Source organism: Pogona vitticeps, chromosome 3, assembly GCF_051106095.1.
Source record: "Pogona vitticeps strain Pit_001003342236 chromosome 3, PviZW2.1, whole genome shotgun sequence".
NCBI lineage: Eukaryota > Metazoa > Chordata > Lepidosauria > Squamata > Agamidae > Pogona > Pogona vitticeps.
This window is the reverse complement of record NC_135785.1, coordinates 78,248,321-78,370,216: the sequence shown is the minus strand read 5'-3', so window position 1 is coordinate 78,370,216 and position 121,896 is coordinate 78,248,321. Positions and strand designations below refer to the sequence as shown.

General features: G+C 40.6%; 2 protein-coding genes across 3 annotated transcripts; one reads left to right on the top strand and one right to left on the bottom strand.

The window, feature by feature from the left end:
• Positions 1-11,721: 11,721 nt before the first annotated feature.
• BNIP3 (BCL2 interacting protein 3) lies at positions 11,722-24,041 on the top strand. The gene is made up of 6 exons (XM_020786091.3): positions 11,722-11,997; positions 16,171-16,348; positions 16,866-16,950; positions 19,556-19,662; positions 19,892-20,041; positions 20,927-24,041. Exons 1-6 carry the CDS (start codon positions 11,952-11,954, stop codon positions 20,976-20,978), a joined length of 618 nt encoding a protein of 205 aa, XP_020641750.3. The 5' UTR covers positions 11,722-11,951; the 3' UTR covers positions 20,979-24,041.
• Positions 24,042-27,508: 3,467 nt separating this feature from the next.
• PPP2R2D (protein phosphatase 2 regulatory subunit Bdelta) lies at positions 27,509-75,470 on the bottom strand. Of its 2 annotated transcripts, none has more exons than XM_020786089.3 (10): positions 75,331-75,470; positions 74,958-75,050; positions 52,701-52,798; positions 49,285-49,450; positions 44,703-44,815; positions 40,315-40,492; positions 37,760-37,924; positions 31,518-31,687; positions 31,339-31,430; positions 27,509-29,636 (listed from the first exon to the last, which is right to left on the bottom strand). In XM_020786089.3, the coding sequence occupies exons 1-10, from the start codon at positions 75,335-75,337 to the stop codon at positions 29,357-29,359; spliced, it is 1,362 nt and encodes a 453-aa protein (XP_020641748.1). In that variant the 5' UTR covers positions 75,338-75,470; the 3' UTR covers positions 27,509-29,356. The 2 variants fall into 2 exon arrangements, with proteins under 2 accessions (XP_020641748.1, XP_020641749.1); XM_020786090.3 differs by having other exon boundaries at positions 74,958-75,047; positions 75,331-75,466.
• Positions 75,471-121,896: the final 46,426 nt, after the last annotated feature.

Here is a 121,896-nt window from a genome sequence, read left to right as displayed (position 1 = left end):
TCCCACCACTTTCCTCATGGAAGTAACTTTCAAAACTGATTAGAATTGCAGGTGAAGAGAGAATCACAGAATGTGCCTGTCTAAACTGGCATATTGCTATATGGTTCCCTGATAGCACTGTTTGGCCCTTATCTTTCCAGCAGATACAACATGCAATCTTTCTGGGATGATTTTGGAGCCTTTTAGGACCTTTTAAGCACCAGCTAGACTGCACCAAAGTTCACAGTGTGAACTGATGCTCCACTATTAAATGAAAACTGTGGATGTGGGGCAGGGCTCCACCACCACATCCCAAACAGAAAGAAAATGGAACATGCTCTGGTGCTTTATTTTTCCTCAGGATGTGTTCTATTTCAGAAAAGCCCCAACAATTACCTCATAAAGCTTAAGGACCAGAAAGCCATCATGTGTTCTGCATTGTCTTCTTCTTGTGCTAAAATTATCGTGTCAACTATTTTCAGTGGTTTTGCTTTCCAAATTTCAACAACTTAAAAGTAATACAAGCTTTTCTCTTTACATGGTACAGCATTTGACAGCTTGCCAAATATCAATCCCTCCCATAACTCAACTTTTAATTTGTCTGAATGTAACATAGAAAACTGCTTCATTGACTAGGCAAAACCCTTTGACTGTGTGGACCACAGCAAACTATGGCAAGTCCATCTTATCTATCCCCTGAGAAATCTATATGTGGGACAGGAAGCAGCAGTTAGAACTGGGTATGGAACAACTGATTGGTTCAAAATTGGGAAAGGAGTACAACAAGGCTGTATACTGTCTCCCAGCTTATTTAACTTATATGCAGAATACATCATGCGAAAGGCTGGACTGGAGGAATACCAAGCCGGAATTAAAATTGCCGGAATATCAAAAACCACAGATATGCAGATGATACCACTCTGATGGCAGAAAGTGAGGAGGAATTAAAGAACCTCTTAATGAGGGTGAAAGAGGATAGCGCAAAAAATGGTCTGAAACTCAACATCAAAAAAACTAAGATCATGGCCACCGGACCCATCACCTCCTGGCAAATAGAAGGGGAAGATATGGAGGCAGTGACATACTTTACTTTCTTGGGCTCCATGATCACTGCAGATGGAGACAGCAGCCATGAAATGAAAAGACGCCTGCTTCCTGGGAGGAAAACGATGACAAATCTTGACAGCATCTTAAAAAGCAGAGACATAACCTTGCTGTCAAAAGTCCACATAGTCAAAGCTATGGTTTTTCCAGTAGCGATGTATGGAAGTGAGAACTGGACCATAAAGAAGGCTGACTGCTGAAGAATTGATGCTTCTGAATTGTGGTGCTGGAGGAGACTCGAGAGTCCCCTGGACTGCAAGGAGAACAAGCCTATCCATTCCGAAGGAAATCAACTCTGAGTGCTCACTGGAAGGTCAGATCCTGAAGCTGAGACTCCAATACTTTGGCCATCTGATGAGAAGACTCCCTGGAAAAGACCCTGATGCTGGAAAAGAGTGAAGGCAAGAGAAGGGGACGACAGAGAACAAAATGGTTGGACAGTGTCATCGAAGCTACCGACATGAATTTAACCCAACTGCAGGAGACAGTGGAAGACAGGACGGCCTAGCGTGATCTGGTCCATGGGGTCACGTAGAGTCATACACGACTTAACAACTAAATAACAACTTAGAAAAGAATGAAGCTTCTAAACCCTACCTCTCTGTTTGGAAGCTTTGTTGCCAGGAGGCTACGTAAACTCCAGAGCTCTCCATGATTACACCAACATAGCAGGAGGAAATGAAAAGGCAACATTTATCCTCAGTTCCTTTCTAATCTGGAGGTTTTCTTCTTTCTTGTGTATTTCTACAATTTCCCTACCTTTGGAAGCAAGTGGAAATAGGTGCGTCAGAACTGCCACCTCCTGGACCCACGCATGAGGAAGACCCAAAGTCACCCCTCAATCCAATCTGACTCTACAGGTATCAAATATCTGATTCTGGAATCAGAAGGGCTTTCATATGAGTCTGGGAGAGGTCATCTGGGATCACACAATTCTCCCTACAACTTGGTGTGTGTTTAGTCGTTTAGTCGTGTCCGACTCTTCGTGACCCCATGGACCAGAGCACGCCAGGCCCTCCTGTCTTCTACTGCCTCCCGGAGTTGTGTCAGGTTCATGTTGGTTGCTTCGCAGACACTGTCCAGCCATCTCATCCTCGGTCGTCCCCTTCTCCTCTTGCCATCACACCTTCCTAACATCAAGGTTTTTTCCAAGGACTCTTTTCTTCTCATGAGATGGCCAAAGTACTGGAGCCTCAGCTTCAGGATCTGTCCTTCAAGTGAGCATTCAGGGTTGATTTCCTTTAGAACTGATAGGTTTGTTCTCCTTGCAGTCCAGGGGATTCTCAAGAGCTTCCTCCAGCACCACAATTCAAAGGCATCAATTCTTCGGCGGTCTGCTTTCTTTATGGTCCAGCTCTCACTTCCATACATCACGACAGGAAAAACCATAGCTTTGACTATTCAGACTTTTGTTGGCAAGGTGATGTCTCTGCTTTTCAAGATGCTGTCCAGATTTGTCATCGCTTTCCTCCCAAGAAGAAGGCGCCTTTTAATTTCAGGGCTGCTGTCTCCATCTGCAGTGATCATGGAGCCCAGGAAGATAAAATTTGACACTGCCTCCATATCTTCCCCTTCTATTTCCCAGGAGGTGATGGGACCAGTGGCCATGATCTTAGTTTTTTTGATGTTGAGTTTCAGACCGTTTTTTGCACTCTCCTCTTTCACTCTCATTACAAGGTTCTTTAATTCCTCCTCACTTTCTGCCATCAGAGTGGTATCATCTGCATATCGGAGGTTGTTGATATTTCTTCCGGCAATCTTAATTCCGGCTTGGGTTTCTTCCAGTCCAGCCTTCCGCATGATGTATTCTGCATATAAGTTAAATAAGCTGGGGGACAATATACAGCCTTGCCGTACTCCTTTCCCAATTTTGAACCACTCAGTTGTTCCATGACCAGTTCTAACTGTTGCTTCCTGTCCCACATATAGGTTTCTCAGGAGACAGATAAAGTGGTCAGGCACTCCCATTTCTTTAAGAACTTGCCATAGTTTGCTGTGGTCCACACAGTCAAAGGCTTTCGCATAGTCAATGAAGCAGAAGTAGATATTTTTCTGGAACTCTCTGGCTTTCTCCATAATCCAGCGCAAGTTAGCAATTTGGTCTCGAGTTCCTCTGCCTCTTCGGAATCCAGCTTGTACTTCTGGGAGTTCCCGGTCCACATACTGCTGAAGCCTACCTTGTAGGATTTTGAGCATAACCTTGCTAGCGTGTGAAATGAGTGCAATTGTACGGTAGTTGGAGCATTCTTTGGCACTGCCTTTCTTTGGGATTGGGATGTAGACTGATCTTTTCCAATCCTCTGGCCACTGTTGAGTTTTCCAAACTTGCTGGCATATTGAATGTAGCACCTTAACAGCATCATCTTTCAAGATTTTAAATAGTTCAACTGGAATGCCATCACCTCCACTGGCCTTGTTGTTAGCCAGGCTTTCTAAGGCCCACTTGACTTCGCTCTCCAGGATGTCTGGCTCAAGGTCAGCAACTACATTGTCTGGGTTGTCCGGGATATCCAAATCTTTCTGATATAATTCCTCTGTGTATTCTTGCCACCTCGTCTTGACGTCTTCTGCTTCTGTTAGGTCCTTCCCATTTTTGTCTTTTATCATGTTCATCTTTGCGCAAAATGTTCCTCTAATATGTCCAATTTTCCTGAACAGATCTCTGGTCTTTCCTTTTCTGTTATCTTCCTCTATTTCTTTGCATTGTTCATTTAAGAAGGCCCTCTTGTCTCTCCTTGCTATTCTTTGGAAGTCTGCATTCAAGTTTCTGTAACTTTCCCTATCTCCCTTGCATTTTGCTTCCCTTCTCCTCTCTGCTATTTCTAAGGCCTCGTTGGACAGCCACTTTGCTTTCTTGCATTTCCTTTTCTTTGGGATGGTTTTCGTTGCTGCCTCCTGGACAATGTTACGAGCCTCTATCCAAAGTTCTTCAGGCACTCTGTCCACCAAATCTAGTTCCTTAAATCTGTTCTTTACTTCCACTGTGTATTCATAAGGGATTTGGTTTAGATTATACCTGAGTGGCCCAGTGGTTTTTCCTAATCTCTTCAGTCTAAGCTTGAATTTTGCTATGAGAAGCTGATGATCAGAACCGCAGTCAGCTCCAGGTCTTGTTTTTGCTGACTGTATAGAGCTTCTCCATCTTTGGCTGCAGAGAATATAATCAATCTGATTTCGATATTGCCCATCTGGTGATTTCCATGTATAGAGTCGCCTCTTGTGTTGTTGGAAAAGAGTGTTTGTGATGACCAGCTTATTCTCTTGACAAAACTCTATTAGCCTTTGTCCTGCTTCATTCTGAACTCCAAGGCCAAACTTCCCTGTTGTTCCTTTTATCTCTTGGCTCCCTACTTTAGCATTCCAGTCCCCTAGAATGAGAAGAACATCTTTCTTTGGTGTCAGTTCTAGAAGGTGTTGTAAATCTTCATAGAATTGTTCAATTTCAGTCTCCTCAGCAATGCTGGTTGGTGCATAAACTTGGATTATTGTGATGTTGAATGGTCTGCCTTGGATTCGTATTGACATCATTCTATCATTTTTGAGATTGTATCCCATTACAGCTTTTCCCACTCTTTTGTTGACTATGAGGGCTACTCCATTCCTTCTACGGGATTCTTGCCCACAATAGTAGATATGATAATCATCTGAGCTGAATTCGCCCATTCCTGTCCATTTTAGTTCACTGATGCCCAGGATGTCGATGTTTATTCTTGCCATCTCCTGTTTGACCACCTCCAGCTTCCCAACGTTCATAGATCTTACATTCCAGGTTCCTATGCAGTATTCTTCTTTGCAGCATTGGATTTTCCTTTCACTTCCAGGCACGTCCACAGCTGAGCGTCCTTTCGGCTTTGGCCCAACCACTTCATTAGCTCTGGAGCTACTTGTACTTGTCCTCCACTCTTCCTCAGTAGCATGTTGGACGCCTTCCGACCTGAGGGGCCCATCTTCCAGCGTCATATCTTTTAGCCTTTTGTTTCTGATCATGGGGCGTTCTTGGCAAAGATACTGGAGTGGCTTGCCATTTCCTACTCCAGGTGGATTGCGTTTAGTCGGAACTCTCCACTATGTCCTGTCCGTCTTGGGTGTCCCTGCACGGCATAGCCCATAGCTTCTCTGAGTTACTCAAGCCCCTTCGCCACGACAAGGCAGCAATCCATGAAGGAGCTACAACTTGGAAAGCACCCTATTTCTCCCTATGGGCACAGGTGAGAACAAGAGCTTGGAAAGTTTTGAAAGCTTTCAGTTTTTGAATTCAGGCTCTCTGAAGGACCACATTTATCCATATGAACTTCTCCAGGTTCTACGTTTTTCAGCAGATCTCATTCTTTTGGCCCCATAACCCTTACAGACATGCTTGATGAGGACATGAGAGACAACATTTTCAACATGTGGTTGCCTGGCTTAGGTACGTATTCATTTGATTTACCGTGTATAAAGTTAATGAAATGTTCTTGATCAGAACCTACTGAGCATGGTTTGGCATGATCCAAGATAATGGTGTAGCTATAGTCTCACAATTAAATTTGGACCTTCTTAGCTTTTGTAACAAAAGCAAGCGGGATCTGCAATAAAATGTTGCAAGGTAGGCAGGTCCTGGTTAAGTGAAGAGCTTGAAAAGTTGCTTTTAACAAGAAGGAGTAAAATGATATACTGAAGTTATCCATCACCAAGCATAGTAGGAAGGTGGCCTGGAGCATAAAAACTCTTGTTCTTCGACGTGTGCACACTTGAACATAATCTGGCACAGCCAGATGATGATGGTTTGAGAGTGTCATGTTGTTGCTTTTGTTCCTACTGTTACGTATTCTATCTCTTTAATATAATTATGGGGCCACTAAGTTAATTTTGACTTATGGTGACCCCTTCTAGGGTCTTCTAGGTAGTGAATACTTAGAAGTAATTTATTCTTTCTTTCTTCTGGAGGCATCCCAGGACCGCGCAGCTTGGCCATAGCTACATAGGTTGGCTCTGTTCCCGAGAGCCACAGTGAGGAATTGAACTCACAGCCTCTTGCCCCGCAGCCAGATACTTAAACCTCTGAGATGTCTTGCCAGATTTACCAATAGTAAATGCCTTGTGTGATTGCACAAGCTGCAATATATACACTGGAAGATGCCAATTAGTACAACACTCAGTTGGCTCTTAATAGGCAACTCAGCTATAAAATACTGTACTTGAATTTTCCAGAGATAGCAACTTGTTACCATTATAAGACATTTCCCCACTTTAAAAAAATTCCCTGCTGCTAGATCCCACTTAACATTGGTCACCTATTTTTAGAATGTGATTATTGTACAAGGGGATATTGCTGCTTTGAGTCAGTATTTTATTGGAAGAGATAACATTGTTTGATTCTTTTGAAGCATGAGAATGATGAGCCTTCTTAGGGTTTCTGGGAACTACTGGTAGTTTCAAAGTTTGGGTACTAATATATGGAAGATTATGTATAACCCAAGAAAGGTCTGATCTCACTCACTCACTCACTCACTCAGTGTGTGTGTGTGTGTGTTTATATAAAAGACAGGGTCTTATATTAATTTTTGCTTCAAAAACGCATTAGGTCTTATTTTCAGGGGATTCTTTATTTTTTTCATGTACAATCTACATTTATTTAAATACAATCTTCTGGTTGCTGCACAATGGTGGAGGGCAGGGTTTCACTTAACTAGGGGTTATTTTAGGGGTAGGGCTTATATTACAAGCATCCTGAAAAATCACACTAGTGCTTATTTTCAGGGAAGCAGAGTGTATATACCAAGTTAAATATATATAGATACCAAATTAAATATATATATTTAACTTGGTTGCCTCAAATAACAATCTCAGCCTTTTTTTTGAGAATGTGTCTCTCTCCTAGTTAGATAGCCATGTTGCAACACACAATTCATCCAGTTATGGAGACAAACAACTGTGAGAAACCTTGGGTAATCAGATATAAGGATTAGTATGTCTGGAACTGGGCTACTTAGTGAGTCACTTGGAAGGGACCTTAAAAACAAATACCAGAGTATAAACAATGGTTAGGGAATCTCTGGCCACACAGTCCCTTACCACTGACCACACTGGGTGGAACTACTGACATTTGAAGACCAAAACATTTGACAGGCCAAAGATCCCTCAATCCTGACACAAAACTACAACGAAAGGCATCACTTACTGGTCTGGAAGATTTATGGTAGAGAGTAAATATGATTCTTGCACAGCAGATCTCCCTGGCTCAAAACCTCACCACATTTTGTCAGTTATGCAATGAAGATCCTCAGTATGTATTGTTGCATTGAAAATGTTTATTTCTGATTCTCTGTTGGCACAGCAGTGAGACTTACAAAACAGTTTTCAGAGAGGATTTCCATTCTATTCTGCTTAAAGCAATTTTCTTATTTTAACATATTTTGTGCTGATCCTCCCACTGCTTCTTGAAACCACTCAGCTGATCTTATGCTGGATTGCCTGGATCCAGCCATATGATATTTTATAAGGTGGCTGCCTAGAGGACTGGAAGATAGTTAAAGTTTTCAATTCGTCCTCAAGTGTTGACTCTCTCCTTCTGTCATCTTAAAGACTGGAGAAATATCCATGGAAATAACTTTCAAAACAGCTCACTAGAAACCCTTAAGCCAAGTCCAGAGCATGAACAGTTACTTTTAAAAACGAGTTACGGTAGTTATAAGTGACAACCTAAGGCCTATGAAGTAGCTAGATACTGTTGTAGATATAGTTTTGAAAGCAATTTTATTTCCTCATTTCTCAAAATTAATGAATACAGGTATATTAAGATAGTTTTTAGAAAAACGCCTGAATGCTAGTAGCTACTAACCTGCAGTAAAAACCACAGTGCTTCTCCCTGGCATCTTGTTGTCACCTCCACAGAGCAGAAAGCATCAGAAAGAAGCACAGCATGAACTCTGAAATATTCCTCTTCCACCATACACTGAGGCCACACCCTCATAAATGTGAAGATAAATGGAATCATAGCTACACCACAGGAGTAAAGTTATTCCTTGTTAAGGGACAACTGCACTGTAAAAAAGAGACTCAATTAAATATAAGTACTGTAGTTATAAACTATTAGCTACTTAGAAAAATTAATTGTTCCCAAGTTCTGGGTAAGCCACTACTTGTCTCCCTTAGTCCCTTATTTCAGTCCGTCTGCAAAGTGAGGTAAATTACTTTACAATCAAGACTGTTTTGTTGCAGGAAGATAATACTGGACAGTATACCTGAAATGCCTTGAATACTATTTGAAGAAAGTGAGTCTCAGACTTGCCTGGGGGGAAGGACTAGCTGCCACTAGTTCTACAGCTGCTCTCACAGTCCATCTACGCTTGCAAACAAGGAGGGTAACCGAGGGCATTTTGTGTGGACACTTAGTGTCCACACAGGAGTCTGTGAGGGACAGGAGCTTGAACTCACTAACAAGATAAGACAAAGAGTCACGGAGGGCGAGGGAGAACCTGCAACATCTATGCCATGTTTGTTTTCCTGCCTAAGAATGTAAGAAGCTATACCTGCAGCAAATGTTGAAAGCTTGTTGCCCAGCTGGATGAGAAAGGACAACAGCTTGAGGATTGCCTTGCTACACTTTTGTCTCTTTAGCGAAGATGTAAAGGTTTCTGGATAGAACACAGCAGACCCTTCCCAGAAGGAAAGCAGAGGGAAGATGCTTCTAGGGAGAAGGAAGATTGCAGTTCAATGGCAGAGGACCTATTTTGTTTTCAGTTCTCAGAGGCCTTAATTGTTGTGAGCAATGGTAAAGGATTATGGGTGTTGTAGCCCAAAACACATGGCTGGCCAACATTTTTTTGTTCTAGCTTTTAGTGCTCATTCTATCTATAGTGGTGCCTACTGGTGAGATATTTTGCCAAATAAATCCATTCCCGTCCACTTTCACTCTGACAGATTACTCCTGGTGACAACCTGGCCTTCAGAATGGCTGTGTACTTTTATTACTTTACTATTTTCTTATACTATATGCCATTCTTCTGAGGACATCCAGGATGGCATACAATATGATTAAAACATAGTAAAACACATACCACACATACTGATGTAAAAACAGCAAAATAATGCATCACCAGAAAAAAAAAGTGGGGAAAAATTTATAGCAGCCGAAACAGTTCTACTTCACATCCCATTATGAATCCCTGCAAATAATTATATATATCACAGGAGCTCATGAAGGAAGCTCCAAACCACGGAGGTGACAACTTGAAAAGAATCCTTCCTGACTCAGCTATAACTGTTGGCAGCTTTAAAAGGACAATCCCTCACAACAGCAATGGGCACATATGGGAGTCATACGGGTAAAGGCAGTACAGTAGGTATGTGGGTCCCAAGAGATGTATGTTAAAGGTAATAACCAACAGCTTTAATTGAACCAGGAAAAAAGACTGTTGGTAACAGCTGTAGCTGGCACAAAAGAGGTGTCATGTGGTTGTAGTGGAAGCATCCATCAGTAACTTAGCTGCCACATGCTTTATCAGTTGAAGCATCTGAGTTATATTCAAGGGTAGTCCAATGTAGAAAAAAATTGCAACAATCTAATTTCAAGATTACAGAGACATGGGTCAGTGTGGCCACATCAATCCTCTTTAGTAAGGAAAGAGTTGCTGGACCAAGGAGAGGTGATAAAATGTTCCTTGGCTGAGATTCCCACCTGTTTTGAAGGAGGGCTGGGTCTAATAAAAATCTCCTGGTTCACAAGTGGCATCTCTACATCATCAACCTACAGAGAGCTGACAGATGAACTGGTCAACTTTTGAATCCCCAGTATCACCTCCACCTTATCTGGACTCAGCTTCAATTTATTGACCCTCAGTCATTTGTCCATAGGCTCCAGATGATGACTAAGAACTGTTGTGGCTATCAATGGCTGCTTAGTTAATGAAAGCTATAGCTGACTGTCATCAGTATATTGATCACACCCAATTCCAAAGTTCTCCAACTAAGGTCTCATCTATACAGTATTGAATGTATGCATTGCCATTGTTTAGTCTGCTTTAGATTTATAGTGTGCTTTTCTGGGTAAAATCTCCCATAGAGCAGCTTATAGTTTAATGAAAAACACAGAATACTTTAAAGCCTTAAATGGAACATTCAGCACATCAATAGTAAAGTAATATTTGCAAAAGCAATGAAAAATGTAGTCAAAAGCACAATACAATAAAATTCATCAGAGGACCATTATATATTCTTACTGATGAAAGATTTTTCACAGACTAAACACAGACTACTTCAGCCTCCAGCTATCTACATTTCTGAGAAAAGACTGCTGTTTGAGTGTAGTTGGTTTACATAAAAGCCTCTTGTGAAAGTCTTCAAGGTTATGGAGTACAACCGCTAGCTTGCTCTCCTGTACTAAGGGCCATTTGAAACAAATCAATCAATGTTATTTACCTACAGCCCTTCAAGCAAAAGATCCAACTTCAAGGGGGTTATCTCCAAACTAGCCCCCTTGCACTATAATTGCACTATAATTACTTAATAATGAACTTAAAGACCACTAGCAGTGAACAGTTAGACAGTGTTACTTATCCTGCAGTGCAGATGTTTGTGTTCTTGTGAGGGTTCGTTATCAAGGGGGGCAGTCATTTTCAATAAAGACCGAGACGTGGTGAACTTTCCAACGGGGTCCTCATTTATTTGAACGGCAACATCAACTGGAATATTATTGGTAACAACTTGCAAAGTCTCTTGCTCCCCCAAACCCGGGCACAAGGGCGTCCATAAGCTTCCAACAAAAGGATTACTGTCCTCCACAGTCCATGGTCCAGTTAAACCTTTCACTGGGACCTGGGCTTCCGGCAATAGGCCCTCTCTGAAGGCCACATCTCTTACAACAACAGGGCTGGAGAACCTCAAACCTGCCACTGTTTCGGACTTTCACTTCCAGGAAGTTCCAGAACACATGGCCAATATAACAAAAACAGCTGAAAACAATTTTGGGGGGGGGGGGGTCCCAAATTTCTCTTGCCCTATGCATTCCAGAATGAGCCAACTGATGTACGTAATACATGTCGAGCAAGCTAAAAATAAAACTTTTTTAAAAACAACAATCAAACAACAGTGGAGAACCACCCAACCAGAGTCAGTTCTGGCTGTCCCCTGGGCACAGATTTGGCTTAAAGCCCTCTCTTCCCGTCAGAAGGCATTCTCTAAGAAAGGGCCGCCAGAGGGTTAATGTTCCCGGACGGCCAAGCCAGACCAGTAAACATGTTGTCCAGAAAAGGCAGGAACTATTACCCACGCTTGAACACGAGGTCGTAACTAAGAGTGCCTAAATATTAACCGGGGGGGGGGGTATTCAGAGTTTAGGAGGTCGCCCCGCCTTCGCCCCTCTCCCTCGCCCAATTAAAACGAAGCCCTGCAGCTTTCTCCGGCCAATACCGACCGGGTTTTGTTTTTGGCTCTGCGCTTCAGCCAATCAGAGGAAAGGCAGCCAGTCGCTAAAGGGGGTGGGGGTTAACAAGAGTCCCTTTCTCATTAAGAACGACGGCAGGCTTCTTCTGACGAGGCCTCTCCATGCCAGGAATGGGAATGGTGGCAACCACTTGTGATGATTGCAAAAGCCACAGGAGGGGCGTGATCTTTTTCTAGCAACCAATCAGGGAGCTCTGTTCCTTTGAGGCGTCATAATCCTCGGAACCTGCCGCCGCCGCGACAACAATAACAATAACATTCGAACGCCTCCTTCCTTCCTCGGGAGGCGATCCGCCGGGGTGTGGACGTGGTCGGGGGTCGGCGCAAGCGTCATCCGCCAGCTGCTCCTGTCAGCCGCCTTGGAGGAGAAGCGAAGCAGGGACGACACGAGCCGAGCCACTCCGGTGGGGTTCCAAAATAGAAACGCTTCTTTTTCCCCAGAAGCGATGTCATCCAACGAGGCACCGGGCGTGCAAGAAGAGAATCTGCAGGGTAAGAGATGTTTCCCTCTCTCTCCTCCCCCCCCCTTTAAAAAGCAGTTTTACTTTTAAGGATCAGGAGTGGTGCTTTTCACTGTCCGGTCCAGTCTCGGTGCTGGGGAAGGCTCCCTGGGCTTTCCGGACTGGGGATCGTTTCTTGTCCCGACCCTCTGAAATCTTTTAACTGATCAAATTCTGCTGTTCTTTTGTTTTTCCAGTGGCGTTTAGAATGCGGACATTCTAGGGGAAATGGCAGTGGTGTTAAGGGGGTGTCAGATTCCGCGATATTAAATGTTTGCCCTTGGTAGGCAAGTATTACAGGCCCTTTTGATGACTAGTTAAAGTTTCAGTAACCTGGATTAATTTTTTTTTAAAAAAATTGGAGGGCTGGTGGGATGCCCTCCCAGTGCAAACACGTAAGCCTGGCTTCAAAATGAGCTGCGTTGTTCCTCATATTCAAAGTCCAGAATAGCGAGATCTGGTGATGGTGCCACCGTTATACTAATAGTCACTTCAGTTTACTGTGTGTACTGGTTTTACTTTTGTCTCCGTGACTCATCAGCCCTCCTCTGAGTACTTTAGGCAGGTTTTATGGCTGTAAATAATTGCCCTTTGGGCATTATTGACACATGGTGCTTGTTGAGAGCTGACGTCATGGGATTTCTTACCCTTATATGCTGAAAAACTTGGAGGTAGATTGCAGCCTAAGAGGAAGTTTTCCTGTTAGGTAAAGATTGTAGCAGCATTGTAACCAGGTAAACAAGGAGTATTGTTAACATGATAGTTTGGATTGTCTTATGTTTTCCCCAAATATTGTGTAAATTGCAAAGTGATTATGCAGGACTTCATTTAAAATGGATTGTCATTGTTACATAAAGAACTATAACTTTTTATTGCATATAAAGCAAACTGTCTCTACAAGCTGGTAATCCAGTCAAGCAATAGCTCTGGCTAAATTAAACATTTACATTACAACCCTATAGTCACTTACCAAAGGTGAAGTCCTATGGCACTTTGCATGACTTACTTCTGAGTAGACATAAATAGGATTGGGCACATCTTAATTAACATGCTCTTGATAAACATTAGGGCTGCTCTGCCCAAACTGATTTAGGGTGGTGGTGGTTTGTTGTGTAGATATAGAAAGTATCCCTTGTGATTGTGCATTATCATTCATATATTTGTGCTTGGGCTGGTGTTGCACCCACCCAGCAGTACAACAGCTTGTGCATATTTTTTCAAGAAGGGCTTAAAAGCAAGTGAACTTAATCTGCCTGTTATAGACATGGAGAATGCACAAAATGTGAAAGATAAATCTGTACTGCACCAATTGCCAGAATCTAGATGAGTATCGTGTATATTTTGATATATTGGCTTTGTTTGGGAGAAGTACAAGTGCAATTCTGTTTTGATTTTAGTTGTAATTTTTACAGCACAGAAGTCTGGAAAAGAAATGTCTTGTAGCTGACATCCTTTGTATATCTCTCTTGCTGTTTCCACACTACTCTTCATCTGGAAAAAATATTATGAATCTGCTTTCCTGTTGTGTTGCACTAAACTGCTTGGAAAAGCTTCACCTATTTATTTGCTTCCTGTCATGTTAGCAGCTGTTAGTTCTCATGCTCTGTGGTGGAGAGGTGTTGATATCTTGTATAACCTCTTGATTTTATAAGAGGGTGTTTCACAACACTTTGTTTGTTTTTCAAAGTGGCCTAGAGGATTTTTTTTTTAAAGTCAGGACAGATTATGTACGTGTTTTTCTTGTATATAGTATGATACGGCATAGACTAATATAATCTTTACTTTTTCTAAATATAGGCTAGCAGCAAAAGTGTCTGAGGTTAGCATATTGCTTGCTATCAATATAGTATTCTAGTTCTCTCCCTTATCTCTCTCTCTCTCACTCACTCACTCTCTCTCTCTCACACACACACACACACACTCCTTCACCCACTTCTCCTCTTTTCTTCTATTGCTGAGAAACCTGGGAGTTATAGTCCTCAGAACTAAGCCAAGGAATAGACTTGTAAGTGGAGGCCAAGGAATAGGCCTGTAAAAACACATTGCATGTTGATGAACTTTTAGCCTTCCAGGTGGTGTTGGGTAGCATGTCCCATGAGCCCCAACTAGCATAGTCAGTAGTGAAGCTGTGAGGGATGATGGGAGTTCTATCCTAGCAGCAGCTGGAGAGCCAGTTGGCCACTTCTAATGTAAGTGGATGCCTTGGAACTAACAAATGGCTAGTGTATTAGATAGAGTGACAGGAGCCTTGGGTTCAAATCCCTGCTTGGCCATGGAAACATATTGGAGGGTGGCACTGGTAAAACCACTGTTTAAATATTTCACATAAATATCTCACTCAGTGGCGATTACACTTATTGCTGTGTGAGTGAGACATACCATGTATGTAGATGTGGTTGACCATGTTGGCTATGGAATTCTGTGAACTGTAATTTTTTTTTTAAAAAAAGTTTTCTCTATTTCACTTTGTTGTCTCAATGCACTTCTTTCATTCCACACTTATTTTTCATTTGGGTTTACTTTGCTGTGCCATTCTGTTTCATCTGTTGTCTTGTTTAATTTCAACAATTCCTAAGGTTCGTTTAGGGACTGGACAATGCAGTTTATGACTTTTACAAAACAATATCAATTATTGTTTCATGCAGGCAGTTTGGTATCCTCCAGTGTTTTGGATGGTGAAATGCATACTCCTGTTCTCATTGACTGTTATGACTGAAGCTTATGGGAATTGTAGAATGGAATATCTGGAAGTCAACAAGTTGTATATTTTTGTCTGAAACCGCCCCCCCCCCCATGTGATAGAGTCGCATCAAAACTCCCTTTTTGCTCAGCGATTTAATCAGTCCATACATATGCAGCTTTATGCTCCAACATGCCCATACTCAAAGAGGAATAAAAATTAGAGCAATCAATGCATATGCTGTTCTCTAATAAAGTCAAGAAGTAAAAAAAGGCAGTACGATGCTGACTTGTTAACACATTAGTGCCAGTCTGGAAGCCAGGTCATTCAGAAGGACAAAACCGAGGGGGGAAATGCAAATACAGTGACCTTACACCTGGGGGCATGACTTAGAAAAGTAAGGCTGTAGGAAAGATATTGTGGCACAGTGGTTAAACTGCTGTACTGCAGCCAAAACAGTGCTCATGACTTGGGGTTCAATCCCAGGTAGCAGGTTCAAGATTGACTCAGCCTTTCAGAGGTTAGTAAATGGCTTGTCATTGTTAGATTTTTTGGGGGGTGGGGGTGGCAAAGTGTAGGCTGCATAATTAACTTGTGAACTGCCCACAGAGTGCTTTAAGCAGCACCCTTTTATTTTATTTTATTTTTTGTTACGTAAATAGCCATATCAATTTCCTGCAGCTTCTGTACCTAGAAGGGTTTTCCCTGTTGAAACTGGGTGGTAAACATGGCTGAGGTGTTGGTACTGAATGTTATGGATCTTGTTCTATTTGGCTCATGTTGGCTCCATTCAGTATATTTTCATGGGACAGAAATGGCACCAAAGACATGCTGTTTATATATTGCTAATTCTAAAAGGTTCACGTTATTGGTGTAGTGGTTAAACTGCTGTACTGCAGCCAAAACTGTGCTCACGACCTGGGGTTCAATCCCAGGTCGCTCAAGGTTGACTCAGCCTTCTATCCTTCCGAGGTCGGTAAAATGAGTACCCAGCTTGCTGGGGGGCGGCGGCAATGTGTAGCCTGCATAATTAACTTGTAAACTGCCCAGAGAGTGCTTGAAGCACTATGGGGCGGTATATAAGCAGCACGCTTTGCTTTGCTTTATATTTCTCACTGTTACCAGGCAATAAAGCTGAGGGATCTGTTTGCTCACTTCCTGGAATACAGCAAAGAAACCGGCTTGAAGCGGAGTGTCAGCAAAGGAAAATACGATAACAAAGAGTCATGTGGCATCTTTCAGATTAACAGGTTTCTTGCAGCATGAGCCTTTGCTAACAGGCAGAACACTTCCTCATATGGCACGGGCTGTGTGTCCACAAAAGCTGATTCTGTAATAAATCTGATCGTTATGAATGTGCCACAAGACTCTTGTCATTTTGCTGCAACAGGCCAACACAGCTACTCTGTGGAAACGAAAATATTGCCATTTCTGAATCTGTGATTGTGTGCTCTTTTTGTTGTTGTTCCTCTATGCGCCAACTAGGTTCCTGGGTGGAACTCCACTTTAGCAGCAATGGGAATGGTAACGCTGCCCAACCTGCGAGCCAGGAACAGGTGCCGGCTTCTGTTTCGATTTACAACGGTGATATGGAGAAAATTCTTCTAGATGCACAGCACGAATCTGGGAGAAGCAGTTCACGAGAGAGCTCGCACTGTGACAGGTAGCACAAAATATATATCACTGCTAGTTTTAGAAGGTTTTCCCATCATTTTGACAGTATTTGCCAAGCCTGACTAATGGGGAAGATGATGCAATTGGCCCTGTGACAGTCTGTGCCCTTTCGCTTCTTTAGAGCCAATGTCAGCTTGTCCTCAGATTCTCACTCTTGGCCTGTTTGTACCTCACTCGAGCCTTTTATTTAAACTGGTTTGTAATTCTCTGTGGACAGAGCAGTCCTGCCATATGCCACAGAGGACTCTGAGATTGTCTTGTGATTTGAAGCATACAGACCCACAAGCACCTCTCTTCTTCTCTGGCAGTGAAAATGCAACAATAATAAATTCACAGCTGACAGATCATGACTTTCCATTTTACCCCAAAGTGTGCCTCACTCTGCCTAAGGAGAAGGCCAGCCCTGGATGTGAGGATTTGAACCTGGTTTTCCAGGGTCTTGATGAAGCACAAATCCCCCAGTTTTGTTCCTTGGTGCTTAATGGCCTGCATTTTTCTTTTAACAGTCCTCCACGTTCCCAAACACCTCAAGACATTCACAGAATTTCTGAAGTAGAGAGCCGTGGCAGTGGAGAAAAGAATAGCTCTCAGGTAAAGATCAGATTTCTATAAAGATTGTCAATTTTTCCCCCAGACTAAGCTTATCCTGCAGTTTTTCTGCCTCTTTCAAGAATTTTAGGGGAGGTCCAGATGTTGCCATCTTTTGCTGGTAACCCTCCTGTCTTTTCCCATTATTCCATTCATCTCTGTTTTAAAGGATGATTAATTTTTTTAACATAATCATTAGGTAGGAAAAGATGAAACGGCTGCACAGTGTCTTTGACTTGCTATATTAGGAGTGGCCAGAAGCAGTAACAGAGAGTCATGGAAAGGTCTGGTGCCAAATGACGCAAGGTGCCTTCCCTCAGGGAAACACTTTCCTTTTGTTAGTACTCAGTACTTGCCGAGGAATATATTCTGGCAGGAAAGTGCAGTCATTTCCTTAACTGGTAGGACCCTTTCACTTTGGAGTACTGAACAGAATGCCACAGACAGGTATTTGGCAACAGGTAGGCTTCAAGTATGTAAACCAAGCTCTAAAATCTACATTGGATCATACCTGGAAACAAACTGGTAACTGTAGTGCTGGTTACTCATTGTTTTCAATTTTAAATATTGTCTTTCATTGTTGTAAGCTGCCTTGGGTCCTTTTCAAGGCGAAGGATGGGGTAAAATATTTTAAATACCATATTTTTCTGTGTATAAGACTATACTTTTGTCTAAAATCTTTAGACTGAAAATTGAGGGTTGTCATACACAGAAGTAAGCTGAGGAGAGAACAAAAACAAGTGGAAGGGAAAGCAGGGATCAAAGCGATCCTGGAGCGCTTTGATCCCTTTCCCCCTACACTTGCTAAGCCCCACTTAGATTTCTTAATTTTGGATAAGAAAAGTGGGGGGCATCTTATACACAGAAAATACAGTAAATATTTCACCTACTTATTTACTGCCCATTTGGCAGCCAAAGCCATTCTGGGTGGTTTACAGCAAGTAACATCAATATATAGGGCCACAAATCAAAAGTCATAAAGTGCAGTGAGGATAAATTTACAATACAATAAATACAATTAAAAGTGTAGAAAAATATGAAAACATGGAGCACGGCAGTATGATAGGAGTTATATTATTGGGCACTACGGTATCAGAGACTTGTTTGTTCAGGGAAGGCCTGCCTAAATAGCCAGGTTTTTAGTAGCTTTTGGAATGTGCCCAGAGAAGGAGCCAGGTGGACTTCGGGCAGAAGAGAGTTCCATAATTATGGTGCTACCGCGGAGAAGACCCGATTTCTAGTGGTTGTTTTCCGGGCCTCTCTCGAGGTCAGAGAGATAAAATAAAATAAAATGAATAAAAGCTTGAATAACCTAAGAACAGGCCATGTGAAGGACAAGCTTCCCTTCTGCATGCACCTGCCACTCTCTGTAACTATAATCTGTAGCCATGGATACAGTGGAAATGTAGATCAGTTGTGGCTTCTGGTTGCCAAATTGTGGCAGTGGTGTGTCCTTGCTTATGGTATCGCGAAGTCCACTTTACAGACATTTTGGCACGCTATGAAGACCTTATTGTATTGTCATGCTGTTCCCTGTTGACTAGATATATGTGTTTGATATATATCTGGCTTTGGGAAGGTATCAATATAGGGCCAAAAGTCAGGAGAGGATAACTTTATTCATTCTTCTTCCTCTATCCCCTTGTCATTTTGTCATTTTTAATTGATTTAATCTAAAAAAATATTGTTAGGCTCCATACTTTCTTGCTCGCTTTTAGGACTCAGATTACTGTAATGCCACCTGATGGTAGTTTGGAGTTAATAATATAGTCCAAGGTGGACAGTTCTTTTGAATCATCCAGATGAGACCTATTACTTTCCTGTGGGGAGAAGAACAATCTCCTGGAAACATGCGATTTCAAAGAACAACAACAAGCCAGAAGCATAAATAAAAGCTTCAATCTTCAAGCCTCAATCATTTTGAGGCTATTCCTAGTTAATGAAGTTTTACAAACTGCTTAACAACACATTTCTGTAAAAATCAGAGGGGTTCATCTTAGGTATGTGGGTATATGCAGCCTGTCCCTGATTCATTGATTGGGTTTGGTTCACCTTGCCTATTTTTAAAACACCTGAACAAGGCCAGAGGATTGTGCTGATTTGTGATAGAACTTACTGCAGTGTCAGTACTGGTTGTGTGTGTTTTTTTTTTTTTGCTCAGCAGTCCACCTCAGAGCATAAACACTGTCGGGCAGCCTCTTTTACTGTGTCTGAAAAGTGTGGTCCCTGTATAAAATAAAAGTCACTGTCATAGTCTGGGAGTTCAGCACTTCAAGTGAGGCTGGAGCGTTCTAGATGTAAGACCTCTGAACTCCTTACAAACTTAATATTGCTTCTGTGAAGGTGCAGGATTCATAGATAAATCTGTGGAATCCAGGCCAGAGATGGGCAGCTGATGTTGGACTGCAGCTCCCAGTATTCTTCATCACTGGCTGTGTTAGCTAAGGTAGATGGGATTTGTAGTCCAATGGCATTGAGAGGGCCACCACCAGCAGCCCTGGTCTTGTCCTTGGATCTTTGAGTTGGTAGTCTTTATGCTTGTGCATCATGCTCAGAGTATGTTCTGAATTCCAGTAATAATATCCAAGCCTCCTACGCTTCATTTTAGTCTGAAGAAGATTTTCTGGAAAGAAGGAAGGAAGTGGAACGGCTCTTGAAGAAAAATTCTGATTGGATGTGGGATTGGTCCAGCAGGCCTGAGAACATTCCACCCAAGTGAGTGGCCGTAGGGTGAATAACACTGATCTATCGATGCCAGTTGGTGCATGTGTAAATGTTGGGTTGTTTCTTGGGGAATGCCATTCTGCCCCTTTCAGCTGATATGATCATGCTGGCTGAGGTGATTCTGGGAGTAGTAGTAAACAAGAAACGAAAAGAAACTTCCAGGCTCTGATACAGGGGAACATTTCACCAGCTCCTCTTCTTTTGTCTTGTTGCAAACTAGGGAATTTCTCTTCAAACACCCAAAGCGCACAGCTACCCTCAGCATGAGAAACACAAGTGTGATGAAAAAAGGTGGCATATTTTCTGCAGAATTTCTGAAGGTTTTCCTGCCATCGCTGCTGCTCTCCCATCTGCTTGCTATTGGGCTTGGGTAAGAATTCGTTCAATTAATCAAATTGGTCCTTTTCTGCTCACCAGTTTACAGAATTGCCAGTGGAAAGCAGCACAGAGGATGCTGTACATCTTGTACCATATTGTCCTCTTGTACGAAGAGATTTAGTTACGATAAACCCTGCTCTTAACACTTAACTGTCATCTCTTTTGACAAACTGAAATTTAAATCCAATGTTGTTCCTTCGTCAGCACAAGGACTATGGTGGGAAGAGATGCAAAAGGGTAGGATTTAAAATGCTAGTGTATTTTTAGCTTGATGCTCTTATAGACAATAGCTAAGCCTTAAGCAAGACACACCATTTAGAAAGGGGGAAAACTCACACAGAACCTGGGCGACTGTGAAGTGGCAGTGCACTGAGAGAGCATGTGTGGGCCTCTATGGTTTAGTAATTGATTTGGAAGGGCAAATACTCATTATGGCAGGCCTTGTATTTAGCATTCCAGAAGAGTCCAAGAATTTTGCATCAATCCATATCAATGAGCGAGGAGCAGATCTTTTGTAAGCTAATGGCTCTTCAATTTGGTCCCATTCAAGACCAAATCCTTATCTAGTAGTTTGCATTACAACAGAGATGGCTGCAGTTCCTGGAAAAGTCCATTTTTTCTCTTACTTCCTGGAAGGACAGTAGCTATGTGTGAATATCATAGTCCCTGCTGCTCAGAAGGTCATAGACCTTCAATCTTGTGAGCCCTGGTTTCATCATACCATGGGTGGCACTCTGGGAAAACTCTGGAGACTCCAGGAAGGTTGGATTTGATCAGTCAAATGCAAATAGCATAGCTAGTGGTCAAAATAAGAGCAAGAGCAGGTTGTCTGCTGTCTGAAATTCAGCACTGCACTTACTGGCTGTTTTTGTCTCAGGATCTATATCGGAAGACGTCTGACAACCACCGCTTCCAGTAGTACCTTGTAAGAGGTAAAATGAAATGGTCTCTTCTGCTAAACAGTGTCAACATTCATCCAGGCATGCAAAATGGTGGACAAAAGGAACTCCTAGGTGCGAAACAGCAACATGGCTATGTACGTTATGTTCTCTAGATGTTCTCCTTCTAGTTTATTTTTAATGGGGAAGGACAAAAACCGAAGCCCAACAGCACCTGTCTGTTAACCCCTTTTTTGCTCAATTCAGCATTGTGTAAGTTAGATTGGGCCGGGGAACATCTAGCCCTTGGACTGCAGATCCCAATAGCCCTTACTGGCAAGTGCCAAGGGTGAGAGGTGACAAGAGTTCCCTTGAATGCAAAGGCCCACACATTCTCTACCCTGTGTTTAGATGGAGGTCTTTTTCTTTAAAACAAAACAAAACAAATATACACTGTATGGTAAAAAAAATGTCCATAATGAATGTTAAGTGGCATGGCATTAATTTTGTATGTTTCTGTCAGTTTCGTAAATATACAGGATTGCTCTTGGTACCACTTTATTGCAAAGGGGAGAAGAGTGGACCCAGAGTGTTGTGGCCTTACATTTCTATAAAGTCTGCAGTCTTTTTACTTGACGTGAAGTGACTTAGTAAATTTACTGTAAGATTTAATCCTAAACACCCTCGATACAAGTTTGTGTGTTTTAGTGTGGGATTTTCCCCTTAAGTGTTTTCAGTGAAAGTTTATATGCAGCACAAGTGTTCACAATAATGTCAAATAAGTGTGACTTTTGGCGCAGATGATTTATACTAAAGGTAAAATAAAGATTACCCAGCTTTCCCTTCCTTCAACGTAACATTGAGGGTGGATAGGTACAAGAAATCAGACCCAAATTCTCTTTGAGCCAAGGACTTTCCAAGACAAGCGGGCGGGAAACCTGTGGCTTTCTAGCTGCCATCAGGCCACTGCTGCTGCAAATTGCTGAACCCTTCATATGGGAGTTCAGTTTAGAAAAATTGGGAGGACCACAAGTTCTCCACCCTTGCTAGATGACATGCTGAGAAACAGGGAAAGAACCAACCCTTGGTTTCCCCCATGATCGACAAGCACAGATCTCTTGCCTTTGAACATGGCATGTTTCTGTAGGGAGCAGTCTTGGCAACCTAGCAATTGATAGACCCACCTGCCCTGATTTCTTCTTGTCTCTTGGTTCTAGGACAAATCTGAGCAAACCAGTTTTAAGCATCCAAAATTTTTATGCAAGGACAAACCAGTTCTGAAAATCACTTGTGGTATACACATCTTTACCACCGCGACATTTGCAGCTGCAGGTTCTGCAATGGTTTCAAATCCTTTTCAAAATAACTTCTATTACATATATTGTAACAACTCAGAGACTGGCCGAGAACCAGACATTTACTTCTAAGTAACATAATTCTGTGGGATTCACTTGTTAGAATGTTCACACAAGATTACATAGTTAACTGTTGGGTACGTAAGGAATGTAATTTTTGCAACATCTTTCTTACTACTTATCACTTGAATAAAAGTTTTTTTCATCTGTGTGTTGCTGTGCATTTACCCGTATGTTTTTTGTAAACCCTTCTATGGAGAACATATCTTGCTATATTTTGAATATGCAGCACTTGCCTGATAAAGACCTAAGTAACAGGTATGTGACTCTTCAGTTTAACTTCATGAAAGTGCAGAATCCCCCTGTAAACATAATTTTCCTACTAACTGTTATGCAGTTTTAGACATTTTTAATGCTCTGAAGAAGTAACTTCAAGGTACTCAACCACTTTGTGAAACATCTTGCATAAATTCTGTAAGAAATTAGTACAGGTCACAGCATTGAGAATGTAACTGAACACAATTTCAATATTCACTGTTAAGTGACCTGAAGTAACTGGTGTTTAATTACAAATAATGGTGTTTTATCTGGTTTCTATCCTTGTTAGCACTGTGTACCTAGAGTATTACTGTAAAATTTATTTCTTATTGATTTTAGGTTCCAGCAAGTATAATTTTTAATGCTTGAGTGGCTCTGGAATTAATGTAGCTTTTACTACACTGCATTTTGGCAGTTCTTACGTTGTTGTGTCAACAGTTTGCATAAGTTAAATAAGTAATTATTGAATCAGCTAGGTGAGTCCCTTAGACTTGGAGCAATTAGCTTGGCTTTATCTTGCCAGTAACAAAACAGCTACTAAATATGTAAAGACTGCCAGACCTCCATTTGTTCCTTTGTGAGTACAGGTGTTTCACCTAGCACTCAGGGGCTTTCTTACCTTACTTAAGCCACCCAGGGCATAATAGACTACAATTCCAATCATCCTTATCCTTTATGGCAAGGGGTTGATGGTAAGTGTAGTCCAAAACCATTTGGGGTTCTAAGGTCAGAAAAGGCTGTTTAAAGGATGCTCTATCACTGAAAAAATAATCAAATGGTTGCAGGAGGTGGTACAGTTAAGAGCTCTTTCCTATCAAGGTGAATCGGTAGAACAGCTCACAACAGAAAAGAAATAACCTATAGAGATAAAAACACTTCAGTATTAGAGATGTTCCTTGGATAGATTTGAATCTGATGCTTAAGTCCTGAAAATCAAACCTAAAATAAAGCAATCAGAGAAAGCTGTGCTGTAGTACTCATCTACCAATTTTCTTCTTGCTATTATGAGAGATTCATGTTTCTGTCTAAAGTGAATTCAAACATGCATTGAAGGCTGTTATGTTTCCAGACTTCAGTGAACTTCATTAGAGACCATTTTTTCACCACTTGAAATTTGAGAAAGATGCTCTGAAGAGGAAGTTCTACGTCTTTTAACTTGTGGTTACTGCCATGTATAAATATTTCTAAAGACATTTTTCTCCTCATTTAACAAAAAATATCCAGTAAGTCTTCTTGAAGTTGCTTGTTCCTCAATTAGTCATTGAATAATCAAATATGTACTACATATGAAAGTCACTTTTTATGTAGTGGAAATTTGTGTTAGAATAGTTTTATTGGTGATCATGTCAAATAAATGGGAAACCGCTGGAACTTTTGTCTTTCAGGTAACAAGGTATATTAGGTTTATTGCTACTATACAAAAATAAAGTGAGTAAATGCATTTTGCAAGTTATCTCCTGCTTGTCTATAGCAGAAAGATTAAGTTTAAGACAGGCCGCTGTGAACCTTAGTTTTGAGAGATAAATTTGAAAATTCTGGTCACAAGCAAGACAATACCTGCTATGTTGGAAAATATGGGTGCCAGCCTTAGAACATTATGCTGCTATTGCAAACAGAAAAAGCAGTGTCTATAATCCTAAATTGTAGCCCGAATCCTGTTCACATTTCTTTGCATGGTATAAGTTGATATCAGTTTGTGCTGGTAAAATTTATTTCAAATTAGTTGTTTCCTATCCCTGCTGTTTGAGATTCCAAGGATCCCTAGCAAAGCCCTGGCAAAATCTTTGGGAGCCTTGGGACAGGCACGGTAGTGGTGGATTGTGAAGAGTCACTGCTGAATTGCTGCTGTCAGGATCAGGAAAGCATGTGTTGGGTTTTGGCAATTAAAGGGTCCCATTTCCATCCTGAAGCTCCAAAAAGCTTTGCTAGAGCAAAAGGGAGCCCTAGGGAGCATCAGAACATCAAAGGGGGATTGGAAGCATTTGATGTAAAATATTTTTTATTGGCACAAGCTGATGTCAACAGCTTAAGCCACGCAAAGTTATGTGAACAGGATTTGGGCCAATATCTATAATTGGGTGAAATTAACACAGGTGGATACAATCACGTGAAAGCAAATATCTACCATCCTTTTCCTTTTCTAGGAAGTCAGCAGTACCATTAAGGAAGCTTAAGATTTTGTTTGGAATTTAATTTGCTACTTAAGCATGGTGCTACTGAAATGAATAGGTAGTATACTATCATCTTCATAATTGTGTTAGCTGTCTAGATAGCTAACACAAATGCCCTTGGGCAAGCTACACAGTCCCAGAGCAGCACCAAAAGAAGGGTGAGTTAAGCCACTTCTGAATACTTTATACCTAGGAAAACCTGCACAGGGTTGCCATGAGTTGGAATTGACTTGATCACATGCAAGTATGATTGTTTATTAGTATGTAAAAATTACCACCACTTGGTTTTTTATCATCACATTTAAACATTCCTACATGTTGCAAAGGGATACACTTAAGAACTGAAAGAAATCAGCTATTACATAACTCTGACTGTGGGTATGCATCATTAAAGGTGTTTATTTAAAGTATTTCTAAAATTAATTTCATCCTCAGGCTGTATACAAAAAATCAAGTTAATCATGTCAATATATTAATGAATTTAAATATACGGAATGCATTTGCTTTTCTCCAGGATACCATGGAAAGGGAAGATGCTATAATACAAGTACAACAGAGGCAGTATTTGGAAGCTTGTTTCATCCCATTGGTTCAAGTTAGTATAGTCACAGCTGTACAGTAACCTGGAGCCTAACTACCAAAAAGTAGAATACAATATGAAAGAATCAGAGTCTAAACCAAATACTTTTTAACGTAATTAAAACTGTAGAATTGTCAGTTTCAATATGAACCAAAACAAAATGCTTTTGGCTCTTACACAAAATATATTAAAATGTCTAAATAGGCTACTGAACCTTTGATGCCCTGTGTGGACAAGCCTGATCAGTGCCATCCTGGTGCCTATGTTTAGATTAAAATTTTCTTCCATGTGGTACCAAAGTTGAAAGACCAGCATTACTCTGTCACAGTCCCACAGTTCTGTAAATAAGAGTTTATGATCAAGCCACAGATGCTTATTCTAGCACGATCAGTGGGAACTACAAGAATGCCAGACAGGTTTATACAGTTCATGCAAAGTAGGTGCCATTTTTAAAAGCTGAGCAGAAACCTGCTGTCTGGCACAATTGGAAGCCCACACATGCTACTCTTGGGTACAGTTTGCGCAGTGTAACCTGGCCTTTGCACTCAGCACTGCTTTATGGAAGGCCTAAAATCGACAGGCCGAATATCTTTTGTCATAAACTACAAAAATAAATGGATCAAAAGAAAAGAGCACAGTACAATCCAAAAGGCTGTAACGGTTGCAGATCATAATTTGCTTTAGATGGTAAATGGTAGCAGTCATGTCATGGCTGAAATCCTGTTGGTAGCTCCATGTATGCATTGTGAAGTTGTAGCAATGTTAGAAGAAACTGCAGCAGGATGAAAGTGCTATTCATAAAGCATTTCTGCATGTGTGCTGCGCAATGGGAATCATGCAGTCTATTGTGCTATCTTTCCAGGGTACAGGATTTCAGCCAGTATGGTTTATTTCCCATTCCATCCTCATTAAAATCTTACCCTATCTTCGGGCCTGATTTGCTTTATAAAGTGACTACAGATGTAATAATCTATGAATAACAAGATTACATCTTATGAACAGTCAACATTAAAACACAGTTGAATTAAATTATAGACAGTACAGTAGCTTGGTGACTATTTTCTCTTTCAGTTCTGTCGTAACTCAAAAAACAGATTTGATGATGCTATAGCAGCAATGCAGAACTGTGATTTACTGAAGTACTTAAGACATTAAAAGACATGTAAAACCAACTAATTGTACATAAAATTAAATGTTGCAACTTGTATTAAAATTGCTGTCATATGTATTTCATAATACATGAAATAAGAAAGAAGTTGCATGACAAGTTTCTTGTGAGCCATCAGTATTTTCTTTTAATGCACTGTAAAAATGTACACTTTTTTTTAAAAAAAGTAAGCAGGTACTCTATTTTGCTGGATTTAAATTTGCTAGCTTCTTCCCTGGCTAAATTTATCACACCAAATTCCAGACTTGGTAGCTTGCTTAGGCCAGAAAGAACACAAATTACTTCAATTCCACGTTTTTTCTCCCGAGTGAAGCTTTCATTCATGAAAGAAGAGGGAAGATCATGGAATGATCCTTTACATTCATAGAATCCTCAGAATTCTACATGTGAAGGCATTGGCCTTCATAATGAAGAGTTCTCAGATTTAGTCGCAGCAAATCTTTTAAAGTATTTTTGTCTCTCAGGTATTGTAACTAATGGGTTTGTAAAAAACAAATCATTGTTTGAAATTAGCAGATGAAAAGGAAATGAAGCCCTACAAAGCTTTACGCTACTGTAAGGGTGCAAGAAACATTTCAAGATTAATGATAAGTCATATATTAAGATTATCAAAGACAGCATACATTTTGTAATAAGGAAGCCAGCAGCAACATGAAGATCCAACTCTAGACTTGTGACAAAACTTTGTAGGCTGCATTCCATCTTGTATGCTGAAGAGTTCGTCTAAACATGAAGATTTAAGACATAACACACTGTCAGGCCTAAAATCCAAACGAGGCAAATAAAAATACATGCATCAAATTCCTATGCAGTTGAATTCAAATGAAAACAAAACCTAAACAGACTGGGTGAGACCAATGTTCATCTAGCACCAACTGGTGAATTGGCACAACAAGCTGAATAATACATCTAAATGCAGCCCTTTTGACAACTTGAATGGAATCATATGAAAAAAAAGTACATTTCAGTTTCAGAGTACACCAAGCAAGTTCAGGTAAACATTTAAAATTTATTAAACTTTTTGGTCAAAATAATCGAACAATTATGTACAATCCCATTGTATTAACTCTCGCATAGGTTTTAGGAACAAAGTCAATCTAACGGTTAAATGACCTATCTGTTCCACATTTCAAGATTTGCAAATAGTGTCACAACTGATATACAGTATACTGTTTCTATTTAATCTTTATCTTCAGAGCCCCGAAATTAATATTCATTAGATTGCAAACAAGAGTGGCACTCTATGGACATTAATTGACAGGATAGGAACAGAGACATGTTGCTCTTGCATATTCATATCTAACTTCAGTAATCATATTAAACCTTCATTTAATAAAAACTGGAGTGTGAATCATACATCTGTATTTTATGTAGGGAAATAAAAGGGTCTGAATTTTAAAGAGGATTTTGTAGGCACATTTAGTAGGTGGTTTGGCGGAAATAAAGGAAACGTGCTATCAGAAGTGTGCCCGCTACTACTCGTGTCCAAGTTCACTCCCACAAGTGTTTACAGTGAAACATTTGGAGTTTATAATTTCTCTTCTAGGAAACATCCCCAAGGATCAACTTTTCCTTAGCCTCTGTAGCTAATTGAAATTTAGTATTTTAAAAATGTTTTTTCACATGAGCATTTGACCCCCAAGACAGCCTGATCTTGTGGTATTAAGATACAGAGGAATTAAAATATGTTTTACGTTGTGCTCCTGTTTGGCATAGTCAAGTTTAAAAAAGTACAAGCATGAATTGCTGTGGAAAGTTTTCAATACAGATGTTTATGCCCCGTTGTAGTTTTTAAAAAAAAGATTTTTGAAACTAAAGAACAAAAAGGCAAAAAAGTAATGCACATTTAGGTGTCTCACATGTGAGGCATTTTTACTATTAACCAGAGCAGTGATTTGTTGAAGGGTTAGATGTATGAGACTATTCGTTGTGTTCCTTTAAGGCTCTGTATGATCTGTCACTCAGTATTTTACATTTCTTCTTTTGTGCACACCAGTTGATGTTGTCTTTCTCTTTCTTCATTTTTTTAAAACACAGAAAACGAACAGAAGCTAAGGTAAGGACAATTGGAGAAAAAATTCTGTTTAGAGTTTGAAGCAGTAAATATTACATGAAACTGTACTATCAAAATTAATCTTTTCGGGACAAACTATTTTCAAATCTTTCCACCAGTTATTTTGCACAATCTCAATACATGCAATAAAAAGACTGAATACATACTTTCAGATTTAAAAACACTTTTTATAGTTTGTTAGTTTTATTAAGTGGTTTACACCAGAAGGTGTGGTTATACAGTTGGTGAGTAAATACACATGAAAAACCTGTCTATGCACCCAACTCTAGACTTACCTATATGCTCAAAGGTAGAAACACCTAAAGCTTAGATGAAGGCCAGAGAAAGAATGTTTACAGGCATAAAGCACAAATATATGTTTTGAAAGGCCCAAATATTACAGCAGATAAAGAGCACGTGAGATAGAAATTACATTTTTTATGACAATTTGTTTCTTGGGTGTTAGATTTTTGGTCTATCAACTGGAAAGGAAGGCTCAGACTTAAATAAATACATTTTTTGAATATTGGCCTTTATTGAGTATTGTCCATCAATTCTGCTACCAGTGGGCTTTTTTGTTTACAAAAATTCAATTCCATGTTCCCCTCACTGAAGACAGAAATACACCATGAACTCAAGTCCAGGCCAGCTTCTCTCCTTTACCTATAAAGGGAAATAAGTGCATCAATGTTCTTTACTGGGAGGACAACAAGGCCATCTCTGACAGATAAACAATTGAGCTGAACTATGCAAGACGACAACTTTGTCCTCAAATACGCCGTCTTTAATTAATTTTGTCCTGAAATATATACAAGTTATTGGTGGCAGCTACAGCAATGATATTTTCTGCAGGGTGCCATGCTGTATGAAGGATCTTCTTATTGAAGTCCAGACTGTCAACACTTATTTCATCTTTCTTTCTCTTGCCACCTGTACACACTTTCCGGGGCTTTAAGATAGCACGAGGTTTGCTACTTTCTCTTGATGCCTCTAAGGTAATATCTCGCCGTGTGTTTCGATCAAACATCCTAAAGAAGTTGTTGTATGAACCAGTCATAATGGCACTGCATTAAAAAAGAGAAAATCATGTTATCTATTAGGTCTATTTCATGTTACTCTACATCTAGAGTTCTCCAAGTTCCATCCCAACTTTATTTAGTTTTGTTATTACCACCTTATATACAGGTATTTATTCAGTTTGATCTAATTTATACTACTTCAGATACATGCCTCTGAAGGATCACTTCTTCCCAGAGCTTCTCTGAGGTTCTTTTCTGTCACATTACTAAAAGAGGTTTTGCCCTTGGCTATACAATAGGCCCCGGGACGTGGTGGCACTGCGGGCTAAACCGCAGAAGCCTGTGCTGCAGGGTCAGAAGACCAAGCAGTCCTAAGATTGAATCCACGCGACGGAGTGAGCGCCCGTCACTTGTCCCAGCTCCCGCCAACCTAGCGGTTCGAAAGCATGCAAATGCAAGTACATAAATAGGGACCACCTCGGTGGGAAGGTAACAGCGTTCCGTGTCTAAGTCGCACTGGCCATGTGACCACGGAAGATTGTCTTCGGACAAACGCTGGCTCTATGGCTTGGAAACGGAGATGAGCACCGCCCCCTAGAGTCGAACACGACTGGACAAAAATTGTCAAGGGGAACCTTTACCTTTATACAATAGGCAATTTATCCAAAGTGTGAAATGCCTTCCCAGAAAGGGTTGCCAGTGGCCTGGCACTTTTTAAAAGGCCTTGACTGGTGTTGAAAAGTTCCTACATTCCCACCACAGAAAACTGATTGATTTATCATGTTTTTACCCCACCTTTCTCCTTAAAAAGAACCCAAGGCAGCGTACATCATTAAAAGACAATATTTAAATCTAAAAACAAAATGTATATAAATACTAAAAAAGGATCAAACAAATATCACTCTTTAGAAACAGTAAAGAAAACAATACCAAAAACACATTCAAAACCATAAAGAACAACAATCCATTTCAAAATACCCCATTCAGACAGTCTGTCAACTGAGGGAAAGATTGTCTGAAGAGAATGGTCTTCATTTGCTTGCAGAAAGACAGTAAAGTTGGGGCCAGCCTAGCCTCCTGTGGGAGGGAGTTCTAGCAACGGAGAGGACCTTTCCCATGTACCCACCAAACATACCTGTGAAAGTGGCGGGACTAGAGAAATGTCTCTCCTGATGATCCTAACACCCAAGCAGGCTCAAAATGGGAGACACAGTCCTTGAGATACCTTGGATTTAGCATTATTTCAAAACTTTAGTGCCTACTTTGCTCCTTGTTTCAGGTATTGTAGCACGGTCGTGTTTTCTAACCCTTGTTCTTACTTTTTAAAGTCATTTGTTATTGAATCATTTAAATTGTATTTTATGTAGTTGCAATTTTCAATCTGATTATTCTGGAGAGGCATATTTGTTTCCATACTCATTCCCTTCTAATTTCACCCAGCACTTCACGTACCTTATGAGGGGGCTTACAGTAAAATATTAAACATAATATTTAAAAAACTAATGCACATTGAACTACCCCTACATTTGAGAGCTAAAACAGAGCTACATTGTCTATGCTTTAAAAACAAAGTAAGTCACAGCTAGTAGATCTGAATAATTTCGTTAGTACTGCCTAAGTATATCAAATGTAGGCCATATACCTTGAATTAAAGGTCTCATTTATCTCTCAGCATAAATAAAGCATTACAACCATTTTCAGAATTCAAGCAAACATCTGAAGTGAGTCTGACACAATTCATCCTTACCTATCAGAGCCATTCCAGCAGCATTCAAACTTGTCAAAGATGCAGTCATTCTCATAGAGTGAGCAAAGTTTGCTTCGAAGATATTCATGCACCTTAAAAATATTTAAGTGTTGGTCAGCATAAGAACAGTTTCCATTTGTAACAATGTCTGCTTTATTATAAAGGCATAAACACCGTACCTGATAGGTTTCTACAGGCCTGTTTTCCATATTGAGATCCCAAACTTTAACTGAAAGGTAATCTCTGGTCATCATGTATCGACCACTGTGACTGAATTTTACATCTGATATAGAGGAAATTATTTCTGAAAAGAATGATCTGCTGCTTGGATCTTCAGGCTCTTCAAAGACTAAAAATTACAAAGAAAATCTGTTAAGAACTATGGGGCCTAGAGCAACTTTTTCAAAGAACTGAGGCAATTTCCAAACTGTATGTCATCAGAATTGCTGAAGTGTATTTGAAAGAATGGCTATGTCTATTCTGTGATGCTACATTTCTGGGTAAATCAGAATCTCTGAAGTATAACTACTGCATAAAAAGCAGAGTCCCATCCCTGACACATTTAACAAAGGAAAGGTACAAATGCCATCCAAATTATCTTGCAATTGAAGGAACTGTTCTGAGGAGAAGTCAAGAAAATACATCTGACTAATATATGCCTCTTCCAAATGCATAAATGGACATCATGTGTCAGTACCATCACCATCCCACCTCAAAATCTTCTTTCCAGAACTTGCATTCATAATGCCATGGGGCACATCCCAGTCCAGAGGATTCCCCTGTGCAGCTTTTCTAAAGATCTCAGAAGCTGCTATGATAGGGGGTCCTGGGATCATAAAGCACTGGATCATAGGCAACATTCTTGCCCCTTTGATCTTCAGAGGAAAAATACATCCTAGGCATCAAAATGTGAGAATAACTTGAAGTATATAAATAACTTGGTCTTTTCTTCTTTTAAGTCAGTACTCACCAAATGGTTCCCTGATTTTGTCTGTAAAGCAATTACCTAGTGGCTCTAGACTTTTTATATAAAGCACCACTGACTGTATTAGGCTGTCACTACACTGGCAAATAGCATGGAATTTGCTGCAGAAATAGAATGGATGAATTAAAACTTTTTAAAACTTATCACAAGATGAAAATTGGCCCAGCCTTTCCCCCTGTCACTGGGGGCTTTTGCTTTTTTAGAGCCAGACCTATTCGAATGGTGTTTTCCCCATGTAATCAGTTGTCCCCTTCTCCAAAAGAGTGGGGGGCATGACTGTGGGTGGTATTCTGGTAGTGTATTAAGCTAGATGTTTTGGACGGTGGGAACATCCACCCCCATGAACTTTCTCCCAAGTTGCCCTGAAGTATTTTTTAAAATATACAAAGTATAGCACTAGACAATCTTATCACAGCATTGATACATTAGTTTAGCACTATATCACCTCTGCACAGACACACAAAAAATCAATATGAAATAAAAACATTTCCAGTGAAGTACACCAGACTACTATGTTTCTGTGGTATGTTGTTTCTACTTCATGGAGAACTCTGAAAAACTGTCCCTTTTCCCTAATCCTGTGCCATACTCTAAACAGTTACCTCATTCACAATGAACCATAAAAGGAGAGTCAGGGATCAGCAGAGGGCAAGAGAAGTTGTGGGTGCAGATTGAACTGCACTGGATTAAGGGGGCCAGTGTGGACACTGGCACTGAAAACAATTTGTGGCCTCCACATGATCACCTGATTTGAATAGAGCAACAAAACAGGCTGTGAGTCAAGCAGCACAGCCAGATTGCTCCGATTTGGTTTGCCAGTGTAGTTGCAGCCTTAGTTTATTTACATACACTGACTACCCTGTTTCCTCTAAAATAAGACCTAACCTGAAAATAAACCATAGTATGATTTTTCAAGATGGTTGTAATTTAAGTCCCACTCCAAAAATAAGCCCTAGTTAAGTGAAATCCCGCCCACCATCATTGTGCAGCAACCAGAAGATGTCATGGCTACATTTGAATAAATGTAGATAGCTGTACATGACAAAAATAGAACATCCCCTGAAAATAAGCCCTAATGCGTTTTTGGAGCAAAAATTAATATAAGACCCTGTCTTATTTTTGGGGAAACAGGGTAGATATCACAGACATTTCTAAATGTACTAGATCATACAGAAGAACTAGGGCATACTACATGCTTTTGGTCACTACAAATGAAAAGGAATTGATTTACATATATCTAAGGGCTACTCCTCTTGATTATATCTTTTATTCAATATATTTCTCACAAACCAAATTAATTTTTTTAATAAAATGTGAAATTAGAAGATGAGTCTCTAACACAATTTTATATTAAAAATGTCAATGCTGGAATTGGGTAATTATCTGTGGCAGTCCACAGTGAATTGCATGCTGAGAACATGATTCTGAACTGTAGGTTTTTATCTGCATTTTATTTATGAATGCAGACACTATGGGGATTCCTCATAATGATCTAATTAAAAGAAAATGGCATAAAATGCTGTGAGACATTAATTTACAATGCAGTCCTCAACGGCCAGCATGGAAGAAGGAAGAAGCATGGTGAAGGAACTTCTAGTTCCTAAATTGTGAGGAAGAAGGTTGGGTAAATGTTGATGGTTACCTTTTAAGAAGATTTTATTGCCACTTTGACAGCACCAACTCCAAAGCTGAAGCACTTTCCTTTCTCTTTCTGGTGGCACATTTGAAAAAAAAGTGATTTGTGGATCTAACACTAATCTGATCTGATTGGACCCCGTCCCAGCACCACCTCCCCTCCTCTAATGCTGTAAAATGACCCACAATGGAGTACCCATGGCACTGGAGTATTCCACCCACATATTACAGGAGGAGTGCCATAATAGACCTCCTTCTAACAAACTGAGATGCAGTAACCTAAGGCCTCAGCTGATGTCGAGAGCAAACAACAGAACTTTTCTTGTGGGAAAGGTAGGCGTAGAATAGGTTCTCTATGGGACAAAAGCCTGACCAAACTATACCAAAACATTAGTTTGTAGACTAAAATGTGATTTTCTATTCTAAGCAGAATATTTTTTCTAACAACATCTGAATCAAGGTGATTCCTATTTCCATTTAAAAGACAAATAATGAACTTCCTATTATTTTTGCAAGCAATGAGTTGATTTTTCACTTGTGTAAACGGCAATTAGCTCTGTAGATTGTAGTCACAAAAAAATAGGCTGCTGGCGAACAGAAAAGGAAGTTATCACTTTTCTGAGGTTTTGTTTTGTTTTTGCAATATTTAATCCGTATATTTCAACTCATATCACTAATATTCAACATGATGGCTGAAATCCTGTTGCACAACTTTACACCACATAAGGCTGCTAATATCAGTGGTGGCCATTTTTGTTGTTGAGAAGTTATAATTTCTGATCCCTCCACAAACTTCCAAAGCTCCTTCTGTATCCTCTTCATCCTGGGGAAGCCTTAGGAGACACAGGGACGGTGGGGTCTTTAATTTCTGAAACTCACTGTCATCAGGATGACTGTTACCACAGCAATAATTTTCAGAAATGAAAGACCTCCCCTCCAATCCAGTGACCCTCAACTGCTTCTCTTGGATGAAAGGGATCCTAAGGGAGCCTTGTAACCTTCAGGGGTGGGGATAGAAAACTTTTAAATCTTGACAAATGCCCATGGCTAATAGTATCATCATCAGTACATAGCATAAAGTTGTGCAGCAGGATTTCAGCCAGTGTTTTGGAAGCCATTAAAGCAAGCTACCGTATTTTACCGTGCATAAGATGACACTTTTCCCTAAAATAATTAGGGGAAAAATTTGAGGGTCGTCTTACAAACGGAAGGAAGCAGTCACGCACGCACTCAGACGCCTCTTGCTGCTGCCGCTGTCGCCCAATTGCCTCTTTCAGAGATCACGGCTTGTCTCCTCCCTGGCCAAGGCAGCAGCAGCAGCAGCAGGAGGCAGAGACGGAGGTGAAGGAGCATTCACACATGCTCCGGCACCTCTTCATGCCTGTCTCCCCCCGCCTGCCCGATCACCCCCTCCAACGAGACAGAGGGGTCAGCTCAGTCTCTGCCTTGTCTCCTCCGTCCCCTCCAGGGGCGGAGACAGCAGGAGGCATAGGCGAAGGAGCATTCACACGTGCTCCGGCGCCTCCGGCTGCTGCCTCCCCACCGCTTGCCCGATCACCGCTGCCTTGTTCCCTCCCATGGTGGAGGCAGCAGGAGGCGTGCACTGGGCACCTCTTCCTGCCTCATTAGCAAAGGAAAGGCAGCAACGGTTCCCCTTCCTTTTTTGCTAAACCCAGCGTGCCCTCGCCTTTTGAGAAGACACCTCCTTCTCAAAAGACGAGGAAAAGTGGCAGTCACTTTGACAGCCGCTTTCCTTGCCTTTTGCCAAGGCACGGGGTTTAGCAAAAGGGGAGTACTTTGATCCCTGCTTTTTAAAATTTGTGGTTAGAAAAAGGGGGGTTCATCTTATACTTTGGGTCGTCTTGTAAACAGAAAAATACGTTATCTAAACCCAAACCATGGTATAGAGAAAGGCTGTAATTTCTTATAAAAAAAAGAAAAAACTCTGTTCACCCATATTTACAGCTGAGCGATTAAACACTGGCCTTTCAAATTTTGGAAATCACTTTAAATCCAGCACATTATAAAACAAATTCCATTAGCTAGAGAGGTTGGAAATAGAGATGGGGATATATTCATAAATGAATACAGTGGTGCCTCACATAGCGATGTTAATTGGTTCCAAAAAAAACATCGCTATGTGAAACCATCGCTATGCGAAACACCATTTCCCATAGGAATGCATTGGAAACCGGTTAATCCGTTCCAATTGGAACGGATTGCCGTTGTTAAGCGAAAAAACCCATAGGAAACATCGCTAAGTGAAACAATGTATCCTCCATTGGAATGTATTGAAGCTGACTCAATACATTTCAATGGCTTTGCGAAGTCAATTTTTGCAAAATTAAGTGTGTCATAAAAGGGTCAAAAATGGTTTTAAATGCTTGGATTAGCTTCTGCACCCTCTAAAACGGATGCAAAAGTTAATTTGGCTTTGATCTGACTTTTCATTAATTTATGGTGAATTTTTTCCCCCCAACTTTTGACAGCTGTCAAAATCTGACAGCTCCATTATTTCCTATGGGGGAAGGAAAAAATCACAAAAAATTAATGAAGACTCAGCAACTGTTCTAAATTCTTGGGTTCGTTAGAGGACCCCCTAAGTCGTGTGCAAACCTGATTTGGCTTTGATCTGAACTTTCGTTAATTTTTTGTGAATTGTTTTCTCCCCCATAGGAAAGCATGGAGCTGTCAGATTTTGACAGGTCCATTGGTTCCTATGGGCCAAAAAAAAAAAATTCACAAAAAATTAACGAAAAGTCAGATCAAAGCCAAATCAGGTTTGCACATGACTTAAGGGGTCCTCTAACAAATCCAAGCATTTAGAACCGTTTTTGACCCTTCTAAGACACTTTTTTAATTGAAAAAAGAAACATTGTTAAGTGAAGCAGGGGACCTAAAATCGCATTCGTTATGCGAAGCATGGTCCCAAACTTCGCTAAGCGAAAATCGCCCACAGGAAACATCGTTATGCGATGCATATTATTTTCTAGAAAAACACATCGTTATGCGAATTCATCGCTAAACGAGGCAATCGTTAAGCGAGGCACCACTGTACTAATATCCCCACCCCAGGTGCACCTAATGGGGGGTCCGGCCCTCATAACTGCCCCGCCCACTAAGAAGCTGCCACACACCGCCAGCCTCCTGCTATTCTCTCTCCTCTGCTGTTTCCTGGATCGGCTGACCACTGCAGGTAGGGGATGGGAGGACAAGTCTCCCTGCACGGCTGCTGAGTGGCCAGAAGAGCAAGGAGACAATGGAGCTACTTCCACAGTTAGTGAGAGGAGCAGGAGGCTGGCAGTGTGGTGGCACGAGTGGATGGGCCGGTTTCGAGGGCTGGACCTGCATTAGGTGCACCTGGGGTGGGGATATTCATATTCGTTTATGAATACCAATATCCCTATCTCTAACTGGAAATGAAATGGATTCTGTCAATATCAACTCTATTGTTAAAAGATAAAGCCTGCCTTGCATCAATTAACATATATCTTTGAGAAGCAAAGACTGGATAGAAGGCAGGCTTCCCTGATGTCACACACTTGTTGCCGTCAGGTTTTTTTTATAGATAGGTGAACATGTCACATTAAGTAGTATCTCATACTAGTCCTAGCTTGTAGATCATCTAGAAAACAATTTTGATTTTCTGTTCTACAATACTGTATGTGTATTTCTTACATTACGTAAGACACTGCTTAAGTTCTCTGCAAAAAAGAAAAAATTAATATTTCTTTATTTATAGGGCTAAAAGCATACCCATATATTTCTGATAATGGTGTGAAAAACAGAAAAACTACGTACATTTTGAGTGTCTATCACAAAGGGCTGAAGAACGCATATCACAAAGACGTATAGTTCCTTTGCTACTGCTGTACACAAACACATTACAATGATGAGGGTGGAATTCTGCTGCAGTTATCACCTCTGTCAGTTCCTCCATGTTAGCAGGCTTTATATCTACAATGTCTGAAAATTTGCTTGTAAAGGTTAACTTGTTCCTTTAAAAAATAGCATGTTGTTACAATTAATTACTCAAATGTAATTAACTGCCTCACTGGAAGAGAAACCTATAATCAGTACCACAGTTCTATAGTATTTATCAAAACAGACATCTTGTTTAGCTTCCAAAAGAGCATTTTCATCTTAACAGTTGATTTGTAGTAAAAGCTTGCTGTTTATTAAATTATACATGTAACTATAGAAATGCAGACACCAGGGATACAAAGGCAAAGACAAGATCAGCAGTAGTTAATGCCTCCATCCTCCTTACAGAACCAAGTTAGAAATTTGTTGTACGTGAAACTTGTGGAAGCAAGACAAGTCTTTTCACAAATTAACATCCACACACAAGCAACCTCTTCTGTTCAACATTGTGCAATCAATACTGCAAATGTTCACAGGAAAATGTAAGGCTTGATCCAAATTTAGGATGTAACTAGACAGCCCAATTAACCAAGCTTGATCTAGATCAGACCTGGGCAAAGTGTGGCTTGAGGGCCACATACGGCCCATGAGCCACTTCTGTCTGGCCCACGGACAGTTTTGAACATCAAAACCATTTACAGTGGTGCCTCGCATTGCGACGTTAATTCGTTCCACAAAAATCGCTGTTGAACGAAAATGTCACTATGCGATATTAAAAAGCCCATAGAAACGCATTAAAACCTGATTAATGTGTTCCTAGGGGCTTAAAACTCACAGTTCAGTGAAGATCCTCCATAGTGCAGCCATTTTCGGTGCCTTTTAAGCGAGGAATCCGTCCCAGAAAATAGCGGGCGGCCATTTTGTTTAGCCGGTGGCCATTTTGAAACCATTGATCAGGTGTGTGAAAATGGTCGCTTTGCGATGATCGGTTCCCGAAGCAGGGAACCGATCATCGCAAAGTGAAATTCCTCCATAGGGAATATTGCAAAGCGATCGCTTTTGCAATCGCAAAAAGTTTGTCGCAAAGCGATTTCATCGCTAAACGGAGCGCTCACTAAGCGAGGCACCACTGTATAACCTTTTGTCTTAAGTTGATAAGCTGCTTATCTTTAACATACCGCAAAAAACCTCTTTAGGTAAAAATCATAACATCACTGTTTCATTTTATTTTTAAGTAAAGTTGGTTCAGCCCCCGAACACAGTTCAGATTTTTCATGTGCCCCCCTATAGAAATTAATTGCCCACCCCTGATCTAGATCATGCTTAATAGGGTTGCTTTGAGGTGCAGTATGTTATCTGCGTATCTGTGCATCTCAAGAGATCTTAATGAACATGGTCTAGACCAGGGGTCCCCAACCCCCGGTCTGTGACCCGGCAGCGGTCTGCGGCCTAGGCAGGACCAGGCAGCTGACACAAATCTTCTGCCCCCTGCAAGTGCCACCGTGCACATGCTCGTGAGCCGCTCCTGTGAACACACCACACACATGCGCGTGAGTGTCCCCAAGTGCCACTGTGCACATGCATGCCACGCCCAATTGGTCCGTGGTTGGGAAAAGGTTGGGGACCACTGATCTAGACAGATCATGTTTCTTTTTAAAGGAAAAGAACGTTTCTTTCTCCATGCTTTGCTTTAAGCCACTTAATGAACATGAGAGAGAAAGAGAGAGAGAGAGAGAGAGACCCTGACAGGAACCCAAAAAAGGCACCAGCAGGCATCAATCAGGGACAGGCAATTGCATGTACATTGAGTGATTGCTGGGAGAAGGAGAGCAGCAGTGTGTCCCCTGCCTGAAATAAAATGCAGGACAAATGCCTGTCCGACTGCACCTTGAGTACCCAATGTAATCCAACAAACAGTTACACAAATGGCATAACTTTTAGAAGCAAATTGCTGTAAGTTAAGAAATCTCCATAGACCATATCTGTTGCACATTGAGCTCTATTACTCAGTATGTAACAGATACTATCTATGGAGATATCTTAACTTACAGCAATTTTCCTCTAAAACTTACAGCAACTTTGACTGCAAGTCCAAACAGGCATGGTGGGGCACCTAGAGCCCTAGGGTCACATACCACCTTTGGGCCAAAAAGAGAATAGTCAGGTGAGAAATGAAATTTAGTGGCACCAAAAGACGCAGAGAAAGACAATGGAGTGGGTCCATTCAACTGTCAATAGAAGAACAGTTGCTTATTCTAGCAGTAATCAAACTTTAGTATATATAAAAGTTTTTTTTAAAAAAATGCAATACCTAGAGTTTATTGAAGTGAAGAGAGCAACCGAATTACAAGGTTCTCTATTATGCTTCATTGTGACTGTTAACATAGAACAGTGTAAATAATATAAGCTAGCAATATTTGCCACAGAAGACTAATAAGCAATCAACGATTCAGTGTACTACATTATACTGAATTTCATACCAAAAAGGATACTGAAACTTCTATCTGTGATTTCTAAATGCCACAGGTTGATTCTTAGATCATCTGCAGAAAGGTATGTTTCATGATCACTGTTTACTGAAATAGAGTTTATGTGATACGTGTGTGCATTTGCAAATATCCTTCGGGGACTTGCTTCTACCATTAGGTCCATAGGTTTCAGTATTGGCACCTAAAAATGAAGAAAAGGAATACAGTACTTGCTTACTTCTCCATAAAAAAGAAATGGTTTTGGTTATTAACATTTTAAGCATCTTAACCTTCAGCGGATTAAGCTTTTAATTGCAAGCCAGATCAGTTTCCTAAACCTTTGATGATTATTAATCACAACCCTCATTATGATTAATTATGATTTAATTATTCTAGAAGTTCTACAACAGTGTTTTCATCAGGCCACATCCTTTCTTAAAGGTTCTCAGAGAATACCAGAACAATCTTTTACATGCCTACTCTGAAGTCCCATGGAATAATCCCAAACCTGACAGTACTCCCAACGGGTTGAAGATCTGTAGCCTGAACAAACAGCAAGAGGAATGTTGTCCCAGTTTCCATCCCCAGTAAATTTTCCATGTTAAAGCCATAGTATTTGCAAGCACTTGCTGCACAGATGAGCACACTACTCTTTCTAGTCAGAGGGAACATGCATGGAGACTCTCAAGTGTGCTGGTCAATATTCCCTCTAAGCTGTGTGGGCATGCACAAGCATGCCACTCCAGTGGATATGCACAGCCCAGCAAATGTATCTGCCTGTTCATTTCCGTTTGCAGCTGGAACTCTGTGAGCAGGGGATGGAGCCTCTGCACAGATCTCCAGAGAATTAGAGGGAATGTTGGTGCCGGCAATGTGAAATTCATGAAGTATCTGGTAATAAGAGGTTGCAGGCACCCAAAGTTTGAGTACACCTCAATCAGTTTGAAGTGAAATCAGTTTGACGTTAGTTATGCCTTTATTTCAGTTGGTCAATGATAATTATGACTAAATCTGCATTCAAAATAACCTGTCCCAGAATACTATTTCAACTGCATCTCCTTGACAATAATATGCATTTTCCAATATTTGCAAATCAAAAAGTGTATTGCATTTCGGACATGTCCTACAGTAAGAGTGACAGTCCAATAGTATTCAAATGAAACTGCCAGTAGTGAAAGCTATCTTCGTGGAAAATTATACGTTGAAAAGCTTCATTTGCAATTAACATCTATTAAAGACACTCAATGCCACTGAAATTGTACTCAAAATATATCATTTAAAAAACTGACAACCAATATTGAAAGTATTGTCCAATACATGCTTTGCATGTTCTAAAAATGACAAATTACAGGACAACGCATGCACAAATAAATTTAGTGAAATTAGATCACTAAAACTGAAAGAAACATATGTATTGTACATCACTACTTTTCACTTGTTTCTTGAACCGTCTCCCTGACCTTCCCCATCAGCTTGGCATCCCACCTGGAACTTCAGCACTGCAAAAACAGTCTGATATGACATGGGCATAATCCAATGCAAGAACAAGCTTCAAAGGCTCTCCAGATGTGTCCTATCTTCTAATTGGTTCAAATATGACCTATTATAGGTGACGTACTATGGTACAAGCTCTCAGATTGCCAACGTAACACCTTCTGGAACTGACACCAAAGAAATAGGGAGATAGGGAAAGTTATAGAAAATGGAATGCAGACTTCCAAAGAATAGCAAGGAGAGACAAGAGGGCCTTCTCAAATGAACAGTACAAAGATATAGAGGACAATAATAGGAAGGGAAAACCAGAGATCTGTGCAAGAAAACTGGAGGTATTAAAGGAACCTTTTGTGCAAAGATGGATATGATAAAGGACAAAAATGGTAGGGATCTCACAGAAGCAGAAAACATCAAGAGGTGGCAAAAATACACAGAGGAATTATACCAGAAACATCTGGATGTCCCGGACAACCCAGATAGTGTAGCTGCTGACCTTGAGCCAGACATCCTGGAGAGTGAAGTCAAGTGGGCCTTAGAAATCATGGCTAACAACAAGCCCAGTGGAGGTGATGGCATTCCAGTTGAACTATTTAAAATCTTAAAAGATGATGCTGTTAAGTTACACTCAATATGTCAGCGCGTTTGGAAAATTCAGCAGTGGCCAGAGGATTGGAAAGGTAAAGGTAAAGGTTCCCCTTGACAATTTTCGTCCAGTCGTGTTCGACTCTAGGGGGCGGTGCTCATCCCCGTTTCCAAGCCATAGAGCCAGCGTTTGTCCGAAGACAATCTTCCGTAGTCACATTGCCAGTGCGACTTAGACACGGAACGCTGTTACCTTCCCACCGAGGTGGTCCCTATTTATCTACTTGCATTTGCATGCTTTCAAACCGCTAGGTTGGCGGGAGCTGGGAGAAGCGACGGGAGCTCACTCCGTCACGTGGATTTGATCTTACGACTGCTTGGTCTTCTGATCCTGAAGCAGAGGCTTCTGCGGTTTAGCCCGCAGCGCCACCACGTCCCTTAGAGGATTGGAAAAGACCAGTCTAAATTCCAATCCCAAAGAAGGGCAGTGCCAAATAATGCTCCAACTACTGTACAATTGCACTTATTTCACACGCTAGCAAGGTTATGCTCAAAATCCTACAAGGTACCCTTCAAGGTAGGTTTCAGCAGTATGTGGACTGAGAACTCCCAGAAGTACAAGCTGGATTTCGAAGGGGCAGAGGAACTCGAGACCAAATTGCTAGCATGCACTGGATAATGGAGAAAGCCAGAGTGTTCTGGAAAAAAAATGTACTTCTGCTTCATTGACTATGCAAAAGCCTTTGACTATGGCAAGTTCTTAAAGAAATGGGAGTGCCTGTCCACCTTATCTATCCCCTGAGAAATCTGTATGTGGGACAGGAAGCAACAGTTACAACTGGAAATGGAACAACTGATTGGTTCAACATTGGGAAAGGAGTACAAGGCTGTATATTGTCCCCCTGCTTATTAAACTTATATGCAGAATACATCATGAATCCCAAGACGGAATTAAGATTGCCAGAAGAAATATTAACAACCTCAAATATGCAGATGATACCACTCTGATGGCAGAAAGTGAGGAGGAATTAAAGAACCTTGTAATGAGGGTGAAAGAGGAGAATGCAAAAAATGGTCTGAAGCTTAGCATCAAAAAAACTAAGATCATGGCCACTGGTCCCATCACCTAACGGGAAAAAAGAAGGGGAGGATATGGGAGCAGTGACAGACTTTACTTTCTTGGGCTCCATGATCAAGGCAGATGGTGACAACAGCCATGAAATTAAAAGACGCCTGCTTCTTGGAAGGAAAATAATGGCAAACCTAGACAGCACCTTAAAAACCAGAGACATCACCTTGCCGACAAAGGTCTGCATAGTCAAAGCTATGGTTTTTCCAGTAGCGATGTATGGAAGTGAGAGCTGGACCATAAAGAAGGATGACCGCCAAAGAACTGATGTTTTTGAATTGTGGTGGTGGAGGAGGCTGTTGAGAGTCCCCTGGACTGCAAAGAGAACAAACCTATCAATTCTGAAGGAAATCAACCCTGAGTGTTCACTGGAAGGACAGATCCTGAAGCTGAGGCTCCAATACTTTGGCCATCTCATGAGAAGAGAAGACTCCCTGGAAAAGACCCTGATGTTAGGAGAGTGTGAAGGCAAGAAGAGAAGAAGACAAGACGGATGGACAGTGTCATTGAAGCTACCAACATGAATTTGATCAAATTCCGGGAGGCAGTGGAAGACAGGAGGGCCTGGCGTGCTCTGGTTCATGGGGTCACAAAGAGTCAGACACAACGACTAAGCAATAAAGTTTTATCATGGGTGGTTGAAATGGACTCCTCCAGATGTTATGGCACTTCAACTGCTATCAACCCTAGCTAATACAGAAAATCATCAAAAATGCTTGCACTTGGAAATCCAAAAACATCTGAAGGGAGTATGTATGGTTTACACCAGCTGTTCTCAACCTTTTTTTGGCCATAAACACAATATGAAAGAAGTATAGACTGAATCAGGATTGTATAAGTTACATAAAGAAACTTATAAGGTGGTGTGTGAAGAACTGTTTCCAGTCTGTGCCAGGGCCTTCAGAGGCCCCATGTCACTTGTTAAGAATGGCTGGTTTACACTGACTGGCAATGACTTTCCAAGGAATTTTTCTGAACTGTATGTAGGGATATCAGTCCCTTAAACTGGGACCTTAGGTGTACAAAATACATTCTCTACCACCAAGTTATATCCCATCCCAGCTGACCATTCCTTAACTAAAGGGATTCTACTAACCAATACAAGTACTATTCCACAGCTTGTAGTATAACTGGTAGTAACATACTGTAATTGGTAATAACATTACTATATTTCATTCATACTGAATTAGGATAAAAAAAAAAATACCCGGAGTGCTGTGATTCTAAATGGATCTCGGAGTCTTCCATCTTCATCTTTTAAATTATAACCTTCAGCTCTTTTATCCCTTTCACTGATTTTCCATAATTTAATAGTTTTATCTAAAAACAAAAAAACAAAAAGAGAAAGAGAAGGGTATAGTGAAATTGCTGAAATCCAACAATACAAAAAAACCCCACACACCTTTGCATAACAGACAATCATTTTATTTCAGCAAGAAGTATGGTTTTCAAACCGGAGCATGCTTTTTAACATAGACATGACTATAAATACTGCACATTTTAAAAATCAGCTGAAACTGTACATGTAGGCAACCCATGTTCTGAATTGTGTAATTTATATCAAGTCACTTATTTTGTTTAACTTGTTTTTCAGTTCCTAATATTTCATCCAATCAGGGGCCCACAGATAAGCTTCCTCACAAGGAACATTATTTGTCATCACAGACAAGTTTTTTGTGTATGACAAAGAAAGGGTGGATGGAGGGACGCAGTTGCCTTTCATTTTAGGATGGAGCTTCTCTAGAAAGATGAAAAGTGTGCTGGACGTATCCACTCTCCAAACTGAAACAAGACATCCCAAATACAAAGACCTAACAGTAGAGCAGGATTGAGTTTCACTTTTGTATACAGTCTTGAAGAAGGAAAGATGCAGATCCTACCTCAATATCTATGATAGGGACCAACTCCTGTTTTATTCCTAACAGCGATTTTCCCTGCCTTTGCCAAGTGAAGGCAAAACAAGAGAGAATGGGGCCCACCAACCACACCATTTTCTGGAATTCCTGTTGATCGATGGGAGGTACTTGAGCACTGTGGAATTGGTAAAGGAGTCCAACAAATCATTTCTTATTGATTCAATAACTCAAGTGATCAAAAGTGCAGGTGCTATTTTCCACCCACTTTTGGAAAACAGGAGCTGTGGAACCATGGAAAGTGTTGGATTACACCAATAGCCTACTCAGTCTAGCATTCTGACCAAACAATGGTGAAACACTTCTCTATGAAACTCCCATTAAGGCATGAGTACAACTGTTTTTGTTGATGTTCTTGGATGTTGTGACACAGCAGAGCTGGCAAAATCCCTGCACCTCTGAAAATGCTGTTTCAGATACTATGATGCTTTTCTGTGGCATGATTGAGCCTTCTAGAAGCTGTGCAGATATAATTAAAATCACTTTTCAACCCTCTGGCTAAGTTCATGTGAAGTGTAATTAAACAACTATGGATATGTCTTTGATTATAATGAGAAAGAGGATTCTCTTTTTGGTTGAACTAAATGAGGACTCTGTAGATAAGACAAGACTTGTTTTACCTGACACTGGAAAGCCCTAATTAAAAACACTAAATTGAGAACTTATTTTTAAGATGTCTTGTTATGAAATAATACAGAGTACTCAGTTATTTTAACATTTTGTATCTATGTCCATATACTGTACAGATTATTTAGATATAGAGAAAGATCCTGTCAGTGTAACATTACACCATGCAAGCTGAATGATGTAACCATCTGGCAAAGGGAAATTTTAATTTAAATTAATTGAAACCTTCCTACTCCACCCTTTTAGATTCCAAGGCTTCCTTTTGCTCTGGGAAAGCCTTTGGGAGTCTCAATATCAGCAGGGGGAGCTTTTCATTACCACCAGATCTCCACTACTGGTTCTGACACCAGAGCTGATCTGACATTTTTTGGCTATTAAAGGCTTCTTTCCTTTTTCACAGGAAGCACTGGGGACCATGTGATGAAGAGAAAGGGAGGCTTTATTTTCCAAAAATCACCACCAGTGGTATGATTGTACAAGTGGAAGTGATTTTCATAAATTAAAAACTTCTACCCATTCCATAGCCCTGAATAGCTTCCCAAAAAGAGGGATCTCATTAGGAACTTTTGGGGGGGGGGGTGGAATGGAAAATTTTTACTTCCAAAAAATCATCATGGCTGATGACATCATCAGATTTATACAACCTAAGTTGCAGAATAGGCTTTCAGCCATTGAGGTTTAATATTTATTTTTTTAAAAAGGATGTATTAAGTCCAGGATAACTTGTATTCATTTAATGGTATAATTTAGTTTTCTCCTTTTTATTTAATATATATTTCCACATTATGCTGTAATCAATTTTTACATTTCATGTTTATTTTGTTCATTATCTCAATATATTCATAGGTTTTAGGCTTAATGACTACTTGTTGTAAACAATAAGATATAAAAGAACCCTATTTTCAAATGTGGTTTGGTGAAATGACACAAGGAGCAAGAAATTACATAAGTCACCAAGATCCTGCTCCCTAGGAATCTTATTTCGGCTCTTGGCCTCAACTCTGAAATTTCAGCAGCACTGACTGCACTCTTTCAACCATATTTTTTAAAAATCATATACTTGATATGTGCATTGTACTGTTTTGAATTCCTGCAGAAGGATGGCAAAACACAAATCCTTGCATAATGGCTATTCCAGCAGAGGCAAAATTTGATATAATTTGAACTGCTGTTTTGTTAGCAATTTTAAATAAAGCATCAGATGTAAAGTGCTCCTATGCAGGCCTCCCTGTTGTCTTGAAAAAAACCTGTAACTTATCTGGAGAATTCAAGTGTCATCTTATGTATAACTGAGCAAAGAAATGCATTAGGCTGCTAGCATTTATAATTACGTCAGGAGTGCCTTTACGGGCTTGAACAATAAACCTGTGTTTTAGCAGTGCTTGCCACAATAATGTGCCTAACTGAAGACTTTAAAACTACATTAAACAACTAACCATGCTTTATCACATTCAGAAACATGTAAAATATTTTTTAAAAATATAATCTGACATATCAAAATTAAATTTAGAGTGCATACTCTCTGAGAAAATCAATGCACTAACTGAGTAAAAGGGATAAGGAATTTATATGAACAGAAAATTATTTCTTTAGACTTCAGTTTTAAAGGAAAACATTTCTTCAGAGATTTTCCTTATATAATACATTATAAAATGTGATTAAAGTGGATTTAAACATTTAAAAAAACAACACTCCAAACAATCTTTACGAAAAAAATGAAGCAAAAACACAAGATTAAAAACTAGCTTAGCTAATCTTACAACTGACAATATGAAAAAGTCTTCTAAAGTTAACATTCTTTCAAGCAAGAATAGGAACACGCCATGATTTAGAAACTTTCCAACCCACTATGAATAAGGATGGGCATGTTGTGTTCAAAAGTAAAGCCTACTTGGACCCTCACTGGTACTAAAGAAATCAGGGAACAATAGAACTATACAGCTGGAAGAGATCCCATGGATCATTTGAGTCCAGCCCTTTGCCAGTGGAGGAAATTCACACCAGAAGCATCTGTTACAGGTGGTCATCCAATCTCTACTTAAACATTTTTAGTGAAGCACAATTTACCACCCTCTGAGGCAGCTCCCACTGTCAGGAAATTATTCCTAATATTTCTTGAAACTTGAATTCATTACTTCAGGTCCTATCCCCTTGAGCAACATCTTCCAAATAACAGCCCTTCAAATACCTGAAGATGGATGGGTATCATATTGCCTCTCAGCCTTCTTTTCTGCAGGCTAAACATGCCAGGGTCTCTCAACCATTCCTCCTCACAGGGCCAAACCTCTTACCATTTAGGCTGCCTTCCTCTGGATACATTTCAATATTCTTTTAAATTATAGTGCCAACAAGTGGAAACAGTACTCTATGTGAAGTATGACCAAAGCAGAATTAAGTGTAATATTACTATTTCCCCAATCTCTGGGGTTAACAACATTTTGTGTTATGTGCCATCAAGTTAGAACAAATGGTGACCCTAATAAGGCTTTCAAGATCCTTGAGATATTTAAGGAGTAGTTTTTCCAGTTCCACGTGCCTCCAGGTGAGCTTCTACAGCTGTGGGAAGTTGAATATAGATTTCCTGAATCCTAGTCCACCACTCCATCCACTACACCATATTGGGTATCAATCAATAATTTAGCCTTACTAAAATAGATGTAACTGATGTTTAGACAATTATTTCAGATATTGTTTTATTTCACTCAAGGACACATTCATGCTGTCCACTTTTATGTGTGTGTGTGTGATGTTCTGTGCCGTCAAGTCAGAACCTATTTACAGGGGTTTTCAATGTAAGTGAGATATCTAAGGAGTGGTTTTACCAGCTCCACTCCCCCAGAGACTTTCCATAGCCAACTATTCTCCAGTATCCTAGTCTGTCCACTACTACACCGTACCGGGAATTTACTTTTAGCCTATAAGAATAAGGCTAGATGATTCAACTGATTTCAGATAGATACGTTGTTTCAGTTATTTTAAACCTTATTTTGTGAAAATAAAAACTGTAGAAAGCTATAACAATCACTGTAATTATTTAGGATGCAATCCTCTGCACAGTTACGTGGCAGTAAGGCCCAGTGTACTCAACAGTCTTACTTCTGGGTAGATATGCGCATGACTACTTTATTAATTCTAATTAAATCAGAAATTTTAAGTCAATTAAATTTACTAATAAGATATAAAAGCATGGTTATTAGGTGCAGCTAGACCAATTACAGCTATACACATTAGGTAATAAAATGTCCTTACCATTTGTAGATAATAAGAAGTGAGCAGCATTCTGTTGTGGCAACCACCTAATTTTATTAATTTTTTCCTCAATTTCTAGACTTTTCAAGTAGTCAAATTCAGGCTCATGACTTTGAAAGGTACTGTAAACATTGTATTCCCCCCTTGAATGGGGACGGCTTTTATTCTGCAAAGAAATAAATGTATGAACAGAAAAATATTGTGACGTCCATATAAGGACAACAAATTATAAAAATTCCAACCAATCAAATGATGTATATATAAAAAAATCATGTTGAAAGATAATCTGCATATTCTAAGCTTTTTTTCATTTCACTGACTAGGGTACCAAAGAACCATCTACCAGTCCTCGCACTTGCAAATTCATTTAGATACAAAGGAACCTCATGTTGTATGGCAAAGTAGTAACACTGAAGGTTCAAAGCATGCACAAAGTTATAGTTGGTGCTCCAAAATCTGACAACAAAAGCAAGCTGTTTTCATTTTAAAAGCTGGATTGTCTCTTTGGTGTTGAGATGGTGTAACACAAACTTCACAGCTCTTGCTTTTATGGATGCATAGTGTTCTTGAATAATAGAATTAGCTATGAAAGATACGAGTTCCAAAACAGTTTTCAGTTAATAAATTGTATCAACAATTGTTCATTATCTGTGCTTCCCTACACAGATAAACTGACCACCATTATACATATTTGGGAGCAAGTATGTTAGTAATAACACAAAATATATGAATAAAATTATTGAATGAACACTTCCACTTCTTGTATTCCTTAATTAGGATTCCTGCTTTATGAGTTCAAAATATGTGTATTTTACAAAGTTTATAATTATCTTTCTCTTCCTCACCCATAGAAAGAGATAACTGCCCCTCCACTCCTCTTTTCTCTAGGAAAAAGATTTTTAAAAAATTAAGACTATGTTTAGATTCTAAAGCAACAATTTACAATTTTCAAAGACCCTTTCAAATTTTGTTTAAAATCTGAACACTTCTGGAAACCATCACTGGAGTACATGTATCCTTATTAAAATTACAGGTTTATTCTCGAACATTCTTGGATAAAGCAAATTTTACCTGTATATTAGCTTAGCAAATTATCCCAAAGGTCTCTGTGGAAATCTAATCATACACTTACATCTTTATTTGACTTCATATAACAGTTAGCAGGGGGGAAAGCCCTTTATTTTCTTGTTTTCACTAGCCTCAGGTGAAGCATTATATTTACTCTATACAGTGATGCCTCACAAAACGAATGCCTTGTGCAATGAAAAACTCGCAAGATGAAAGCCCTTTGCAATTTTTTGGTGACTCGCAAGACAAATTTTTCTATGGCCATGCTTCACAAGATGCATTAATTAAATTTCAATGCATTCCTATGGGAAACTGCGCTTTGCAAGATGAATTTTTTGCAATACGAAACAACTCGCAGAATGAATTATTTTCTTCTTGTGAGGCATCACTCTATTATAGCACATGCAAGCAGATATTTGTATTTTATAATTCTTAGAATTCAAAAACAGTACTTGAACACATTATTATTTGTTTATTCCCAGTGAAGCATAATTTAAGGAAAGAAATATACAGCCTAACATTTCAACACAATGGAGCAGCACACAGAGTGCTGTGGTTGATTCTGTTCATTAATACATTCTTTCTTACTGTACCTTTGGGAAAGAAGCAACAATTCAGAGTTCTACAAGAGAATCACTGGAATCAGCAGGAATGCATTTGCTCTCATTGCAATCTGTATACCACAGTGACTTCCTTTCAAAAGTCAGCAGATAGTTTCTCAAACTGGAGAAGTACATTCCCTTGTGTGAGGACACACAAAAAGGTGGAAGAAATGGCACACAGGTGAGAGCTGAAAATGTGATGGACAGCTCTTGCCACCAGTCACTTGCACATACACCCATGTACCACCTCTTCCTTGTCACCAACAGAAGTGATCACAAGAAACAGCTATCTCTGGCATAAAACATGAAGGAAAAGAGGTGTGAAGCCTTCTCTAGTAGCAGAGATGGGTGGTGCACATTAATACACATGTGAGAGAGTAGCACTTGGCCACTACCACTGACTGTTGCTTACTGCTGACAGCTCTCTTCACCTTTAACCCCCCCCCCCCCCGCAGAAATCAGATTCCTTGAGGAGGATCTCTTAGGCCTATAAGTTGTTGTCAAAGGAAATTTGGAACTTTATGCTCAGGCAGAATTCCCAAATAATTCTGAAAAAGGATAAAATAATGATTTGGCAGACAAACTAGGATCTCAATTTTTTTTTTTTTTGAGAAAAAATCATAGAATCAAAGAAAAGTTTAGTTGTAAGGGGCCTACAAGACTCATCAAGTCCAGCTGCAGCTCAATGCAGGAATACAATCAAAGCATATCTGCCAGGTGATTATCCAATTTTTTCTTGAATGCTTCCAGTGTTGGAGCCCTCGCCAACTCCTGAGGTAACTCGTTCCACTGTCATACTGCTCTAACAGCTAGGAAGTTTTTCCTGATATTCAACTGAAATCTGGCTTCCTTTAACTTGAGCCCATTGTTGCGTGTCCTACACTCTGGGATGATCGAGAACAGATTTTCCCCTCCTCTGTATGATAGCCTTTCAAATATTTGAAAAGTGCTATCATATCACCCCTCAGTCTTCTTTTCTCAAGGCTAAACATGTCTAATTCTTTCAGCCTTTCCTCATAAGTCTTGTTTTCCAGCCCCCTGATGATCCTTGTCACCCTCCTCTAAACTTCTTCCAATTTGTTAGCATCCTAACAAGTAAAAACCCAAGTAAAAATCATAAACACAACTGGGCATATGAAATTAGTACAATTACACTCTTATCTGCAGTTTTTAAGAATATCTGCTATTTGCTACAGTTGATAAATCTGAATTTCTTCCTTCTAAGAGTGTCAATTCACATGACATTTTCTCTACATGAACAACTGTGTAGAAAGTAAGACATACATATGCAATTTTTTATAGAACACTGCATTCATTATCAAAATGGCTAGAGAGTACATATTTTTCTTAGCTTTTTTATGCTTGCTTATGAATGAACATGCATGGCATGTACAACAATCCAGAATCAATATCAAACAATGTTTCTTCCAATTTCCCATGTGTGGGGTTCCAGCTGTGATGACCCAATCCAGCACCGTGCAGCCACACAGCTTAGAAGGAACACTGGTCTCAAATGAATAATATTAAGAATGATGGTGAGTGAATGATATCCCAAGAAAGGTTTCATCTGCCAACTGTCTAAAATATAGTAGCAAGTTTAATTTTTGAATAAAACTTTATATAACATTCTGATGGTGCACATTATAATGGACTGATTGAATTCGTTGATATGTCATTGTGATGTCATAAGCAAAAGCTGCACAGTAGTTCTAACCACCACCTTACATTGCTTTTAAAGGCACTGACCTCTGGTTCCCTTTGAAAAATAACCACTCTGCCACCTTTGTCTCCTGTTGCAAGAAGATCTCCAGAGTAATTAAATTCAACTGTTGAGATAATGTCGGCTGTAAACATAAAACAGACACAGTAATATTATAAAAATGTGAACTGTACTGAATACATTAAAAAGTGAGCACATAAGATTCTATATCAATATGCTAATTGATTTTTCAATTTTACTGTTCAAAAAGCTGGCTTTATTTACAAGCCTTGATAGTTTACAAGTAGTCCAAATGACATCTAGCCCATGAGAAATACAGAATTGAAAACTCTGGAATCCAACACCGGATTTGGAAATTTGGAGATACAAAAATGACTTTATGGAACTTCACAAGAGTTTAGGGAGTCACAGATGCCTAAGTTAAAAAAAAGGGGGTGTAACAACAATCTACCTCTACTGTACTTCAGGGATGAGCAAATGAAGACCAATGTAACACCTGCCCTCCTGGACATTTCTTGCCTCGTGAGAACCCACATACTCCACATCCTTTTTTCCTCATAAAAATGGGTTCTTCTGCTCCTATATGCCTCTAGGATTGGCAGTTTTTTTCCACAACTCACTCTGAGAAGCTGAAAGTGGTTGTTTGAGGCCTTCCAGTTGTTTGTTATTATGATTGTTATTATTATTATGTGACCCTTTTCTGATCAGTGTGCCCCCGCTGGTGGCTAGGGGTAGAAATCTCCCTGCCCCAGCTCACCAAAGTTGACCACCCTTGCTGTACTATCAAATGAAGAGAACAAATAGCCTAGGTTAATATGTATAATAGCAGTGAACTGACTGACTGAGATTCATGAATGCGCAAGCTGAAAAGAACCAGTTACTTCAGTCTTATATATCAAAGACAATAAATTAATTTAGATGTTAACAAATTTGAAAGATATAGTATATATTAGAAACATATTACATTCAAAATGACATAGAACAGCGCTGAATACTAACACCATTTCCACTAAAATTATCTTTACTACAACAGCATCCTATGAAGCAGAACAGTTTGCAATGAATTATCTGGCTCTACTATACTAATATTAGAGAGTGTTCAAGTGACTTTATGGCTCAGACCTTGCTTCCTTCCTATTTCTCTCATCTTCAACTTTCAAATCCACAACCTACCTGAAAGCTTCTTCTGCACCCTGAAACAGCAACATACATGTTTTGTCTAACATTTACCCATCTCTGAAGCAAACAAAACAAAAACTAAGTCTAAGTCTACCATAGCTGAAATATGAAATCTACCTTTACACAACCAGATTGCTTTTTAAGAAATAATAATATGCTAGAAACAGTTAGAACTGGATATGGAACAACTGATTGGTTCAAAATTGGGAAAGGAGTACGACAAGGCTGTATATTGTCCCCCTGCTTATTCAACTTATATGCAGAATACATCATGCGAAAGGCTGGACTAGAGGAATCCCAAGCCAGTATCAAGATTGCCGGAAGAAATATCAACAACCTCCGATATGCAGATGATACCACTCTGGTGGCAGAAAGTGAGGAGGAATTAAGGAACCTTGTAATGAGGGTGAAAGAGGAGAGTGCAAAAAATGGTCTGAAGCTCAACATCAAAAAAACTAAGATCATGGCCACTGGTCCCATCACCTCCTGGGAAATAGAAGGGGAAGATAATGGAGGCAGTGACAGATTTTACTTTCTTGGGCTCCATGATCACTGCAGATGGAGACAGCAGCCACGAAATTAAGCGATGCCTGCTTCTTGGCAGGAAAGCGATGACAAACCTTGACAGCATCCTAAAAAGCAGAGCCATCATCTTGCCAACGAAAGTCCACATAGTCAAAGCTATGGTTTTTCCTGTCGTGATGTATGGAAGTGAGAGTTGGACCATAAAGAAAGCTGACCGCCGAAGAATTGATGCTTTTGAATTGTGGTGGTGGAGGAGGCTCTTGAGAGTCCCCTGGACTGCAAGGAGAACAAACCTATCAATTCTAAAGGAAATCAACCCTGAGTGCTCACTGGAAGGACAGATCCTGAAGCTGAGGCTCCAATACTTTGGCCATCTCATGAGAAGAGAAGACTCCTTGGAAAAGTGTTAGGAAAGTGTGAAGGCAAGAGGAGAAGGGGACGACAGAGGATGAGATGGTTGGACAATGTCATCGAAGCGACCAGCATGAATTTGACCCAATTCCGGGAGGCAGTGGAAGACAGGAGGGCCTGGCGTTCTCTGGTCCATGGGGTCACGAAGAGTCGGACACGATAAATGACAACGAGCAACTCTCTAATGGGTAAAATTGAAATATATACACTGTCTATATTAGATGAGGACAACAGATGTTCTCCATTTCAGTCAAATGAGTCCAAACTAACTGTGCCTCCCAAAGTTCCCAAGTGGGATACTCAGGCATGTTGCACCATGTTAAAAGATTCAAATAGATACTTAGGCACATTCAAGAGTTTTTCTTTAATAGAGATGGGGATGAATATAAAAATCGATTGGTTTTTTCGACGAAAAGAGCAAATTTTAAATATACGTAGATCTGTATTTGTCAAATTTTAAGTCCCGATGAATATGGATCAACGTATATTTTCCTGCTTTTATTCATCCTCAGTAATTAAAAAAAAACAACATTCTGCCTACTGGCCACCGATCATCTGATTGGAGGGGTAATAGGGAGCCACTCCCCTTCTTCTCCCTACCTCAGCCTCCCACCCCCGCTAACACTCCCTTACCATAATCGCTGCTGCCGCCTTAAGGGAATCCAGGATGCCCTTTGAAAAAATGGCAGCTGCAGTTTCCGTACCCTAAATGAAGCTGCAGCTGCCATCTTTGCAAAGGGCAGCCAGTTCTTCTTTTTACATGTCGTCAATGTGGACACCAGATGGAGACCTGGGTGGCAGCGATTATGGTAAGGGGATGTTGATGGGGGTGGGGGGCAGCAGGGGTGTTTTCTAAAATAACCTCCCCAGAAATTGACAAATAACTTTGTTATTCGTTGCTTCATGGGGGCAACTCTGTGCTTCGTCAACTTTTTGACGATTCATGAAGCGGGACAACTCACCAAAATAGTGAGTTGTCCCCATCTCTAGTCTTTAATCAATACACAAGTATAGGGAGGCAAATACAGATCTTCAAAGCCACTGGAAGGCTCCGTGGCATCTGCGGCAGATAGGTGAGTGGACTGTCTAGCCCCATGGGGCTGGGACCCTCATTATTGCCACCTGTGTTGGGATATTCGTATTCGTATACAAATACCCCCATCTCTACTCCTGAGTCCTTTGTCCATCACTCTGTCCACTAAAATACACTGGGTACACTTAGGAGTAACATACAGAAATGTAATTGCCAGTAAATATATAAAGAGTAAAAAATAATGCATTTTTAAGTAGTAAACTGAACCTTGAGGGAACAAAAGATTAGAATTTGGGGGAGGTTTCTCTGCTGATATCTTTTTTCTGAATCAAAATAAAATTCAAATGGATCTGTTTTCACACTAGTGATTGAATTTAACAGCCAGAACATCATTTTGTTAATAAAATCAAAGACAACTGGTTACTGAAAACATTTATCAACCTTTAAAACTTAAAACATAAGTAACACCACTGTAAAACAAAAACAACTGTAAGACTTTGTATCAATGGTTCGAGAAACAATAAGGGGAAACAAAATGCAAATTTGCTATACATCTATGTATTACTAATAAATCCAAAGTAGCTCTTAAGTGCACAACAGCCATGACTGTTGGACTGCAATGTCCACTATCCATTATCACTGGAAATGTTGGTTATAGCTGATGTTAGCTGTAGTCCCAAAGAATCTGAAGGATGCACATTTCTCAGCCACTTGTAGGGCACTGATACAATACAGAACTTTAAAAAAGCAGCTCGATATGTTCTGAGTTGCAAAACTGATCTGTTCCATAGTTTTCTAAGGAGTTGCTTCCGTTCAGCCTCTCATAACCTATGGATTTTTCTTACTTCATATCCCATAATAATTTGGTTCCCGAAGCAGGGAACCGATCATCACTAAGCGAAATTCCCCCATTTAGGCCATCATTTTGCGATCACAATTGCGATCGCAAAAAGATCGTTGTAAAGTGGATTCGTCGTAATGCAGGGCAATCATTAAGTGAGGCACCACTGTATACTGCAGAGCCAGACAAAAGTATTTTATTTCTTAAAATATTTTACACCACCTTCTCCTTAAAAAGGATCCAAGGTGGCTTACATCATTTAAAAGCTAAAACCAGTAAGTATACAAATATTTAAAAAGAATTAAACAAATATATTAAAAGTGATAAATGAAAATGAGAAACACATTTAAAAGCAACAAGGGAGGCACAACAATCCATTAAAAAAAAACCCCTCTCCGACAGCCAGTCCTTAAGTGAAAAACTGCCTGAAGTGAAAGGTCTTCAGCTGCTTCATCAGCAAAGTACAAATGATGCTGCAGTCAGGTGTAAAGCCAGTTTGATGATAGCTTATTTATTTCTTTATTTCTTTATTTCTTTCTTTATTTGTTTGTTTATTTATTTATTTATTTATTTATTTATTTATTTATTTATTTAGCAAATGATTTTGGTGATACTTTGCCCTACAGAATGGTTATGGAGAAAATGGTATTTCTACTTACGGCTACTCATGATATCTCCCTTGTACTGGCCAAGGACTTTGCAAAGAATACAACACACTCACACGTTTTGCATTACATGGCAAAAGAAAACTACATCATAGGAGAATGAATTATATCCAGCCATATTCGTTTTTTTGGTACATTTCTTGATTTCAGTGGGTCTATTCTAACTATGGTTAAATAAAATAAAATCCACCAAAACCTTCAATAAAACATGCTCCAATTACCTTTAATTTGGCACAATAGTACTCTGAATATGAATTTTACTAGGCAAAGAATATGTAAATAGATCTTTTAAAAGTGAAAAATTTTAGAGGAAACTTATAATCACTCATGTTCTCAGACATTCTCCCAGCAAGGTGATATGTGAAACTAGTAACATACATGGCCAGCAACTCTTGCATGACTGCACCTATGTATGAACAAAAAGCTGTATTAAAAATGACCTAAGACAAACATATCACTTTAAATGAACACAATCTAGGTCAGGAGTCTCAAAAATGCGCCCCAGGGGTCATTTGCGGCCTGCTGGATGACAGTTTGTGGCCCCTGCCTTGCCTGCCCCCCTGAAGCACCCACGCATCCTCTGCTGTCAAGAGTCAAAAAAATTCTCGCCTCGCTCACCAGCTCTCTCCCAAGACAGCGCCTATTGCACCCTCTATCCGGAACTGCAGCCTGCCAGTTAGCTCGCCTATCTGTCGGCTGGCAGCTGCACTTCCGGATGGAGAGTGCAAGAGCCAGGCTAAGGAAACTCCTGGGCGGCTTCCTCAGGCTCTTGCTCTGCTTGGCGGAAAATCTGATGCAGCCCAGCCTTGCCCAGATTCTGCCTCTAGTGACCCCCAGGTAAACTGAGTTTGAGACCCCTGATCTAGGTGCTCAGCTCACTGGATAGCTCAGTGAATTAGGTATCTGGCTGCAGAGCCAAAGGTTGGGAATAGAGTTGGGGCTATTCCTATACGAATATCCCCGTACAAGTGGTGTTAACGAGAGTCCATGCATCAATCCGCCGTGGACGGCATGATTCTACGAATGGCTCTGCAGTGCGCAATCCGCTTGCCAGTCCTGGCAGGAGGCCAAGCCTCACTGCAAGGTAGAAGAGTGGCAAGCAGATTGCACGCTGCAGAGCTATTCATAAAATTGTGCCATCCACAGCGGATCAGTGAATCGACCATCCGGCCCCATGGGGCTGGACCCTCGTTCATGCCACCTGTGCGGAGATATTCTTATTCATATATAAATACCCCTATCTCTAGTTGGAAATTCAACCTCCCATTTGGCTCTGGGCAACCTGCACAGTTCCAGGATGCCCCCAGAAGAAGAGAAGGGTAAACCACTTCTCAGTACTCTCTACTTAGAAAACCTTGAAAAGGGTCACCATAAGTCAGAGTTGATTTGATGACACACTACTATTGTAAAAGTATTCAACTTTATTACATTTTTGAAAATACCACTAAAGTGTTAACAGATAGCAACAGGATTAGAATCTTTAGGTGCACCTTTTATAATCTTGTATCATTCTGTCATTTGGGAATTTCTATTTCTCTCACTGCATTTATTTAGCCACTACATCAAGCACAGGCTATTGGGACTGTATACAGTACATCGATACATGCAATGCTTATGTATTTAAAGGCAAAGACCTAGAACTATTATTTTATACTACCTGTTATACAGTTGAAGCTGTAACATTTATGTTATATTTATATCTAATTCACTAACAGTAAGGATAGAAATTATCAGAGGACAGGAAGAGTGAAAAATAAATTCAACAAGATGCAACATGCAGGCAATGTTTTCTCTAACATTCCAAAGTGCTGTGTGGAGGCTCCGCCCCTTGTACACAGGATTTCAGCCATGGAATCAGATGGGTGGAAATACTGGCTTAGCCGAGTTCACCTGATGCAGTGCTTCACACCCACACACCTTAGAGCAGTGATCTCCAACCTTGGACCTCCAGATGTTCTTGGTGGCCAGGGTTTCTGGGAGTTGAAGTCCAAGAACATCTGGGGGCCCAAGGTTGGGGATCACTGCCTTAGAGTGAATGATGTATGCATTCCTCCATTGTATTGGAGAAAAATAATTTTCTCTAATACAGTTACTCATATTTTAAGTGAAGACCATGATTCTGACACATCTATGGCAAATTATTCACCAAAATCCCTCCCATTAGTATACTAACCGCATAATTAAGCTCTGCTATCAAAGGAGCCATAATTTATTGTAGAAAGCTAGCTATGCCAGCAAAATTTGAGATATGCTTCAAGTATCACAACATGCTGGCAGAACATCTGAAAGAAATGTTTTGCTCGGTGGCACAGGTAAGAAGCCCTTTTTTGCCATGTCAGTTTGCCACTGGAGACTGCTTGGAAACTACAGTGAGACCAAAACACCACTGAGAAGTAAAATTACTGTGGTCAGTGAAGGGAACCATATGATGTCAATTCTTCAACAATTCTATTGATTACTGTCTGTTTCCAAGCAAAATTCATATTACCTTTAAATGCTGATAAAACTTAAGATGTTGATAGCTGGAAAAAAGCCTGCACACGAACATGCTCATACAAAGGACATCTAAAAAGATCTTCTTCAAATGTTCCCACACTCTAAAATGGTGGAGGGCAATTTGGCAGGCTTGAGGACCAAACCTCATCTCTCAAATCTTGTAGTGAACTGCACTGGGCCTGGGAATGGACAAAAAGGGCAACAGGGTAGGGACAAACAAGAAGTAACTAGATGTCTGGTATCACTATTTTGGCGCTTGGTTGGTAAGGTCCCTAATAGGAAATCCATCATACCTCTAGGTCTTGAGTAGCAGAAAAAACGTTTTTCTATTTTCAATGGAGGCACTGCACTGGCCTTGGAATTTGCCAAAATACCCCAGGCAGGGGCCACATGCAGTCTGTGATCTACACACTGCCCACAGCAAAGAAGAGGCACATCAAGAAAACATTACATACATTGAGGTATGCAACCTCAAAGACAACTTTTAGCCCAAGCTTGATGTGGTGACTGACCGACAAAATCAAGAAAGAGAAAAATAATAAATCTCATATAAAAATGCAGAAATGTATTTATTTCCCTTTTTGGTTATAAATCCCCACCACTCGATAGCCACTCTTGATTTTGTTTTTCATTGCGAAGCACAGACACAAACACACAAACAGGTACACAGCCACATCCAAAGCTCTTACTGAACTGTTTTTATTTTATTGCTGCAATTTAGTTTCTCTGTGTTCATCTCTCTTTACTGATGGATGTGCAATTCTGTTCTAAAAGATCTGTTGGAGTAGCAAAAATGAATAGCTAGATATATATGTTTAAAAAATGCAGGCATACAGTTTTCTTATAGACCTGGCAATGGATGAATGTCCATAATAAGACAAAATGCAGAAATTACAGATTTTAAATGTAAGCAAACTGGAAGGTCTTGATAAGCCCCTGTTTGCCCATTACTGAAAGAAAAGCTTATGCTCTAAGCTTTAATAATTTTCCTTTCTTCTCTGAGTCTCAAGTCTGTTTGGTGTTTTTAAGGTTCTTTATGTACCGCTAGAAATAATACCCTCCTTTGAAAGAAAACTAAAAGTTGCAGTGATTAATCTTTTGAAGCAACTGCTTTCTTTTAATCAGAAAATTTCATTCCCAGGAACACCCAATCATTATAATAAAACAATGACAGTATTTTCCGCAAATGCAACATTTCATACAATGTCCAGACATTTTCTGCCAATGATTTTAAGAGGCCACATTACAATAAGGTGAAATATCTTATTCTACTTAGAGAGACAAGTTTTAAACTATCTTGATAACTCTGCATGCACCGCAAACCCATTAATGAGCTCTTCTGACTTCTATCCAGAAGCAGAAATCTCTTGATGACTGAGAAAATCTTTCATGGCATAGTTTTGTCAAAGAACTGTATGATATTCCTTTAAATTTCTGATGAATGTGTGCACATAATGTACAAAACAAATCTAAGCTTACAGTAAAACATAAGCAGGCCACTTTTCAGTTTTGGCAAAATCTGGTGTTATTAGATCAGAAAGTAATGCCACTGAATAGCCAATTCAAAGGCATGGGAAGGAAGCAGAAAAGCAGTTCAGTATTTATTGGTGCACAGAGAAAGAAAAAGAAGAAACAGCACTTCAGAAAGCCATTCATGAAGAACACTGAAGATATGAAAAGCTACAGATTAAATTACTATCTGTGCATATAGTTACTACAACACTGTGCATAAGGATTCAGTAACCATGAACATTTAGATGTCATAAAAACATTATTTCAGTGGCAACAAATTACTAAACACTGTCACTATTTATTTAATAAAATAAGTTCTTGACCTTCTAATGTTCAAAACAGCATATAAATATATTTTAACAATGAGCAAACCAACAAAATCACAGAAACAGGCTGTGACGAATAAAGAACACTGATACCAAAGGTGATGTGGGTAACAAAACCAGATGCATGTTGTGAAGATCTGTATAGCTAAATATTAGTATCCTGAATTGAACCTAGAAGCACATTAGCAGCCATTGTATTTGCCACAGAGTAATCTAATAGGGAAGTACAGTGGTGCCTTGACCTACAAATGCCGACCTATGAACAATTTGACTTAAGAACAGCTCCGGCTGCGAAATTTTGCTTTGACTTGCGGCCAGAGCTTTGACCTACGAACAAAAGAAGGCAGGGGAAAGGGTCGGGAAATTCAAAAAAAACCTAACCGTTGGTGGTGAAGAAGCTGCTACTTTGTAGCTCTTTTGCCCCAACAGTTCAGGAAAGAGATGTAGCGGCGGTGGTGGGGGTCCAGCTGGGAGACGAGGATGCATCCCAACCCGTCTCTTATTCCTGCCGCTGGGTCCATCTGCGCCAGGAGCCGAGCTCTACCTCCTGGAGTGTGGCCGGGAAGCGAGCAGCATTGCTGCCTGGAGGGAAGGCTGGGGCTGCGGAGGAGCAGGAGGTGGCCAGTGGGTGGGTGAGTGCTTCCTGGCCGGGCAAGTGCTGCTGCCTGGAAGGCTGGGGCTCTGGAAAAGCACGAGGTGGCCGGTGGGGGGGGGGGGTTTGAGCACTTCCTGACCAGGCAAGTGCTGCTGCCTGGAGGGAAGGCCGGGGCTGTGGAGGAGCAGGAGGTGGCTGGCGGCCAAGTGCTTCCCCGCCGGGCGAACACTGCTGGAGCAGGAAGCGGCGGGTGGTGGAAGCCTGCCGGCAGTGGCAGTGGAAGCGCAGGAGGCCCTCCAGGAGCCAGATCCCAGCCAGGAGGTGAGGACCCATCCTGGCCGGGCAGCGGTGGCACAGCCCAGGCCAGGCAGTGGTGGAAGCCTGGGGGGGCTCCTGCCGATGGCGATTTCAGCACCGGTGGGCCCGTGTGGCGGCAGAGAAAGGCCGGGTGGGCTCCCAGAGGGCTCCCACCGACAGCAGTTTTGGTGGTGGTGGAGCCTGGGCTGCTATGCATGGCCGGGAGGCGTCAGAGGAGGCTTCGTGGTGAGGTAAGGTACTGCTTTTTGTGTTTTTAAAACTGTTTTGGGTGGTTTCTGCAGGGTGTGATTGGGCTGATGGGGTAATGTTTATGTTTAATTTGTTTTGTTTTTTGCGGCCCAAGGGACTTGCAGTGTTTTGTTTGCTTGCTTGCTTGTTTGTTTGTTTATCTTTTGAAATGCAGGAAAGGAATAATCCCATTCCCATGCATTTCAATGGGAAATGGTGTTTTGACTTACGGACATTTTGACTTATGAACGCCATTCCAATACAGATTAAGTTCATACATCAAGGCACCACTGTACTCTAATAGATCCATAAGGAAAAGGCAGCACATATTTCTTCATTAGCTGAAGCTTCCAAGTCTTCTTCAAATTGTCCAGCTTCTTATTGAGTGCATTATATAGATAAAGGCTAGAGATTACAAAAACATATATTTGTGCTGATCATTTGTTGTCCATGCAGTGGCTCTGTATGTCTCATAGAGCTGACAGCGTTTCTTACTACTAAGCAATCTACATATTCTCGAAGGCTTTCACGGCTAGGATCTGATGGTTACTGTAGGTTTTTCAGGCAGAACATGGCCAAACAGCCTGAAAAACCTACAACAACCATAAGCAATCTATCTTTATATAATTTATCCTCTTCAGGACCCATAGGAATTCTATCAGTATCATCTCTGACATGTCCAAATTACATTCAAGTTCATCTTGCTAACTTGACCACATATTTCTGACACTACTGAAAGCAGCACCTGATTTTTCAGAGACTAAAACAAGGGTCTCAGTATCATCAATACACTTCTCACTTCAAAACTGAGGTTGTTCTTTATCATAAGATATTTATAAATATATTTAAACAAGACAGATAACAATCCCTAGGGAATTCCACAATATATCCCCTAGGCCTGGATTAAGTAACCCTAAAAAAAACCATCCGCTATGTCAAGCTGAGCAGCGCTGAATTGCACCAAAGCTTCTCACCACAAATCAACAGCTCTTGATATAAGCCAGATGAATTTTAACAACTTTGATTTCAGATTTACCTGTACCCACTCATTATATTATTTACTATGAACTTTGTTATTAGAAAATTAATAAAACAAAACAACACATCTGTAAAGACAGAAAATGTTTTGTGAAAAATTGAGAACTTTCCCACTCTGTAAGACTGACGATGATTGTTGCTCTTGTTATCAGCTCCCCATCCTATTTCAGAACTTTTCTGTTCTTTTTATCATATTTCATGTGAAATATAAAAATATGACATGTAAGTTTACTGTGCACGTTACTCTTGCTTAAACTATACTTGCATGATGAGTTTCTCTGTTAAGCCTCTACAACAGTGGTCCTCAACCTTGGGCCTCCAGATGTTCTTGGACTTCAACGCCCAGAAGCCTTCACCACCACCCCTACTGGCCAGGATTTCTGGGAGTTGAAGTCCAAGAAGATCTGGAGGCCTAAGGTTGGGGACCACTGCTCTACAAAACAAACTAGGCTTCCCATGAAAATATAATGCTCAAAATCTTATTGCATAGCTGGACCAGCAGAAGAAAAATGGCAAACTTGCTGCAGCAAATTACTGCTGGTTATTCACTGTGCAACTACCAGGTAGACTGATGTACAACCAAGAATCCAAGTGGAAACATGTTAATTTACTTGTGCAAGTTACATAATTTCCCTTTTACCAGCATAAGTACATAACAGAAATTTGGTCTGTTCATTTATTTTTAATCATATTTATGCATCCCTGTATTTGCTTCTTAAGTATCTGGAAGAAAACATCTGCAAGACATAATGAATAATCCCATAGTGGAGAAGGCAGGGAATGTTTAGCCTCAGAAATAATACCTCCGTTTGGCTACATGGTATCAGATGTGGGCTCCTGATACAGTTGATATACAGTGGAGTATACACCAATGAAACAACTTCATTTGAAAAAGACTTACAGTACTCTTAATAACAAAGTATGCTAGGTCATACTTTTACATGATATTACAGCTTGGGACATTGGTGCTCTATATTAGATATAAGGAGACTTTGTGGATGCTCTATATTAGATATAAGGAGACTACTGAAAATGTTTGTTCCAGTGAACCAACATTATTTGTTTGTTAATTAAATGCTTAATTTTTACATTAATAGAATTTCCAAAGCATGACAAATGGATTGTCACCCAACAAGCTCCAAAAGCTTAGCAGTTATTGGATCCATCAGAAGTGTGTTCTGTAGCGTTGAAACTGTCTTCCTTCCTCTGTTTTTTTCCCAGCTGAAATACACTGTAATAATGCAATTATTGATTAGGGATAGTGGGGTGCAATATGTCTGAATACTGTCAGATTGGATAGAGTTGGCTATCCTAAAAAATAGCACTTTTCTCTCCACCTCCAAGAAAAAGAAGCACCTTTTTATCACAAACAAGTTTAATTGTATAAATTTCTAATTTCTTAGATTTTACTTTCAAATACACATTATAGTAGGTCGCTGTAGATGCTACTCTTGAGAATATAACAGAAGTTTGGCTTCCTTCAGTCTTCTTAAGGAAAAATCCTTCCCTCTCTGCTTTACCTTCCTGTATAGTCAAATTTTTCTACTACATCCACCACCTTTGTAAGATACTTACACAACTGAAAACCATTGGCTACCAATCTCCTATGGATATTTTAGTTTGAGAAATATTTTTAAAGCTTTCCTTTTTTACCAAACCAGCCTCTGACCACAAGCAGAGGACAAAGCTGAAATGATTTGCACAGCCTCTTCTTTAAGTACAGTCAGCCCTCAACGTAAGAATATCCCAACATACCACTTTTCAATTTACGAACGGCTCCATTCACAAAAATTGGCATCGAATGAGGTCGAGGCTCCATTCGCAAGTCAATGCCATTTTTTGCGAATGGAGCCGTTCATCGCCTTTGGAGGTCTCAAAGGGCTTTCTGCCTGATATCGGAAGAAGCCCTTTGAGACCTCCAAAGGCAAAAAGGCAGGGAGAAAGGGCTGGAAATTCGAATTTCCAGTCCTTTCTCCCTGCCTTTTTGCCTTCGGAAGTCTCAAAGGGCCTTCCGCCCGACATCGGAGGAAGCCCTCTGAGAGCTCCGGAGGCGCCAATCGCAGTGACAGGGACCCCCAGGGAGGCCTCCCATGGTGGCGGGCAAGCCCTGGGAGACCTCCCTGGGGGTCCCTGCCACCACGATTGGCACCTTCGGAGGTCTCAAAGGGCTTTCCCTCCCGACATCGGAGGAAGCCCTTTGAGAGCTCCAAAGACAAAAAGGCAGGGAGAAGGGCTAGAAATTCAAATTTCCTGCTCTTTATCCCTGCCTTTTTGCCTTTGGAGCTCTCAAACGGTTTCCTCCAATGTTGGGGGGGAAAGCCCTTTGAGACCTCTGAAGGTAATTTTTTGAAATGCTGGAACAGATTACAGTGTTGCCCCGCATGACGATGACCCCGCTAAACGACGACCCCCGCTATAGCGATCACAAAATAATGTTCCCTATGGGGGATTTTCATTTGACGACAATTAGGTCCGTGCTTCGCGAACCGTTTGTTCGCAAGACGACGATTTTTGCAGCTGATCGTCGGGATCCTAAAAGGGCTGCCCTGTGTTTTCCGGACACATGTTTCGCAGGGCAACCATTTTAACAGCTGATCGGCACTCGGAAAATGGCTTCCCAATGGGCAATCTTCGCTGGACGACGAGGTAATTTCCCCATCGGAATGCATTAAATGGGTTTCAATGCATTCCAATGGGGAACTGTTTTTTGCATGATGATGATTTCACTTAACAGCGATTTCAGGGGAACTGATTATCGTCCTCATGCGGGGTACCACTGTAATTCCATACCCATGCATTTCAATGGAAAATGGTACTTCGACTTACAAACTTTTCCACGTACGAACGCCGTTCCAAAATGGATTAAGTTCGTAAGTCGAGGTACCACTGTACTGTTATCTCTAGAGAAATATTTAATGGAAGCAAAAATAAAACAAATATATTTATACTCTAAGAAGCTTGTTAGGCTTTAAAATTGGCATCAGTCTTTGTTCTTTCTGCAGCAAGGCTAATACAAAAGCTACTTTGAAAATTTCTGAACTTTTACTGTAGAAGGTCATGCTTTGAGTAATACTGTCCCAAAGAACTACATTTGGAAGTAGTTTAAGTATTACTCACACTTTATAAAGTCAATCTGTCATCAGACTTGCACAAGTCTTTCTCTCTCTCCAGGCAGTATGCACAGCAGAGGGCACAGCTTTGATTTTTAGTCAATCTCTCTCTCTCTCTCTCTCTCTCTCTCTCTCTCTCTCACACACACACACACACACACACACACACACACACACACACACACACACACACACACACACACACACACACACACACACACACACACACGTACGTATGCTTTGCTGTATTTATATGCCAACTTTCTTCAAGAGTTGAGACTGAAGGCAGCCAACAATTATAACAAGCAAACCCCTTTTTAATATTAGTTATAAAATGTTACTCTGAAGACACTTGTTGGAGTAATGTCATTTGCCCACTGAAAAAGTACAAAACTAACCATCAGTACACTAAAATCAAGGTGTTCCCAAGTTTTCCGTTATACTTCTACTAATAATCTATGGGTTCACACCAATGTTCCCTTCTAAGCTGCGCACTTATACAGCTCAATGGGGGCTGTGCACTGGCAGCCACTGTTAGTGCCCATTTAGTTCCAGTTTTGGATGAAACCTTGCCCCCTGTGCATAAAGGGCAAGGGTCCTACACAATGAGGATGAAAATTAGAGGGAACATAGCTCCACAAAATTTCCTTTGAAAAACCAGCTAACATAGCTAATAGCACCCCCAGAAGTGCTAAAAGACTTGGAATAGTGAGCCCCTTGGTTCCAGTGGAACCAGTGATTCTAGATGTCTTTCTGAAGCATTATTATACTGTACTCTTAGAGAAGGCACACATGTATTGTGAGGCTCATTTTTCAGTTAAAATAAGAAGGGAAAAAATAGTTTTCACTGCTTCAATTAATTCAGGGGAGACCGATGCTCTCAGACCCCAAAAAGTTACTTTGCCAGCATATGATTCTAAATACACCATCACAAAAAGGCAGAAAATTTTGTGAGACTTCTAGCAAGTTAAGTGGAATACCAGCTATTAAAAAGACCCACAATTCTAACATAACTGAACAAGTACTACTTTTTAATAATGTTTCCTAATCACCTGTATCAGTAGTCTAAAACTTACCTGAATGGTTTGTCTCTACTAATACCTTATACAGGAGAGTATTTTAAAGGAAATGTGGTGATTTTTCTGGGAAATAAAGCTATAATTATATGTCCTGAAATGTTAATTTACAAACAAAACTACACACTTGTTATATTCAACACTTTGAGAATACCCAATTCAGTTTCAGTTTTTACATTGCATTATTTCCAATACTGCTCCCTAATCTAACTGAGTAGTAAGATGGGCACACTCCAAACTTCACTGATTTTCAAAGGTGCATGCCACAAGAGGCTGTAAGAATAGACAGTGAGAAGACAGCATGGCAGTATCATATCTTCTGTCTAGTGCATTCCTCAGTACAACACTGAGGAAATTAAGCAATAACTTGTCAAAGCAGAGATAGTAGAAAGGTGAGGATCCATCAGATCAGCAGTACTGCTTTTGTCTCGACACAGATTCAGTCAGCAACACTGCTTTGACCTTAAATACCCTGTGCCTGTATTTAGACTCACGGGAGTGGTTTGGTAGTAGGAAATAAATTGCCTGCATGAAATGAATACTCATATTTGATATTGTGTCCAAATAAGTTCATAGTTCTGAGTTGGTGTATTAGACAGTGTTTCTCTGTAGTAAGTAGCCTTTGCCTATGCAGTGCCCTTACACAAATTTTTATCCACACACAGAAAATATAACTAATACCATCACTAACCATTTAGATCATAAAAAATAGGTATGGAAGCATACAGGTATGTTTATGTCCACTGTATTTTTGCCCTAGAGTGTAAAAATATTTCATATACAACAACTCATCAGTTTTTTAATTTAATTTTGTGTAATATTTTAAAATACATTGAGCATGATCTAGAGAAACAGACAACATTAAGCTAATGAAAAACATATTCATCAATTGTTTCCAAGCTGCTTTTTGAACGTATGAGGTCTGTAATATAGAAGAATCAAACTGAAATGCTTAGGTATATGCTGTATTCACAATGGAATACATATGTGCCAAATCTTCTCTCCTTTATTCTAGCAGCTCCTAGTGCTGCTTGCATTTAGACATTTAAGGAAGGAGGAATGAGAGGCAGAAGACACATTTTATTGAACCTTTGAGAATCATGTACACACACGCTGAGACTGTGACGGAAAGAAAATAGCTCATATTACTTAAGACAGAAATATAATTTGGACAGCAGCTAATATTTTGGGGAGAAATTTATCATTATTTTAATGTGTTGTTGCATTATGTGAAAGAAAGGAAAGAATAGTAAGTATTTACTGGTCATATGGTCATCCTGCATATCCTATGAAAAGTGCAAAGATTGTGGAACATCATAATACAATTCTTCTATGCTTTTTTAAATGCTTTTTAATAACTGAGAAACTTTTGGATTATACTTATAATAATAATAGTGGTTGCAATGACCAGATAGGTGGGGTATAAATAAAATAAATAAATAAAATAATCATAGAACCTCAGAGCTGGAAGAGACCCAATGTATCATGGAGTCCAGTCCCTGTCAAGGGGGCACAGTGAGGAATCAAACTCCCAACCTCTGGCTCCATAGCCAGATACCTAAACTACCAAGCTACTTCTTAAACAATTAGGTGAAATTAAACTAAATTGTAACAAGAAAAAAGGCCTGGTTTTTTCCATTTTATCTGTGTAAAACATCTAGCAATGTTTAATTGGAATACATAAATTAGTACTGCTAATATTAAAGCAAGAGAACATAGACTAATAAACTGAATATCTGACATAGAGAAAGGAAAACCAAAACCAAAAAACAAGTTAATTAATTAATAGATTAATTACAATTAAATCTTTAATCTGAATATATAAACAATCTGTGAAACCCAGGAACACTGGGACACAAAGGAAACCCTGTATGTTACTGAGTAGCCTACAAAATTCAGTTTGCAAGGGGTAGCAGCCTCTAGTGACCAGAATGCTCAAGACAAAGCACAATGACTGCTTCTCTGAAAGATCTCAACTGTACTGCAGCTTACAGAAGAAACAGTAGTACTTTTACACTAGTTACATCTGCTCTAACTCACTTTGCCTATACTTTGGTAAAGGAAAATTATCAACCAACTCTAAAGTGTCCACACATGCCAGAGAATTTGCAAGAGCAAAAATAATGATGGCATACCACACTGTTTTAGACCCACCATGAAAAGATTGATAATGGGTGACCATGCAGTTCCACTATGAACTTCATAGTGGAAAACAGTAGTATAAAGGCATATTTAACTATAGGTTAGGAGACAGCTGATTTCGTTGAAAAGTTGAAGATGTTTTTATCATGAAACTGGAGAATCTTGCATAGCTAACAGAAAAAAGATGGGCTTGATTGAGTGCATATTTTGAAATGAAGTGTTATGCCTGTGGGTAGTGTACCTTTTGTGACACAAATATTCTTATATAGCTCAAGGGCTCAATTTGCTGCTTACTGAGCAGCTATACAGTAACAGTAGACATGTCCCTATTATGCACCTTCTACCACCAGTATATACAAAAAGCTACATGCACAACCACAATATGTTTTCTGTCAAGGGAAGAGCACAACATGATTTTTCCTTTTATCATACCCAGCTTTAAAGAGTAAGGAGATGCAAAAGCAGGGTTGTGCAATATTTTTGGCAAGAAAAGGCAGCAAAGACAAAAGCAGGATAGGATAGAATGTGCAAAGTGGCAACAGCAAATATAAGCAAATTGGAATTCTGTAACCAGTAAAACAGGAAGCTTTTCAAAGCTATCTTACATTGACGATCAGGAGCAGGAGCCTCCTCTCTTTAGACATAACTCTCCATGTGGAAAAAGTGACAACCTATAAAAAGTTCCCATTCAGATGCTATAATTAGCCACAACAAAGTACTATGCCATCCATCACAGGCTATCAAAATCATACTAGAACCTTGTCTGAATAAATACAAATGAAAGAGTAGATGGTACCTTTAACTGACCATTAAGATTTTTTTTTAAAAAATCACATTGTTTTCACATCACTTCCTCCTAGCAATGACGACTATCAACACTGAACATGAATGGAACATACAACCCACATAGATGTCAGTGTTCTTCAGACTGAAAAGTGGTAAAACTCTGGCTTTTCAAAGTATTGACAAAGCCAGATTTAATGGTACAGAATTATGCCTTTCCTTGTAAATTACATGCCTTTGTGTTGCATAGTTGGAGAATTCTGGATATGTACACAAATTCCTATTTATTTTATGCTCTGCAACTTTTTGTTAAGTTAGTGAAAGCTGCTTTGTGAAGACTTACTATGAAAATAAATAAAATGAATTTAGAATTTGGCACATATCTTCAAGTGCATGGGCAATCCTATAGACTTATCTAGAAACCAATTTTATCAAACTTACAGAGATTTACTGTTGAATAGACATGCATGGAAGGGACGTGGTGGCGCTGCAGGCTAAACCACAGAAGCCTGTGCTGCAGGGTCAGAAGACCAAGCAGTCGTAAGATCGAATCCACGCGACGGAGTGAGCTCCCGTCGCATGTCCCAGCTCCCGCCAACCTAGTGGTTCGAAAGCATGCAAATGCAAGTAGATAAATAGGGACCACTTCGGTGGGAAGGTAACAGCGTTCTATGTCTAAGTCGCACTGGCCATGTGACCACAGAAGATTGTCTTTGGACAAAACGCTGGCTCTATGGCTTGGAAACGGGGATGAGCACCGCTCCCTAGAGTCGAACAAGACTGGACAAAAAAATTGTCAAGGGAAACCTTTACCTAGCCATGCATGGGATTGTGCTATAAGGCTCCTTACATAGTGCAATCTAGAGTGGAAGCGTATATTTACTATGAGACACTGATACCAACACACCTTAAGTATAGGGTGTCAAAACGGAGGAGAACATGTGTTAAATAGTAAAGTTTAATTTTGTAATCATTCATAGTGATTTCCATACTTGTGTTTATTTGGAGTGTTTTCATAGCATTTGACCTTGAAAGACTGGTTTAGATTCACTGTTTGACTGGTATTTTTCTTTTTAACATCTAGTTTGGATACCAGCTTTATTTTCAATTTATTTTGAACATTCTGTAGTTATTTTGGCAGTAATTGTAGGTTGACCTGCATTGCCTTGAATATATCTGAAAAGAACCATAAACAAATTTTGTGTGATTTACAATGTCTGAGAAGTCCACCAAGCTAAACATGACTCTCTACTGTAACACCATGAGCTAAAAGTTTGGAAAATATGATAAGGAAATGCAATTAAGTTGTAACATGCATTTCAAAATACTCATGTATAAAATCCAGGGTTAACACGCCAATCAATTAATTGATCACTGGCAGTATGTTTAATCACGACAAACTATTTTATCAATTATGCTGTTGTGCAAATGATAGCCAATTTTTAACTGGATCTAAGTATACTCTGATAGAAGGCATCTGTTATCCAGACTTGCAGGTAAAGGATAATGCACAGAGAAAAGTTCAATTTAGTAACAGGTGTGCCCAACTATGTAATTGTCACCAGAAAAATTTTCTCACTCCTCCCCTCCTAAGTCATATAGCCTAGTTTCCACTGCCTATGTGGTGCCCACAAGCTAAAAATATCTCAAATGCATGTGTGAACAAGCTGTTTCCACATCATTTAACAGGACACATGGTAACGTTTTTGGAAAGAACAAGAACTGGAACCTAGAACCTTCTAAAAATTTTGTCATTAGCACACTAATCTGCTCTTTAACATTGTTCTAAAAACTAAAGTTGACAATATTTGATAAACTAATTTATCAAGTTTGCTCCTTTTTACATAACACCAACTTTAAGAAAAGTCAAACTACTACCAATTTCCTTCAAATAATGCAGATGGAAGGTTTTTTAAAAAACAGTAAACTGATTCACATCAGGGCTAATTACTTTATAATATGCTGACATTCTAGACATATATCTAAAGATGAAATTCAAAATTTTCCATCGAGAAGGGGAGAATAAATCTGTTAGTGGAATAAAGTCATCCTCCAGACAGGTAGAGGGCCCCCTAGAGTAGGGTGGGACATGAAAGGATTTGCAGTAGAAAAAAAGAAAGTATTTCTGTAAAAGGTGTCATATTTGAGCTATGGATTCTATCTGTCTAGTCCAAGATATTGATCTATAAAACTAGATACAGCATATCTAAAGGTAGAGAAATGCAGTGTGTGTAGTACACTGCTTTGCTATAAACAACTCTAAATACAAGTCTTTATGTACATACATATTATGTTCAATAAGAATGTGCATAGACCTTAACAATGTTCTGTAGGTGCCTACCACTCAGATACAGAACCATATATAGGCTATCAAGTATCACTACCAAACCTTAAAAACAATATTAGAATCAGTACATATGTCGAAGATTCTAGTTAACGTTATTTACTGTACTAGAGAGCAGCAACATTTAAGTGAAATGTTTCTTCTACCTTTTCCCATATTGCAAATTCTAGTAAACACAAAGTTTCAGAGAAGACTGTGCTAAAACAGCAAATAAAATAAGGATTTGTCAAGCTGTATCATTTTGCAGAATGCACTTTCAAGAAAAGAAGCAGTTTAAGAACACACTGAAAGATGTATCACCTGCATATATCTTTACATAATGTCACAGAATTTGAACCCATTTGAAACATCGAAGCAATACACTATGTTTAAAGAGTATCATTAAAATTCCAGTGCCTAGACCACTGGTGATCTAGACCATTGGTTCTTAACCTTGGGTTACTCAGGAGTTTTGGACTGCAACTCCCAGAAGCCTTCACCACCAGCTGTCCTGACTGGGGTTTCTGGGAGTTGCAGTTCAAAAGCATCCGAGTAACAAAGGTTAAGAACCACTGATCTAGACCACACCCTAACTAAACCTTTCAGTCCCACACAAGGCAAAAGTCACAATTTTGAATAAAATATTTTGAAAGTACAATGAAAGAAATAAGGAGCTCTACAACTTTAAAAAATATTTTAAAGCAATAACATCAGCAAAAAAGTAATCACATAAAGGTAGCCCTCTTTGTGACAGTACTTGAGAATATAATAAGAACAACCTGAACAATTATGATTTCAAAAAGTGATGAAGAAGAACACTGTGAATAGCAGCGATGTTAATGAAAATAGTAACAATTAGGCTACAATTCTAAGCAGATTTACTTTCTCGGGATCACTTTTGAGTAAACATGTAAAAGATTAAACAGGAGCAATTTTGCAGACCAAACAGATTCACTTGAATGAACTTATTCATTAAGGGCTGGGAGAAAAACTTGTATGTCTGTTAAACTAATCCCAACTGAGATTGCACCCCTCCCAATATCATTAGGTAGAAACCTGACAGCTTTGACAAACTACTCTCCCCCACCTGCCACTTTCCCTTTTTCTTCTGACTATCTTGTTCCACTATCTATTATTTCACTGGAACATTTTTTTAAAAAGCTTGTTTTATGCACTATGCAGTGATGGCAGCCAATTAGTCAGACTCTGCAATCCCCCCCCCTTACACGTTTTCCAAGGAAAGGTGTGAGGAATAGAAGGAGCGGAGGAATATAAACAGGTGAGCAGGCAGTCCTTGAATTGTCTGTCAGATGCTAAAAGCTCTTGTTGAAACACCCCAGCACCTCCAGCATCTCCTGACTGGCCTCAAGAGATTAGGGACCATCCCCACCCCATCATGTGCTCAAGGACCTGCGGCATCCCGAACAGAGGAAGTCTGCCCAGAGAGTAAAAGGCCAACTAGGCGGGAACGGGAAGGAGGGAGCGAGCAGAAAAGGGCTTTTAGGGAACCTTTACTTAAAAAGGGGGGGCATCGCTGGCTTTTCCAAACGTCCCCATCACGAGAGGCTGAATGCTAGGAAGGTGGCAGGGAGAAGAGGGGAAGGGAAGGGAGAGGCCTTTGGCGGCCTTGTCGGCTCCAGGGTCATTCCGTCCGTGCCTCCCTCCCTCCACGCTGCCTTTACCTTCCGCCACGTCCTCGTCGATCGCCCCCTTCACCTGGGAGAAGCACCACTGGAAATCGTTACTGCCGCCGCCTCCGCCGCCGGCCACCCCTGCTGGAGACGAAAGAGCGCCGTGAGCCCCACCGGAGATTGCCAGACCCTGGAGCCACCCTCGCCGCCGCTGCCGCCGCCACACAGCTCCTCCAAGGCCCTGAGACCAGCGGCTCGGCGTGATTCCTTTGCACAGCCCCGCTAGGTTACCAGGACGCCCTCCACCGTCCCTAGGCCCACAGACCAGGCCGGCCAGCCCCCCTCCGCCAAGACCGGGGCCAGAGACGGAGGAGCCGCCGCCGCCGCCTCTGGGCCCCCCCAGCCACCACGCGTGCCTCCTTACCTGCCATGTCGTGCAGTGTGCGCCGGGCGAAGAGAGTGGGCTGCAAAAAGCCCGCGAAGCACAAGAAGCGGCCGGGGCGGGAGGAGAGCCGCTACGAACGCCGCTGTTGCCGCTGCTGCTGCTGCTCCTCCTGCTGTGGCGGCCGCCACCGCCAGCGCTGACGCCGCCGGAGCTTTGGGGGTTTCAAAATGGCGCCCATTGCCGGTCAGCCTGATCCGGTGACGTCATTCCCTTGCCAGCCTCCGCCGGGCGGAGGGAAGCGTCGAGGGAAGGGAAGCGGCGGGAGCCAGCGGGGCGGGCTGGGGGGGGGTTGGTGTGTGTGTGTGAAGCCGGCGGAGGCAAAGGACGACGACGAAGCAGCAGCAGCAGCAGCTAACTCCTTGAAGATCCAAGTGGAGCTTTTCCTCCCCGCCCTTGCGTGGGTGAGGCGTGTGAAGGTTCTTCACGTGTCTGCCTGAGGGTTGAATGGACCTCCCTCCCCCCTTTACTAGCGGAAGGTCTCGGCACGAAGAGGAAATGAGGCTAAGGATTGCTTACGGGCGGCTCTTCTCTCCACCCTCGAATCGGGAGTGCTATTAACAACCGACAGCACTTCAAGGCTGGCTCCCTTATGAGCGTGGAAATACGCTCCTAAACAAAAGATAATAATATAAACCTTTCAAGAGAGTCAGCTAAGTGAAGTAACCTTGCGACTTCACCAGGGTCCTGCTGTTTTTTTTTGGGGGGGGGGTTTACAAAGGTTTGTCAGGAAGCGGGTATCTTTAAAAGTTACAACCCGGCTCAATTCTTCGAATGGTTATTTGGAAGTCAGTGTCACTGAATCCAATGTGAGATTCAACGTCCCACTAAACATCCTTACTAAGGCAGGGAATTTTTACAATTATTGTTATTATTTTGGTAACACGAGGTCAACAAATCCCGGAAATTGTAAAACCTTGAATTTCATGGCAGGGTAATTGTAAAACCTTGAATTTCATGGCAGGGTAGTAATTTAATACTCTTCCCCAGGATCTAGAATGGAAGGACTGAGAATGACATTTGTTGTAGGAGTAGTAGTAACAAGCTTCTGTGTATAGAAAGAATGACATTTCTTCGGCAGTAAACCGTTGTTGTTGTTGTTTTGTATTTGTTTACACTTATACCCTGCCTATCTAGTAGATAAGCGACTGCTCTGAGCAGCTTCCAAGAAAATAAGATAAATATACAACATAAAGATGCTCTGCCCCATGGTGTTTATGTCATGGGGTTCATCAGGGCTCAATATTGTCCCCCATGCTGTTCAACATCTACATGAAACCGCTGGGAGAGGTCATCATGACGTTTGGGCTGAGAAGTCAGCAATATGCTGACGACACTCAGCTCTACCTCTCATTTTCCACGAATCCAGGTGAGGCAGTTTCTGTGCTGAACTTGTGTCTGGACCTGATAATGGACTGGATGAGGGTTAATAAATTGAAACTCAATCCAGACAAGACGGAAGTGCTGTTAGTCGGTGCTTCACTGGACAGGTTGGAGGGCCATTTCCCTGCCCTGAATGGGGTTACACTCCCCCTAAGGGATGGGGTCCACAGCTTGGGGGTGCTCCTGGACCCCAGTCTAACACTGGAAGCCCAGGTGGACTCGGTGGCCAGAGGCGCCTTCCTTCAGCTGCGGAAATTATACCAGCTACGGCCCTACCTGGACGAGCGGAGTCTCATGACAGTTACACACACACTGGTAACATCTCACATAGATTACTGCAATGTGCTCTACGTGGGGCTGCCTCTGAAGACGGTCCGGTGACTGCAACTGGTCCAGAATCGAGCTGCGCGGCTGGTGAGTGGTGGGGCCGCTAGGGAACATATCAAGCCGATTCTGTTTAAGTTACTTTGGCTACCAGTTGCTGCCCGAGCCCAATTCAAAGTGCTTGCTTTGACGTATAAAGCACTAAATGGCTTGGGCCCTGGATACCTGAAGGACAGCCTCCTTCCATATGAACCTACCCAGCAGTTAAGATCTAACCAGGGGGCCCTTTTGAAAGAGCCGTCCCTTAAGGAGATAAGAGGGAGGGCTTGTAGATAAAGGGCCTTTTCGGCAGCTGCCCCCAGACTATGGAATGCCCTCCCAACTAAGATTTGTCTGGCGCCAACGCTGATGACATTTCGGCGCCAGCTCAAAACCTTCCTGTTCCAGAAGGCTTTTAACTGAAATAATATCAGCTATGGGTCTGATGGCAATTTTTAGAATATATATTTTAAATTGCATTTTAATTATTTTGTCCTTTTATTTTGCCTTTTTATTGTATTTTAAATGCTGTAAGCCGCGCAGAGACCTTCGGGTAGTGTGGGCGGCATATAAGTTAAATAAAGAAAGAAAGAAAGAAAGAAAGAAAGAAAGAAGTGGAAAGCAAAACCTCCTCATAAAACTCCCAGCTTAACAACTATTGTAAGACTCAGGATGGTGAAACATGGGCCAATAGAAAATTGCAACAAAATTAATATTACAAAGGGGTGAGGCTTTTAAAGGCCCAGGTAAAAACTTGTTTAAGAAATGACTGCCCAGAATTACTGAGGATTGTGGAATGGGATAAACAAATACGTCTCATAAACAGACTTGCATCCTAACACCTTGTATATAGAATATACTATATTGTATTATTCAAAGCTACCAACATGAATTTGACCCAACTCCGGGAGGCAGTGGAAGACAGGAGGGCCTGGCGTGCTCTGGTCCATGGGGCCATGAAGAGTCGGACAGGACTAAACAACAACAACATTATTCAAAGTCAGTGTTGCCATCTTCTTTACAGAATGGCCACAAGTGTTTGACCTCTCTTCCACCAGCTATCTTCTTTTGATATTGCTTCCCATGAAATGTTTCTTCAACTGTGCTTCCAGATCTCTTACCTTGCAAATTGTGGCATACCTGTGAGAATTCCTTTACTATTATTCTTTTGCAAAGAAAAATATTGGAAGTGGTGTTTAGGTTTGTTTTCTGTATTTATCCTAAACCCTTCTGAATGCTGATGGAAATAATGTCCACCAAAGTCATACAAGAGTTGATTTGCAGATTTTAGTGGGGTCTTAGATCTACTATGGTAGGAGAAAACTGTCTCTTACACATAACTAGATACAGCCATATAAATTACACAGTCAAGTCTGCCCTTTCTTCCCTTACTTCCACATTTCTAATCTGGGTATTCTGTCCAAAATTGTCCCAGGTCTTTTCTTTGTAGAGTGACAGTTGAATAGCAGGTGCCATTTTTCAAAACCAAAGCCCAACATACAGTATCCTTATGCTGCTAATGCCAAGAAGGCTTAATAATTTGTATAATAGATACAGTGCAAGATTTGGTGGAGGGGCCAAAGGACGTAGTGGCGCTGCGGGCTAAACCGCAGAAGCCTGTGCTGCAGGGTCAGAAGACCAAGCAGTCATAAGATCGAATCCACGTGACGGAGTGAGCGCCCGTTGCTTGTCCTAGCTCCCGCCAACCTAGCGGTTCGAAAGCATGCAAATGCAAGTAGATAAATAGGAACCACTTCGGTGGGAAGGTAAACAGCGTTCCGTGTCTAAATCACACTGGCCATGTGACCACGGAAAGATTGTCTTCGGACAAAACGCTGGCTCTATGGCTTGAAGAGCGGGATGAGCGCCGCCCCCTAGGGTTGGACACGACTGGACAAAAATTGTCAAGGGGAACCTTTACCTTTACCTTTAAGATTTGGTGGAGGGGCCAAAGGGCAATCAAAGCACCGAGGGTCTGTATTTGCTCTCTAGAATGCATAGTGAATGCTTCAAATGTTATAAAAGTTTTTCATTGTAATCCTTCATTGTTTTGTCTTTTAACATAAATACTTGACTCCTCATACTGCTTCAACGAGAACACATTGTTCCTTAATTCTTTAGAAGTATGTCTCCAGAAACTTCATAAAACTTTGACAAGGGTTCATACATCCCAATTTTAACATGGTTGCCTTTGCCAAGTGCCAAGGTTTCTTTCACCTTGAAAATACCAGCAGGTTCATTATGTGCAAGCAACTAAAAAGAGAAGAATACTGTGTGTAATTTAAAACAGAAATCATTCATTTTCAGGGTATGGTTAATGTGGCCAGACTCTTGTGAAGTTCCCTGTACCTACAGTTTCCGGAGAAGACAGAATTTCATGAGTATTGCTGTTTCTATACTGATTTTGTAGCAAAGGGAGACATTATAACAGTTGCAATTTATTCTCTCAATTTGCTTTCCCATCAGATTTTAAAAAGATACAGAAGCCCTGATGGTCATCCTAACTATTTTATTTTACCTTATATAGAAATACCACTGTCAATGACAGGCCCAGCATTTTGTTATTTAATCCATATGATGTCTGTGGGAGGTATTACAGGGTTGAACCTATGCAAAACATTCAGTTGTGAGAAGTTCATTACTGGGCATCAATTTGAACCTGTATGTTCTGCATGAGTGAACTAGAATTCAGCTAATTTTCCCTGTAGCTGTTGATTGCACAAGACAATTTATAATGATGAAAAAGTTATTGCTCAAAAAAAGTAGGTTGCCATCCCTCATGCTGCTGAGAAAAACTCATGCAAACTTCTATATATAGGATATTGGACTGTGGAAAGGAGTTGCAGTCTTTTCCTCTGGGGAAGTTCATAGGGTTCAAAGTGTAGTTGCAAATTAGAGAAACCCGTGGTTGTTTGAATCAGGTTCAACAGGGCCACAGCCCAGAATCCTTCAGTGAATTGTGTGATTTAAGATAGGTAATATTACATCATTCTCTGATATATGGGTTCTAGATATTATACTCCTTTAATCTGGACAGATTGTTGAAGGAGCATTGCGTCTTCATTAGTCTTTGAGTCTAAGCACTAGACACAGTGACCTTAGGCTGGTTGCTATCTGACTGTAGTTTACTAAGAGATCCCTCATGCCACCATCCTGATTTTTTAAAAAGAGGTAGCATATTCCCAAAAGTGGAAGAAAGACAGGAATGGGACATGTCTGTTTCTGATTTTTACCTAGGAGAAAATGTAAAGAATTGGGGAACTATCTAGAAAGTGGTATTACTGGCAGCACTGTAATAGTTTTGTATGTCATGTAGAAATGGCTGTTCTGTGCATGGAGTCTGCAGTGGAATGAGGGAGAGGAACATCATTCTTAAAATTCTCCTTGTAAAGCTGTTAGAATTACGGAATTGAAAATAGAAGAAAAGGTGGCAACCCTTATTGGGTGAAACTCCTGTGATTTTGTATTGGCACCAACGAAAGTGTGCCTAGTCATATCATGTCTTTAATTCAATGTATCAGTTAACAAAATTAATAGCAAGTTCCTTATACAATATCTATGCATAATATATGGCCTCTGGATGTATTATATTCCACCAAATAATGGTTCATTTTAAACCAAGAAAATGTTATTTCTATTTGACTAAGTTACATAAACGTATAAGTTATTTTAAGGTTGGTTTTGTATAACATGAAGTTACTTTGTAAGAATGGTGTCTTGTTTAAGTAGGAAAAAGGCAGAGCCGGTGTTTCTTTTAAGTATACAGCAACCAATTCATAAACAAGGGATAGTGCTTTAAAAATAGGACGCTTGGCTCTTGCATTTTAATCGCACACCTGTTTTGAGATATCCAGACCTTTCTTTTAATAGTAAGTTGTATCATTACTATGAGTCTTCCTTCTGTTTGTCATATTCCTAGATGTCAGGTTGCTTGATAATATCACAAACATGTAAGCACTCGGACACAGTAAAAGTATGATCGGTTCTATTAACTGGGATAATTCTTCATATGAAGTCAGCTTTTTAAAAAGGCATACAGAAAGGCTCCCGCTGAAGTTAGTGGTTGACGCTTATTTTTTGTTTTGGTGCCAGGTGCAGAACTGGTGTAACATTCCACAGTACAGTAGTTTGAAAGTTTGGAAGATGGTGTCAATGTAACCTTTCTTGTGCTGTTCCCAGCCATGATTCCACTCTGTTTTAATAATTCCAGCAGTGTGCCTTTGCCAGCCAAATTCTACAGTAACAGAAGTTTCTACTACTGTATCTGGGTTGTTTTGCCAATTTATCTATCATGGGGGTGGTGTATCTGGCTTTCCAATGGCATTTGGGACCTTCACTAAATACTGTATCCACTAGAAATACAGTGGGGTCTTGACTTGAGAACTTAATCCGTATTGGAAGGCGGTTCTCAAGTCAAAAAGTCTGTAAGTCAAGTCTCCATTGACCTACAGTGCATTGAAAACCGATGAATCCCGTAACAGGCCGTTTTTGTTCCATTTTGGTTTTTTTCTGGTCTGTAAGTCAAATCTCAGTCTGCAAGTCAAACCTAAATTTTGCGGCCAGAGAAGTCTGTAACTCAAAAAGTCTGTAAGTCAAGCCGTCTGTAAGTCAAGGGTCCACTGTACACATTCTGGTATAAAATTGCCCTGTGAAATGCTATAACCTTTAAATTCTGTCTTTATAGGAGTCAATATTTGAATTTTCTGCATATTAGAAATATGCAGAGCTGCATAATTTCTACGTGAAGTTTTATGTTTTTCTTTTCAATGAGCTGAATATTTTTAGTGTTCTTTTTAAAAAATAAATAGTGGCATTTTGATAGTTGCTTTTTAATATTAATTTTTTATTTCAGTGGGCTAACTTCCAAATTTTAAAAGAAAAAATCATTTCTAGTAGAACCTTTAGATGTTTATCTGAAATTCTGGTGGTTTTTCTGAACATAATTGAACATAGTTTTCTTTATTTCAGTATTGTTTATTGATTTCCTAAATCTCACCTGGCTTATTTCTAATATATAATTAGTTTTGTAGATAATAATGCACAAATTCATTCATTTTCCTAGATCTCTTTTATAACTTTTCTAAGTGCTTATGAATTCCTTCTGCTATTGAATGCTGATTCAGATGGAGCATATCTTCATTCTTTGTGCCAGTTTATGCCACATGAGCCTGAATGAGCAGGGATTCATACCTGTTTCTACCTACATTTATTCCTAATTACCCCTTTCTCTTTCCTTTAAAAAATCAGCATCTTTTAAAGGGATAAATACAAAATATCCCTTGAATGAACTCTTTAAAAAACAATTGCTTGTGCTGGATTTTGTTTGTTTGGTTTGTTAAGTGGACTATTGCTGTCATTGAAAACTTCCAGTATGAGCCCTTTTTAGTGTAGGCTCACTTCACTGATAATCTACTTTAGAAATCAACTGTCTTTCACAACTCTTTCAAAAACAATGAAGAAGTATTTTAAACCTTTTAATGAATTTTACTTTTGTTTTTCTAATAGTGGATTAGTACCATGTTTGAAAACTTCCAACCCAAGACGTTCTTGTTGCCTGCACTTTGTCCGCCTAAAAAGGGGGGGAGGGGAAGCCCCACACTCAGAACAAACAACAAAAAAGCAGAATTTTGGTCACTCTTTGTCAATTGGTGCCAATTAAGTTTTGTCTTCTGGAAATCCCAGTATCACCTGTGCACAATTTGGTACATACATAGGAACTAATTCTTCATCTAGATCAGTGGTTCTTAACCTTTGTTAATCAGGTGTATTTGAACTGCAACTCCCAGAAACCCCAGCCAGCAGAGCTGATGGTGAAGGCTTCTGGGAGTTGCAGTCCAAAAACATCTGAGTAACAAAGGTTAAGAACCAGTGATCTAGATGACCCCAGATTTATTTGTGTTTCAGTTTAGCAGTATTATGCTATTACACATGGGAGTGGCATAAAAAACTTTAAGTCCTGTTTTGCAGTTTTCTTGCACATGCCCTTTTGACTTAAGGAGGGAAGGGGTGCAATTTATAAGCAAGATATTTATGAACTGTTGGCTGTTTCTTTATCTCCTATAACAATGATCCCCAACCCCCGGTCCCCCGCCCAGTCCCGGTCCCTGGCCTGGGCTGCCGAGAGAGACCTCCCCTTGCCACCCCTGTGCACACTCACCCCTGCACCACTTGTTTGCGCCTAGTTGTGTGCATGCACGCGAGCGCGGGGTTGCCCCGCTTTCCCCAGCTGGTCCGCAGACTGGAAAAGATTGAGGAACACTGTTCTATAATGAGGATGGTTGATTAATGGTTGTGGGGTTTTCAGGCTCTTTGGCCGTGTTCTTCCTAACATTTCACCAGTCACTTGGCTGGCATCTTCAGAGGACAGGAGTCAGAACTCTGTCTGCTCTGGTGCAGTTTGTTTGGATAGTTGAGTATTTATAGCTGTGGGGATTAGCTTTTGTCCTTTCCAGGAGATTGGGTTATTATGGAGATCAACATGTTATTTGTTGTGGATGTATTGTTGTGATAAGGGGGAGAGATGATCTGTCACTGTGATAGATGGGTGTCATTAGATGGTCTTTTGTGTGCAGTGATCACCAGTCCTTGTGGCTGGGTAGAGTTCGTTGACCCTTTGCAGGCTGTATTTTTCAGTCCTGGGAGCCTGGGCTTTGTTGAGTTTTAAACTTTCTTCTTTTTTGTTGAAGCTCCGCTGGTATCTGTGGATTTCAGTGGCTCCCCCTTATCACAAAAATGCACCCATGACAAAAAACACACTAATCACCATAATCACCCATCTCTGAAAAGGACTAAAGCTGATCCCACAGATAAAAATACTCAACTATCCAAACAAACTGCACCAGAGCAGACAGAGTTCTGACTCCTGTCCTCTGAAGATGCTGGCCACAGAGATTGGCGAAACATTAGGAAGAACAACCTTCAGAACATGGCCAAAGAGCCCGAAAAACGCACTACAGCCATCAGATCCCAGCCGTGAATGCCTTCGAGAATACAATGGTTGGTTAGCATTATAATTTGAGGGAGGATTTTATAATGCATACCTGAAAAGTCATGGAACTTTGAATAGCCTCATAATCTTTATTTTAAAGGGTGTTTCCCAGCACACCTGCACATGTGTTTCGGGAGCTTCCCCCACTCCCCTTTCCTGAGAGGTAAGGAACTGAACTTCCAAGATAGGAATAAAACCAAGGCATGGTAAGCAGAGTGCTTGCCTATAAAGAAAGTATTCTTTGGAAGTAGAACTATTGTCATGAGCAAGGTTGTCCTTATGGACAAGACTACTGGCAAATGTCTGTTGGTGAAGACAAGATAATGCAAGGTTGTCCTTATGGACAAGACTACTGGCAAATGTCTGTAGGTGAAGACTTTATACATCTCAGTTTTAAGCATATGGATCACTGCTGTTATCCCTTTCTTGGACCCTCTGGTAAACTTACCTTTGTGCCTGATCTTGGAATGCAGTTGTCCCTGCCTCTAGAATGTCCTTCACTGACTTCCTTCCTGGTCTGCCTTTGATCTTGCCTCTAAATCACAGTATAAAACAAACTGCATCCAGAGCTCTTGAGACTCCAGAGTAACAGCTTATTTAAAAAAAGATAAGCAAAATGGGAAAGCCTGCATTCAGACTGGAGTAGGCTTCAAGTCATATTGATACAAAGTAGGAAGGAAACAGAACAGCAGTGGTTGAAACCAAGAATCACCTGTGGATGGGGAAAAACTCTTATAATGCAGTCTTTGATCATGGTTCTAACCCTTTAATTACATTTAGGTCATGGATTCTTGCATGCATTGCTGTGAAATCAGGTGGCAAGAACAACGATCAGTATATGGTGCAGTGATGGCATGGTTCATCTATCCCAATCCAATGGCTATATCTTAATGAGAAGGCAGGGACAGGTTCTGCAGTCCATGACCATCTATCATCATCCTCTTTCATGAGTTGTTTTTAACCATCCCCCCATGCTTCACCCCAGAGGATTTGTTGTGAAGTTTGAAAGCTGAGGCTATGGGTAGCTTCTCTGCCTTGGCAACAAGTAGTCATGAAAAGATTATTTTGTAAGCTGGTATGAGAAGAATTAAGTCATCCTGTGACTAAGGATAGTTTTTTCAGTAGTTATTTGATACTCCTTGCATATTTCTATAGGATACTACAAAACTGATGACTCAGTTTTTGCAAATCCAGCTTGCAGTGAGTACTTGGAAGCATAGCTTCATCAGGAGCTATTCTCAGTTGGAGTTTAACAGCTAGTAAACAGTGGCTGCACCTCAAGGGGAAATTTTTTATAAAGAAAGAAAGATGTTTCTCATTGGGTTCTTTTTGTAATTACAGGAATGAACAGTTTTCTGTGCAGTTGTTGTTGGTTTTTTGGGCTCTTTGGCCGTGTTCTGAAGGCTGTTCTTCCTAACGTTTCACCAGTCTCTGTGGCCGGCCTCTTCAGAGGACAGTCCTTTATTGTTAATTACTTTCAGTAAGAGTAGTCTAAAGTTGTTGCTTCAGATGTCTGAAAAGCTGTTTCCAAATCTTAGTACAGACCATTGAAAGCACAAATGCATTGTGTACATCTACCAAGAGACCAGCTTTTAAAGAAACACCCCTTGACTCAGGGTTTGTTGAGGCCGCACGTGGGACAGGGACAGACTTCTGAACAAACAGTCTAGGATTCCCCACCAGTGTTTAGCCATATACATCAAGTTCAAAAGAAAAGTATAGAGTAAAAGAAAATACTGAATATGTCACATGTCCAGGATGCATCTTCACTTGAAGCTTTAGTATTTCCAAAGAGTTGAGATAGTTTAATCCTAACTAAACAAGGGGCTTATTTTTATTGACAGCTCAAGGTGCACTGTTCTTCCTCCTCAATGCAATGAGAAATAGTAAAAAATGTAGGAACATGGAAAGCTTGATTGTCTTAGCCATAGACAAAACACAGGAATGGCTATATTGATTACTGGCTGTACCGTATGCTTAGCAGACATTGTAGAGATCCAGCTAACTATGATATTTTAATTCACATTAAATGACAACACAAATTTAATCAGATACAGTATTTGCAAGGACTATAGACATTGGCCTGTTGCTCATCCATACACTGAATCCTTGGCTGATTCTGTTTTGATAGCAGAAGTTGGCAGTTGCCAGCATCACCTCTGTCTTGGGAGGAAAAAGCCACACCTTTTGATCATTCCCCACTCCACATCCAAAAAATGCACCTTCAGCAATGCTTTCTGGGTTTTTGTCTATCTGATTGCCATTGCTACATCTTCCACAGGCAGGGAGAGAAAATATTTCTGTAATTTAGAACTGCAGCTGTGTTGTAAATGGCAATTGCTGGGCTGGGGATCTTGTAGCCCACCAGATGTTGAGGCATTCCTGTTCTCATCACAACCAGTTCCATAGATGGACTGGCCAGTGGTGAAACATGATGGGAGTTGTAATCTTAACAATATCTGGAGAGTGACAGATTCCCTGGTCTGGACTATAACATCCCCACCCCCCAATGCTTGTAGTAGTTGGGAAGAGGCAGGCTCAATCACTGGATCTGAAAGGACTTAAAATACAGTATTTCAACACTCAAATCAGCAGTCTGGGGTTGGTGGGTGGACAGCATGTAGCCTGTGTAAAAGATATTCCTGGTGAGCAATACAGTACATGAAGTGTATTGGTGTCTCTTTGCTCCATTAGTACGAGTGTATTTGTATATTTGGTGCAAGAGAAGGATCTAGCACAGTTTTTCATTGCAGACTTGCTGCTGACATACTAACTGCTCAGCCCTGTTGTGCAAAGGGAAGCACATGTCTATGTTGTACCTCCATGTCCACAATGGTTAAATCCAGCAAAACTATACTAGTTGCATTTAGCATTCCAGTTCACCTTCCAATCCTACCTGCACCTTTCTTGCCCCTGTCCAAGGTGTTCTACTTTTTTGTGTGTGGATAGGATTGCTCTGTTTTGGATCAATTCCAGTGCATGTGGCTGCTGGAAATGATTCAAAACAAGTCTTCCTCTTTCAATTTGCCAATATTCTGAAGTGGCCACTTCAATATGATATGGTATGATATGATATGATATGAGTGAGCCACTTCAGGATATTGGCAAAGTAACACTTCTCCTGCTCAGCAGAGGGCAGGGGAAGTGAATTTTTTATTGCATATAGACTATTGCTGATACGCTACATCAGTTATAATTTAAAAACGAAATCTTTACAATGACTCACCTTAAAGGGCCAGTCTAGAAACTGCTTGGAGTGAGACCCATTGCAGTTTCTCAGTTATTAAGCTACTTCATGATTTCGGCAGGAGCCAAAATCCGTATGAATTGTCTTGATCAGAACAAGTTGGGCTTGTTCTAATCAAGCCCAATTGTTTCCATAAGAACATAAGAAAAACCCTGCTGGATCACGCCAAGGGCCCATCCAGTCCAGCTTCTTGTATCTCAGATCTTGTATCTCCCATCAGCTGCCTCTGGGAGCACATGAGACAACTGGGTACCTGTCTCCTGATACCTCTCCCTTGCATCTGGCATTTTGAGGTGCCATCCTTTTAAGCCTGGAGATTATACATCTCCATCGTGGCTTGAACCTGTGATGGACTTTTCCTCCAGGAATCTGTCCAATCCCCTTTTAAAGGCATCTAGACCAGATGCCATCACCACATCCTGAGGCAAGGAGTTCCACAAACTAACAACACAAATATTTTCTTTTGTCATCTTCTCATTCTCCCAACATTCAATTTGAGTGGATGTCCCATGGTTCTAGTATTACACGAGAAGGAAAAGAGGTTCTGTCTATCCACTTTATCCATGCCCTGCATAATTTTATACATCTCAATTGTGTCTTCCCTCAGGCGCCTTTTCTCTAGACTAAAGAGCTCCAAACTCTGTAGCCTTTCCTCATAAAGGAGGTGCCCAAGCCCAGTAATCATTTTAGTCGCTCTCTTCTGCACCTTTTCAAATACCACTGTATCTTTTTTGAGGTGTGGCGACCAGAATTGTACGCAATACTTCAAGCGCAGCCTTACCATTGTTTTGTACAATGGCATTACAATGTTGACTGTTTTATTTTCAATCCGAAGTGGCCCACACTAGCTCACTACCTGCTGCTAGTGTAGCCGCACCCTGAAGTGTGGTCATGGGGCTTTCATCCCATGCCTGTATTATGCCAAGTACTTGTTGAAGTGCCACTCTGGAGGGAATGAAAAAAGGAACATGAAACTGGGTATGGCTGGGATATCAGCTCTTTTTTTCTTGTTACTTATCAGCCATTCACACGTCACTCAGAGAAGAAGAAATGACGGAAGAAGTCCAGAGTGAGAGCAGCCTTTGCGATTAGCTTTACAAGGTGTCCAATAACCACAACGAGCATGATGACATGGGTGGAACAGAAAATTAGCTGACAGCCAAATAAATAAGACGAAGATGTGTCATCTGCAGAATGATTTGATGGTAACTCCAGTTAGCCTAGAGAGTTAGCTTATTTAGTAGACCACACCTTTTCTTTTTCTGGCAGAATACTTGCCTCATCTTGTTTTCCTGCTGATGACCTAGTTCCAAAAGACAGGCTAGGCATAATTCCAGTTACCTTTATATGCATGTAAATTCATTTTTGTATTGTCATGTTTGGCCTTTGTCTCGTTCATGCATAGCACTATTTTATTTGTTCCTCTGAATGAACAAGCTCTCTTTTGGTCACTGTGACATATCAGTCAGTCTGATTCTCATCGAGAAGATGAGAATTTTTTTGCCACTTGTTATTGGTCATGTCAGGAGAATCTATTCCCCCTAAACTTTCAATTACATTAGGAAAATTACTTTACATTTAGAGATGTATGCAAATAAGTAGATCTTAATGATAAAAACTTAATATTTGCTTGCAGTAATATAAGATACAAATCTTACCACTTTCATTGCTTACTTGTAAATATGCTTAAAAAAAGATGCACCTCTGCTTCATTGACTTGGACTGTTCACCCTCATGTTATTGAAACAAAGAGCAAACAGCATATTAAAACTTTCACAGGAAATGAAATTCAGGGGGTAGTAGGACATCAGTTATGGTGGAAACCATTTGCTATATATGCCATATAGGGAATATTATTTGCTAACACAGGGAGGGGCTACACTGGGCATTTACCTTGCAATTGGCATCAAATCAGGCATGGATGAATTAGAATTACAATCCAGCAACTACACGAAGTAAAGATCAATGGAGGGAAGCCTGTTATGGAATTGTCTCTTTGGAGTGGGAACTGCCTTTTTTGGTTCAATCTCCAAGAGTGGTTTAAATTTGCTCCAATCAGGCTAATGTTGCTTTTGTCCACTTTCTGCCCAGTGCGATAATCTGATCTAATAAAAAGGGCATTCACAGGGGCGTTAGTTGCCCTCAACCAAGTGCTTCTTTGTCCAGAGACATTCTAGTGCAAGGTTTAAATTTTGGCTGCATAGGGCAAAAGCTTCACGTTGCTTGTTCAAGCTGTCAGGGCATTCTGTACCGTTTACTATTCATGGCACTTTGTTGGAGATATTTTGCCTGGTTTTCCTCACTCCTTTTAGAAACTTCAGATAATTCAAAGTGTTCTGGTTTCTTTTTCTTGACTCTGGAACGGACTCTGCTTCAATCCAGGCAGTTATTTGTTGTTCTTTTTAAACTGCTTTTAAGGCAGGGCTGGAACAATCTATTGCTAGGGTTAGTAAATAGAAATTTTAAAAAGAGGTGGAAATTGTCAGTTAGGACCTTGTTATAGTACCTTGAGGCAGCTTCTGCTATGGGAGCTCTGTGCAAACCAAGCTCTCTGCCTCTGTTCTGTTGATTCCTGCAAATTGTTGCCAGTTTATCTACAGCAATTTAACCTGGATAAATCTGGTTTGATAAACTGTGAATCACAGGAATCAAACCATATTTTCCACACTATGTTGCCACACCCACAATTTTATCAGTAGAAGAGGCACACTGATGAGAAGCTCCCATTCAGGTCTTTATTAAACTGCATGACAGTGGTGGCGACAGGCCTACATCGCTGTAGCTCATCATCTGCTGAGTCCAGAGGTGGAGAACTTTTGGTTCTACAGATGTTTGGATTTCGTCTCCCAGAAGCGGCAGCCAACATGGCAAATGGCAAGGGGTCCAGAACATCTGGATAGCCGAAGATTCCCCATCTCTGCAGTTGCCATGGTCTTGGGGCCTGCACAATTGCTCAGTCATATGTCTGAATTTATTTCTAAAAGGCACAGCTCCTTCCTTCCTGTTTCCATCTGCTCCATTCTTAGAAGTCTTACTCAAAACCACATACTATATCTACATCAGGAGTGGGGAAAGTGCAGCCCAGGGGCTGCATGAGTGCTCTCCAGTGCTCTGTTTGTGGTCTCCATTTTCCCTTGTACCCCTCTCTTCCTGTCAAAAGGGGCACCAGCACTCCCAGAAGCCTCCAGGACTGGTGATTCACTTTTAAAATAGGTTACAGGGCCTCTTGCACCATTTAGCACACACACACACATCCAAGTATTCTGCTTCCAAAATTAGAAGTGAATAGCTAACCACATCCAGTTTCATTTCTATGTTTTTAAGTTTTGATCTGTGCAGCTCCTCCTTAGTTCCAGGGGTGGAAAATTAGATTCTGGGCCCATGAAGTTGCCATTCTTGATCTATGGCTTGGGATTTTTCAAACTGCCTTGCAACTGTGAAGTAAATGTAGAATGCATTTAATCCTGCAAATTATGATATGCTACTACCTCTTTTGCGATTTCAAAGAGATGACATGAGTTGCATGAGGCAGTGGTTCTACTTTTTGAGACCTTTCGCTTATAAGCAGAACTTGTAGAAATGTGCCTAACAACACTGTTTCCTGCAATGTTTACTCGGAGAGTCAAAGAATTAATTACATTCAAAGGCAGGGCTTGAAAAGAAGCACATGAATACAAAAATGAGTCCATGAATATGAAGAATGGCCATCTCCTTAAATGTGTCATAGAATTCTACATCTAGACACAGTACAAATTCTAATGATGTTGCTCAGGAAGGAGTTATAAATAAACAGTGAGAGGACAGGAAAACAGAATAAGTCCTTTAGAGAGGAAGGGACAACCAAGCCCTGTGAGGAAAGACTTAAAAGAACTGGGCATGTTTAGCCTTGAGAAAAGAAGCCTGAGGGGAGATATGATAACAGTTGAAAGGTAGTCATAGAGAGGAGGGGCAGGATCTGTTCTTGATCATCCAAGAGTGCAGGATGCATGATAATGGGCCCAAGCTACAGGAAGCCAAATTTAAGCAGAATATCGGGGAAAACTTCTTAATGGTTAGAGCAGTACAACAATGGCACCAGTTATCTCAGAAGGTGGTGAGCGCTCCAAGGCCAGAGGCATTCAAAAGAAAATTGGGCAACCCTCTGTCAGATCTACTTTGATTTGGATTCCTGGATTGAGCAGGGATTTGGACTCGATGGCCTTGTAGGCCCAAGTTTATTCAATGATTCTATGATGGGAAAGCACACAGAAACAGCTATAACAGCTACATTTCCTTGCTTGCAGGTTTCTATTTTTTTGTGGCTATTAATAGTAGCATATATATTCTAATTTAACCAAAGAGAAGTCAATGTATTTTGTGCTCTCCCTTCCCTACCTTACAGCAAACTAAGTTCAGATTTAGAAAAATAGTTATAAAACTCTTATTAAAATGAACATGAGGTGAAGTCAGAATTCCTTATTGATCTCATGACTAAATTTAACTGGGCTATCCCTTTACACAATATGATCTGAATATTTTTAAAATTTATTTGAACTCATGGTCTTGTATTTCTTCCCCTAGTATTTCAAGTCCTTTCTAAGAAAGTCTGAGTCATCTGTGTTGTGTTGAAAACTACTTCAAGTGAATGAATAGTCTGTGCAATCACAATTTCCCACCAATTTGCCATACTATATATCATTTGTGTATGTATGTTCAGGTCACATATAAAACATCTCCACTCATGCTTAGTCCTCCCACCCCTTTTTCATTTCTCATTAGTACTGTAATTGACTTCTAATTCCAAGGAGAGCAGGTGGAATTACAGTGCTCTCCATTTGTTGGAATGGTACTGCAGAGGTGAGATTCTGAATTTCATAGCAGCTTCTCCTGCGAAAAGTAGGCCATTTCAAAAATTCAGTTGTGTCAAGAGGAAGCTGGGAGGTACAAAGATTTTGTTGTTGCTGCTGCTTACACTACAAATGAAGAAAGAAAGAAAGAAAGAAAGAAAGAAAGAAAGAAAGAAAGAAAGAAAGAAAGAAAGAAAGAAAGAAAGAAAGAAAAAGACATATAGAACTAGTCTTTATGAAATAGAACCCAATATTTAAACCCTTAAAGCAAGAGACTGGAAGCAGATGGGTGGAGGAGACAATCAAGTCTTTTGCACTGTGCACCACTTCTATGAAAAATTGGTCTGGTAGATGGCTTTATGCTTGCTTGGCTACTTTTTCCATTTATTTCTCATCTTTTCCCAAAAGAAGTAACAAGCTCCTGTTCTCAAGGAACACCTTTCTTGGAGACCAAGGTGAGTGACTCGGAATTATCTCTCTGAGATATTTGAGGACATAGTACAGGAGGTTCACTTCTATACCAGGAGCTTCACTGTAGATTAGAGTCTGGAGGAACGGCAGTATTGTCCTGAATAAGTGGGAGTCAACTTCTGAGAAAGGATCTGTCAAGTGATGAGCCAGTATTTTGTCAGAGTTAAACTAACTGTTTAGGGGAATGCCTCTGATTAACCAGTTTCCCCATTCTGGTGATGCACTTTCCTCCGAGATACCTACCTCTGCCACCACTTCCCGATGAATGGCATGTTTATCTTCCAGTGCCTAGTCATAAAACAAAGCATACTACATGCAAAATATGTAGGTGAGGAAAAACACATGGTATAACAAATATCTTCACTATTTAGGGAACACATATCTTCTTAACAAACAAACAAACCAGATATGGTAAATGTAGTCTACTCTAAACCTTAGATGTTTCTCCAGAGTGAAGCCTTGTAATTTGGCCCAAACAAACACACAATGCCCATATTGACATCCTTGTCTGTACGAAGACTGCAGATACAAAAAGTCATTTGGGTAATCTGTCAAAATGCTGGGGGATGCCGTTGTGGTTTATGTAGGCAGAGGGCACCAGTCATACAAAGAAATGGAGCTGAAGATTCTGATAGTCAAATGTCAGTTGCTAGCTGTAAGATACTGTGGAAAAGTCTTCTATGATAAGCAGTTTCAGGACCTTAGATCCTATAGGCTGTGGATTAAATCTTTGCAGCCTTCTCTGGTAGGTCATGTAAAATGATGGTGCCTCTCAAGCTTTTCTCATCCAGTTACTCATTAGAATCTCACATCAGGTTGTGCTTTTAGTCTCTACGGTGCTATGGTGGAATAGAGATAAGGAACCCCCACGGGCCACATCTGGTCAAACAGCTTGTTTGATTGTTACCTCTAACAATCATATTGAAGACATGTAATTGTAGACAAGAGTTATTTAGTATTTGAAGACAAGCGGTATTTAAACCATGGGAAACTGTTGGACGAAGCCAAGCTTTGATGTGCAGCCTGGAGAGCTGTTGCATTGAGCTTTCTGAGTAGAAAACATATAGCACTGATCTGTGCTTTTCATTTTGGATGTCAAAATGTCCAAATTGGTTACATTTGGCTACCTTCAATTTGCATTGGTTTTAGATTGTGCCCTTAGCCTTTCCCACTGCTGGAATGTGTCATTCAAGATCTGTCCCAATTCATCTCCAGGCCATACAAGTATTCCTGTTTCTGCTTTAAGATAAGAGTGTCTGTCCTCCCTACCTATGCCATTTTGAAGAGTTTCCCTTTGATGACTTTGGCTTTGGCCAGAATCTTTGGGATATATTTCCAAGTATTATTTTGTGATCTCTATCCATATTTGAACAGTGTTTACATTAATCCAGCTCCAGTTATAAAATTCCTTTTTTGGAAAAAAAAATATATTTATGACATAGTTCTATTGGTACACATAATGGGCCAGTAGGTTCATGCTGTGAATAGAGAAACATTCTTTATTTGTGATTATATGTAAATGCAGGATTTGATTATTTGCCTCTGCTCCTTTGAGAATGACATAGTACGCTATCTTAGGATTTTTATACATCAAAGCCTTCCTGAGCCACAGTAAATCCACAAAGCTTTTGAGATCAAATGTGAGATTGAATGACAAAGGTGATCCTGGAGACTTAAACAAAGGCAGCTGATTATTAAGAGTAGGGAAACTTAATAACAATTTTGCCTGGGGCTGCAATCCTAAAAACACATTTACTAGGAAGTAGACTCAATATGTCAAAACCTATTTCTATGTGAATATGTATAGGGTTGTGCTATGAATTTACCACTTTCCCCCCTTCCAGCATCATAGTTACGCCATCATTACATCATAGATAGTCCTCTCCAAAACACATATTTTTCTTTTTACAGTGGGGTCTTGACTTGAGAACTTAATCCGTATTGGAAGGCGGTTCTCAAGTCAAAAAGTTCTCAGGTCAAATCTGCATTTCCCATAGGAATGCATTTGATCCGTATCTGCTCTTTTCCGTCCATAGAAACTAATGGGAAGCTGCTATTCCGCCTTCGACCACTAGAGGGGGGATATTTTGTTTCTTTTTTCTTTAGGTCAAGAAAGGTTCAGGGAAGGCAGGGAAAATACAGTCCAGGCAGTACCAGGCAGTCTGAAGACTCCCAATCCACTCTCTAAACGCTGGGAGGAGTGAGGAAGCAGACAGGCACCCTTTTCACTGGCCAACAGTTAACTGAAAGTTCAAATTTTGCACTTTCCCTGCCTCCCACGTGTTTTTTTTTTCAGTTCTTAACTCAAATCTAAGTATGTAAGTCAAGTCAATATTTTCCTAAGAGAGTGGTTCTTAAGTCAAAATGTTCTTAACTTGAGCCGTTCTTAAGTCAAGACCCCACTGTATTTCTTGAATTTCTTATATAGAAAAAGAAATGGCAGTTTAAGGCAGGACTGGGAAATCTTTTTTATAGAAATGCTGTGGGCCTATAGATTGTTCCTGTTTTTCCTGTTTTTCACCTCTTTACCTCCAAGGCACCTCTTCACAACAAGGAATCCAGTCGATTCCATTTCTTCACGCCACACTGTATTAGCCCGTGCTACTTCCCACATCATTTCTTCTTTGTGTACAAAGAAGCATTTGAGACACAATATCTGGGTTTGAAGCATGCAGAGAACCAGACATTGTTGCAAGTATTTAATTTTAGAAAGACCCAAGGCCCACAGGGAACAGGCCAACACAAGCATTAGGAAAAGTTTATTGTAGAATCTAGGGGTCAAGCTGTAGATGTCAAAGAGCACATCATTAGCAGAGAGAGTTCCTTAAGTTCCTTCCACAATTAGCAAACTACCTTGCTTTGTTTTATGACGGGTCAAATCAGACTTTGTTGCAAGTTTGACTGCCCAGACATGAAGGCCTCCTAGAATCATGTTTCTGGAGTGCTAATGTTATCCAGCTTCTAAGGACATGTGAGGAATCTGTAACATATAGTTTGACCCAAAGTTAGCATGGCCTCATCAGGTAAAGCAGAACAGCAGGGCCCCACATGGTACAGTTAGAGAAGGCACTTCCATCCAGTAGATAGAGTTAGGTCAAGTAATGGTGAAGGTTGGGAAACTGTAGCACATTCAAGGTCTGAAAGACTGGATCCGAAGCCCTGTGAATGCCAAGAGATTATGGATTAGATCATGGTGGGAGATTGTGTTGCCTCTCAATGTCACTGGCATGCAGCGGTCCTCAGCCATAGCCAGCATAACCTGTGGTAAGGAATAGTGTGAGCTGCACTGCAGCATCTGGTAGGGATGAGGACTTGCAACTTGAGACTCGCTGTCGAGTTGCACTTAGGTCACACAAGCGACTCGACTTGGTGTTTTCTCCCATGACTCGCATTCGACTTGCAACTTGGAACCATTTTCCCAACTCGTTTGTCAAGTCTCCCCGCCGCCCCCCTCGCCTACCCGCTGCTGCCCACTTGGCTCTTTCTTCTGGGCAGGCCCAGAATTTGCAGGCCTTGCTCCTGGAAGGGAAGCTGAGCTTACCGATTGCTTCTGGGAACAGTGGTTGTGGCAGGAGCAGGTAGGCAGTGGGGTGGTGGGGGCATGGCAGGGCCGGGTAAGCAGTGCAGGGTGTCAGGGGCGGCAGTGCATGCAGTGGCAGGCAAAAGCTAGGCTCGCTTCTGAGGATGCACAGAAGCAAGGGCCTGCTCTGGGAAGGGAAGCCAGAACTGCTGCTCCTGCTCCTGCACATGCACATGCACATGTCCCCTCCTGGCCTCCATCTGAAACTTGGGGCTAAGACTTGAGGCCAAAAATTGACTCAAGTGTTGTTACCAAAGACTCAGACTTGTACTTGGGTCCACAGACTTGCCAACATCCCTGGCATCTGGAGGGCTGCAGTTTGCCCACCCTTTCCCTGTAATGTTCATACCCTGTACTTAGTGAACGTCTGTAAGTTAATCTTCTGCCTCAGCTTCTCCTGGTGTGGAGGTTGCTAGCTGTTCCCAGAGAGTTAAACTGATAGATGTGCCTATTTTTTTCTGGCTTTTCCCTAAAGAGAAGTTGAAAGGGAGAAGAAAGGAAAGTTAGAAAACAAATAGCTGGAGGAGAAGTTTATAATTCTTCTACCCACACTCTCTCATTTCTCCCAGTTCAGATCACAGCCCAGAGCGGTTGCTCGAAGCGACATTGCACACAACACATGTAGAAAGAATTTGTTCTGTAGCTGCTCCCAGATAAGGGAACTCCCTGTCTCTTGGGAGATACAGCTGACCCTTTCCCTCCTTTTCTTCCACAGGCAATTGAAAATGTACAGCACTTCTTTGGAGAAGCTTTTGGTAAATCAGCAGGAATGGAGATGGGAGCTATTTTAAAATTTGCTTCATAGTTTAAAATAATGGCCCAAATCCTATTCATGTAATTTTACATGGTGGAAGCTGATAATATCATCAGCTTGCACCACTAAAATTTGTTTTAAATTAATTAAGTGGTCATATCCCTCCCATTTTAAGAAGACTTAGTGGTGATTTTTTTGTGATAAAAGGCTCTCCTTTCCATTCCCAAGGCTGCTAAAGGCTTCCCCAGGACAAATGGGAGACCCGGGGAAACAGGGGGGATAGGAAACATTTAATTACTGTAATTTAAATAAATTTCATCTGTGTTTGCTTATGGCCTCATCAGCTTCCACTGCTTAAAAGTTACATAAACACATTTTTGGCCAATGTTTTTACATATGTCTGTTTTGCAGTTTCAAATTTTAATTGATACGTTTTTCATTGATTGTTTTTTTTTAATAGTTTTTTACATTGCCTTTTGTTCCCACTAGGGGAGAAAGGTAGGTAGGTAGGTAGGTAGGTAGGTAGGTAGGTAGGTAGGTAGGTTTGCTTTCTTGCTCCATGCTAGTGTTGAATCCACACCATCTTGAAGCAACTGCTGTGCCCAGTCGCTGTTTGAAGAGTACAATGGTGCCATCTACTGGCTAATGGTTTTATAATGCTACAAGGTTATGAATTTTTACTTCTCGTAACTCCTAGTTTCACTACTAGGACATTTCTTCTGACTGATGTCCTAGACTGTAATAAGATATTCATATACTCACTCATCAGACCATTAATGTCACCTCTAATTGCAAACATGTCATGAAATGCATTAAACTTTGCTATACTTCAATAGTACAATAAAATGTATAGCCACCTGCCATTGACGTCCCAGTCTGTGGCACTAATCTGTTACAACTAAGACAAACAGGCCTATCAGGTTCCTCTCTACATAGATATCTAGGCGGGAGAAGCAACAGCTGCAGTCCTATCATTATAACAAAAGGTACATGCCGTCTTGTCTGATGTAGTGCCCTCTGTTCTCTACCCTTTTTCTTTTGACAATTTTGTCATGCACTCCAGTTTTGAATGTATGGAGAAAGGCTGTTTTAAAAAAAGTAATTAGTAGTGAAACTGGAAGGGAGCCAGAGGAGCCAGAAACCCTTCTACACACTCCACCTCCAGAATGCAGTTTGGCAAGAGGGCAATGCAAAACAGAAACGGTGTCTAGCAGGAGGCTTAATGTTCTGCTCCCCATCTACTTCACATGCTCTTCCCCCTTTTTTTGTTTTGTTTTGTGGGAAGAGAGATGAAAATCCCTGCTGCTTTTGTGCAGGATTTTTTTTTTAAAAAAATCGCCCTGCTTGGTGGAATTAAGTACAAGAGTTTTGTGCCTTTAGTGATTTTTCATCGTCTGAAAAGCTTGTGGTAATATTTTGGAGCGAAAGTCTTGTATCTTGCACAAAACTCTGTAACTCTGTGTATCAAGATACCCTGCTCTGCTGAGAATAAGAAAGTTTTCAAGCAATCTTTATATCTGGAGAGGTTTTAAAAATGGCATAATCATGTCCTTATTTGTTACATTCAACATTGCAACGGCCTCCAGATTTCTTAGTGCTGGCAGACTTTTCTGGCTGCAGTGGGAACATTCCAAGCACCGTTGGGTTATCCTTTAAACTTCATATAGTGCCTCAGAATTTTTTTAAAATTTAGATCTACAGATTGGATCAACTCAAGCTGCCAGCTCAATAAATAAACAATGCAGCTGCCAACATTCATATATATGTATATAAACATATCCCACTGACAACCCCCCCATGTTGTATTGAGTTCTGTAAGGAGAAAACGGCACAAATTTAAACATATATACAGGGCATGTACATGGGCACGCTACTGTATCGGGAGCGAGTTTCCTGCTCTCCTGCCAGAGGTCTGTTTATTTTGCGGCAGACATAGAATCAATTCTTTGGAAGGCCAAAGAATTGATTCCTCATATGTGAATGCCCCTGCTGCTTTTAAAAAAATTGTTCCGATCTGATACAGCATAATACCAGATAGCAGGAACAACAACAAGAAGAAGAACAAATAATAATAATAATAATAATAATAATAATAATAATAATAATAATAATAATAATAATAATAATAATAATAATAATAATAATAATAATAATAATAATAATAATAATAATAATAATAGCTCCCCCATCTGATTGCTGGCTCAACTACCCACCTGCCCCCCACTCGTGCTCCCTCTTTCCCTTTTCACCCCTTTCCCTTTCTTTCTTGTCCGGTTCTGCTCTCCAGCCCCCCATCCCCTGTCCTCCCCATGGCCCCCTGCCCACCTCCATGCCTAAGCTTGGTTTGACGGGTGGCAGTGACAGGAGCAGCCTTCTCCCAGCTAGGGGATTCCCTGCCCTGGCTGCTTCCAAATGGCCTCAAGCAGCTGTAGGGCCGACCAACAGTGGGATGGCAGAAGGGGCTTCCTCCCAGCTGGAGGTTTCAGTTCTGCTGCTTGTGCTTCCTAGGCAGTGCTGAACAGTTGATGGCCGGTCCTGCTGGTAGGAATGCAAACAACGCAAACAACGATTCAGAAAACAATGTGACTGTCAGATGGTTTTGAATCGCTCTCACCAAATAGATGCTCTCCAAAAGAAGTGAAAAAGTTGTCCAATTATCTCAAATTTCTGAACAGAGAAAAAGTCAAATAACGACTTGCTATTTTGGAGTTTGTTTTAGGCCTTTGGGCACGTTTGCTTATAGTCTAACTGCCCCCCCCAAAAAAAACCTCACCAGGGAAACGTGCAGGTTCCTTATAGGTGGAAAATAGAACCAGAAAGAAACAACAGCAACAAAGCTGGGAATAATTTTACATAGTGTTCTAGGTTGGAAAAAAATCAATATAAATTAAACTTGATAGTAGATTCTTTATAGCTAGAAGACAAGACAGAATTTTTGAAGAAGCATGTGGTACAGGTGACAGCTCTCAGGCTCACAGTGAAAGGTAAAGAGAAAGAGGCCTTCCCCAGGCTTTCAAGAGTTGAGGTAAATTAAAAGTTCTGGCTTTCTGCAAGCTGGTCCCTGATTGCAGACCTCTAAATGCTGTTAAATGAAACTCCCACAGTCTCACACCATTAGCAATGCTGCCTAAGGGCTGATGCAAGTTTGTTTGTTTGTTTACTTATTTATTTTAAAATATTTTACTTCATCTTCCTCCTTAAAAATGACCCAAGGCAGCTTACATCATTAAAAGGACAACATTTAAAAACTAAAAACAGTAAGCATACGAATATTAAAAAGAATTAAATAAATATTAAAACCAGTAAATGAAATAAATACTAAGAACGCATTTAAAAGTGACAAGGCACAACAATCAATTAAAAAAAAAAACCCTGTCAGACAGCCAATCACTAAGGAAAAACCAGCTTGAAGAGAAAGATCTTTGCTTGCAGTTCAACAATATCTGGAGGGGCAGAGTTCCTCACATAGTGTAGAAGTGTGTGTGTACACACCCATACACAATCAGAAAAGGCCTTTACCTTCTTTCGCGGCTGTTACAATCAGTTGTAAAGCTTCCAGTGTCCTTACAAAAATCTAACACGGCAGGACACTGATCAAGAACACTGGGCTATTCCATCTTACTCTAACTACATAATCCTTGCAGCAAAATACTGTAACTAGAACAACACTGGGCTACCTAAGAGGGCTGGTGTATCCCACAAAATGTACCACCTGCTCTGGAAATACATAATAACAGATCTGTGCATCTGCAAGATACTTTTTAAAGTGTTTACAAACTCAGAAAAAAATTAAAGGAAATGCAAACTGACTGAAATATCATAAGGCCCATGGCTTTGTTGCTCATTTTTCTTCAGGGATAGACACACTATTACTTAATTAATGTCTGGGATATTTATGTACTTGATGTAGCAGCAAGCACTTCATACTTTGGATGGCCAGGAGAAAAGGCTTTAAAATGAGGAAGGTATATCTGCTGTTGCTAAAATCTCATTCACTAAAACACAGGCAATGATTTGTGTATGAAATAAATAATCAGAATAGTGGCTGCACAATTGCCTCTTATCTAAGCTTCTATGACTGGAAGATACTTGAGTTTTTGAAAATGAAGGCTGAAATCTTCTTGCATAACTTATTGCCTGCTGCAAGGTGATGATGGCACAAGCAGAGAATGATTTTTGGTAATTAAAAACTTCCTACTTCTATCCAGCAACTTTTACAGGTCCTGTGTAATCCCTTTTATTTTATTGAATCCATGGGACAGACTAAAGAAGTCCAAAAATCTTCCCCATGCCAGCAATGTCATTCAGTACCAGTGATTTCAGTAACTAAAAACTTCATCCTTACATCACACAGGTTTTCATTCAATGAAACAGATTACACAGGAATCCGAAAAAACTGTGAAACAGAAGTAGGAGATGTTTAATTACTAAAAATCACTGCTTGTTGACGACATCATAATCCTTCCACAAGTTCCCTTACACCAACAGGATTTCAAGTGAAAACCAGAAACCTGGTTATTTTGTCATATAACGGGGGCAAGGATTGCCCCTGATGTCCATATCTAATGTAACATGTCTCACACATTTTAGTGCCTTTCAGGATATAATTATAATAATGTGCCATTAATTTGATTCTGACTTGCCAAGATTTCCTAGGTATAAAATACTCAGAAGTAGTTTGCCTTTCTCTTTGTTGGTGCTCTGGCAACATCCAGCTTGCCCAAGGCTACACAAGTTCTTCTTCCAGGAAACTCCTGAACTCTGGCTTTGCAGCCGCATGCTCCAACTCACTGAGCCAGCCTAATAGATCTACTGTCCACATATGTGCTTTGTGATGAAGTATTTCATTTTGACTCTCCTGAGTCCATTCAATCGATTACATTGGATGCTTCTGAGTCTCAGTATTGATATAGGTTTCTCATCCATGTATGTTGCCCCAATTCAGTAGCAACTGACTAGACTTTGGACCTGTTAAGGTTTCAGAGAAGCATTTCCGTATAAATGTTAATTAGGACTGTCTGGCCCAGCCCTGGAGTTCATGGTTGCCATGACATGCCCAACATGTCATCTGCCCTACATATTCAGTTGGCCACATTGTGGACCTGGTCTTCTTGACTGTAAAGGTGGAGAGTGATCAGAAGGTAGGGACTGCGAGCATCTGCCCTCTATCATGGACAGATCACTTCATACTGAGATTCAATCTGTCTATTGTGACCCACCCTCCGCAGGGAGAATGGACCTGTGAAAATGGTCCACCCTTGCAAGCTTCTTGACTTGAAACAGTTCCAAGAGGCTCTCGGAGGGCTTACAGCTGACCTGATAGATGATCCTGTTGAAGCCCAGGTTGATAGATGGTACCTGGAGACGACCCGGGCCACTAACATGATTGCCCCCAAACGCCTTCTCCACTCCAGAGCTTACACTGCTCCTTAGTATACTGAGGGGCTGCGAGCGATGAAATTATCATGGAGACGGCTAGAGACCAGGTGGAGAAGAGATCACTGGGCACAAAATAGGGGTGCAGTCAAAACTATGGCCAATAAATATGCTAATGCCCTTAAACAGGCAAGAAAGATTTTTAATATCCAGAGGATTGGTGGGTCTGCAAACCGACAAGCAGAATTGTTCCATGTGGTCCACAATTTTACCAGTTCTGGCCATTGAAGGCCTCATTTTGAGTTCACCAGCAATCAGTTTGCAGACTTTTTTAGAACAAAAACCAAGGTGATTTGTGCCGCCCTTGACTACACCAGCAGTCTATCTGATCTGGGAGTGACCACTGCTGCCCCATCTCCCGTTGCCCAGTTGGTTCAGTTTGACTCTGTAGTAAAGGAGGAAGCCTCTAGAGTGATGGCTAGCTGTTGGCCAACTACATCCTCACTGAATCCTTGCCCAGCATGTCTGATCAGAGCCACAAAGGGGGCTATGATTGATTGGGTTGCGAACATTATTAATTTGTCACTGAGGAAGGGAATGCTTCCCTCCTCAGTCATCTGATCCATCATCATCGTTGATAACATCGGACAACCTTTAAGAATGATGGAATACCCCAAAAGACAGAAAAACGATGACTTCTCCCCCCTGCGACATTCCAGGTAATAGTAATACAATCCATAAGAAGAAGAGAATGGTAAACCATTTCAGAATATTCTGTACCTGGGTTGCTGTAAGTCAGAATTAACTTGACAGCACATAATTATGTACCTTTGCTTGTGAAGAAAACTGCTGTTTGAGTTTGGGCAGACTGAGCGGGATGAACAAAGAAGCAGGGCTGATATTTGCATTCTTCAAATTAACAGCAACTTGGGGTAATGACTGTGTCACTTAAGGTCAGATGGAAGCATAGAGGATTTTAGCCATTTATTGGAGTTTTGCTTCCACCTAGACTCAACTGGCAGGAGATAAGAGGGAGGGCTTGTAGAGAAAGGGCCTTTTCGGCAGCTGCCCCCAGACTATGGAATGCCCTCCCAACTGAGATTTGTCTGGCGCCGACGCTGATGACATTTCAGCGCTAGGTCAAAACCTTCCTGTTCCAGAAGGCTTTTAATTGAAATAATATCAGCTGTGGGTCTGATGGCAATTTTTAGAGTATATATTTTTAATTGCATTTCAATTATTTTGCCTCTTTTTTTGTATTTTAAATGTTGTAAGCCGCCCAGAGACCTTCGGGTAGTGTAGGCGGCATATAAGTTAAACAAACAAACAAACAAACAAACAAACAAACAAACAAACAAGCAAACAAACAAACTGGTATATTTATACATTTATAAATATGCAGTACAGTATTAGCTGGTAGAATTTAATAGGAAAATAGTTTGTAGGACAGGGCTTGCTTCTTCCAGAGGCAGCATGGACTTCTGTAAATTATGTAACAGACTGTTTTAAGATGGTGGTTGTACCTCATGAGTGGGCAAAGTGTGGCTCATGAGCCACTCTAAAGCTCCTTTTTGGGCCTCCACTGTGCCACCACAGTCTCACTAGCCACAAATGTACCTTCTTCTGGAAGCATCAAAGAATAGCTCTTTTTCATGCAGGAATGTTCAGTCGAAAAAATGCCCTCAATCAAAAATATTCAAAACCAGAACTAGAGATTGAGTTGCTTCTTATTTTGAAACCCCCTCTAATTTGGGACTGTTTTCAGGCCGAGGACAGTTCAGGGGAAGTGCTAGGAGTGAAAATCTAGCTCCTGGCCTTACCCAAGTTGTCCACCCTTGTTTCATCTAGAAACCCTAGTCTCTAATAAACAGTTTTTTTATTTTTGTAAGGAGTTCTTTGTGCCTTTGGTGGAACTCCACAGATGCCTTTTACAACAATGAGCCTCGTGGCACAGTGGTTAAACTGCTGTACTGCAGCCAAAACTGTGCTCATGACTTGGGGTTCAATCCCAGGTAGTGGCTCAAGGTTGACTCAGCCTTCTATCCTTCCGAGGTCGGTAAAATGAGTACCCAGCTCGCTGGGGGGGGGGGGGGCAATGTGTAGCCTGCATAATTAACTTGTAAACCGCCCAGAGAGTGCTTGAAGCACTATGGGGCAGTATATAAGCAGCACGCTTTGCTTGCTTTGGTCCCACCCTAAGGCAGACTAAGTCAACTGCTTTGGGTAGCAGGTGTTGGGCTTCCTTGCTACCTCCCCTTTTTTGCTCTTCCTTAGGTCTCTGGCCACGCCCTGTTAGTAGTTCTGAACTGGTCATCTGCCAGTCCAGATGGCTCCAGTGGATGAAAAGAACAACTACCATCTTGTCCTTTCCGTCAGACAGCAAAAAGTCTTGTTCCAGCCCTGTTTGTAAAGAATCCCAAATATTACAAAATGCCATGAAGCTTCCACGGACCTTCTTCCAAAGGGGATTTTAAAATGGTGAGTAGGCATGGATTTTGCAGCTCTGGAACTTCGTACCTTTCAGAGAAGTGGGGGTAAACATTGTTATTATTATGAGAGAGAGGAAGAGAGAGAGAGAGATAAAATCTTTTTTCTTCTATACTGTGCATAAATTTATAAAACTTTATTTTGCTGCTTTAAAAAAAACAGTATTATTATAAGTCTTAAATGCTTTAGCAAAGTGGGTATAATTTTATAGGTATAGAGACATTTGAAACAAAAATTCAACTTATCAATTGAAAATGCTATCCAGGATTTTTCTCTTGTTTGATTGGTACACACTATAACACAGGGCTGCCACTGGGTGGCGGTGTTGATCCTTGTTTATGTGTTTCCCAGGCTGGTTTAAGAAAGGTTTATTTGATGTTGTTTGAAACATATAGATCAGAGCTATTTGAACTTCGAGAGCCTTTTAGATTAAGTCTCAGGCCATGAATCAAAACATAGACAGGAAGTAACTTAAATGCTTAAAATATTGGAGAGATTTATCATTCCCGTGCATAATGCTTTCACTGGAGTTCCCACTCCACCTTACACTTTCTTTAATATGGGGAAATGTGCACAAAACAGGGAAACATCACCACATCCATTTTCAAGTGACTACATAACCTGGCCAATGCGTGGAATACTAATAGTCTCTTGTTTCAAATGGGGAAAAAAGAACCTCTTCTCACATGTTAAAAGGTTAAGAATTCAGTTTTACACTCTACAGGAAGGCATGCATAATCACTACTTGCTAATTCAGGAAATTCAGTGATGGATTAGCAACTACAAGCCCAAGAGGCAGAGGGGTGAGTAATGCATATAGATAGGATACTTGGCCAAAAAAACACATCATTTTGAAGAGGGCCTGCCATTAGTATTCCTTTGCTACCTGACTTTTTCGATCCGGTTGAAGGAAACTCAGCTAGAGGATTGTCAGTCAGCAGGGGCTTAATTTGAGGCAAGGCTCCCTGGTGCTTAACCCTGGAACCTCCATTTGATGCCTCTGCTCAGCCTTAATGCATGTAATTCAGGCCTCAACAGCTTGTGACCTACCAGTCCAAAAACAGTCCACCCACTAGTTTGCTGAACACCTTTTTTGCATCCAGTCTGGCACTGGAACAAGAGAGGCATGCACTGTGTTCTCGGGCAATGAATTCATTCTTTAGATTGTTGCAAAGCATCATACACAGTCATTTCTAGGATGTGTTCGTATGTTGCAGAAAAACAACAACAGTCTGTGCAATTCTGAGGACCCACAAGCTTCATTTGGCACATAAGCTTTCGTGGACAGCAGCCAATTTCATCAGTTGTGTGGACTGCAGTTTTGTTTTGCAGTACATATGGACATACTAGGTGGGAAAGGAATACAGGAGGAAGAGGAATGCAAAAAGAATGGTGATCATGGTTAACTGTATGTCCATCTGCTTATCTGATTGAGGATGTCCCTCTCACCTCTCAACCACTTTTTATTAATTGACCAGGGATGAGGTGGCGCCGTGGGTTAAACCGTAGAAGCCTATGTGCTGCAAGGTGAGAAGACCAGCAGTCGTAAGATCGAATCCACACGACGGAGTGAGCTCCTGCCAAGCCAACAGTTTGAAAGCATGTAAGTGTGACTAGATAATTAGGTACCACCACCGTGGGAAGGTAACGGTGTTCCGTGTCTACTCATGGTGGCCACATGACCACGGAAACTGCCTACAAACGCTGGCTCTATGGCTTGGAGACGGGGATGAGCATTGCACCCCAGAGTTAGACACGACTGGACTAAATGTCAAGGGGAACCTTTACCTTTATCTAAGATAATAATTGGGTACTCAGTGTGGTGTAATGGATAGAGTGATGGATCAGAACTCTGGAGACTAGGGTTCTAATCCCTGCTAAGTAATGAAAACTCACGGAGAGTGTGGAACTGGTAAAACCAATCCTTAAATATCCGCTTCCAACCTAACAGCACATAACTAACCAAACTAAGACAATCATCAGTGTAGAGATGGGCACAAACCTGAAAAATAGATGTTTGTGACGGCTCGTGGTTCATGGTGAGCCATGAACCATGAACCACCATGAACCAACTGGAAAACCAAAAAGGTACATGGTTCAGTTTTTGGTTTGTTCCCAGTGGGGGAGGGGCCTGCTGGCACCTACCTGTCACTGCCGCCACCGCCCCGCTGTTGTAGCCACTACTGCTGTCACTGTGCTACCCACCTCTGCTGCCCCACAGCCATCTTCCGTGGGTATTGCACGAACAGGTTGCACAAACTGAACCATGAACCAGCCCTGTTCATGTTTTTTTCCAGTTTGTAGTTTAGTTCATGCCCCTCTCTAACCGCCTAGAGTGGTCGGAATTGACTAGATAGGCGGGATATGAATACAATACAATAAATAAATCTCTAAATCAGTGTTTGTACATCTGTATTTCTGTTGTCCTGTAGTCTTCTCCCCCTTTACCATGCTTGTAAACATCTGTTACTGGAGCAGCATCCCATAATTATGACAGAGGGCTGTAGCCCATGGAAGCCTATAAGCTAAAATAAATCCATTATTTTTTTTAAAGTGCCCCAAGATTATTTATTATATGCCATGTGAAGTTCAGTGAAGTTTGGAAACAGATTGTAAGAGATCATCACATACATTACCAGATTATTATCTAGAAGAAAGCCACAGACTAGATGGGTTGAATGCATTGGACCTTTTTAAAAGTGAACAAACCCATTCTTTCAACATCCTAGGACAGAAGCCAGAAACAGACATTATCAATAGTCTGTGATTGAAGAGGGAAATAAATAATGTCAACATCTTGCAACAGTCGCTCCTCTCGCCTCTAGAATTATGCAGATTAGGTTGCTTTGTTGAGTGACTGCTGTTTGGGACTTAAGCATAAGATTCTTTTGAAGTCTGATTTCACAAACATAGATAGATACTTCCATCACCTCTTTTGTAACATTACTTTGCTTTTAGCGCTAACCATGGGCTATCTCTGGCTTCCGTTTCTGGCATTATTTTTTCTCCTTCTGACTGAATTACAGTAGATGCTTCCAGTTTCCTTTGGCCTTTAAAAAAGATTTGGAAATCGAAGCTAGTCCCAAATAGGGCTGTAAAATTATTAACTAGGTAGTTTGACCTTATTATATGATGGATATATTGCACTCTCTTAGGATGCCTTTGAGAATTTTTTTGCTGGGAAAGAGCTGCAGTGAATGGCAACAACTCAGTAGCAGTCAATCGTCTTTATCTCCGAGTTCTTTTTCCTTCTTTTTTTTTCCCCCCAGTCAGGGTTCAGTTAGTGTTACAGCAGTGTCAAAGCTGCATTCATGTCTCATATACTTGTCCAAACGAGAGCTTGGAAGTAACTAGTTACAACTAGTTGCACATTATAGTTGCACATTATAATAAAAGCAAAAACAAACTTTTTGATTCAGAGTCAACTATACTTTTATAGGAAACTGAATACCATTTTCCACCTTCTACATCATCTCTAATGCATCCTAAGTAGCAAGGATTATGTATTTAAGATATAATATCAGAAGTGGTCATCAGAGCCCCTTTCACTGTACAACAATATGCCTTAATAATGGGCAACACACCAAGTTACTTGCATGATTAGACCAACAATAACAGCAGCCTGTCTGATGAGAAGTAACTCGTAATGCAGCAAAACAGTGCACTAACAAAACAGTGTTCCAAGCTCTGATCATTCTTGACCATACATCTTCCTTATAGGCCCTGCTCTGAGTGTTCTTGCCAAACTCAGATTGTATTCCTAACACAGTTTCATGTAACACTGTTTCAAGATTTCTTCATACCCTTCAATTGCCCCAATGTCCCCAGGATTTTCCCATGGTGCCTAGTGGAGCTCTGCCCTAACATATGATATTTCCAATCCTTCCTTGCTTGCATTCTTATAGCAAATCTCTAGGCTTCATCGAAGCTAAGCTATGAGGCAAAGCATGTGATCACTTTCAAGCTGTTTTGTAAGAAACAAACCTGCTACTGCCTTTCAGTATGATTTGTCAATTAAGAAAGCCACTGATCATTTAACCTGCAGGATCATAGGTATCTGAAGGGAGCTCTCCTCTCAAAGTTCCTGAGCAAAGGCTGTATTTTGGGAAAGCCTAGCCTGTCTGCAGAAACCCGAGGTCTTTTTCACAGAGATGCCTGCAAGCGGCAGTGTTGAAATACGGCTCAGCTGTCTGCCCACTCAGCTTCTACTCATGGGATCATGATGAGGCACCAATTCTTATCTGTCACCTCAGGCAGCAGAATGTCTTAAGTACCCTGAAACCAGGTGCATATGAGCATGTAAACATTTGGTACAGAGAGGGAGAGACCAAGAGGAAGGCAAACACAACCATCAGCAATACTTGAGGACCTAGGGTTCATGGTTTGTTTCTCTGCTGTTCTGAAATGCATTTGCTAACTGGTAAGAATGCAAAGGAGGCGTGTGCCTAAACATATACACTACTTATATATTTGTAAATGCATCAAATGCAATGAGAATTGCATAACAGCCGGTGTGATGCAGAATGATGCACTGCGACCCTAAATTCTAAATTCCACTGAGCCATGACCATTGCTCAACCAGACCTCCCTCTTAGGACTGTTGTTAGGATAAAAATGGGAAGGAAGAGAGCCATGTGTATATTATGGCAATGTATATGATTGCCTGGAACATATTGGAAGAAAGGGACACTATTTACGCAAATAATTAATAAATGCCAGTCTCCAAAACTGAAGTAGGATTTTCTCTCTGCTTGGAGTCATTGTGCATAATTTTCTCACCTCCACATCTTGCACATTAGCTTGCTTTGTGTTTGTGACTGGTCATTGAGAGATAAACACAGACTTTTATTTCTGAGCCTGATTGCTCAGGCAGAAGGCTCTGAAGAATCTAAGCAGTGATGCGCTCTCAGCTTCCGATTATTCTGTGTAGTTTTTCCCTGTTACATTGAAAAGCAGTACATGAAAACAATCTACGGGGTTTTGCTTCTGGACAGTAATATGATATTTTCCACAATGATGTCAAAATTAATCTGGAAGGAATTGCAGTGTTATTCTCTGAAAAGACCTGTGTTAGAGTATCAGGAACAACAACACATTTAAATAAATAATTTTTAAAGAGCAGACTGGTGCCAAAATCCCTGTGATCTCATACAGCCTGATAAAAGCACTAAATTTATAAAGTTTCCTGCCTGAGTCTTGATTTAATTTATATTTCAGATAGCTCTGTAGGCCATGAAGAGAACTTGTGTCAGTTCAAAGACAGACAAATTAATAGATCAGACATGAAATGTAATTGATGAAGAGCAACTGCAGGATTTTCCTTCAGGGACACAAGAGTGCCTGGTAAATCTTGCGTCTAGCGCTAATATTTTCTTATAATTCCACACAGTGGTATTTAGTAATCTCCTTTCAGGGCACATTGTCACTAAAGTGCGTGCAGAGAATGAAATGTGAAATTCTTGGCAACCCACAAGATTTGACCGTGTTCTAACAGTCACTTCCTCCCCCTCCGAGAGAGACTCTTGAATATAATCTAGTCGCCTCAAGGTGCATGAACACAAGAAAGCTGATTTTCTATTCTGTGCTTGCAAATAGAGTAACCCAACTTGTTTTTTGCCCTCAGTACTATCATCTAAAGCTTCTCAATGCAAAGAAAGGGATGCCGGCTATGAACAATTACAAGCACCAATTTTAAGAAGCATTATTGTGAAGCACTGGTTTCCTGTGTTTGTAAGCTACAAAGGATCAAATGCTTACCGTATGATGCCTTTGTAATAGGGAGTTGAGTTTGAATCCAATTACAACAAGTCGCCCTGCACTAATAATAATCACAGCAGGCGTGTGTAAGGGTCTTTCCGCATTATCAGGATTTGGGTAGAAATGAGACATTTGTATCTTACTTCAGTTATGCCTGTGCCAATGTTCATCCTCTTTCATCTTTTAGTTTTTGCCTTTTTCCTCCTCTTCTCCCCAGTACATTCCTTTACTATATGCTGTTTACTTTGCTATTCAAAGCATGCAGCAATAAGTGCCAGGAAAGGCCCAATCCTGCTGAAGTATTTACTCATGTCCAGCATAGCACCAGCTTGCTTGGTGACAAGGCAGGCTGGAACATTTTCTAGTCACTAAATCACCTGAGGTGCATCCAGACAAGGTAATTCTTGTGCAATCCCCTTGCTCACTGGCAAACTTTCACGAGGGGTCAAGACAATGCAACCTTCCATCCCTTATTTGCCCATGGACAATTCATCCCCCCCCCCAAAGTAGAAATAATCTATTAAAGAGGAAATGGCAGACATACTGTTCTACATCTTTTAAAATGGTACATAAGAAGGATGTCATGTCAACCAATGGTCTCCTGCAGCCTTTGATGCATGATGATGTTACTGCCTGTTCAGGGGCTGATTTGTAATTTGGGAGGCCTTGCTCTGTGGCTTGTTGTCTGGCTGTGGAGGTGGCACTGGGCCCAGATCTGCACAACTTCCTTAATGTTGCTGTATCTCAGATCCTCAGGTGATGCTCTAGTCTAGGTCAAAGAAGACACATTGATATACAGTACAGTGGTGCCTCACTTTACGATTGCCTCTCATTACGACGAAACCATATTATGACGATCTTTTTGCAATTGCAATTGCGATCGCAAAACGATGGTCTAAATGGGATTTTTTGCTTTGCGATGATCGGTTCCCTGCTCCGGGAACCGATTCTTCGCAAAACGACGATTTTAAAACAGCTGATCGGCAGTTTCAAAATGACTGCAGGGTAAACAAAATGGCTCCCCACTGTTTTCTGGGATGGATTCCTCGCAAGACAGGCAGCGAAAATGGCTGCCCTGTGGAGGATCTTCGCTGGACAGTGAGTTTTGACCCCATTGGAATGCATTGAAGGGGTTTCAATGTGTTTCAATGGGGCTTTTTTTTCCGCTGTACAATGTTTTTGCTTAACTGCAATTTTCCTGGAACAGATTATCGCCGATAAGCGAGGCACCACTGTACTTAGTTTAGGCAGTGGCTCATTAGCCCATTTGTAATTCCCAAAAGACAAGACATAGTAAGAAAAACAAAGAACTTTGGCTTGTGTCTAATGTTGCCAAGGAAGGAAGGAATTCCTTTTTGCCCCTCAGGTCCCCTCTGGAGAGCTGGGCCTCCTCTTCAAACAGCATGGGTTTTCCTGCAGGGAGCATCAGAAATTTGGCAGAGACATTTCTGAAAGTTACCTTGCACTCCTTTCCATTCAGGGAGACACCTACTGCAGGATGGATGACTTGGGGCACTTCAAACATTATTGGGGGAACAACTCCCAGCATCCTCCACCAGTGGCTATGTTGGCTACAGCTGCTAATAGTTGCAAACCAACAACACTTAGAGGGTGAAACCTTGCTCACTCCTGCTCTACTGGATGAAAGAGTCTTGTATGAATAGGAGGACGGGTTCGGAATCAGTTCAGGGAATTATTACATTGGGAAATAGGATATAGAATATGCACCACTTTTTTTCTTGAACAATGCGGTTGCATTATAATTAGCTTGCTAAGATAGGTTTATCTATTGACCACCACTGCTGCTAACAAGCTCAACTTTCTTAAGCAGTTAATTAAAACTAACAACAACATTAAATGAGAGACATCCGTTTCATTTTGCAACTGGGAAGATTAAATCCCAGCCTAATTATGGGTAAATAGCGGGGATTTCAGTGAATAGCTAACTTTTAATAAGTCAGCACAGAGAAAAGTCAATGGACTTTTCAAAGAAAGTGATTTATTATAGCCAATTTAGCTATTAGGTGCAAACACGGGGGGGGGGGACCTATACATTCTAGACTGTGGAAACAGGCCATCCACTGAGAGGAAAGCTACATTCAACTTGGTGTTAAAGGATGATTTCAGTTCACATTTATGAAGTTCAGAAGCAAGGGATCTAATCAAAGTTTAAGGGGAAAAAAAAACTTAATTAGGAGCAAAAGAACTATGCTAATTGAAAAGGTCAGGAAAAATTGGTCTTGGTCATTCGGAATCTTTAATGACTCCTGTTGCTCTAGACCAGAATTTCATCGGTAATTATAAAAGATGAATAGAATTCACCAGATATGGGCATATGGCCAGATTTCATTCAAGCTACCAAAATACTACTGCAGGAAACAGGATGCCGTTTTCAACCCAATAGCAGTGAGTCAAATTCTAATAAACTCCGGGTGATTAATTTGAATGTGTAAGACAAAACATTCTTTGAAGGGGAGGATAAACCTTGAGCCATGATCTACTTTGGGTTCTTTAAGCCCTTAGTCCACCAAACATCTCCCCCCACTCAGCTCCCCTTTCTTTGATATACAACTGACAACTGATGCAGCTATGTACTGTTCCTGTATCACTTGCATTACATCTAGGTTGGCCCTTCTCATGAGCAGCTCTTTGCACCCAAGGAGACCCCATGTGGTCTCAAGGGAACTGACATCTTTATGTTTCATTTGAATTGTATTTCTGTGTGGCAGTAATACAAGAACAGAAGTCTAACATTAGCCAGGAATTAGTCTCACAACAAATGTTCTTTCCTTCCCTTTTCAGTGTAAAATAAAATACTGAGGGCTTAATCAGATGGGTATTTGTCCCACTGTTTGGTGTGCTATGGGGGCAGGTTGAGTCACTCTTCCCCTCCCCCCAGCAATCAGATGACCTGATCACTAGAGCAAATCAACCCATCCCTAGAGAGCTCCTACTGACACTTTTTGAGAACCTATCAGGGGCTTCTACTTTTTTTTGGTGAGAGTAGGTGTGCCCGTGTTTGGTGCAGTTCCAGCAAATGCGAATTCTGGGAATGGACCAAACTTGAACCTTGCAGCTATTAAACTATTATATTTTTACCTCTATTATTATGATTATCATTGTTTTGGCATATACTGTCCCATAGTCCTAGAACACTCTCTAGGCAGTTTACAACATAATTATACAAACAATGACTTGCCCCCCAGCAGGTTAAATACTCATTTTAGAGTGGAACCTCTATTTACAAAGTCCCTACCTACGAAGAATCCAATTTACGAACAGCTCCATTTGCAAAATTTTGCTTCTACTTGTGAATGGAGCTTCAACATACAAATGAAAAAAAAGTGGGGGAGGCGGGGAAAGTGCGAAATTTGAACTTTCGTTGACCAGCGAAGAGGGTGCTTGTCTGCAACATCGCTCGTCCAAGCGGTTAGAGAGTGGATAGGGAATGAGTCTTCAGACTGCCTGGTACTACCTGGCAGTGTACTGTATGGACTGTATTTTTTTTGGCTTTTTGATTTTTGATTTTTGACTTTCTTTTTTTAAACAGAGAGACTGCCTGTTCTGGATGAGTACACTGTATTTACTGTACTGTACAGGGTTTTTTTAGGGACGTGGTGGCGCTGCAAGGGACATGGTGGCGCTATGGGCTAAACCGCAGAAGCCTGTGCTGCAGGGTCAGAAGACCAAGCAGTCGTAAGATCGAATCCACGCAACGGAGTGAGCGCCCGTCGCTTGTCCCAGCTCCCGCCAACCTAGCGGTTCGAAAGCATGCAAATGCAAGTAGATAAATAGGGACCACTTTGGTGGGAAGGTAACAGCGTTCCGTGTCTAAGTCGCACTGGCGATGTGACCACGGAAGATTGTCTTCGGACAAAACGCTGGCTCTATGGCTTGGAAACGGGGATGAGCACTGCTCCCTAGAGTTGAACACGACTGGACAAAAATTGTCAAGGGGAACCTTTACCTTTACAGGGTTTTTTTGCAGCTTGGTGGGGGGGAGGTAGGGCTAGGTGGGGAGTTATGTTTCTGTGCCTTGATGGGTCTTGCAGTGTGCTTTTCTTAAAATGTGAAAAGCAGACTGTAATATTAAATTAAAATTAAATGTGAAAATCAGACTGTAATTTTAAAATGTGAAATGTATTCATTTATTTTTGCATTATGTGGCTTCTGGGTTTGTGTACTGTGACCTCTCTGTTGTTTTAAAATGTGTGGGTTTAAAATGTGACTCCAAAGTCTTTTTTTATTTGGGGACCTATTTGCTGTAATAATGGTTGCTGGTTGTTGATCCAGGCAGGCAGGCTTTAAAATGGAGTCTTCTGCAGACTCAAGGCTCCCCCCCCCCAATTGTCTTATCTCTCTCTCCCTCTATGCTCTCTATTTGTGATGAGGAGTTCTGTGCTGCAACACAGTAATGGTTGCTGATTGTTGGTGCAAGCAGGCTTTAAAGTGGAAATTAGACTCAAGTCTCTCCCCCACCCCACACTCTCTTTTTGTGAGGAGTTCTGTGCTGGAATACAGTAATGATTGCTGATTGTTGGTTCAAACAGTCTTTAAAATGGAGTTTCAACTCAATTCTCTATACCCTCCCATGTTCTCTTTTTGTGATGAGGAGTTCTGTGCTGGAATACAGTAATGATTGCTGGTTGTTGATGCAGGCAGGCTGTAAAATGCAGTTTAGACTCCAAAGTCTTTTTTCCTTAAAATCAGAACATATTGTGTGAGGGACTGTGCTGGCTGGTTTGCTCTAAAATGCAGTTTAGATTCAAATGTGTTCTGTTTAAAATGTGTTTTAAACTCCAAACTCTCCCCCCCCTCAATTGTCTTCTCTCTCTGTCTTCTCTCTTTTTGTGCTTAAAAGCACAAACCTTTGTCTGAGGGGTCTTTGTGCCCCAGTGATGACCTTCTTTCTTTCTTTCCTCTTTTCCCCATTGTTCCCTCCCTGCCTCCTTTCCTGCCCTTTTTTAAATCTAAAAGGTGCTTGCCTTGGCTTGGCTGAAAAGGTGATTTTCAAGATGTTCTGTTTTAAATGTGTTCCCTCCCCCCCTCCTTTCCTGCCCTTTTGTTAACCTAAAAGGTGCTTGGCTTGGCTTGGTTTTGTTTAAAAGCTGCTTGTTTTTAAAGGTGTTCTGTTTAGAAGGTGTTCCCTCCCCCCTCCCTTCTTTCCTGCCCTTTTTTTGGACCCAAGTTCATCTTAGGTGAAAAGAAGAAAAATTCTCCCCCTAGTAGTAGCGGACAGATTAACCACCCTTGCATTAGTTCCTATAGGAACTAATGCTTCGACTAAAGAACGGAGGCTCTAGATAAGAACAAAAAACAGCTATATATATCATAGAGGCAAAGAATATATATATATCTATGTTCTTTGCCTCTATGTGAAATGCAAATTGAAACTGTGGCTGCAGGCTGTTTCTCAATTAGCACTAAACATAAGCCATTTCGGGTTGGTATGCAATTTTGATCTAAGGATCCATGTTGGTTATAATTGGAGCATGAAAATGTTAGTTTTCCAAGTTCTGGCTATGACCCATAGGTTTAATTGAACAAATACACAATTTACCTTTTTCTTTGCTGGAAAAACGTAGCAGAGATACAAGTGGAAGACTTTATTATCTGGGCACCAGGGTTGGCCTAGCGTAGCTAGAGTAAATCAATTGCCTCCCGCAGCAGAGTGCTTGGACTGGCAGAAGAGCCTCCAGCTCCCAGCTCCCTCAAATTCCATAATGGTAGCAGGAGCACTATGATAAAATCTTCATCTGACAGTACCGTTGCATTTTGTCTTCATGTATTTGGATGAAAGCATACACAGCAATGTAATTGATACAGCAATTTCCAATCTAGGTGACAGATAGGTCCCATCACCTGGACAAGGCTTCCCCTAAGCCTCCATTTCCTGCCACAATGCTTCCTGAAAGATAGCTGTCCTAATGCTTCCTGGGGATGGTAGTCTCATTGCTGTTCATGCTCTGTACACCTCCTGAAGAACCACCAAAAAGCATTGCAGCCGTTTCCTACAGGGAATCATTCTGCATGTGAAATTACTGGAGAATTCTGAGATTTCGAGTAAAACAACAAGAAGAATACAAATGGCACAGAACAATGGTACTTGCAAACAAGGGCTGTGCATAACTTAATGGCCACTTGTGAAATAAAGCAAGCTAATTTGCAAGATACAGGAGGTGGGAAGGGCTCCTGCTAGGCCAATCAGCTGTTCTCAGAAATTCTCTCTTCTTACTGTATGTGATATTCTAAAATATAGTTCAATAGTTGCCAACTTGAGCCCTCCTACCATCTGAGGCAAAAAGAGAATGGGCCACCACTTTCTGCTGTTGTCCTAACCCACTAGCTTGATACTATGCACACACCAATGCCAACTGGGAGGCAGATAGGAGAGCCGCTTCTTAGCCAGGTGTGTGCATAATGCCGGGCTCCAAAGATGCTCAGTATCAAGGCAAATAGCAAATAGCCTCTGATAATAAAAATTATGACTATTATGCTTCTAGTTAGCCAACAAGGGGTAGCAGTGGAGAATAGAGGAAGAGGCCAGTGGTGGAGGCTGACTGAAGTCATGGAGAGTACATGAAATGACCACATCACCCTGGATAATGGCTGGGCCAGCTTTGCACTTTGCCCTCAGAGCCTCACTTACTTCCACTGCCAATTAAACCAGTTTTCTATCAGATATTTCTTCTTTCTAGGAAACGCTGGGAACCGTGGTTATGTGAAAATGGAGGAAGAGATGCCAGGAAATTTGGCAGAGAACGCTACCAAATATAATTACCAGGATACTTGGGTAAAGTGGGGATATTTAAAATGCTATAAAATCCACAGTGCTACACGCTCACTTCTATAGACACTACAATTAAATCTATACTTAGTGTGATAGCAATATATATTTATAGTGCAGCTATCCTTCCCCCCCTCCCCCAAGCAACATTCTGTGCTTGGAAAGAAATCCTCTGAATCCTGAATAAGTTGCTCACAGACTGCAGGTTCCATTAGAAATAAACAATTTCGACAATTGTGCTCAGTTTTTTTAACCTGCTGTAATAGTTGTTCCATCTGTTGCTGTTTCATGTGTTAATGTTTGATGGCATTTGTTTTAAATTGTAAATAAATGGTTAAAGTTATCATCTTTATTGTTAGCCCTCCGGAGCTTCCAAGAAGTATAAATGTTTTAAAATAAAAATTTGAAAATAAATCCATTACCATTGTTAAAATGCTTTGATGGATACTTTAAAATAAAATAAAGGCCATTTTCTTTTCTCATTCAGCCTGTTGCAGTAAGGCAAAACCTGGGACTCGTATGTCCATCTACTGAAGTGAGCTGGACACTTCCCATGGGGTTAGGTTTGTTGGCCTTTCTAAGTATTGCAGTTAATACGAGTCAAGCACAAGATGCCTTCAGAATTGCCAGAAATGTTCTTGCTTTGAAAGAAAGCAATTCTGAACTCACATGATAGCTGCAATCAGTGTCTGAAGACTACCTCATGAAAGAAATGTATCAGCGGGAAAGCTAGTATAAAAAGGCTAAAATTATATAGTGTTGCGTTCCGTTGTTCAAGAGCAACAACCACGCATCTGGCTGGCTGTGAAGGAACAAAACGGTCTCATTTGTTTGTTTCCTATTTTAGGAAAGCACGTGTTTTATTCTCCTTTTCCAGCCCTTTTTATTGCTCCCCTACTGTCTCTTAGAAGCCAAGTGCTATTCAAGTGTGAATTTCATGCAAGAGGCCACTTGGAAATTCAAGAGTTTCCTTTTCTCTGAGCTGATAGAGCTGGTCAGAGATATTGACGACTTTCATTGGCTTTCTGTCTCTTTATGGTCACTGGATCAGACTTCTGATTGTCCAATATCAGTTAGACAAGCAAACCCAGTTCTGCCCTGATGACATTTTGATAGAGCTTCATGACAGGATACCCCTTAATCAGAGGTGGGGTCATATATATGGATGTAAGCTCTTTATATTTTCTTGGCTGGGCAGATGGTTCTTTTATCAGTCATGATGTAGAGGACACAATTCTTAGTATTTTGCTTTTTGTGGGCCATGTGATTGGCTACCTGAATGTGATTTTAAGATGGACTGTTGCGCATTACTGCTCTGATTGGGTCTTTAGTACTACTTTGTGTTTACCATCTCTCAGACTATCTGTTTGTACTTGTTTGATCTTTTTAGTATACTTGTACTATACTTATTGGCCTTTGCTGTAATATTGCCTTTTAATGATGTAAGCTGCTTCTTTATACTCATTGTTTCAGCTTTAAATATTTTCTTTCAATTATGTAAACCACCTTGGGTCCTTTCTAAAGAGAAAGGCAAGGTAAACAAACACACACACACACACACACAGAGAGAGAGAGAGAGAGAGAGAGAGAGAGAGAGAGAGAGAGAGAGAGAGAGAGGGTATAACAGGGTGTATGTGAGAACAAGGAAAAGGCTGTGTGATTCCCAAAACGACACAAATGTAAGGGTGGGTGATTACTGACTGGACTACTAAAAAGCAAACAAATTGCAAGCTTTTGTGAAGAAAATTCCACTTCTTCAGGCAAAGCATTACACCCTCATGGATGGTGCAGAAAAATTGTACGCAAGAGTCCAAAAACTAGTGGTATATGTCTATGAGAGTTGAGACAAGTCCTTTTCAGGCTGCAGTCTCAAACCTTTTTGCAGCATAGTTTGACATTTTTATATCTGTGTCTTAGGACCAAAATACTGTGAATTACTCTGTGATTGCCTTCCCCCATGTACAGTGGAACCTCTACTTAAGAACTTAATCCGTATTGTAAAGTGGTTCTCAAGTTGAAAAGTTCTTATGTTGAATCTGCATTTACCATAGGAATGCATTGAAAACCATTTAATCCGTATCTGCTCTTTTCCGTCCATAGAAACTACAGTGGAACCTCTACTTAAGAACTTAATCGGTTTTGGAATGGTGTTCTTAAGTTGAAATGTTCTTAAGTTGAAGCAGAATTTCCCATAGGAATGGACTGAAAACCAATTAATCCGTTCTGGCTGTTTTTTTTTGTTATGTAGAGGTGCGTTCGTACATTGAAGCATTAGTTCCCATAGGAACTAATGCAAAGCTGGTTAATACGTACTCTACCACTAGGGAGAGAATTTTTTTTAACCTAAGATGACCTAAGGTTAAAAAAAGAGCAGGAAAGGTTTTTTTTCCTGTTCTTATCTTGGATTTCTGTTCTCAAGTAGAAGCAAAATTTAGCAAATGGAGCTGTTCTTAAATTGGATTGTTCTTAAGTAGGGACGTTCTTAAGTAGAGACCCCACTGTATACACACATATGCGTGCACGCACACACACACCTCTTTGAAACTTCAGTTTCTTTTTGGCAGGAGAGGGTGCAGAAAACAGTACAAACACATAGCAGCCTATAGCTCAAGTTGGGGGTTATAATCTGTATCTGTTCAGGTTTGGGGTAATTTTCTATTTGAAGTAATTAATGCTTAGCAGGATCCAGTACAGGGAAACTTGATGTGCCCTTTCTGAATTACAAATCACAACACAGCTCTCACTGGATGCATTTGCATGCAAGAAGCATATTATTATTATTATTATTATTATTATTATTATTATTATTATTATTATTATTATTATTATTATTATTATTATTATTATTATTATTATTATTATTATTATTATTAAAGATGTTTCTGTGTGTTTGAATGTGTATTTGTGAAAGCCTCCTCTGAAATTGTGAATGAATACAGAAAGAGAAAGAAATGAAATTATGCATGAAAAATGCTACAGTGCCACAAAACAGAAATAGATCCACTCGTCCCTAACAGAAATATTCTTTTTAATAACTTATTTTATATGAACAGTGTGGACCTCTCAGACCTTAGAAGCCACGGGTTATACAGAATGACATCTTGCCTCTGAATACTAGTGTGTGGTTATGTGACAAGGAGTGTGAAACAGTATCCTCCCCCCCCATTCCAATGTTAATCCCAATGTCTTTTAGGTGAAATTATATTATAATATGATTTAACCAAAAAGTTTTTGCAGTTTTTTGGGGAATATATATATATAAAACACAGTAACATGAGACACCCCCCCAATTGTGACTAATGGTGATGTCAGCATTTACGTATTTTAAAAAAAAGAATACAGTACTAACAGATCAGCATCTTCTATAACCTTTCCACGCTCTTGGGCATCTCTTAACCTGGAGATTTATCTGGGCATCACCACTGAACAAAATCAAGTATAAGAGAGAGAGGAATAATTCACTGCATGGTTTTTTGTTGCTGTTTAGTCGTTAAGTTTTGTTCGACTCTTTGTGACTCCATGGAACAGAGCACGCCAGGCCCTCTTGTCTTCCACTGCTTCCCAGAGTTGGGTCAAATTCATGTTGGTAGCTTTGATGACACTGTCCAACCATCTCACCTTCTGTCGTCCTCTTGTCCTCACACTTTCCCAACATCAGGATCTTTTCCAGGGAGTCTTCTCTTCTCATGAGATGGCCAAAGTATTGGAGCCTCAGCTTCAGGATCTGTCCTTCCAATGAGCACGCGGGGTTGATTTCCTTCAGAATGGAAAGGCACGTTCTCCTTGCAGTCCAGGGGGCCCTCAAGAGTCTCCTCCAGCACCACAATTCAAAAGCATCAATTCTTCAGCGGTCAGCTTTCTTTATGGTCCAGCTCTTACTTTCATACATCACTACTGGAAAAACCATAGCTTTGACTATGCCGACCTTTGTCGGCAAGGTGATGTCTCTGCTTTTTAAGATGCTAAGTTTGTCACTTTCCTCCCAAGAAGCAGGTGTCTTTTATTTTTGTGGCTGCTGTCACCATCTGCAGTGATCATGGAGCCCAAGAAAGTAAAATCTGTCACTGCTTCTATATCTTCCCCTTCTATTTGCCAGGAGGTGATGGGACCAGTGGCCATGATCTTAGTTTTTTTGAGGTTCAGCTTCAAACCATTTTTGCACTCTCCTCTTTCACCCTCATTAAGAGGTTCTTTAATTCCTCCTCACTTTCTGCCGTCAGAGTGGTATCATCTGCATATTGGAGGTTGTTGATATTTCTTCCTGCAATCTTAATTCCAGCTTGGGATTCCTCCAGTCCAGCCTTCCGCTTGATGTATTCTGCATATAAGTTAAATAAGCAGGGAGACAATATACAGCCTTGCCGTACTCCTTTCCCAATTTTGAACCAATCATTTGTTCCATATCCAGTTCTAACTATTGCTTCCTGTCCCACATATAGATTTCTCAGGAGATAGACAAGGTGGTCAGACATTCCCATTTCTTTAAGAACTTGTCATAAATTGTTGTGGTTCATACAGTCAAAGGCTTT

Coding starts and splice junctions, on each gene's coding strand:
- PPP2R2D (XM_020786089.3), bottom strand. Junction 44,816..49,284: donor CTTCTTATTATCTACAAATG/GTAAGGACATTT, acceptor TTTTGTTTTTAG/ATAAAACTATTAAATTATGG. Junction 31,688..37,759: donor TTGTGATAGACACTCAAAAT/GTACGTAGTTTT, acceptor TGTAATTTTTAG/TCTTTGAAGAGCCTGAAGAT.
- BNIP3 (XM_020786091.3), top strand. CDS start 11,952: ATGTCATCCAACGAGGCACCGGGCGTGCAAGAAGAGAATCTGCAGG. Junction 11,998..16,170: donor GCAAGAAGAGAATCTGCAGG/GTAAGAGATGTT, acceptor TGCGCCAACTAG/GTTCCTGGGTGGAACTCCAC. Junction 20,042..20,926: donor CTGCTTGCTATTGGGCTTGG/GTAAGAATTCGT, acceptor TTTTTGTCTCAG/GATCTATATCGGAAGACGTC.